The sequence below is a fragment of the Anomaloglossus baeobatrachus genome, chromosome 10 (assembly GCF_048569485.1).
Source record: "Anomaloglossus baeobatrachus isolate aAnoBae1 chromosome 10, aAnoBae1.hap1, whole genome shotgun sequence".
Classification (NCBI taxonomy): Eukaryota; Metazoa; Chordata; class Amphibia; order Anura; family Aromobatidae; genus Anomaloglossus; species Anomaloglossus baeobatrachus.
Window position 1 is genome coordinate 81162512 of NC_134362.1, and position 144179 is coordinate 81306690.

Genomic DNA, 144179 nt, shown 5'->3' on the forward strand with positions numbered 1-144179 from the left:
GGGTGTGTGTTACATCTCGTGGCTCTCCTGAGGCAAGGACTGAGGCAGTCTCCCATTCCTTGCCTGCCACGAGCACTCCGGCTCAGCAGCGCCAAAGGTCTGCCAGACTGCGCAGTGTGCAGGAGATACCTTCTCAGAGAGGCAGCAGAAGGGTGACACCTAGTGGTTCTCCTGTTACAAGGAGTGAAGCGGTCTCCCATTCCTGGTCTGCCGCAGACTCTCCTGCTCAGTGGCCCTGAAGGTCTGCGAGGCTGCGCAATGTGCAGAGGTTTACTGCTCAGGGAAGCAGTGAGATTCCCGTTATCTCTGCACATTGTGAGACCGAGGATCCCGCCTCTATTTCCGAGAGGCAGAAGGGTGAGCATGTGCAATGCGTGGTAGGTCCTGATTCGCTCACTGACGTCACACGGCTTGATGACAAGGCTGGTGACGTGGTGAATCCTGACTGGCCAGGCTGGGACGTCGTGGACCCTGATTGGGTCAAGTCCGTCATCTCCGCCTCGCGCCCGCCCTCGGGTGGAGCTGCACCTCCTTAAAAGCTCCCCCTGCCATCATGGCGGCGCGCGACCGTCCTTCTATGTTTGGATGTCTGGCAGCGTGCTGCCACGCCACTGCTCAGGCATTACTGTCTCTTGTGGTCTTGGCCCTTGCTGCTCCGGCAGTACCTCGTTTGCAGGCCGTGTTCCTGCCTTGCTGCTCCGGCAGTACCCCCGTCAACAGGCCGTGTTCCTGTCCCAGGTGAGCTCCTCAAGTCTCCATTGGACTCACCTGGTTATTGAAAGCACACGTGCGTGGGCACCTCTGTGCTACCCTCGTGCCATATTCTCGTGACTTCCACTGGCACACGTGCGTGGGCACCTCTGTGCTTCCCCGTGCAACAGGTACACCGAGCCGTGAGATCTGTGCCATACAACCCTCACGGGTTAGGGCAGATCGGTGTACATAGATCGTCTGTGACATTCCAGACGATCGCTAGCAGCAACCCGCTCCCTCTTCCCCACCATAGCGGCGGTCCCTTACACCGCACAGTGGACCTTGACCGGCGGAAGCAGTCCATTTCCCATCTTGGCACGCTTCCCCGGGTCCCCCTCGTAACATTACGGTCGCGCCAAAGGTCTGGCTATGGCTGAAGAGCAGCAGCAGTTGCTGCGTTATGTGCAGCAGTTGGAGTCACGATTGGCAGCAGTGGAGCAGTCTTCCTCCGATAAGACTACTCTGACGACAGTCGCCACCCAGGCGGCTACCCAGGCTGTGCTATTGGGCGGAAGGTCTCCTCGCCTTGCGCTTCCAGAGCGCTTTAGCGGCAACAGCTCTGAGTGCCGTGGTTCTATAAACCAGGTTACCACCTACTTAGAGCTGTCCGCGACTCTTTACGCTACCGAGAAGGCGAAGGTAGCCTTCGTCCAGTCCCTGCTCACAGGGAGAGCGCTGAAGTGGTCCACGCCGTTGTGGGAGCGCGGAGATCGTGTGGTGAATAACTTAGCAGCTTATCTTGGGGCCATGAGAATGGTGTTCCTCGGGCCTCAAGTCACCCACGATTCCGCGCTGCGCCTCCTACGACTTCGGCAAGGGTCTGCTTCAGTCGGGGACTTTGCGGTACACTTTAGGACACTGGCCGCAGAGCTGGACTGGCCGGATAAGGTCCTTGTCCCTGTGTTTTGGGAGGGCCTGGCAGGGATTGTCAAAGACGCACTGGCCACACGTGAGGTGCCTGCCACTTTAGAGTCCTTGATTCAGGTTGCCTCTCGCATAGACATCCGCCAGGCGGAGCGAAGGCTCGAGGTCTCTTCAGCACCCACGTCTTCTCGGCCTAAAAAGCGTCTGACTCCCGTCTTCCATCAGACAGGTCCCCCAGCCAGTCCTGTAGGCGACTCCGTGGAGTCAATGGAGGTGTCCAAGGTGGTCTCCTCTGCCCCAGGTTCTCGGTCTTGTGTCATCTGCTTTTCCTGTGGGCAGAGGGGACACATAGCTACCCTATGTCCCAAACCGTCGGGAAAAAACAGCGTCTAGTTTCTATCAGAGGGGGGACTCTAGACGCTACTTCTCCCTCTAGGTTGACTATCAGCGCCCAGTTGCAGTTCGGCACTACTCTCTTCTCTGCCCTGGCTTGCTTGGACTCAGGCGCTGAAGGCAATTTCATCTCGACCTCCCTGGCAACCCGATACTCAGTTCCCCTGGTTCTGTTGCCCAAGCCACTCAGGGTCCGGGTAGTCGACGGGTCCATACTACTCGATCCTATCACCCAGATCACCATCCCTCTCAGGATGGATGTACCACCGGGACACCATGAGCAGGTGTCCTTCCTGGTGCTTCCAGGGGGGACGGATGAGATCCTACTGGGCCTTCCTTGGTTGAGACAGCATGCTCCTATACTCAACTGGGCAACAGGGGAGATCTCATCCTGGGCAGGATCCTGTAGAGAGCACCTCGTGACTACCGAACCACCCGCTACCATTAGGTCGGTTGGGTCCTCAGGGAATACTGAGGGGCCGGGTTTACCGACACCTTATGAGGCCTACAGGGATGTCTTTTCCAAAAGGGCCGCAGATACTCTTCCTCCCCACCGGCCATATGATTGCCGAATAGACCTGAAGCCAGGCTCCGAGCCCCCTAGGGGCAGAGTGTATCCACTCTCTGCTCCAGAGACGGAGGCTATGTCCAAATATATTCAGGACAGCCTGGCGAAGGGGTTCATTCGCAAGTCTATTTCACCGGCTGGTGCAGGGTTCTTTTTTGTGCAGAAGAAGGAAGGGGATCTGCGCCCCTGTATCGATTACAGGGGATTAAATGCAATCACAATCAAGAACAAAATACCCTTTGCCCCTCATTACTGAGCTATTTGATCGATTCCGCGGGGCAAAGGTCTTCACAATGCTGGATCTACGCGGGGCGTATAATCTAGTGCGAGTCCGAAAGGGCGATGAGTGGAAGACCGCCTTTAACACCAGGGACGGTCACTACGAGTATCTAGTAATGCCCTTCGGACTCTGCAATGCCCCCGCCGTATTTCAAGACTTTGTGAATGACATTTTCCGGGATTTGTATCTTTCCGTGGTTGCATACCTGGATGACATTCTTATCTTCTCCCCCGATCTTACCACCCATCGGAGGGATGTCATCCGAGTACTTAAGAGGCTCCGCACCCATTCGTTATATGCTAAGCTGGAGAAGTGCGTTTTTGAACAGGAATCCTTGCCGTTCCTGGGGTACATAGTGTCCAGTCAGGGGTTAGCAATGGATCCGGGGAAGTTGGAGACAGTGATGAACTGGCCTGAGCCCCGCTCGCTGAAGGCGATCCAGCGATTCTTGGGGTTTATCAATTATTATCGCCAGTTCATTCCCAACTTCTCGACGGTGGCAGCACCCATCATTGCCCTTAACCGCAAGGGTGCTAATCCCAAAGCATGGACACGGGAAACGGTAGAGGCATTTCACACTCTCAAAACTCACTTCTCCAGAGCTCCCATCCTTCATCGTCCAGACATCTCCAAACCCTTCCTACTGGAGGTAGACGCCTCTTCGGTCGGTGCAGGTGCAGTCCTGTACCAGAAAAACGAACGAGGAAGGAAACATCCGTGTTTCTTTTTCTCCAAGACCTTTTCTCCGGCCGAGAGGAACTACTCCATAGGGGATAGGGAGTTACTGGCGATGAAACTAGCATTCCAGGAATGGCGGCATCTCCTGGAGGGTGCGAAGCATCCATTTGAGGTTTTTTCTGACCACAAAAACCTCACATACCTCCAGACAGCACAACGCCTGAACCCAAGGCAGGCCCGTTGGTCTTTATTCTTCTCCCGGTTCCGCTTTATTATCCGCCACCTGGCCGGTGAGAAGAACGTACGGGCCGATGACTTGTCACGTTGTATGGTTGTGTTGGAGGAGGACGAGGAGGAGCCTCGTCTTATACTACCCCCGGACAGCTTGAGGATGGTCACTCCCACTTCTTTGGACCAGGTGCCACCTGGCAAAACCCTCGTTCCCCCTGAACTACGGAACGAGGTGCTATCGTGGGCCCATGCCTCCAAGGTCGGGGGTCACTTCGGGGTCAAAAGGACCAGAGACCTGGTGACCAGGCATTATTGGTGGCCGAGACTACCCCAGGACATACAGGAATATGTGGGAGCCTGTATGTCGTGTGCTCGGAATAAGCCGTCCCGGCAGAGACCGGCAGGTCTTCTTCACCCACTGCCAGTGCCGGATCGTCCCTGGGAAGTGGTAGGGATGGACTTCCTGGGAGATCTGCCCAAGTCAGCAGGGCACAGGGTCGTATGGGTCATCACGGACCACTTCTCTAAAATGGTCCACTTGGTGCCTCTCCCACGACTCCCGACGTCACGTGCTCTCGCCACCTTGTTCATTCGGCATGTATTTAGGTTGCATGGCATGCCTGACAAGGTGGTGAGCGACCGGGGTCCCCAGTTCGCGTGTCGCTTCTGGAGAGAGCTCTGTAAGCTCCTGCAGATAAAGCTGAACATCTCCTCCGCATACCATCCCGAGACCAATGGACTAGTGGAGAGGACTAATCAGACCTTGGTAACTTACCTCCGCCATTTTATATCCGCGCACCACGACAACTGGGCTAACCTCCTTCCTTGTGCCGAATTTGCCATTAACAATTCGGTCCATGAATCCTCTGGCCAGACTCCGTTCCTACTCAATAACGGACAACATCCCAGAATCCCGGTTCCGATGCCCATTACGTCACCCGATACTAGAGTGGAGGATTGGGCGACCAAGGCCCGGGAGATCTGGGATGACACCCAAGAGGCTCTTAAAAGGGCTAAAGACCGGATGGTGACAACGGCTGATGTTCGCCGCCGCCCTGCACCATCCTTCGCCCCTGGTGGCCTAGTATGGCTGTCCTCTAAGAATGTTAACCTACGGGTACAGGCAGCCAAATTCGCCCCTAGGTATCTGGGTCCGTTTAAAGTACTACAGCAGGTAAACCCAGTGGCATATCGACTCCAGCTCCCTCCACGCTGGGCTATAGCCAACACCTTTCACGTGTCCCTCCTGAAACCCATACGACTTAATAAATTCTCGGGGTCCCTGCCGGCTCAAACCGACTCCCCGTCCGACGACCCTGAGGTGGCAAAACTTGTGGAGACAAAAGTCATACAGGGCAAGAGGTACTACCTCGTGGAGTGGGCCGGCCGTGGTCCGGAGCATAGATCCTGGGAGTTGGAGGATCATATCCGCGCCCCGGGTTTGATAGCGGCCTTCGAGCATGGACAGGGGGGGGGGGCCTAGACAGGGGGGTAATGTTACATCTCGTGGCTCTCCTGAGGCAAGGACTGAGGCAGTCTCCAATTCCTTGCCTGCCACGAGCACTCCGGCTCAGCAGCGCCGAAGGTCTGCCAGACTGCGCAGTGTGCAGGAGATACCTTCTCAGAGAGGCAGCAGAAGGGTGACACCTAGTGGTTCTCCTGTTACAAGGAGTGAAGCGGTCTCCCATTCCTGGCCTGCCGCAGACTCTCCTGCTCAGCGGCCCCGAAGGTCTGCGAGGCTGCGCAATGTGCAAAGGTTTACTGCTCAGGGAAGCAGTGAGATTCCCGTTATCTCTGCACATTGTGAGACTGATGATCCCGCCTCTATTTCCCAGAGGCAGAAGGGTGAGCATGTGCAATGCGTGGTAGGTCCTGATTCGCTCACTGACGTCACACGGCTTGATGACAAGGCTGGTGACGTGGTGAATCCTGACTGGCCAGGCTGGGACGTCGTGGATCCTGATTGGGTCAAGTCCGTCATCTCCGCCTCGCGCCCGCCCTCGGGTGGAGCTGCACCTCCTTAAAAGCTCCCCCTGCCATCATGGCGGCGTGCGACTGTCCTTCTATGTTTGGATGTCTGGCAGCGTGCTGCCACGCCACTGCTCAGGCATTACTGTCTCTTGTGGGCTTGGCCCTTGCTGCTCCGGCAGTACCTCGTTTGCAGGCCGTGTTCCTGCCTTGCTGCTCCGGCAGTACCCCCGTCAACAGGCCGTGTTCCTGTCCCAGGTGAGCTCCTCAAGTCTCCATTGGACTCACCTGGTTATTGAAAGCACACGTGCGTGGGCACCTCTGTGCTACCCTCGTGCCATATTCTCGTGACTTCCACTGGCACACCTGCGTGGGCACCTCTGTGCTTCCCCGTGCAACAGGTACACCGAGCCGTGAGATCTGTGCCATACAACCCTCACGGGTTAGGGCAGATCGGTGTACATAGATCGTCTGTGACATTCCAGACGATCGCTAGCAGCAACCCGCTCACTCTTCACCCACCATAGCGGCGGTCCCTTACACCGCACAGTGGACCTTGACCGGCGGAAGCAGTCCATTTCCCATCTTGGCACGCTTCCCCGGGTCCCCCTCGTAACAGGTGTGTGTGGGGCACAATTTTTGGAAAAAAAGGGAGACTCCGCTTGGAGTAACCCTTGCTTGCTGTGTTTTTTAAAAATGATCCAAGATGAACAGAGCTGGGATCAGGAAAGACTTTGCTACCCACCCCGGTGTCATCCTGGGGATGGTTAAGTATGGCGTATTTTTGAATGTGCTTGATGCAAATCTAGCTGTGAAGTGTACAACTAGGGCACAAGTGCTGCCACTGAATGGTTGGGTGTGTGTGGGGCACAATTTTTGGAAAAAAAGGGAGACTCCGCTTGGAGTAACCCTTACTTACATTGTTTTTAAAAATGATCCAAGATGAACAGAGCTGGGATCAGGAAAGACTTTGCTACCTACCCCGGAGTCATCCTGGAGACGGTTAAGTATGGCGTATTTTTGAATGTGCTTGATGCAAATCTAGCTGTGAAGTGTACAACTGGGGCACAAGTGCTGCCACTGAAGGGGTGTCTGTTTGGCCCAATTTTTGGAAAAAAGGGAGACTCCGCTTGGAGTCACCTTGCGGTGTTTTACATGATTTTAGAAGGGCATGCCATGCCTATATTTGTGTCTCGTCCTCTTTTTCCTCGTAACGCTGTTTTGTTTTCACATGAGAATTTGTCCTTGTCACTTTCCCATGTGTTTGTGTTGTTTGTCACCTTTTGGACACCTTTTGAGGGTATTTTCTAGGTGTTTTTATGTGTTTGTGATTGCCTGCCATTGTTTCCTATGCAGTTCGAGTTCGGTTCGTCGAACGTTCGACGAACCGAACTCGAACGGGAGCTCCGTTCGGCGAACCGACCTCGAGCCGAACCGCGACCGGTTCGCTCATCTCTAGTAATTGGGAATAATATAGGAATCAACGACCGGAAAATCCCTCCTGGAAATGTCATGATTAGGGTGAGCTACCATAGTTGTACACATGGTTACCTGGTTAGGGGCCCAATCGCATGCTTCGCTCCTCCTAGCGGTACCCCTAGCTATGCCTCTGCCTACGTAGCATTTTATCACATGATCTGTATAAAATATAAAGTAACTTTTATTTAGTCTAGTATACATAGAAGAACCTCTACTCTACATATTCAGTGGCTATTTTGAATTGTGAAAAGTTTTACTTGCATAATTTCTTGCTGTATATATAGCAATATGATATAAAGAACAACATGAGTTTATTGCTCTTTTATTCGTAAATTCACTATTTCTGGTTCAATTCCTTTCATGTGGAAAGCAGTCAAATAGTTCTTGAAATGACAAGTCTGCCAAGCGCTGTGAGGTTATCGATTTCCCTTATGGAAGGAACTTCTCGCCTGTGTACCTGCCTCGGGAACTCAACTGTCAGCCTGATGACAATGGGACACAATATTTGTGAAACATATAAAGACTTTATCATTATTCATATTCATTATGTCAATCAATTTAAAGTAAAGCGAAATTGGATTTAAAAGGGAGTTAGCAATGTCAAAATATCTTCTGCATCCGAAAATCAAGATGGTTCATTCATAATTAATATAGTGTACTTTTCTGGCATTTTTATTTGCCAGCAATTCTACACGTATAATAATTTTATGATAGGAACAAAAACATAATAAGAAAATCCCCAAAGAAAACCAAAAAAACTCCAGCGCTGGAAAGACCGGACTGACGAGATGTATCATGTAAAATTTCACATTTATTTTAGTACATTAAAAATTATTATATGGTCAGACAGTTAAAAAAAACAAACATGGAGGGAGAGGTGGAAAAACACGGGGAAAACGACCGATGTGTTTCAGTTTAAGCCTTAATCATGGATCATGGTTAAGGCTTAGGCTGAAACAAAAAATAGAAAATACTTATCAGCCACTACACCACCATCTACAATTCCTGGTATAGAGAAACGGATGCATGGATCAGAGTCCAGCTGGTCAACAGGAGAAGCAATCCTAAAAAATTCAAGAAAAATCCAGTAATCCCAAACGATAAAAAATTCCAAAACCGAGAGACAATTTGAGTATTTCACATTTTAAAATTCTATGGTTAGGACTCCATTAAAAGGGAAACAGATGACGCGTTTTGAATCCAACAGATATACGTAAGGATCTGTTGGATCCGAAACGCGTCATCTGCTTCCCTTTTAATGGAGTCCTAACCATGGAATCTTAAAATATGAAATAAAGTTTTGGAATTTTTTAACGTTTGAGATTGCTGGAGTTATCTTGGATTTAGTTAGGTTGAAATGCGTCTGTCTTTTTGCCCTTTTTTTCCACCTCTTCCTCCATGTTTCTTTTTTAACTGATTCACCAACTGGCAATTAAAATAAATGTGAAATTTTACGTGATCCATCTCGTCAGTCCGGTCTTTCTAATGCTTTGGTTTTTTTGTAGATCTTCTGCCCTGCCCAGGCGTCCATGCAACGGATTGGAGACTGGACCATCTTTTCCGTAGGTGAGCTAACACTCTTTTTCTTTTTTAAGCAAATCCTCAACTCCTATTTAAAAGGTTGAAATATAAGTCAAATACAAGAAGATGTGTAGATAGGGAATTTTCTTAAAGGAAAATTAAAATTTTAAGAATTTAAACTGATAAATTGTATAAGGATAAATGAAGCAATTATCTATATAAAATGATTTATAGACTAATTTTCTCTAAACCCTATACTGGTGACTCTTTGGTTAGGCCACATATGTGTTCTTGCTATGTTTGTCATGGATTGAATATGTACATATTATTTTCTATGGTGCTGTTCACATTTCCATGGTTTTTTTTGCTGACTGGGTGTCCACAAAAAAGCACTGAGATATCTTTTTTTGATCCAAGCTACCGTTCAGAATAACCAAAGTCTATGAATCCATGCAAATCACGAAGGCACATGGATGCTATCAGAATTTAACATTCTAATGGGGATAGAGACATTTTTCAATATTTTGGCTTTCGAGAAAGTTACTAATGGTAAAAATGGACACACTGACCAAATAGTGATAGAAATCTGATCCAGCATACTGATGAAAATTGACGTCTGAATGAGGGCCCTCTGATCCTTAGGGTATGGTTCCACTAGCGTACAGCATCCAATGCGAGAGCATGAGAAGCAATATGCTAATGCCCCTCTGCTACGAGTGTCAGCCTAGGGTCATGTGACTGTGGGGGATCATGCAATCGCATCGCAGGTGCGGAGAAGAAGGAGGGAGTACTTTCTCCCCATCTCCTCCGTGGCCTGTCTCTATGAACATCGCACTGCACTCGGATTACATGCGAGTGCAGTGCAATGTTTCACACATTCCCATAGACTTGTACAGGGGGCATGAGCCGAGACTTGGTACCAAACACAGCATGCTGCAATTCATTCCGCATGCCGATATGGCATGAGAAATAAATTGCAGATGGACACTGCCCCATAGTTTTACACTGGTGCAAGCATCGGATTGCACTCGTCCATGCAAAACGCACGTGGAACTTACTTTAACACCCACATACCCGGGTAGATGGAAGAAGCAGTCCTATGGCTCATGCGTACTTTGCATATTTGCATGCATTTATGCTGCTTATAGCACTGCAGCATAAATGCATGCACCCTGCATCCCCTGCACAATCTATGTAGATTGTGCATGATACTTGCACACGTTGCTTTTATGAACGCAGCGATTTGGGTGCTAAAACTTTGACCCAAATACGTGCGTTCCTAAAAGCAGCATGTCAATTATTTGTGCGTTCTGGATGCAGCTCCCACTCTGTCTATGGCGGGGGCAGCAGCCAGAAATCGACTTTAACAAAAAAACTGCATTCATTATGCAGTCTTTCTGCATCGATTTGACGCGCACATGTGCTGTCAAATCGCTGCAGAATATTCTGCAGTTACGTGCGCATAAGCCCTAAGGAGTAATAGGACCTAAGTAGTCCTAGAAAAGGGATTTATTTGGGTGACTGTTTTTTTTTTGTTTTTTTTTCTTTCATTTTATGCCATGCTTCTAAAAAATATTTTTGTCTGTACAACCCATTTCAAAACTATAAAGAATATACTGAAAATAAAATTTGTGGAAACTTTTTATGAAATAAATAAGCTTCATTTGCAAAGCTGGTAATTAATAGAAAGCACAGTACAAAAAAACTTTCCAAAGCATCTTAGACCACGTGCACACGTTGAGTATTTGATGACTTTTTTACCTCTGTATTTGTAGCCAAAACCAGGAGTAAAACAGAGGGAAAGTATAATAGAAACCCGGGCACCACGTCTTTATTTATCACACACTCCTGATTTTGAGTTGCAAATACTGATGTAAAAAACTCACCAAATATGCAAAATGTGCACATGGCCTAACAGCATTCCCGACCAGGCGAATATTTCATGTGGTTTCATTTTTTTTCCTCTTTTTCTTCCAAGAGCCATAGCTTTTTCATTTTTCCATCCACATGGACAAAGAAAGTTTGTTTTTGGACGGCCATTAGTTGACCTGCAGTGTGTGCTTGATGTCCACAACATGTCCATTTCTTTTTCAGGTGTGATGAGTTTTCTGTGTAGATTTTTCCCATTGAAGTGCAATAGATGCAGAAAATTGGCAGGTAAAAAAGTCATATGTGTAAGGAATACCTTAAAAAACACGTGAAATCCACACATATCAACAAAATCTTGTCAAAACCAAACACCAGGAAGTATCAAAAACAAATCAGCTTTATTTAAAACCTGACATACCAAAAAGAGACAAAAAGAGCAGCATCAAAAATAAAGTAAAAAAGCATGTAAAAAAAAATCACAAATACCCTAATTTCGGTAATGTGTGCAGAAATGTTCAGAACAATCTGGAACAGCAAAAACAAACCAAATACTCATCTTATAAATGTACATTGTATAGCACTTAGCCATTTTATATGTTGACTATACGCCAGTGTGAGTGCAGCTTTAAAAATAAAAAGCAAAGTGCTCATGAGATTTCTATAAAACCAATTAAATTTGCTGGAACTGTAAGGGGTACTTTGCACGCTGCGACATCGCTACTGCGAAAGTGATGCACATCCGGCGCCGGTAACGGCGTCGCAATGTGTAAAGCCTACATGCGCCGATAAACGATCGCAAAAGCATCGAAAATCGGTGATCTGTGTAGCGTCGGTCATTTTCATAATGTCGCACCAACAGGAGATACGATGTTGTTCCTCATTCCTTCGGCAGCACACATTGCTGTGTGTGAAGCCGCAGGAGCGAGGAACATCTCCTTACCTGCCTCCACCGGCAATGCGGAAGGAAGGAGGTGGGCGGGATGTTACGTCCCGCTCATCTCCGCCCCTCCGCTTCTATTGGCTGCCTGCCATGTGACGTCGCTGTGACGCCGCACAACCTGCCCCCTTAGGAAGGAGGCTGGTCGCCGGCCAGAGCGATGTCGCAGGGCAGATAAGTGCGTGTGAAGCTACCGTAGCGATAATGTTCGCTATGGCATCTATCACAAGATATTGCATGTGCGACAGGGGCGGGTACTACCACGCTCGGCATCGCTAGCCGATGCTAGCGATGTCGCAACGTGCAAAGTACCCCTATCATACAGATTTTTTTGTACAGTGAAAACAGTCAGTATACAAATTCATCAAAACTCATTGTGAGAACTTAACCTTAAAGGGAACCTGTCAGGTCTGATAACGCTTTTAGGGTATGCTCAGAGGAGCGTATGACTCGGACGAGTGCAATGCGAGAAAATCTCGCATTGCACTCAGTCAATGTTATTAACTCAGGGGAGCAAACGGTCAGTTTTTTCTCATCCAGATTCTGGATGAGCGAAAAGTCGCAGCATGCTGCAATTGTCAGTGAGAGACGTGTCACTCGCACCCATACAAGTCTATGGGTGTGAGTGAAACATCGGACTGCACTCTGATGTTATACAAGTGCAGTGGGATAATCGCATCAGCTGACAATGGAGGAGATGGAGACATTAATCCCTTCCTCTCCTTCACAGCGGTGATCCAATCACAGGATTGAATCACAATTGCATAACACTCGGACCAAACTCATAGCAGAGCCTGAGCTGAGGGTCATTAGTATATCACATCTGATGCCCTCGCATCAGATGGCATACAATTGTGGGAATTCAGCCTTAACCTGCAGATATGAGGTTGATTTTCAGGTAGATCATAGTATGTAGGTGTCCAGCAGTCTTACAGGAAATTGGGTGATTTTTCATTTTTGTGCTTACATTTTCTCCTCTACTACTAAGAGCAATAACTTTGTTTAATTTTTTCATAGCAGCATGAGGGCATGTATTTTTTAATAAGAATTTTAATTTTAAATAATATTCATTTTAACAAATAATGTATTAAAAATAAGAGGAAAAAACCCTGAAATGTTGAAAAATAAGCAAAATTGCGCAATTCTTTTTTTGGGATTGGGAGTAGGACTTGTTCCTATGCCACTCTTGGTACTGGAAAATGACCTGGCAATAATTTTTTTGTACTCTTGATAAACGAACATGTAAAACACAGTAAGGGGACTCCAACAAGAGTCTCCATTTTTTCAAAAAATTGGGCCACTTAAGTGGCATCAATTGTCCTACAGTTGCAAACTTAACATGCTGATTTGCATGAAGCACAATCAAAAATCCACGAGCCTTTACTCTCCCCAGGATGACACAGGAGTAGAAAAGTCCTTGCGGATCCATGACTTGTTCATCTTGATGAACATTAGTCTGTCCACATTGTCACTAGACAAACACGTGCGCTTATCTGTCAGCACACACCCAGCAGCACTTAAGACATGTTCCGAGAGAACGCTGGCTGTGAGACACGACAAAATCTCCAAGGCATAAGTGGCGAGCTCAGGCTATTTTTCCGGATTGAAAGTCCAAAATGAGCAAGGCTTCAGATGCAGAGTCATGGCTAGAGTTGAGCGATGTTCGAGGTTCGCCACTTACATGTTCGAGTGATTTTGGGGGGTGTTTGAGCTCTAGCTCGAACTCCAGCTTTTTGCTAAAAACTCGACAGTTCGAGTTAGGTTTGAGAACGGTTCGATCAACAAAAACGTGGCTTTTCACAGTAAGGCTATGTGCACACGTTGCTATCTGCATGCGTCCAGCGTCCCCAGCGCAATCCCTCTCTCTTTCCTACTCACCGATCACGGGCATCTCGCTGCACAGCTGTCACAAATCTGCGGCGTCTTTTCCTCTTTAGAAAATGGCTGCCGCTTCATTAGTCAATCAGGTATTCCGTGCTTTTCCCGTCCACCAGCGCCCATGATTGGTTGCAGTCAGACATGCCCCCACAACGAGTGACAGCTGTCTCACTGCAACCTATCACAGCCGCCAGGGGGCGGGACTATAACGTGCAGTAAAATAAATAAATAAATAATACAAAAAAAAAAAATGCGGTTCCCCCATATTTGATACCAGCCAGGATAAAGCCACATGGCTGGGGGCTGGTATTGTCAGGATAAGGAGCACCACGAGCCCTCCAGCCTAACAATATCACCAAGCAGCAACCCGGAATTGCTGCATCCATTAGATGCGACAGTCCCGGGACTCCACCGAGCTCATCCCGAATTGCCCTGGTGCGGTGGCAATCGCGGTAATAATGAGTTTAATCATGCTAGGTGGAGACACCTTCCATGATTAAACTGTAAGTGAAAGTAAATAAACACACACAGCGAAAAATCCTTTATTTGGAATAAAAGACAAAAAAAACCCTCTTATACCAGATTAATAATCCCCAAATACACATCCAGGTCCAACGTAATCCACACGACACTGTCAGCTCTGCTACATAAAGATGCAGCAGAACCGTAGAACACGATCGCGCTGTGTCCTCTCCACATAGCAATGAAGTGAATCGCGCTGTCACCAGAGACTTCACTCTGCAATGCAGACATCAAGATTACCAAATCTGCCTATCTTTATCATAAGAGGCAGTAGCTCAGTGGATAGAGCGCTCGCATAACTTTACGAGTTCTAGTCCCGGTCAAGATTTTTTTTTTTTTATTATTTTTAATTTTAAATTATAATTATTATATATTTATAATTATAATTTAATTATGCACTGAGGAGAGGAGCCGGACATCAGCTGTGAGCCGCGGGACACACCTCTAAAATCGGAGCAGTTCATGGAATGAGGCTGCATTGCTCTCTCCTCTCTCTCTTCTCTCTCTCCCTCTGTCTCTCTCTCTCTCTTTCTCTGTCTCTCTCTCTCTCTTTTTCTCTCTCTCTTTTTCTCTCTCTCTTTTTCTCTCTTTCTCTTTCTCTCTTTCTCTCTCTCTCTTTCTCCATCTCTCTCTCCTCTCTCTCTCTTTTTCTCTCTATTTTTCTCAGTCTCTCTTTTTTCCTCTCTCTCTTCTCTCCTCTCTCTTTTCTCTCTTTTTTCTCCCTCTTTTTCGCTCTCTCTCTCTTTTTCTTTCTTTCTCTCTCTCTTTCTCTTGCTCCCTCTCTCCTCTCTCTCATCTCCATCTTTTTCTCTCTCTCTTTCTCTCTCTCTTTCTCTCTCTTCCTCTCTCTTTCCCCCCCTCTCTCTTCCCTCTCTCTCTTTTTCTCTCTCCTCTCTCTCCTCTCTCTCTTTTTCTCTTTTTCCCTCTCTCTCCTCTCTCTTTCTCTCTCTTTACTCTCTCTTTTTCTCTCTTTCTTTCTGTCTCTCTCTCTTTCTCTCTCTCTTTCTCTCTACCTCCCTCTCTCTCTCCTCTCTCTCTTTTTCTCAGTCTCTCTTTTTCCTTCTCTCTCTCTCGCTCTCTCGCTCTCTCTCTTATCTCTCTCTTTTTCTCTCTTTTTCTGAGTCTCTCTTTTTCCCTCTCTCTCTCTTCTCTCTCTCTCCTCTCTCTTCCCTCTCTCTTATCTCCTCTTCTCTCTCTCTCTCTCTTCTCCCCTCTTCTCTATCTTCTCTCTCTCTTCTCTCTCTTCTCTCCTCTCTCTCTTTTTCTCTCTTTTCGCTCTCTCTCTTTTTCTCTCTCCCTCTGTCTCTCTCTGTCTCTCTCTCTTTTTCTCTCCCTTTTTCTCTCTCTCTTTTTCTCTCCCTTTTTCTCTCTCTCTCTTTTTCTCTCTCTCTCTCTGTCTCTCTCTCATCTCTCTCCTCTCTCTCTTTTTCTCTCTGCTCTCTCTTTCTCTCTCTGCTCTCTCTTTCTCTCTCTCTATCTCTCTATCCTCTCTCTCCTCTCTCTCTCTTTTTATCTCTTTTTCTCTCTCTCTCTCTTTTTCTCTCTCTCTCTTCTCTCCTCTCTCTCTTTCTCTCTATTTTCTCTCCATCTCTCCCTCTTTCTCTCTTTCTCTGTCTTCCTCTCTCTCTTCCTCTCTCTCTCCCTCTCACGTCTCTCTCTCCCTCTCTCTCTCTCTCCTTTCTCTCTTTCTCTCTCTTCTCTTTCTCTCTCTCTCTCCTCTCTCTTTCTCTCTCTCTCTCCATCTCCCTCTCTCTTTTTCTCTCTCTCCTCTCTCGTTCCTCTTTCCTCTTTCCTCTTTCCTCTCTCTCTCTTCTCTCCTCTCTCTTTCTCTCTTTTCTCTCTTTTTCTCTTTTTTTCTCTTTCTTTCTGTTTCTCTCTCTCTCTTTCTTTCACTCTCTTTTTCTCTCTCTCTTTCTCTTTTTCCCTCTCTCTATCCTCTCTCCTCTCTTTCTCTCCTCTCTCTCTTTCTCTCTCTTTACTCTCTCTTTTTCTCTCTCTCTTTCTGTCTCTTTTTCTCTCTCTCTCTTTCTATCTACCTCCCTCTCTCTCCTCTCTCTATTTTTCTCTCTCTCTTTTTCTCAGTCTCTCTGTTTCTCTTTCTCCCTCTCTCTCCCTTCTCTCTTCTCTCTCTCATCTCTCTCTTCTCTCCTCTTCTCTCTCTTCTCTCCTCTTCTCTATCTTCTCTCTCTTCTCTCTCTTTTTGCTCTCTCTCTTTTTCTCTCTCTTTCCCTCTCTTTCTCTCTCATTCTCTCTCTCTCCTTCCCTCTCTCTCCTCTCTCTCCTCTCTCTGTCTCTTTTTCTCTCTTTTTCTCTCTCTTTCTTTTTCTCAGACTCTCTTTTTCTCTCTCTCTCCTCTCTTTCTCTTCTCTCTCTTTCTCTCCTCTCTCTTCTCTCTCTCTCTTCTCTCTCTCTCTTCTCTCCTCTTCTCTCTCCTCTCTCTCTTCTCTCCTCTCTCTTCTCTCTCTCCCCCTCTCTCTTCTCTCTCCTCTCTCTCCTCTCTCTCCTCTCTCTCCTCTCTCTCCTCTCTCTCCTCTCTCTCCCCTCTCTCCCCTCTCTCCCCTCTCTCCCCTCTCTCCCCTCTCTCCCCTCTCTCCCCTCTCTCCCCTCTCTCCCCTCTCTCCCCTCTCTCCCCTCTCTCCCCTCTCTCCCCTCTCTCCCCTCTCTCCCCTCTCTCCCCTCTCTCCCCTCTCTCCCCTCTCTCCCCTCTCTCCCCTCTCTCCCCTCTCTCCCCTCTCTCCCCTCTCTCCCCTCTCTCCCCTCTCTCCCCTCTCTCCCCTCTCTCCCCTCTCTCCCCTCTCTCCCCTCTCTCCCCTCTCTCCCCTCTCTCCCCTCTCTCCCCTCTCTCCCCTCTCTCCCCTCTCTCCCCTCTCTCCCCTCTCTCCCCTCTCTCCCCTCTCTCCCCTCTCTCCCCTCTCTCCCCTCTCTCCCCTCTCTCCCCTCTCTCCCCTCTCTCCCCTCTCTCCCCTCTCTCCCCTCTCTCCCCTCTCTCCCCTCTCTCCCCTCTCTCCCCTCTCTCCCCTCTCTCCCCTCTCTCCCCTCTCTCCCCTCTCTCCCCTCTCTCTCCTCTTCTCTCTCCTCTTCTCTCTCCTCTTCTCTCTCCTCTTCTCTCTCCTCTTCTCTCTCCTCTTCTCTCTCCTCTCTCTCTTCTCTCCTCTCTCTTCTCTCTCTCCCCCTCTCTCTTCTCTCTCCTCTCTCTCCTCTCTCTCCTCTCTCTCCTCTCTCTCCCCTCTCTCCCCTCTCTCCCCTCTCTCCCCTCTCTCCCCTCTCTCCCCTCTCTCCCCTCTCTCCCCTCTCTCCCCTCTCTCCCCTCTCTCCCCTCTCTCCCCTCTCTCCCCTCTCTCTCCTCTCTCTCCTCTCTCTTTCTCAGACCTGGCGATGATCAGCTGATGCGGTCACGTGACGGAATCAGCTGACACTATAAGTCGAGCGGTGTGGTCGGCTTTTTAGCGCCCGGCCGGCTAAACTATCAGCTGCTGACTTGTACTGGGGATCTAAGAGTGTGACAACCCAGTAGTCAGCATTACTTCTAATTCTGACAATCCGAGCATCATGTTGTAGGTAGTGCAGCAAGAAGGCGCTCATGTGTCTTGCGCATCCATGCGGATCAAGTCCTTGCTGTCTCTGCCCTCTCCCTCCAACCTCGCACAACAGAAATGTGATCAAGGTCTCCCTCATCTGCTGAGTCTTCCATGCCCATCGTCAGTTCGTCCTCCATTTCTTCCTGGGCTCCTGCACCTTCCTTAACATTTTGGCTGCTACCATGCGCCCTTGTTAATCCCTCTCCCCCACCATCCCATGCCTGCCGCCTTGGTGCTGCTGACCGTCTGGACCTTGTAGATCTTGGTATCCCTTCCGCATATGAATCCTCCTGTACTTCCTTCCCTTCTTCTTGTCCCACCACCTCACTCCGATTACTGTTTACAGTGTGCTCCAGCATGTAAATGACTGGAATTGTCATACTGATAATGGCATTGTCAGCGCTAAACATCATCATCGCCATGACAAAACTGTGCAAAAGGGTGCATAGGTCCTTGATCTGAGACCACTCCAGCAGCGTGATCTGCCCCACCTCAGGATCTCGTTGGCCCAGGCTATACATCATAATGTATTGCACCAGGGCTCGGCGGTGCTGCCACAGTCGCTGCAACATGTGGAGAGTCGAATTCCATTGTGTCGGCACATCGCATTTCAGGCAGTGAAACGGTAGGCCGAAAGACTTCTGGAGCGATGCAAGTCGTTCAGCTGTGGCGTGTGAACAGCGGAAGTGAGCACATAGTGACCATGCCCTCTGCAGAAGCCCATCTAGGCCAGGATAGTGGGTTAAAAATTGCTGGACAACAAGGTTCAACACGTAAGCCATACAAGGCACATGTGTCACATTGCTCCGGCGAAGGGCCACGCCCAGGATTGCAGCATTGTCACACACGGTCTTCCCTGGCTGCAGGTTGAGTGGAGACAACCATTGATGAAACTCGGTCTCCAGAGCTGACCACAACTCCTAAGCTGTGTGACTCACATTTCCCAGACTTTTCAACTTAAAGACCGCCTGATGCCGTTTAGCTCTGCTGTTAGCATAGTAAGGAGGTGTGCGGGATTCCCTTGTGCGCAGTTACAACGCGGGTGGCCTGACCAGACATGCTTTGGGCGGAGGTGGAGGACCCAGACGAGGTGGAAGATACAGAAGCAGTTGAGGAACTTCTACATACAGACGATTGACGCACAACTCGTGGGGACGGCAAGACTTGAACAGCAGACCCTTCTCCATATCTCACCATAGTTAACCACTGCCCAGTCAGCGACATGTAACGCCCCTGTCCATGCTTATTGGTCCAAGTATCGGTGGTGAAATGCACCCTATCACACACAGAGTTTCTCAAGGAAGCGGTGATGTTGTGTGCAACATGCTGGTGTAGTGCAGGCACACCTTTCTTGGAGAAGTAGTGGCGACTGGGCATCTGGTACTGGGGAACTGCATGGACATAAGGTCTCGAAAATCCTGTGTGTCCACCAGGTGGAAAGGAAGCAATTCTGTAGCCAACAGCTTGTAGATACTGAAAGTCAACCTCTTAGCTTTGTCATGGCTAGGAGGAAATGGTCTTTTACTTGTCCACATCAGAGGGACCAAAGGCTGGCTGCTGTGCTGAGATGGCGTTGAGTAGGGTGTCCCTGGAAAACTGCTGGTCTGTGAGGAAAGTGCAGGCAGAGACATAATGTTGCCTTCATCCAAAGGTGGTGCTTTCGATGTCTGAGAGAGCTCAACACCAGCAGCTGTTTCCACTTCCAAAACAACTGACGACCTGCCAATCACACTGCCTGTTGCGGATAAAGATGTGCAAGGTCTGCGTCCAAAAGCATGTGTGACTGCTGCCCCCATAGTCACAGAGGATGAAGAGCACACGGATGCACTTGAAGGGGCAGATGGTGGTTGGCCCGCTACTCTAGGCCTCATTGTAGCACAGTGAGCTTCCCTGTTATGATCCAGAACCATGGAAGACCACCATAAATCATTGGTAAAAGGTGACAAGAGCATTGGCAACTAATCTGGCCGCCATCCCCTTACTAACCATCAACACTAGAAGTAGCCGAGGGGTGAACTAACATCCTGTGCACCGCGAACCCAGCCGGAGAACTAGCTATCCTAAAGGATGGAAAGTTAAATAACTCTCTGCCTCAGAAAATAGATAAAGAATAGCAAGCCCCCCACATTCAAAGACTGCGGTGATATAGGAAAACACAATACACAGATAGATGATAGGATTAACAAAAGGTGAGGCCCTACTGACTAAATAGGACAGGATAGGAAAGGGACTGATGATGGCCAGAGAAAAACCCTGCAAAAAATCCAAAAACCTGAAAGTACAAAAAGTCCTCAGATCGCTAGATCTGAACTCCGTCCTATACCAGGCACTCTTGTCATACCAATGAACCGAAAGCAGGAATCATTACAAATTCAAGAAGCAACAAACACATGGACTAACAGGAGCAATATTCCAAACATAGCTGCAGGGAACTTCCCTGCTAAGCAACTGAATGGGAAGATGCATGCAATGCAATGCATGCAAATAAACTGAAAACAACCACAGCAAATGACAAACTCAGATAAGAGCAAAGAGAACCAAACAACAAATAAAGAGCCAAGCACTTATCTGGGGTAGATGTGGTCTGGAGCAGGATGAAGCAGGCTGGTGTACAAAGAACAACTGACATCCGGCATAGCCTGCTATCAGACCAGGGTTTAAATAAGCGGAGAGTTAGCAATGGAAACGCCCATTGCTCAACACACCTGGTCTCTGACCAAACCATTGCTGGCCACAAGAGGGAGCCTCACAGCAGCAAAAGCATAACTGACATTCACAACACTTCCCACTGCGACTTATGCTTCATATCCATGTGACGGTTCATGGACGAAGTAGTCAAACTAGTGAGTTTTTGGCCTCTACTTAGAGATTGGTGACAAATCTTACAGATGACATGAGTTGGGAGATCCTTTGCGATGTCAAAAAAGGACCAGGTTAGGCAAGGTTTAGAGCCCATGCGACCTGCAGAGCCACCCCGACTTGCGCTCAGAGGCAGAATTGTGGCTGAGGATGCAGTTGTTGATGTACTTCCAGTACTCCGTCTCTGTCCAGGAAGGCGCAACCTAACCTTGTCGTCAGTAGCACCCTCCTTCAACTCCTCTGCTGACCTCATCGACTGCCTGACTGTGGGTTGACAGTAAGTGGGATCTACAACCTCATCATCACCCTGTGTATTTGCAGTCCCCTCGTCCTCAGAGCCAACCTCTTCCTGCCCTGACTGAAAACTTAAGTTGTCATTCCAATCAGGTATCTGAGTCTCATTGTCATCAGCATGTTCCTCATTGTCTCCAGCAAGAGAAGTTACAGTTTGGGAATGAGGGTCACATTATGCTCAGAACCTTCTTTATCTGGGCCTGAATCTAACTCACAAAGCTTCTGGGCATCAGTGAAGATAATTTCCTTGTCTGGACTTACTGCAGCTTTGGAGCAGACCTCTGTTTCCCAGGCTATAGTGTGACTGAACAGCTCTGCAGACTCAACCATCTCTGTTACCCCATACTCTGCAGGGCGGGTGGAAACTTGAGAGCTGGTAGAAAGCAAGTGCGATTGGGGTGACAACTCAGAGGACTGGAGTCTTTGGGATGTTGAAGTTGAGGTGAAGGAGAGGCCACTTCATGGAGCACTTGAGATCCATTCAAGCATCTGCTGTTTTTGTTCCTCATCTACCTTTGGTAGCAATGGTCGTTTCCGTAACAAAGGAATCATATCAGATTGTCCACAGAAAGTAGTAGACATCTTACTTTGGCTTAAAGATGGTCTTTCTTCAGCAGATGTTACTGTTGCTTTACCACCTATCCCACGGACACAAACATTTTTTCCCTTTCCAACACGCCTGTTCCCCTTTCCACCAGCATCTGGCTTTTTGCTACTCATTTTGTTTGTGAACAAATTGGACACTGTTTGTTGCAGTTAAAAATTGGATAGTAGAAATGAAGAGGTGATGAAGCTTTCTTGACAGCAGAGGTACGTCACTGACTTTCACAGACACTCATACTATGCCCCAAAGAATTGCCTGCACTTTTTGCAGTTAAAATTGCGTAGCAGAAATGTAGAGGTGGTGTAGAATGCAGAGGTGGTGTAGCTTTCTTGTCAGCAGAGGAATGTCACTGACTATCCTAGACAATGATACTATGCCCCAAGGAATTGCCTGAGCTGATTTAGACAGACGCTGTGAAAAACCCTTGCATAGCGCTGGCACAGACCTGCCTAGCAAAAATGGCTATGAACTGCTCTAATCTCGCCCTGAAAAGGGCTGAAACTACAACTACTCCCTAAACCGATGTCTCGATTGCACATTATAGCGCCCACAGCAGCAGCAGCGGGAGCGGTGACTGACACACACTTGCAGCACTGAGATAATGACGGCGATGGGGAAAATGGCTGGGTCTTATAGGGCAAAGACATGTGACATGCACAGCCAACGACACATGCCCTTGCTTGTCTGGCAAAAATGCACTTTGCTGTGTGTGTGTCTGTGATTTGCTGACAGCCTGGTCCGCCCCACTGTACGCGCGGTTAGGAAAAAAAAAATGGCAATCACCATTCTTTCAGCACTTAGCAGCACTGATCTAAACCCCATCCCCCTGCACACTATACGCTGAATTTTGGAAATATCATTATTAACAGTGACTGACAGTATTACAGTGAAAAGCCAGCAGGTAACTAGCTACGCTTTTGGTGATCGAACCGTTATCGAACAGTAACTTGAACTGTCGACCATGAAGCAAATCGTTCGAGTTCGTCGAACCACTCGAACATCGCCCAAAACAACTCGGCGAACAAATTGGCGAATGGTTTGCTTCGAACATCGCTCATCTTAGTCTGCACACATATCAGTGATTTCTCACGGTCCGTGTGTCCATGCGACGCACATGTGTGTCCATGTGTTCCCGACGGAGACAAGTCCGTTTTTCTCTGACACCACATGGACCACACAGTTGTTATGAACTTCCGTAATCAAAGCAGTCATATATTCAACCTAGATCTGTGTACATCACTGGTCTCTGGATGAATGAGATAGCATGCTACTGACAAATTATTCATATGATTTGGAAACAGACGGATTTAAGGTGTAGATGCATAACTTGGATTGCATCACTGTAAATTATGGCCCCTTTAACACAGTGATGTGATCCATGTGACACACACTCGAGAAAACACGTCTGTGAAATAAAATTATTTTCTATACTCGCCAGTCTCCAGTGCTGCTGTCTTTGGCGCTGCTGTCTCCTGATTTAGGGCCCGCTCATAAATATTCACTGCTCTGCAGACCCAGAAGTAAGTGTGACCGCAGTACTGGAGAAATCAGCACCACAGACAGCAGCATGTATGGACAGGTGAGTATAAACTTCCTGCTCTCCGCATGCTATTACATATAGCACACAAAGAATACACATGTGCCAAAATCACGGTCATATGCACTTTCAACATGTTTAGTGAAAAACATGTGTGTTTTTTACTGACCTGTGAAAGAGGCCTTATTAAACAAAAAATGACCTACTTCTACGTTTTCATTGGTGGTCACATGACATCCACCTCAATGTTCTGTTCCTTTTTTTACTTTAAATCAACATGTCATATGGATCAGAGCCACCAAAGTTCTATACTGTTGATTGGATGCCAGCAATGACATGCTGTTTTGGGGGTACAATAAAAATGATGCCACTCAAGTGCCCAGCTGTTGTAAATTGAGGGCCCACTATAGGAAAATGGATAACAGTACTTCATGGCCCCAGTTCTTCATTTGCATTTTTTTGTGTCTGCATTAACTGACGTTTATTGCTCCAAATTAATCAAAAATGGCACATGCAGTTCATGACCTTGGCACAAAGTAAAAAAAAAGGGGGTTCTTGCCAGCTATGAAGCTTTTTTTTGCAAATTTATCAGTCAAAAGCTGCATATTTTACAAAATGTCACAAAAGATGTAACTTTGTAACAATGCATAAAATTATAGTAGGGGGAAACTGGAGTAGAGTTGTGTAAAATATTACAACTTTTTAAAAAGTCACTCCACACACAAAACGGAAAGCAAAAATAGGCTGGCATAGATAAAATAGACTTCAAAAAAGGTGGAAATTGAATAATGAATTGGGTGCAAACACAAAAAAGGCACAAAACTAGGCAAAGAGGCACAAAGGCAATGGTGAACTAGTATGTTTGTGTTTATGTTTTTGTTTTTAAGACATGGTCTGTAACACATTCAAACCTCGTTGCCAATTTTTAATTTTTTTCATTAATTTTAAAACCTATTCAAACATTTTCCAAGGTTCCCTGTAGGAGAATAAAATGAAGAATCATAAAAAATAATAAAGATATTATAAACTTTTGTTCCTTTTTTATTAGATTTAGAATATTATGTACCCTCATAAATTGCATAATATTGTACTAAAACTGTAAAATAAAGACATGGACCGTACATCCGAAACTGTATAATTTTACACAGAGTTTATCATCTTGCAAATTCAATTCATTAGTAAAATCTGATGACTGCTTTCATTATCACTAAATATATGTATTTATATTTTAAGTGAAAACTAACATTCATTGAACGTACGCTGTAATATAATGCCGACCTTCCCATTCCCAGCTGCCAGTTAGTTATAATCTTTCATCTTTTGTAGATTAATTTGGTAATTTCTTGAAGACGGCGATCTCTGAAGACGTGGATTTTTCTGCAGCAATTCTAAATTTTTTTCATAGACCTTTAATATATTGTTTTCATTTTTCCTCTATAAATATCTTCGAAACCAGCAAAAAAAAAAAAAAAAAATAATGGAGATAGGAAACATGACCTTTGCAGGCAAACAGGACAACAGAAATGTTTCACGGTCGACATTTTGCTAGGATATTGTACTGTGCTAACTACAGACAGCAACAAAACACATTCAGCCAAACAATGCCATAAATACTGCTCAAGTGCATGGCTAAGCGGAAATTTTGCTGATATCTTCTTCGGATGCATCAATCCATAACTTCCCTTCTTTTGAAGAAGTCAACAATGAAATATTAAGTCATTTTGATCTACTGGCCTCTACTTGCTTTATTTTTATTGTAGGTCGATGGTCGGTTAATTTCTAGCATAAGAGACAGTTTTGTCGACTGCACTCAAAGGTCTATGCGATCGTATCCTGGATTTGGACGGTCAGTAGAAGCTTTCGGAAAAAATACACTATTTCTTGGCTTCACTGTTAAAAAGAAATGGCCAGTGACCTTATATAGAATGGGTTTGTTCAAATCAAAAGAACAGCGTTGCTAAAATATTTTCTAATTTTGTTCCTAATGTTTTGATCCCAAGGTTAAATTAAAAACTATTGTATTATTAACTAGAGATGAGCAAACTTGAGGTTTGGGTTTTGAACCGAGCACCAAATTTAAAAATTAAGGTTCGGGTTCGAGGTTCGGATGCTTCACGTGTGAACAAAACTCGCACAAGCATCGCTGTGCTCAGGTACGCTTGGTGCTCAGCCATGTACAAGCCGCGTGCAGTGTTTGAATGGCTCTCACTGGGGATAACAACAGCGTGATCACATGTAGTGTGCAGCAAAAAAAAAAAGTTTGAAAAAGCCCGCTCACCCTCTCCCAGAAGAGATCTGCTTATGGCTGGCTGTATGTGGGCGGAGACTCAAACTTCCAATCAGTGACTTGATCTGGGGTTCGGGTCAAGCTTGAGCCTGTGGAGCTAGGCTTGTTTGCTGCCGGTAAACTGAGCCTTGATGGAACCGTTCATCTCTATTCTTAACACCATACTTTTATACCTCAACTGCTGAAAAGTCAAGATGGAAGGATAAAGAGGGTGAATGTCTGTTTTTTTATGGGTGTGCCTGTGTGAAGCCCTGGCCTATTAGGTCGTCACAGGGTATTGCACCAGTTTCCTTTCCCTGCAGTATCCATCTCTCCCTTGGTTCCAGGTGCCACCCAGGGATGTTGCTAAGACCAGCATGCAAATCCCACACACACACACACCAGTTGGTAGGTCCAGTGAGGAAAGGGCCGTACACTGAAGGGTTAAGCAGACTGAGTGGGAGGTGACTAGTCAGTCGTCAGCTGGGGAGCAAGGAGAGTGGTGGCTTTCAAGTAACTCTCAGGGGGAGAGCAGGCTGGGGAGTTGGAGCTCCCAGACAGCGTCAGAGAGCAGCCCTCAGAGAGTGAGGGGTTGAAGTCTAGAGTCTCCCGGAGGGTCGGAAGAGACTGGAACACACCAGTCAACATCACAGGGAACGGTCACCTGGACGTGTTCCCCCTCAGGGGCAGCAGTACTGCAGGACATTTGGTTTAATCACAGTCTGTGTGTTTACTGACCTACCAAATCAGCACAGCCTCATCTAGCACCACGACTACCAATTGTGAGTTTCTATGCTCCCTGTCTCCCAGGCCTACAGCCCACGTCTCCCCCTACCATCACAGAGCCCCGGGGCATTCCCCCTACCCACTGAGGGGTTAAACACCTGTCTGCCATTCCATCGCCACCGGGCACTCCCAACAGCAGCGGTGGTCCTCCACCTTACCACACACCATGGGTGGCATCATGAACTGCCTATACCATCCCCTGTACATAATTCCCCTTTATTTGAGTGGCCGCACGACCCCCGGGTTCGGAGACCCTCGATCCACCGTGGATCCGGATCCGAGCAGCCCGGCTGCTGATGTGGGGGCGGCACACCTGCTTTTATAGTTTAGGCCCATATATTGGAATAATAATTAGCTGTACCGCACACACTAGAGTTAAGCGAGTACCTAACTATTCGAGTAACCTAAATGTCATACTATTCGTGCGAATAGCAAATAGCGCGGCATTCAAGCTACTCGTTACTTTGTCAGTTTTCCCCGTTGACTTGCATTGCACACGCTACTCAGAATGAACACGCAAGTAGTAGACAGTACTCGTTATGAGTATAGCGAGTACGAAAAGTTAGGTACTCGCTCAACTCTAGCACACGCCTACAGAAAGGGGTGGTGGTGTTTCAAAAAGAAAATCAGTTCTTTTCTACTAATCTGTTTGGCAGAAATCAGTGCTTCATGTAAAAGCCCAAAGTTTAATAGGCACCCAACATTATCATAGAATCAAAGAATCATAGAATGATAAAGTTGGAAGGGACTTCAAGGGCCATCGGGTCCAATCCCCTGCAAGTACAGGCTTTCCTAAATCATCTCATTATTTTCAGGCAGATTTCAACTGAAATCCCCCTGAAAATGCATTGCAAATCCACCAGAAAAAAAATGAACATAATGCACAGCAATGTAAAATGACATTGCTGTGCATATCTTCAGTATTTTGTTACCTTTTTAATCACTTCAGGGCTCAGATCTGACAGCCCCATTCAGATGAATAGGATAGTCACAGAAAATTCTTCTATCTGTCATGGTCAGAATGTGGGAGCTGGAGAGACTAAAAGGCGTAGATAGGGTCTTACCCAGATGGGTGTAGAATGGAAAAGGAAAATGTCGCTCACTTGGGGTCGTTGTGAGAAACACAACTATTATAGACATAAATAGCAGGTATCTGGCTGCAGCAGTCCCCATAGTAGAGGATCAGGAAAAGTTGGGGAAAGGAAAGGGTTAAAAACCATACCAAATGTACCTATCTGTGATTTTGTTTCCTGAAGGAGCTTCTCTGCTCTGAAACGCCAGGAATAAAAATCACTTCTGATCTTCAATGAACCGTTCAAGTTTTGCTCTAATACGATAAGCAGTTTTTAACCCTTTCCTTTCCACAACTTATTCTGATCATATGCCATGCGCAAACATAGAGTCATTAGCAGAAATTTAAAGAGATGGCCTATTTTATTTGAGTGAACTTGAATGGTACTTGAATCCACAAAAATCCACCTTCTGGGTAATACAGATGTTTTGTTATTCAGTCTGCACAAATTCAGCAATTCCGCTGCACCTGCCATCTTGCTGAGCAGTAAAGAGTCAGCAAATGGTTAAAATGAAGAATCCAACTCACCCCACTAAAACCCCTCCAGTAACTCTGGTTCTTTATTTATGTAAAGAGATGGAGTCATTAAAACTAAAGTTCCCCACAGTCAAAAAGAATACCGCAGGGCTAGGTCCTCTGCATGGAAGATTGAAGGTCTTGCCCATCATAGGCATCAAAGAAGAAAAAGGCCACAAAGATTCACCCAGATCTTCAAAAGTTTTGCGTGCTGAAGGCAGTAATGCACCTAAACAAGTCAGTCTGTGGTGAGGAGTGCCAACCCCTGTAGAGCAAAAGGAAAGGGATGGTCCACCTATTGCTGAGTACCAGCAGAAAATGGAGGGAGACCTGGAAGAGACAAGAGAACCTCACCCAATGCAAGGTGGAGCCATAGCATAGGAGACTAAAAGGTGAGGGTGACAGAATAACTTGCCTGCAGGAAGATGTCTTCATTACTCTGGTGCCTGATAGTGCCTCGGGTGTAGCCAGTGTGAAACATAGAAGTCAAAGATTTTTTCGTCTTCAGAGAAGAGGTGGAGATAGGACTCGCACTTAATGCACAGTCAGGTGTTGGAGACAGTACACTGACACAGCTGAAGGAGGTATGTACCACCACGCGGGCTCGGCTGCATGCTCGTATGGTGGGTGGTGGCTCGAGCCTCTCACGGACCCGGGATCACGTCGCTCTGCAAGGGAGTTGGCGCTACACGCAGGGACTTGACTGGGTGGTTCCACGGCAGGGGCCGTGGTGGTTTGGTTTGGGATGTAAGTTCATGACGCCACCCACGGGTTGTGGTGAATAGATGGACACCACCGCTGCCGTTAACTAGGCCTCCCTGGGATGGTGTTGCGCAGCTTGGTGTTGACCCCTCCGTGGGTAGGGGAGCAATAGTCCCGGGGGCCCGAGGGAAGTGCTGAAGCGTGGGAGCGGTTGCGGGCGTATGCTGGTGCGGTGCAGCGCGGTGCGCGGCCCGAAGGCACTGGTGTACTCACTATGACACAATTCACTGGAGTCTCTGGTAAACCAAACAGGGTGATGAACGGGGCCTGCAGCTGGCTGCAGCTTCTCCCGGAATAGGTTGGTGGTTTCCGCCTTTCTCCTGCACCTCTTTGTATGGATGTTTTGACTCCTATGCCTAAGCAACGGTAGTCCGCTCCCCGACTTGTATATGCCGTAGGAGCCCGTTTGCCGCAGATGCTGGCCCTTTGCATCTCTATGACTTAGCGGTGGCTTTACCCTGTATGGTTGGGCTGTTGTCTTCTAACGGGTCTTATGTGGGATAGGTCATAAAGTCCAGTCTGCAATCAGTTGATTTGACTCGGCCCTGTCGGTTCAGGGCTTTGTACTGGGTCTGAGTACCCCTCCTGGTGCTCCGGTTTCCAATCAATTCCCCGGTTCGGTACCGGCGGGCCACCACCAGACCCCGGTCCCTACGGTTCTACCGGCTGTAATCCCAGCTCCTGCAGGCAGCCACCACCGTCTGCCTCCTTGCCAAAGGTACGAGAAGAGACTGTGGAAAGAAAGCGCAAATAGGGTCTTACCCCAATATATATAGGGTGGGGAGGGGGGAGTTACACTCACCAGATGTAGTTGTGAAAGTCACAACTACTATAACCGCATGTGATGTCGATCCACGGCTGCAGCCACCAAACAGCAGATAACAGAGAGTGAAGGAGAGATGGTGTTTACTTGCCGCGCCAACGGATCACTTAGACAGATGTTTAGATCAATGTCACTTTTATTTTCATATAGGTCGACGCGTTTCTGGAGCTTCTGCCCCCTTCATCAGGACCATCAGGAACCAAATAACATCAAATCTGCCCCATTGGGATGGTACATGCAATATATAATCACATTGACGTCATCCGACCATCCCTCAAAAGAAAAAAACCGGCGGGAACCAGCGCCACCTTGTCAAATGTGACGTACTCTATATCATTATTAAAAAAACATGAAGAAACACAAAAACATAAAACAGAAAATAAATTGTGGTGATGCAGAACATTATACAGTAAGGCAAAATGCAAAATAAATAAAAACAATTGTACATATAATACAAACAACCCAGTGTAATAAAAATGTGAACAAAAACTTCTTTATCCTTTTGGTTTTAATCATATGCGTATAACCGCATAACCACATGTTGTGTATACGTGAATCAACCATGTATAACCAAGTATCGAAGATGGGAGAAGAACTCTCCTTCTTGTGCGAGCTGATTGAGTGAATGTGTACATCTATACTCGGCATATATCTATGCCGCCACTATGGAAGTGTGTATCACTAATCCCGTGAAAATGAACCGAAACAGCTAAGGAAATTAACCCGCATTGCACGCGGGCCATATCAGGATGCCGCTACTCAATGATGAACTCAGACTAAGGTTCACCACAGAGCAGAAGCGTGCGACCCGTGGGACAGTGCTTTCTAGGAAAAGACAAAGTAGAGACCGCTTCTGACCGATGAACTCAGGCTGTGGTTCACCAAAGGACAGAAGCGTGGGAAACGCCGATAAGCGCATGCGCCAAGGTCTGGATCCAAAGTACAAAAGTTCACTGAAGGGCAAGAGCGTGGGAAAAAAACAAGAGCGCCTGCGCCGCACAAAAAGACACCGAAAAACTAGTGAAATAAGTATGTAATGACAAATATATAATAAACGGTGCACAGTAATTGTTTTAGGAACCATAACCCAGTCCTAGTCTAAATAAACAGATAATATGAGTGGTATGAGAACCAAGACATCCAGAATAGAACCCCATATACCAATAATGCATCCTAACGGAAAACATCCATATAGAAAAAAGAGGCATCAGTCAAAGACGCCAAAAAGTAATGTGATGTGAAGGAGTGTAACATAATACACTATCAAGTGTCAATCTAACAATACTATGCCCCCAAAACCCTAGCAGGCATATAGAAAAGTATATAACTACCTAGTGAAACAACGAGTATACATGTATATATATATATGTATATATATATATATATACAAATGGACACAAAGGAGGGAAAAGAGGAACGTGAAGAGAACCATATATTAATAGAAACACATAAATACTAAAAAAACTATAAAAACTTTTACTAAAAAGGGACCGGACCAACAGTCTAAATGCACATAAAAATATATATATATATAAAAAAATATATAATATTATATACATATATATAAAAATCGACCTATTGTATAAAAATGTGAATATATTAAAATGTGTAAAAAATACATAAAAACACGGTGAGTCCATAAAAAGGAACTAAAAAACCAATACTAATGAAATAAAACAGTGACCTCATTTAGACCATGAGGTTTTAGAGTATTTAACTTGTATATCCAATAAGTTTCTTTCTTATTTAAAATATCCAACCTATTGGGAATATATGGGGGTATTTGTTCGATAGGGGTCACATTAAGTCTGATTTTTTTATCATGATAAATAGTCGTGTGTCGGGAAAGTCCATGCATCATGTATCCCACCTTGATATTATGCGTGTGGGAGTTAATTCTATTGTGCAGAGCCTGAATGGTTTTCCCTATATATCGTTTATTACAATCACAGTCAATTAAATAAATAACGTAGTCCGATTGGCATGTCAGATGTCCTCGTATCACAAATTCCCCCGTATCAGGGACAGATCCAAAGGCAACTCTTCCATTCTGGATGGATTTACAACACAGGCAATTCCTAGTAAGACATCTGTATGACCCCATAGGCTTATTCGTCTCCATCCTATTAGGGGGACCCCTTAGTCTACTATTCCTAGATAAAAACTATCCCCCAACGGTCATTAGGAAAGCGTACCAAGATGTAAGACATCAGGAACAAAAAGATTACTCTCCTTTAGGGGATATGGTGGCTGATAGATCAGTATTAAATAATGGCTTTACCTCTAATTTCCTGACCACCTATAGCTGTGATGGAGAAGCCATTAAGGGAATATTAAGGAAGCATTGGTCCATTTTGCAGAATGACACATACCTCAAGGGAGTCCTTCCTTCCCAACCTGGTGTCACCTTTCGCAGGGCCACTAACCTGAAAAATCAGCTGGCCCCTAGTAGACTAAGGGGTCCCCCTAATAGGATGGAGACGAATAAGCCTATGGGGTCATACAGATGTCTTACTAGGAATTGCCTGTGTTGTAAATCCATCCAGAATGGAAGAGTTGCCTTTGGATCTGTCCCTGATACGGGGGAATTTGTGATACGAGGACATCTGACATGCCAATCGGACTACGATATTTATTTAATTGAATGTGATTGTAATAAACGATATATAGGGAAAACCATTCAGGCTCTGCACAATAGAATTAACTCCCACAGGCATAATATCAAGGTGGGATACATGATGCATGGACTTTCCCGACACACGACTATTTATCATGATAAAAAAATCAGACTTAATGTGACCCCTATCGAACAAATACCCCCATATATTCCCAATAGGTTGGATATTTTAAATAAGAAAGAAACTTATTGGATATACAAGTTAAATACTCTAAAACCTCATGGTCTAAATGAGGTCACTGATTTATTTCATTAGTATTGGTTTTTTAGTTCCTTTTTATGGACTCACCGTGTTTTTATGTATTTTTTACACATTTTAATAAATTCACATTTTTATACAATAGGTCGATTTTTATATATATGTATATAATATTATATATTTTTTTATATATATATATATATATATTTTTATGTGCTTTTAGACTGTTGGTCCGGTCCCTTTTTAGTAAAAGTTTTTATATTTTTTTTAGTATTTATGTGTTTCTATTAATATATGGTTCTCTTCACGTTCCTCTTTTCCCTCCTTTGTGTCCATTTGTATATATATATATATATACATATATATATATACATGTATACTCGTTGTTTCACTAGGTAGTTATATACTTTTCTATATGCCTGCTAGGGTTTTGGGGGCATAGTATTGTTAGATTGACACTTGATAGTGTATTATGTTACACTCCTTCACATCACATTACTGTTTGGCGTCTTTGACTGATGCCTCTTTTTTCTATATGGATGTTTTCCGTTAGGATGCATTATTGGTATATGGGGTTCTATTCTGGATGTCTTGGTTCTCATACCACTCATATTATCTGTTTATTTAGACTAGGACTGGGTTATGGTTCCTAAAACAATTACTGTGCACCGTTTATTATATATTTGTCATTACATACTTATTTCACTAGTTTTTCGGTGTCTTTTTGTGCGGCGCAGGCGCTCTTGTTTTTTTCCCACGCTCTTGCCCTTCAGTGAACTTTTGTACTTTGGATCCAGACCTTGGCGCATGCGCTTATCGGCGTTTCCCACGCTTCTGTCCTTTGGTGAACCACAGCCTGAGTTCATCGGTCAGAAGCGGTCTCTACTTTGTCTTTTCCTAGAAAGCACTGTCCCACGGGTCGCACGCTTCTGCTCTGTGGTGAACCTTAGTCTGAGTTCATCATTGAGTAGCGGCATCCTGATATGGCCCGCGTGCAATGCGGGTTAATTTCCTTAGCTGTTTCGGTTCATTTTCACGGGATTAGTGATACACACTTCCATAGTGGCGGCATAGATATATGCCGAGTATAGATGTACACATTCACTCAATCAGCTCGCACAAGAAGGAGAGTTCTTCTCCCATCTTCGATACTTGGTTATACATGGTTGATTCACGTATACACAACATGTGGTTATGCGGTTATACGCATATGATTAAAACCAAAAGGATAAAGAAGTTTTTGTTCACATTTTTATTACACTGGGTTGTTTGTATTATATGTACAAATGTTTTTATTTATTTTGCATTTTGCCTTACTGTATAATGTTCTGCATCACCACAATTTATTTTCTGTTTTATGTTTTTGTGTTTCTTCATGTTTTTTTAATAATGATATAGAGTACGTCACATTTGACAACGTGGCGCCGGTTCCCGCCGTTTTTTTTCTTTTGAGGGATGGTCGGATGACGTCAATGTGATTATATATTGCATGTACCGTCCCAATGGGGCAGATTTGATGTTATTTGGTTCCTGATGGTCCTGATGAAGGGGGCAGAAGCTCCAGAAACGCGTCGACCTATATGAAAATAAAAGTGACATTGATCTAAACATCTGTCTAAGTGATCCGTTCCTTGCCAAAGGTGACTGGGCTCCGACCCAGCCACCGGAGTAGTCTGTTGGCAGGCCTGGACACAGGTCTGCCCTTAAACTTGACTTCTCTCTCCTCTGCACTACCACTTGACTGACTGTTTTCCAGCCTCCAGGCCTTTGAACTCCTCAATGGGCAGAGCCAACCACCTGGCTCCGCCCCTCCTGGTGTGGACATCATACCTGGAGGGTGGTGACAAGGGTTTCTAGGTTGGCTGCTGTCACCTACTCAGGGAGGGGGTGTGTGTGTGTGACTACCTGGGACGACCTGACTAGTCCAGGGCATCACAGGTACTGTGTATAAAGATGACACCCCCATCTACTGGACTGCTGTGGGCCTGGAAAAATGCAATACATTGCCGTCTGCTGGTTGAAGGTAATAAGAGCAAGCAGGAACTAAAGATTTAAGTTTGCTTACTTAAGTGAGGAGTTTGGAAGAGAAGCCAGATCAGGTGAGAGTTGTGTCTCAGTTACCAAATAGAAAAAGGCCTGGCAAGACCAAGAATAGGAGGAGTTGGTACCAAAACCTGCACTAGCAAGATCATGTGGCAGCGAAATGGGTTTACATACTATACTACATACATACTATCACCACAGAAGATCAGTTGGATCCAGGAGAGGGCCTGAGGTATTCCAGAGCTGAGTAGAAGACTGTCACCTGCACCATGAAGACCACAGTCTACATAAGAAGCCCATGTCCTACGCCAGTAGAAGTTCGTGATCAGTACCAGCAGAAAACTGAGACTTGATCCAAACCAGGCTAGAGAGAAAACCAAGCTGTAGCAGAGGACCTTTTCTGCAGGCCGTTGCTTCCTGTGCAGACATACACTGTGTGCAGAATTATTAGGCAAATGAGTATTTTATCACCTGATACTTTTTATACATGTTGTCCTACTCCAAGCTGTGTAGGCTTGAGAGCTAACTACCAATTAAGTAAATCAGGTGATGTGCATCTGTGTCTCTCCAGTGATATCGCTCCAGCTTCAGGGATGCCACAGGGTCTTCTTTTAATATGGCAAACAGGTATGTCAAATTTTGTATGTTTTGTGACGCCACTCACGGCTTGCGGTCAGGGAAATGGATGGCCGCCACTGCAGATTTTATGAGCGTCTGCAGCTGATGGGGTCTGCAGTCAGATGGTGTGGCCTCCCATGAGTGAGGCAGGCACCAAGGGCTGAGGTGTGTAGGGTAGCGGGTCTCGGAATAATTCAGTCTCAGTCCAGAAAGTCTTTAAACTGCTTTTTACTCACTTAGTTGTTGTTGGTGAGCTGACCCGGGCGATGCTGTGATTAAGCAGGTAAGAACCAGGAGCTCCTTCAGGCCAGTCCGAGGGTAACAGGTTAGCTCGCCTTCCTAGCACTTCTGTGTTCGGATAACCCCCTGACCTGAAATACCATGGGGTGTCTATCCAGGGAGTCACTACTGCCTTTTCTCCCCGTGGACCAGGTGAGATGGCTTCTGGCTCTGTCTCCTTATGGGTCCCTGCGTTGCTGCTGAGGCTCGGACTCTGTGTGGTTGGTGAGGTACTTTTAGTTCCCCTCACCGGCAGGTTTAGCAGATCGTTAAAACAGGGTCTGTTCCCCGAACGTGCCTAGTCACCAGGAGCACCTCTCTCTGACTCCTCGGTGACCATTCTCCCCGCCAACTGTCACTACACCGCGCAGGGTCTGACTAGTGTGAGCGCGTGTATCACTTAGCAACCGCTGCTCACCACTACCAGACTGGCTCACTCCACTCCTTTCCTGACAGCCTCTGCACTTTAGCTCCCAGCCCCTCCGCTGCACCTCTTGAAAAGAATTGAAGGCTAGCCCCCCTCTGGAGACTACCCAAGGGTCCCCTCTAAAGATGTGGGAGACCTGGTTGCTATGTGTCTGTGTGTACACACCTCATTCTGGCCTTTAGGATTACCTGGAAGCACTGTCCCAGCATGGGTGCAGTACTCAGTGGTGCCTGACCGGGTCAGGGGCGCCACACATCTCTGTAATGAGGAGGGGTGTGGTGTAATGACATTAACACCCTACATAAGTTGTTCTTAATTATTAGGCAACTTCCTTTACTTTGGCAAAATGGGTCAGAAAAGAGATTTGATGGGCTCTGAAAAGTCCAAAATTGTGAGATGTCTTGCAGAGGGTTGCAGCAGTCTTGAAATTGCCAAACTTTTGAAGCATGATCCCCGAACAATCAAGCGTTTCATGGCAAATATCCAACAGGGTCGCAAGAAGCGTGTTGGGCAAAAAAGGTGCAAAATAACTGCTCATGAATTAAGGAAAATCAAGCATGAAGCTGCCAAGATGCCATTTGCCACCAGTTTGGCCATATTTCAGAGCTGTAACTTTACTGGAGTATCAAAAAGCACAAGGTGTGCCATACTCAGGGACATGGCCAAGGTAAGGAAGGCTGAAAAACGACCACCTTTGAACAAGAAACATAAGATACAACGTCAAGACTGGGCCAAGAAATATCTTAAGACTGATTTTTCAAAGGTTTTATGGACTGATGAAATGAGAGTGACTCTTGATGCGCCAGATGGATGGGCCAGAGGCTGGATCAGTAAAGGGCAGAAAAGCTCCACTCCGACTCAGACGTCAGCAAGGTGGAGGTGGGGCACTTGTATGGGCTTGTATCCTCAAAGATGAACTTGTGAGACCTTTTCAGGTTGAGGATGGAGTGAAGCTAAATTCCCAGATCTACTGCCAGTTTGTGATAGATAACTTCTTCAAGCAGTGGTACAGGAAGAAGTCAGTATCGTTCAAGAAAAACGTGATTTTCATGCAGGACAATGCTCCTTCACATGCATCCAACTACTTCACAGTGTGGCTGGCCAGTAAAGGTCTAAAAGATGAAAAAATAATGACATGGCCCCCTTGTTCATCTGATCTGAACCCCATAGAGATCCTGTGGTCCCTCATAAAATGTAAGATCTACAGGGAGCGAAAACAGTACACCTCTTGGAACAGTGTCTGGGAGGCTGCGGTGGCTGCTGCACGCAATGTTGATCGCAAACAGATCAAGCAACTAGCAGAATCTACGGATGGTTGGTCGTTGAGTGCCATCATAAAGAAAGGTGGCTATATTGGTCACAAATTGTTTGGGGTTTTGTTTTTGCTTGTCAGAAATGTTTATTTCTAAATTGTATGCAGTTATATTGGTTTGCCTGGTGAAAATAAACAAGTGAGATGGGAATATATTTGGTTTTTATTAAGTTGCCTAATAATTCTGCACAGTAATAGTTACCTGCACAAACAGATATCCTCCTAAGAAAGCCAAATCTAAAAAAAAACCACTCCAACTTCCAAAAACATAAAGCTTTGATATTTGTGAGTCTTTTGGGTTGATTGAGAACATAGTGGTTGATCAATAATAAAAAAAATCCTCTAAAGTACAACTTGCCTAATAATTCTGCACACAGTGTACAGTATTGAATGAGGACTGAGGCATCACTTCAGAGCATGAAAGCAGCCAGCCCGTAAAGTGTGTGCAGAGATCCTCCCAACTTGGACTTGCAGCCTAGTGGATAGAGTCGCCGACTTCATTAGGGCCTGTGCACAGTTTAGTATTGATTAGTTAAGCAAACAACAGTGACGAGTAGGGTGACACTGATGCTTCATTGATAGAGGGATTTAGCTTACGATAATGTTGATGGTGACAGTTGTATAGTGATAGGAATAATATGATGTAGATAATATTGTGATTGTATTTTGAATAATTCTGTTTCTAATTCCTCAACGGTAATATAATTTCAGTAGTCACTTTTGTTGTTCCTTGATCGTACCTTACCATTACCACTCCTTAAATTGTGTAAATAAATATCTGTTCTTGAGCCAACAGTGAGTTGCCTTAACTATGTTTTTACATCCAAGCAACCTTCCTACGTTTACGGCAGACCAGGGCTTTCGCTAGGCTCTAGCGTTCACTGCGCATGCGTAGTAAGATACTTAGCTGCTTATAGTGAGATGGAACAGACAGCGCGCAGTGAGCAGTTGGAACGGCCAGAGATGTGAATAAAGGGATTCTATTTGTTTTTTAAACTTTATAATTATTATACCCTGGGGTCTGGAGAATAACATCAAATCTAGTTTCTTGGTAAGATCTAAACAGACACATTAGAATTTTTCCTGATCCGCTTATCTCTAGCCATTTATTAATGTATTTGCACCAGTTTTTCTAGTAACTTGTAACCTAAAAAATGCAATGAATGAATGTAATGTTTCACTATTTACTTCAAATACTTTGCAGGAGGAGGCAATTCAAAATGCACCAAAATTGTTAGCAAATGTGTGACTTTTAAATATTTTGGTGATTTTCACTCCAAAAAAATGTGTGAAACACCAGTCATAATAAATCAACCTTATTTTGACAATGAATAAAATTTCTTTTGAATGTAAAAACTATAAACTGTTTTCCTAGGTCAAGACAATGTGTAAATTGAAAGAAAGGTCTATTTCATATCTCTTTTGGTCTAATGCAGCAGAATGCAAATATTATCTGACCTGAAGGATTTTTCTGCTGAAAGCAGGGATGACACGACAACAAGTAATCTGTACTGTGATAGCCTATGCAATAGGAATTCAGCATTGCTTCTTACAATAAATATTTCCAACATCATATTAATAATCACTGAACCTTCAATTCTTTCTAAATCCACCCACACACATTGGATTAATGGGTGGCTGCACCCATCAATAGCAACAGGTTCGACCAAAACTCTATTGTATATTGGGTGTCGGTCAACTGATGGTTGGTGGAACTATCAGTTGGTCAGCTGTGATTTTGGACTGTGGATTGCTTTATTCTCTAAGAACTAAGGGGCACTTTGCACACTACGACATCGCAAGCCGATGCTGCGATGCCGAGCGCGATAGTGCCCGCCCCCGTCGCAACTGCGATTTCCTTGTGATAGCTGCCGTAGCGAACATTATCGCTACGGCAGCTTCACATGGACTCACCTGTCCTGTGACCGTCGCTCTGGCCGGCGACCCACCTCCTTATTAAGGGGGTGGGTCGTATGGCGTCACTGCGACGCCACATGGTAGCTGGCCAATAGGAGCGGAGGGGCGGAGATGAGCGGGATGTAAACATCCCGCCCACCTCCTTCCTTCCGGATATCCTACGGAAGCCGCAGTGACGCCGGTAGGAGATGTTCCTTGCTCCAGCGACTTCACACACAGCGATGTGTGCTGCCGCAGGAACGAGGAACAACATCGGACTGTCGCGTCAGCGTAATCATGGATTACGCCGATGCTGCACCGATGATACGATTACGACGCTTTTGCGCTCATTAATCGTATCATCGAGCCTTTACACACTACGATGTCGCATGCGATGCCGGAAGTACGTCATTTTCAATTTGACCCCACCGACATCGCACCTGCGATGTCGTAGTGTGCAAAGCCCGCCTAAGGCACCAACAGAGATGTGTGGTGGTGGCTTTTTATAGAGAACACAGTTGAGCGAGTTTTTCTGTGCGGGAGAGATCAGTTGGGATGGCTGTCAGCAAAATGATCTTCAACAACATTGTTTCTCCAGCAGCCATCTAATGTGTATAGGGATAAAGTACAGCTATTTACAGGCGCCTGGTAGTGAAGACAAGTCTCATCACAGCCGCCAGTTCAACACTGTGCTCAGTGAGATCCGGTGCCTCTGAAGAGAGTTATCTTACTGCCCAACACCTGTGAATAGTTGTACTTTACTACTATTCGCAGTCACAGGAGCTGCAATGCGTGAAAGTGGATTATGATGGAATTTTGTAGAAACATTTTTGATAATTATACAGTGAACGAGAGATAGTGTTGGAAAGTCTTTATTCAAATAAGCTATTTTTTCCTGTGTGTGTTTTTTTTATTACTGGCTTAGTAATGGGGGTTTCTGATAGACCCCTCTCCATTGCTAACACTAGGGCGTGATGCTAGCTAACATTACACAGCTGACATTAAACCCAAAAGATATTACACCAATTCCCTCTGCACCAGGTAAAAGTGCCAGAGCTGGCGCATCTAATGTGATGTGCTAATTCTGGGATGGTTGTGGCCTGCTATTTTTAGGCTCAGAAGGGCCAAATAACCATGGCCCTTCCCACCCTCATAGTATGATCCCCCAGCTGTCTCCTTTACCTTGCTTGGTTATCAAAAATAGGGGAGACTCATGCAATTTTTTAAACATTTATTTAGCTTCCAACTGCGACTTGAGAGTCAAAGATGCATGCATCTTCCCCATGCTGTTCCTATTCTATGTAAGCACAGTTGCCATCAATTTTAGCAATTTTCCTGACCCCTTCCCACCCCCCCTCTTTTTAGAGTCTTCTGGAAAAATGCTCAAGTTTCCTATGGACTTCCATTATACTCCATGCTCGATTTGAGGCTGTCTGAGTGTCCCAGTCCTCGAGTCGAATAATGAGCACTTGAGCATCTTAGTACTCGCTTATTACTTATGTAGATTAATTTGGGTTGTTGGCACTTATACAATTTCAAAGAAGAATGGCAGTGAATAGATTAACTGGAGTGTATGGATTTTGGTGAAGTATGATTTATGACATTTTTGTATGAGTTGATGGTGAGTTCACAAATAAATTGGTTGAAATGTATTAAAACCTTTGCAGCCAAACCCAGGTCACAAATGTGTCTAAAAAAAAGTGTTCAGAACACTCTTCCATAGAAGTGAAAGAGGCATTTTGATTTCTCTCCCACATTTAACGCAAAACAGAACTGGAGCTCCCAGGAATGCTGATGGGACAAAAAAACTGACACCCAATGGCACACATTAAAAACAAATACATTAGTAAGTGCTATTATATAGCATTTTATAGATGATGGAACATCATTTTGTTCAGTTGGACAACTCTTTTAACCCTAGAACGCGCAAGCAATTCAATCTACCATAGAAAACAAATGACCTAGCAGGCCTGCGAGGCCCCAGGTATGCGTTCTAGGGTTAAGAATAATAAGCCTTTTTCTGTATATGTGCCACCCCTGTAGCAGTCGAACCACTCGGATCCAGGTTTGCTGCTGTGGCTCAAGGGTCTCCGGACCCGGGGGCTCGCGGGCACTCAAATGTAAAAAGGGGTCTATTAACAGGGGATAAGAGTTTGTGACGCCACCCGCGGTTCGCGGTAAGGGAGTACTGCCTCTGCCGATGGGAGTACCCGGGGGAGATGGGGCGGGAGTTATGATCCGGAACCATGGAAGATCACCACAAATAATTGGCAAAAAGGTGACAAGAGCCTTGGCAACTAATCTGGCCGCCATCCCCTTACTAACCAACACAACTAGAAGTAGCCGAGGGGTGAACTAACATCCTGTGCACTGCGAACCCAGCCGGAGAACTAACTATCCTAATGGTAGGAAAGATGAATAACTCTCTGCCTCAGAAAATAAACAAGAATAGCAAGCCCCCCACATTCAAAGACTGCGGTGATATAGGAAAAACACAATACACAGGTAGATGACAGGATAAGCAAAAGGTGAGGCCCCCGCTGACTAAAATAGGAAAGGACAGGAAAGGGACTGATGGTAGCCAGAGAAAAACCCTGCAAAATACCAACTTCCTGATAGTACAAAAAGGCCCTCAGATTGCTCGATCTGAACTCTGTCGTATACCAAGTGCCCTTGTCATACCAATGAACAGAAAACAAGAATTATAACAAATTCAACAAGCCATAAACACATGGACCCAAAGGAGCTATACTCCACACAGAACTGCAGGGAGTTCCTCAACAATCCACTGAGGGGAAAAATCCCTGGAAGGAAATAAACTGAAACCAACCACAACAAATGACAAACCCAGATAAGCAAATTAACCAGGCAATAAATAAAGAGCAAGAACTTATCTGGAGTGGATGTGATGTAGAGCAGGATTAAGCAGGCTAGAGATACAAAGAACAACTGACATCCGGCAACAGCCTGCAATCAGACCAGGACTTAAATAAGCAGAGAGTTAGGAAAGGAAACACCCACTGCACAACCCACCTGGTCTCTGTCCAAACCCTTCCTGGCCACCAGAGGGAGCTTCCCAGCAGCCAAGACATAACTAACATTCACAACAGTACCCCCCCCCCCCTTGAGGAGGGGTCACCGAACCCTCACCCATGCCACCGGGTCGCTCGGCATGAGCATGATGGAAGGCGCGAACCAACCTGTCTGCATGAATGTCAGAAGCCACAACCCAAGAGTTATCCTCCTGCCCATAACCCTTCCATTTCACAAGGTACTGAAGCTGACGCCTACTGCGACGGGAATCCAGAATTTTTTCAACCTCATACTCCAGATCCCCTTGTACCAAAACAGGGTCAGGAGGCGCTGCTGCAGGAACTGCCAGCTCCACATGTTTCTTCAACAAGGACTTATGGAAGACATTGTGAATCTTAAATGACGCAGGCAGAGTCAAACGGAAAGATACATGATTACTAATCTCTGAAATCTTATAAGGTCCAATAAATCTGGGCTTAAATTTAGGAGATGGAACTCTCATAGGAATATTTTTAGAGGACAACCACACCATGTCCCCTACTTTAAACCGGGGACCAACAGTCCGACACCGGTTGGCAAACTTTTGGGCAGTTTCTTGGGACTGAAACAATTTATCCACTACCTGCCCCCAAATCTGCTGCATTCTGTCGACCACCGAATCCCCCCCCGGAAAGTCAGACGCCTCAAGCTGCCCTGAGAGGAACCTAGGGTGATACACAAAATTGCAGAAAAAGGGGGACACCAACGTGGTAGAGCTAGCTCTATTGTTAAGGGCAAATTCAGCCAAAGGCAAAAACGAAACCCAGTCATCCTGATCCGCAGAAACAAAACACCGTAAATAGGTCTCCAGGGTCTGGTTAACCCTTTCAGTCTGACCGTTGGTCTGAGGATGAAATGCCGAGGAGAAAGACAGCTGAACACCCAATTTGGAGCAAAAAATCCTCCAAAACCTGGATACAAACTGCACCCCTCTGTCAGAAACAATATTCTCGGGAATACCATGCAAACGGACAACATGTTGCAAAAACAAAGGCACCAACTCTGATGAAGACGGCAACTTAGATAGGGGAACCAAGTGGACCATCTTGGAGAATCTGTCACAGATCACCCAAATCACAGTCATTTTCTGAGAGACGGGAAGCTCTGAAATAAAATCCATAGAGATTTGCGTCCAAGGTTTCTTAGGTACAGGCAAAGGCAATAATAGCCCACTAGAACGTGAACAACAGGGCTTGGACCTAGAACAAACTCCACATGACTGCACAAAACAACGGACATCTCGGGACAGGGAAGGCCACCAAAAAGAGCGTCTCACAAGATCCCGAGTACCAAAAATGCCAGGATGACCCGCCAAAACAGAGCAATGAACCTCAGAGACAACTTGGTCTCTCCATTGGTCTGGGACAAACAGTTTCCCTGTAGGACATCTCTCAGGTTTATCCCCCTGAAATTCCGCCAGTGCCAACCGCAGATCAGGCGAAATAGCCGAGAAAACTACACCATCATTCAGGATAGTAGACGGTTCGACAACCTCCAAAGAGTCAGCGCAGAAACTCCTGGAAAGGGCATCGGCCTTAACATTCTTGGTGCCCGGCAAAAAAGAGACCACAAAATTAAACCGGGTAAAAAACAAAGCCCACCTGGCCTGCCGAGGATTCAACCTCTTGGCCGATTCCAGATAGATGAGATTCTTGTGGTTCGTAAGCACCACAACTTGATGCCTAGCCCCCTCCAACCAATGCCTCCACTCTTCAAATGCCCACTTCATAGCCAATAATTCCCGGTTCCCCACATCATAATTCCGTTCAGAAGGAGCAAACTTCTGAGAGAAAAAGGCACAGGGCTTAAGTTTACCCGAAGTAGCGTCTCGTTGAGACAGAACAGCACCTGCTCCGATCTCTGAGGCATCGATCTCAACTTGAAATGGGCGAGACACATCAGGTTGCTGCAGAACTGGGGCAGAAGTGAATCGCCGTTTAAGCTCCTGGAAGGCCACAATAGCCTCAGGGGTCCAATGCTCAGCATCAGCTCCCTTCTTTGTCAAATCTGTCAGAGGTTTGACAATGGCAGAAAAATTGGCTATAAATTTACGGTAAAAATTAGCAACCCCCAAAAACCGCTGCAGGGATTTTAGAGAAGTCGGTTGCACCCAGTCGTAAATAGCCTGAACCTTAACTGGGTCCATTTCAATAGTGGAGGGAGACAGGATGAAGCCCAAAAAGGAAATCCTTTGCACCCCAAAAAGGCACTTTGGCCCCTTAACGTACAGTGCATTATCTTTAAGTATCTGAAAAACCTCCCATACTTGCCCCACATGAGAGTCCCAATCATCAGAAAAAATCAAGATGTCATCCAAATACACAATCAAAAATGTATCAATAAGGTCCCGAAAAATATCATTCATGAAGGCCTGGAAGACGGAGGGTGCATTAGTGAGCCCAAAAGGCATCACTAGGTACTCAAAATGCCCCTCAGGAGTATTAAAGCCGTCTTCCATTCATCACCCTCCTTAATACGGATGAGATTATACGCACCCTTGAGATCCAGTTTCGTAAACCATTTGGCACTCTGCACTCTAGAGAACAGATCAGAAATCAGAGGCAAAGGGTACTGATATTTGACTGTAATTTTATTAAGAAGACGGTAATCAATACAAGGCCTCAACGAACCATCTTTCTTAGCAACAAAGAAGAAGCCAGCACCCAAAGGAGAAGATGAGGGCCGATTGTGCCCCTTCTCCAATGAGTCTCTGATGTATGACCGCATGGCATCATGTTCGGGCACAGACAAGTTGAAAATCCGCCCCTTGGGAAATTTACAACCGGGCACCAACTCAATGGCAAAGTCACAGTCCCGGTATGGGGGCAGAGAATCAGATTCCTGGTCATTAAATACATCACGGAAATCAGACAAGAAAGCCGGAACATCAACTGCCTGAGCAGACGTGGACGACACGGAAAGGTCCTGATGCAAACCTTGACAACCCCAACTAGCTACCGACAAGGATCTCCAGTCAAGAACCGGATTATGGGTCTGCAACCACGGAAATCCCAGTACCAAGGTATCCTGTAGATTATGCAATACTAAAAATTATATCCCAATAGGAAGAAATATGAATTTTTTCATCCCAAAAAAGGAGTATTCACTGTCACGTTAATACAAAATAATTTTATTGACATTTAATTTTAAACAACACCACACAATAAAAATAGTAAATTGCAGTCAAAAAAGTGTGTATATCAGGGTGTTGCGGTATCAATACTGCACATAATATCCAAAAAATGTCCAATGTTAAATCTGTGTTCAATAAATATCATTCCAGGTATTTAAAATGTCAAAATACATTTATAAATCAACCTTAGGCCTAATGGTCACTATATGATGTCATTGTCAGTGTCTACATAGCTCCGGGATGTTCAGTGCTGTATTGAAGTCTATTTATAATACCTCCTCCCATGCCGAGTCAAGATCACTGCATTCGATGTTACTGTGCATATATGTCAATCAGTGTCAGCATTACAGCTCCACTATACATAATTAAAGTAATTTATGCGACAGACAAAGAACGGAGAGAGTCAAATCGGCATGAGCGGACGCATCAATTCCTTCAATCAGCCACCAATTTAATGAAAGAAAATTCATGTATATATAACCTGTTACAGAATATGCTATTTCTGCATATATATGATCAAAATCCCAGTGTACACCACCTCAAATCCTTGGTGGCCAAGACAGAGAAATAGATCTGATATGCAAAACAGTCAGAGCACAAAACTCCCTATCTAACGGCTAACAGCCATTGAACAACCCCGGAGATATCAACACCTTACTGACATCTGCTTATCATAATCCTCCTCCCACACCGTATCGCAATCACTCCATCAATTGTTGCTATTAGTATGCAGAGATACCTGTGCAAACACAGTGTGTCACTCTTTAGTAATTGTTACAGCTGACAAGAGATGGAGGAAGCGATAACGGCATACAGGATATGTAAATTAAGCCAAACGGACAAATTGGATTGTGTGCAAGGTTCCTAATGCTGTATCACAATGCCGCATTCCAGCAGCCACCTAGGCGACCGCTGTAAACACAAATAAGGACCGGCAAGGCAAAACCTCCGGTGCAGTATGCTAGCATGGCATCATGCAAATAAAGCAAAGTTACCTCAGTACGTGCGCCGCAAACACCCGATCCCCGACACGTGTTTCGCTCCCGGCTTCTACAGGGGGCATGTCGGGTCACGGTAGCCACAGGGATTATATATGTTGAGCCCTCCTATCCGGGATCCTTTGGGCGCTTGCATAGATCCGTCACTTCCTATTGAAAAGGGACTTCCTGCCAGGCGATAGTGGAACGCATCCTGCGTGTCAAGCACCGGATATGTGCAGCGACGCAGGAGCGTCCCCCATTCTTACGCCTATTATTCAGTCCGAGGAAGATTTTGGATCCCTGCAAGCGCTCCGTCCCAAGTTATTGAAATAACGGTAAACTCAATCAGGCAAAAAGGAATGTCATATACACACACTAGACAGAATTATTACAAGAATATGATTCTTATATGGCCTTCAGGCAGATATTTATATATGCTCCTCCTTTTCAAGCCCGATGCTTCATTCCTGTTCCAGAACAAAGAAGATAGCCCCATCTTGGATATATTCAATAACTTCTCAGTTTCATCATCTCATCATGGGACCAACATCACTATGGTGGGCATAAATTGGTATACACGTATGCAATTTATCTACAAAAAAATAACAAAAACAAATAAATATACCATATAACCACATACATATTTTTCCCCACTAACGAAAAAAAAAAAACCCAACATAAAAACAAAATTATATACAAAATTCTATACAACAAATTAAAAAAGATAAAAAACCACAGGATTGACCAGGAGACAACGAAAATGTCACCAAGCATACATATAAGATCTACAGGAACGCTCCGAATCCCAGGGTCTCATTGAGGCCCTGCGGATTCAGTGTACCCAACCTGAAGATCCATCGACTCTCTACCCTCGCCAAGATTTTACTCAAATCGCCTCCCCTTATACCTAATTCCACTTGATCGATTGCCTTTACTTTAAGGACATGTGGGTTGCTGTTGTGCATCTCCTTGAAATGACGTGGGAGTGTCTTGAGTTGAGTGTTATCCTCCACCGTTCTTGCCTTCGCAATGTCCCTACAATGTTCACGTATGCGAACCTTGAGTTCGCGGGTCGTAAGACCTACGTATAACTTTTTACATGGGCACTCACCTACATAAATAACCCCCTTTGAGGAACAGGTTAACCGTTTCCGTATGTCAAATCGTTTGGTACCATCAAAATTTGAAAAAGTCCTTGACTTGACGCAGTTAGCACAGGCCTTACAAAGGCCACATGGGAAAAAGCCCTGATCAGACACCGGTATCTCTTTTTTATTTATTTTCTCCCGATCAAAATGGCTACATACCAAAATGTCCTTAAGGCTTTTTGACCTGCGTGCTGTGATAAGGGGTCTGGGAGGGAGAAATCTCCTTATAATAGGGTCTGATTGTAAAATCCCCCAATGTTTGATCATTATTTCCCTCATCTCCATCCATTTATTATGATACGTGGTGATAAATCGTATAGGTTCCTTCTTCTCCACATCACTATTTCTTCCAGGTTCTTGATTTCTGGGAAATAATAAGATGTTCCTTGGGGTATGTCTAGCCCGTTGAAAACCCTTCCGGATCATTTTTTTACTATACCCCCTTTCCCTGAACCTATTGGCCAGTTCCCCAGATTGTCTCTCAAACGATTCTTGATCTGAACAGACGCGTTTGGTTCTCAGAAACTGGCCCACAGGTATCCCTGAAATCACCGACCTAGGATGTGAAGAAGAAGCGTGCAATAAACTGTTAGTAGCCGTGCTCTTTCTAAAGATGGAAGTTGAGAGAAAACCATCTTCTCTAGTTTGAATTAGAATATCAAGGAAGTCAAGTTCCCTCCCTTGCTTGAATGTCAATTTGATGTTCAACTGGTTATCATTAAGTGATTGCATCATTTGATCAAGACCATCAGGGGGACCATCCCAGATGAACAATACGTCGTCAATGTAACGCATCCAATTAAGGATGCAACTACAACCCGGGATGGTATCCCCCAAAAAAATCTCCCGCTCCCACGCCCCCAAAAAAAGATTCGCATACGAGGGGGCGCAGGCCGCCCCCATCGCAGTTCCCTGTGTTTGCAAAAAGAATTTCTGATCGAATGTAAACACGTTATGCGTGAGTACAAATTCCAATAGCAACAACAGCAATTCAATCATAGGCTTTTCGATGCTACTATTGTTGAGGAAATAGGAGACTGCCCGCAACCCGTCCGCATGCATAATAGACGTATAAAGGGACTCGACATCGGCCGTGACCAACGTCATATTTGGTCCCAATTGTATACCCTCCAACCTACACAAGGCCGATGTCGTGTCCCTAATGAATGATGGTAATTCAATGACTAATGGCTGCAGGTAATGGTCAATGATACTGCAGACGACCTCACACAGTCCCCCATTTCCTGCCACAATAGGCCTACCCGGCGGATCAGTTATACTTTTATGCACTTTCGGTATCAGGTAGAATGTTGCTAACCTAGGGTGCAATTTTTTAATATAGTCCACTAATTTCTTGGGTATTACTCCCTGTTCAAAGCCCGCTTCAATGATAATCAATAACTCCTCCTTAAACGAGTTAATTTTGGCCATTTTGGAATCATTGGAGGAGGAGAGCCAATCACAGATGGTGAGTGCTTTTCCTCATGATCTTTTGAATAAATCTACCAAATTCCCGGCTTTTAACTCATGCCCGGCCATAGAAATATTTACACGTATGGTTGCACAGGAATTTCAGCAAAAATTCACAGGACCCTTTGGTCCTTCGAATTTAACCAAGGGAGAAAGGGCAGCATTGATGGAACTACAGACATGGGATGATGTTGTGTTCAAGCCCGCCGATAAAGGCGGGAACATAGTGGTGTGGCCTACCACTATGTATGAGCGCCAGGCCTATAAGCTACTCAACAAGAAGCAATGTTATAAAAGATTGATCACCAATCCTCTTCCCTCGTTTAAGGAGGAGTTATTGATTATCATTGAAGCGGGCTTTGAACAGGGAGTAATACCCAAGAAATTAGTGGACTATATTAAAAAATTGCACCCTAGGTTAGCAACATTCTACCTGATACCGAAAGTGCATAAAAGTATAACTGATCCGCCGGGTAGGCCTATTGTGGCAGGAAATGGGGGACTGTGTGAGGTCGTCTGCAGTATCATTGACCATTACCTGCAGCCATTAGTCATTGAATTACCATCATTCATTAGGGACACGACATCGGCCTTGTGTAGGTTGGAGGGTATACAATTGGGACCAAATATGACGTTGGTCACGGCCGATGTCGAGTCCCTTTATACGTCTATTATGCATGCGGACGGGTTGCGGGCAGTCTCCTATTTCCTCAACAATAGTAGCATCGAAAAGCCTATGATTGAATTGCTGTTGTTGCTATTGGAATTTGTACTCACGCATAACGTGTTTACATTCGATCAGAAATTCTTTTTGCAAACACAGGGAACTGCGATGGGGGCGGCCTGCGCCCCCTCGTATGCGAATCTTTTTTTGGGGGCGTGGGAGCGGGAGATTTTTTTGGGGGATACCATCCCGGGTTGTAATTGCATCCTTAATTGGATGCGTTACATTGACGACGTATTGTTCATCTGGGATGGTCCCCCTGATGGTCTTGATCAAATGATGCAATCACTTAATGATAACCAGTTGAACATCAAATTGACATTCAAGCAAGGGAGGGAACTTGACTTCCTTGATATTCTAATTCAAACTAGAGAAGATGGTTTTCTCTCAACTTCCATCTTTAGAAAGAGCACGGCTACTAACAGTTTATTGCACGCTTCTTCTTCACATCCTAGGTCGGTGATTTCAGGGATACCTGTGGGCCAGTTTCTGAGAACCAAACGCGTCTGTTCAGATCAAGAATCGTTTGAGAGACAATCTGGGGAACTGGCCAATAGGTTCAGGGAAAGGGGGTATAGTAAAAAAATGATCCGGAAGGGTTTTCAACGGGCTAGACATACCCCAAGGAACATCTTATTATTTCCCAGAAATCAAGAACCTGGAAGAAATAGTGATGTGGAGAAGAAGGAACCTATACGATTTATCACCACGTATCATAATAAATGGATGGAGATGAGGGAAATAATGATCAAACATTGGGGGATTTTACAATCAGACCCTATTATAAGGAGATTTCTCCCTCCCAGACCCCTTATCACAGCACGCAGGTCAAAAAGCCTTAAGGACATTTTGGTATGTAGCCATTTTGATCGGGAGAAAATAAATAAAAAAGAGATACCGGTGTCTGATCAGGGCTTTTTCCCATGTGGCCTTTGTAAGGCCTGTGCTAACTGCGTCAAGTCAAGGACTTTTTCAAATTTTGATGGTACCAAACGATTTGACATACGGAAACGGTTAACCTGTTCCTCAAAGGGGGTTATTTATGTAGGTGAGTGCCCATGTAAAAAGTTATACGTAGGTCTTACGACCCGCGAACTCAAGGTTCGCATACGTGAACATTGTAGGGACATTGCGAAGGCAAGAACGGTGGAGGATAACACTCAACTCAAGACACTCCCACGTCATTTCAAGGAGATGCACAACAGCAACCCACATGTCCTTAAAGTAAAGGCAATCGATCAAGTGGAATTAGGTATAAGGGGAGGCGATTTGAGTAAAATCTTGGCGAGGGTAGAGAGTCGATGGATCTTCAGGTTGGGTACACTGAATCCGCAGGGCCTCAATGAGACCCTGGGATTCGGAGCGTTCCTGTAGATCTTATATGTATGCTTGGTGACATTTTCGTTGTCTCCTGGTCAATCCTGTGGTTTTTTATCTTTTTTAATTTGTTGTATAGAATTTTGTATATAATTTTGTTTTTATGTTGGGTTTTTTTTTTTTTTCGTTAGTGGGGAAAAATATGTATGTGGTTATATGGTATATTTATTTGTTTTTGTTATTTTTTTGTAGATAAATTGCATACGTGTATACCAATTTATGCCCACCATAGTGATGTTGGTCCCATGATGAGATGATGAAACTGAGAAGTTATTGAATATATCCAAGATGGGGCTATCTTCTTTGTTCTGGAACAGGAATGAAGCATCGGGCTTGAAAAGGAGGAGCATATATAAATATCTGCCTGAAGGCCATATAAGAATCATATTCTTGTAATAATTCTGTCTAGTGTGTGTATATGACATTCCTTTTTGCCTGATTGAGTTTACCGTTATTTCAATAACTTGGGACGGAGCGCTTGCAGGGATCCAAAATCTTCCTCGGACTGAATAATAGGCGTAAGAATGGGGGACGCTCCTGCGTCGCTGCACATATCCGGTGCTTGACACGCAGGATGCGTTCCACTATCGCCTGGCAGGAAGTCCCTTTTCAATAGGAAGTGACGGATCTATGCAAGCGCCCAAAGGATCCCGGATAGGAGGGCTCAACATATATAATCCCTGTGGCTACCGTGACCCGACATGCCCCCTGTAGAAGCCGGGAGCGAAACACGTGTCGGGGATCGGGTGTTTGCGGCGCACGTACTGAGGTAACTTTGCTTTATTTGCATGATGCCATGCTAGCATACTGCACCGGAGGTTTTGCCTTGCCGGTCCTTATTTGTGTTTACAGCGGTCGCCTAGGTGGCTGCTGGAATGCGGCATTGTGATACAGCATTAGGAACCTTGCACACAATCCAATTTGTCCGTTTGGCTTAATTTACATATCCTGTATGCCGTTATCGCTTCCTCCATCTCTTGTCAGCTGTAACAATTACTAAAGAGTGACACACTGTGTTTGCACAGGTATCTCTGCATACTAATAGCAACAATTGATGGAGTGATTGCGATATGGTGTGGGAGGAGGATTATGATAAGCAGATGTCAGTAAGGTGTTGATATCTCCGGGGTTGTTCAATGGCTGTTAGCCGTTAGATAGGGAGTTTTGTGCTCTGACTGTTTTGCATATCAGATCTATTTCTCTGTCTTGGCCACCAAGGATTTGAGGTGGTGTACACTGGGATTTTGATCATATATATGCAGAAATAGCATATTCTGTAACAGGTTATATATACATGAATTTTCTTTCATTAAATTGGTGGCTGATTGAAGGAATTGATGCGTCCGCTCATGCCGATTTGACTCTCTCCGTTCTTTGTCTGTCGCATAAATTACTTTAATTATGTATAGTGGAGCTGTAATGCTGACACTGATTGACATATATGCACAGTAACATCGAATGCAGTGATCTTGACTCGGCATGGGAGGAGGTATTATAAATAGACTTCAATACAGCACTGAACATCCCGGAGCTATGTAGACACTGACAATGACATCATATAGTGACCATTAGGCCTAAGGTTGATTTATAAATGTATTTTGACATTTTAAATACCTGGAATGATATTTATTGAACACAGATTTAACATTGGACATTTTTTGGATATTATGTGCAGTATTGATACCGCAACACCCTGATATACACACTTTTTTGACTGCAATTTACTATTTTTATTGTGTGGTGTTGTTTAAAATTAAATGTCAATAAAATTATTTTGTATTAACGTGACAGTGAATACTCCTTTTTTGGGATGAAAAAATTCATATTTCTTCCTATTGGGATATAATCTGATTAATGGAGTGTCCATAGATGGATTTGACCTTTTGCGTGGTGCAATACTAAAAATGTACAAGTTTCCTGATACGCTGGTGCAACTCTCATAGGCACCTGGGTCCAAAATTGGGGTTTATGTTCTGCCAAAGGGGTAGCATCAATGCCCCTTAAAGGAATAGGAGTTTGCAAAGGAACCATGGGAAAACCACAATCCCTAGCAAACCCAAAATCCATCAAATTGAGCGCTGCCCCTGAGTCCACAAAGGCAAATGCAGAAAAGGAGGACAATGAGCAAATCAATGTGACAGACAAAAGAAACTTTGGTTGCAAAGAACCCACAGTAACAGAAGTAGCCAATCTCCTTTCACGTTTAGGGAAGACAGAGATGTTATGAGAAGCATCTCCACAATAGAAGCACAGTCTATTCTTCCGACTGAACCCCTGCCGACTAGCATTAGAAAGGACCCTATCACACTCCATAGGCTCCAAAGGCTGTTCCACAGGCACAAAACCAGCAGGTATCTTCCTGCGCTCACGTAAGCGCCTATCAATCTGAATGGCCAAGGTCATAGAGGCATCAAGACCAGAAGGGACGGGAAATCCTACCATTACATCCTTCACAGCATCCGCAATACCCTTGCGAAAAAGAGCCGCAAGCGCATCATCATTCCATTTGGTAAGGACCGCCCACTTACGAAATTTCTGACAAAACGTTTCTGCAGAATCCAAACCCTGAGTTAAGGACAACAAGACCTTTTCTGCTTGGTCCACAATATTGGGTTCGTCATATAATAATCCCAAGGCCTGAAAAAAGGAGTCCACATCATTGAGAATCGGATCATCAGATGCTAAAGAGAAGGCCCAGTCCTGAGGGTCACCACGCAGCAAGGAGATGACAATCTTAACCTGCTGTATGGTATTCCCTGAGGACTTAGGGCGCAGGTCAAAAAATAATTTATAATTATTTTTGAAGCTCAAGAATCTCGACCTATCTCCCGAAAAAAATTCAGGAACGGGAATTTTAGGCTCTGCAAGGGGAGTCTGTGCAAGATAAGACTCTATACGACAAACCTTAGCATCAAGATGAGCAACACGCTCACCCAATTCATCCAAGCTAGACAAAAGAAATCTTCCACAGAACCCAAAGAAGAAGAGGAAAAACACCAAAAAAAAAACCTTTTCTCAGCAGCTTTTTTTTTTTTTTCCCTTCTTAAGAGTACCCTTTAAATTTGTTTAGCCGGATGTACTGTTATGATCCGGAACCATGGAAGATCACCACAAATCATTGGCAAAAAGGTGACAAGAGCCTTGGCAACTAATCTGGCCGCCATCCCCTTACTAACCAACACAACTAGAAGTAGCCGAGGGGTGAACTAACATCCTGTGCACCGCGAACCCAGCCGGAGAACTAACTATCCTAATGGTAGGAAAGATGAATAACTCTCTGCCTCAGAAAATAAACAAGAATAGCAAGCCCCCCACATTCAAAGACTGCGGTGATATAGGAAAAACACAATACACAGGTAGATGACAGGATAAGCAAAAGGTGAGGCCCCCGCTGACTAAAATAGGAAAGGACAGGAAAGGGACTGATGGTAGCCAGAGAAAAACCCTGCAAAATACCAACTTCCTGATAGTACAAAAAGGCCCTCAGATTGCTCGATCTGAACTCTGTCGTATACCAGGTGCCCTTGTCATACCAATGAACAGAAAACAAGAATTATAACAAATTCAACAAGCCATAAACACATGGACCCAAATGAGCTATACTCCACACAGAACTGCAGGGAGTTCCTCAACAATCCACTGAGGGGAAAATGACAAACCCAGATAAGCAAAAGAACCAGGCAATAAATAAAGAGCAAGAACTTATCTGGAGTGGATGTAATGTAGAGCAGGATTAAGCAGGCTAGAGATACAAAGAACAATTGACATCCGGCAACAGCCTGCAATCAGACCAGGACTTAAACAAGCAGAGATTAGGAAAGGAAACACCCACTGCACAACCCACCTGGTCTCTGTCCAAACCCTTCTTGGCCACCAGAGGGAGCCTCCCAGCAGCCAAGACATAACTAACATTCACAACAGGCGGGGTAGCCAGATGATGTTCCCTCCACGGATAGGGGGATCCCCGGGACTCTGGATGATGGTAGAGCAGGGGTGTGCAGAGCCAGTTGGAAGCAGGGGAGGATCATGTACTCACTCAGGCAGCATCGGTTATGGTGCGACCGCAAAGCAGACTCTGACAACAAGGTAAATCAAGTCTCTGGGTGTCATTGCCCTCTTGGGGAGCCCGTCCGGGTATCAGTCCCCTGTAGTACTTCCGGGTGATCTGGAGCCTGCCTCCATGCACAAATTTTAAAGTGTCTTGGTGGCCCGATGGTGTAAAGCTGTCCGAGCCCCACTCCCTCCTTTTCAATAGTGGAGCTGTGCTCTCAAGGGCTCATGCTTAGGATTCCTGTGGGCTGCATGGGTTGGAAAGCCCTATCCCCCTCATTGCATTAGTGCCCCTGATCTCTGAGCTTCTTGGGGACAGTCTATAAAATCACTATCCTCCAAAGGTTAATTGCCGGGTAGCCTGAAGCTACTTCCTGACCTAGGGTCCTGTACCCTGCCGTGCTTTCGATCCTGGACCGGTTATTAGTCTCAGATGCTTCCTGTCCTCCAAGACCAGGTCTAGGCACTCAGCCACTATACCATGCGACCGGGTCTCCAGCTGCTCTGGCCCAGACCACCGTTTGCGATCCAACCTGCCACAAACAGGGAGCCACACACTCCCCAGCTCCTCACTTCTCGAGGGCTACAACTACTCTCCTGGGAGCTCCAACCCCTAGCTTCCTCTTCCTTTGCTCCCCTGGTGCCGACTGCTATGTCACCTCCCACCAGTCTGCCTGACCCCTAGGTGGGTGGCCCTATTCCAGCTCAGCAGCCTACTGGTGTGCCTGACAGGGTGTGGTGTGAAGTGTGGTTGGGATTTTGGATGCTGATGGAGGCAGTACCACAGGTTGGGAACCCAGAACCATACTGCACCAGGATACTGCACCAGGAATAGGAAGTGCAGTACCCTGTGACACCCTGAATAGTCCAGGGGGGTCACATATATATATATGTGATTGAAATGGTAAGGAGAATTTATTTTGCTATGACAAATGCCACAGTGCAGGAATTCTGCCCAGAATCATCAAAGTCCACTAAACGGGTATATTTTCACATAACTACTAACAGGATAAGAAACTGGAAAGAACTTCAGGGAAAACAGTAAATATACAGTTAGGTCCAGAAATATTTGGACAGTGACAAAAGTTTTGTTATTTTAGTTGTTTACAAAAACATGTTCAGAAATACAATTATATATATAATATGGGCTGAAAGTGCACACTCCCAGCTGCAATATGAGAGTTTTCACATCCAAATCAGAGAAAGGGTTTAGGAATCATAGCTCTGTAATGCATAGCCTCCTCTTTTTCAAGGGACCAAAAGTAATTGGACAAGGGACTCTAAGGGCTGCAATTAACTCTGAAGGCGTCTCCCTCGTTAACCTGTAATCAATGAAGTAGTTAAAAGGTCTGGGGTTGATTACAGGTGTGTTGTTTTGCATTTGGAAGCTGTTGCTGTGACCAGACAACATACGGTCTAAGGAACTCTCAATTGAGGTGAAGCAGAATATCCTGAGGCTGAAAAAAAAGAAAAAATCCATCAGAGAGATAGCAGACATGCTTGGAGTAGCAAAATCAACAGTCGGGTACATTCTGAGAAAAAAGGAATTGACTGGGGAGCTTGGGAACTCAAAAAGGCCTGGGCGTCCACGGATGACAACAGTGGTGGATGATCGCAGCATACTTTCTTTGGTGAAGAAGAACCCGTTCACAACATCAACTGAAGTCCAGAACACTCTCAGTGAAGTAGGTGTATCTGTCTCTAAGTCAACAGTAAAGAGAAGACTCCATGAAAGTAAATACAAAGGGTTCAAATCTAGATGCAAAACATTCATCAATTCCAAAAATAGACAAGCCAGAGTTAAATTTGCTGACAAACATCTCATGAAGCCAGCTCAGTTCTGGAAAAGTATTCTATGGACAGATGAGACCAAGAGCAACCTGTACCAGAATGATGGGAAGAAAAAAGTTTGGAGAAGAAAGGGAACGGCACATGATCCAAGGCACACCACATCCTCTGTAAAACATGGTGGAGGCAACGTGATGGCATGGGCATGCATGGCTTTCAATGGCACTGGGTCAGTTGTGTTTATTGATGACATAACAGCAGACAAGAGTAGCCGGATGAATTCTGAAGTGTACCGGGATATACTTTCATCCCAGATTCAGCCAAATGCTGCAAAGTTGATCGACGGCGCTTCATAGTACAGATGGACAATGACCCCAAGCATACAGCCAAAGCTACCCAGGAGTTCATGAGTGCAAAAAAGTGGAACATTCTGCAATGGCCAAGTCAATCACCAGATCTTAACCCAATTGAGCATGCATTTCACTTGCTCAAAACCAGACTTAAGACGGAAAGACCCACAAACAAGCAAGACCTGAAGGCTGCGGCTGTAAAGGCCTGGCAAAGCATTAAGAAGGAGGAAACCCAGCGTTTGGTGATGTCCATGGGTTCCAGACTTAAGGCAGTGATTGCCTCCAAAGGATTCGCAACAAAATATTGAAAATAAAAAATTTTTTTTTTGGGTTTGGTTTATTTGTCCAATTACTTTTGACCTCCTAAAATGTGGAGTGTTTGTAAAGAAATGTGTACAATTCCTACAATTTCTATCAGATATTTTTGTTCAAACCTTCAAATTAAACGTTACAATCTGCACTTGAATTCTGTTGTAGAGGTTTCATTTCAAATCCAATGTGGTGGCATGCAGAGCCCAACTCGCGAAAATTGTGTCACTGTCCAAATATTTCTGGACCTAACTGTATCTACATATATTAGAGATGACTCATGGCATGATTAAGGGCAGGGGATCTGCCTGAAACGCGTAGACGGACAACTGGTCTAATTATGCTGTAATTATGGACTGTTTCTGTTTTTATAATGTTTTTCAATTAAAAGTCATGTTTTAATCTTCAATTGGCGATTGCTAGATCCCTTCCATTTTTTGCTCATTGTTTCAACCTTGTCACCGGTCCAGGATTTCCAAGCACCACTTTTTCTTTCTTTACGTCTGGTGAGCTGTTCACTTGTGTTTTTATGTCAGGTTTATGCTTTTGTTACGTCAAGCTTTTCAACTTGCATCAGAGATATACATCTCTAGGATGATTTGTACCTCCAACAACAGAAGACCGCAAAGAACAATATCACTTTGTACGGTACGGTACGTATTTATTGAGATACTGTACATAATCTATTCAGGACCTTCATCTTTTGGCACATACATGCTTTATAAAGCTTTGTGATGAAGGTACTTGATGGGGTCTTTGTAGCAGAAGAAGAAGGGGTTCAGGCTTTAGTTTTCTACTCTTATCACTAGTATGTGGCGGACCCTCCCATCTCCAGCGCACATTGTAGTGATTCCTTAGGCCCATTTAATGGTATAACTGTCCATATTTGAAAAGTTATCATTTGTATACAGGATACTGGTACTTTACTGTCAATCCCAGTAGTATAATATTCAAAGAATACAGCATTTCAGGACTTCATCTTGAACATTCTCTTGTTATAAGGTACTGAGGGTGAAAGTAGAGTAGAGCATCAGAACCATGTACCTGGATACAAATAAATAGTCATACAGAGCTCTTATATCTAGATTTGGGATTTTGTATATGACAATGGCAGAAGGAGAATGGAGGTGAAGACATTATTGACAAAATAATCAATAATCAAAATTTTCCTCTCAAAAGGAAAGCTCCAAGGAAAACTGTTCAGATGAGTAGTGACATCACTTGAGCTTCTAGATGTATCTAACACATGACTGTGATGGATGCCATACAGTACAATCTGTCACCCATAGGCTATTATTGTGTTCATTAAATGTTTATTGTTTCACCTAAGAGCCCTTGAATTAAATAGATAGTCTACTATTCCATGCCTTTTTGTGCATTATACTATTATAAACAGTAGTATTATATAGTAGCAAAACAAGTATGAAAGATGGGCACCACACATGTAGAAACTGTTTTCTCACTTTTTTCTCAGTGTCCTAAAGATGTGGCAGCTGGTATCCAAAATGTCAAATTTTAACTCATCAAATAACAATAGATTTTCACAGATCTAATGTTACGGTTACCGTTTCTGGGGATCTGCGTGTCTCCTTATCCTTTGCTGTGGTCTGGCTATGTTATTTCTTGGTCCCAGGTCTGTGTGGCGCTGGAGACTATGTTCTGATTCCATGCTACTGAGCATGTACGAGCGCTGGAGACTAAGTCCTATCTTGGAGCCACTGCACATGTGCGGGTGACATCATCGCTGACACGAGGTCACATGTCTCTGACACATTCTAAGCCGATTGGCCGCTGGTCATGTGCTTATGACGCTTTGGTCTGTGATAGGCCAGCGTGACGTCATTGCTGACGATTCTCGCAGCAAATTGGCTGGTGTCCTCCATCTTGGATGAGGCACAGAGTCTATATAAGACCCTGACACATGCTGCTCGGCGCTCAGTCCTCTTGGTTCCTGCATAGGAGTAGACGCTCTGTGCATGTCCCTTGCAGCATCTATTGTCTATCTAGGTGAGCGTTATCGGTAGGGTAACGCTCTTGTAACTTGCAGCTTATGCTGTGGTCCGTATCCTCGCACCTTAGTGGAGCGGACATAGGCAGGTGCTTGCTGCACATGGTCTGACTGGGCCTTGTGGTTCTACTCTGAGTTGAGCGCTATCGGTAGGGTAGCGCTCCTGTACCTTTCAGCCGTATTGTTGTCCATGTCCTCGCACCTTAGGGGAGCGGACATAGGTAGGTCAGGTGGTCGTCGCCTTCTAGGGTAACGCTCCACTACGCTGCCTCCTGCAGCAGTCCGTATCCTCGCACACTAGGGGAACGGTAATAGGCAGGAGTTTCAAGCTAGCAGCATTGCTGTTGTCCGTATCCTTGTACCACAAGTGGAGCGGATATAGGTAGGTGCCATATTGCCCACACTACACTTAGGCGGGCTTTGCACGTTGCGACATCGCAAGCCGATGCTGCGATGTCGCACGCGATAGTCCCCGCCCCTGTCGCAGGTACGATATCTTGTTATAGCTGGCGTAGCGATAATTATCGCTACTCCAGCTTCACATGCACTCACCTGCCCTGCGACCGTCGCTCTGGCCGGCGACCCGCCTCCTTGCTAAGGGGGCGGATCGTGCCGCGTCACAGCGCCGTCACACGGCAGGCGGCGAATGGCGGCGGAGGGGCGGAGATGAGCAGGATGTAAACATCCAGCCCACCTCCTTCCTTCCGTATAGCCGCTGGCGGCAGATAAGGTAATGTTCATCGCTCCTGCGGCTTCACACACAGCGATGTGTGCTGCCGCAAGAACGAGGAACTACATCGTACCTGTCGCGGCACCGGCATTATGGAAATGTCGGAGCCTGCACCGATGATATGATAATGACGCTTTTGCGCTCGTTCATCGTATCATCTAAGATTTACACACTACGACATCGCAAGTGACGCCGGATGTGCGTCACTTTTGATTTGACCCCACCGACATCACACCTGTGATGTCGTAGTGTGCAAAACTGCCCTTAGTCTCTGTGACTGTTAACTGAGACAGGTGCTTTCACGCTCACAGATTGTGAGACTTCTTTGCACTTTTATGTTGTATTCCTCACTCTTTTGCATTTCCACTCCTATGTTATGCTAAGAGGTTGTCGCTGTGACTTAAACAGTATACGCCGCTATTGGCCTTGGTGACACTGTGACATAACAGTGTCAGTACCGCTTTGGTGGTACAGGTTTCCCCTATCCTCTGCCCTACTCTGCAGCAGAGCTCTGCACGGTGGACCCTGACTGTCGGATAGCCTTCCATTCCCTTATTATCCAACAGCCCCCGTAACATCTAATGCCTAGTTCTTGTTTGGCACCAACAAATATTGTCTTCTAGTATGCGGTACTCAGTAATGGCTACTTTGTATTTATGGACTGTTGATCCCAAGATCTTCTTGCTATTTATTATCTCCATGTCTTATATAAGAGCTTATACATGATGTACTGTCAATTTGTGGTTTCTTAGGCTAGATTTGTCATAGCAATTGATTCTACAATAAGGCATACTGTATCACCCAGGGTTATGGAGTACTCGGTCCTGAGCAGTGTATAACTGGGGAATGTCACTTTGATGGCCGTTGCCTGGTTCCGTGCCCTGGGTGCTTTTTCAAAAGGGGAATATTTACAGGGGATTGTTGAATAAAGTTTATACGTGATGCCACCTGCGGTTTGTGGCTATGTGAATGTAGCCGCCGCTGCACAATCTTCACAACTGGGGCTGGTGGTAGTGTCAGTCTGGATGTTAGACCCTCCGCAAGCAGAGCCAGGCCCCAGAGGGTAGTTGAGGTAGACAGGTGTTAAAAAAAGGTAGGCCACAAAGGAGTTTCAGTGTAACTGGTTCTTTTTACTTACTGCAAACTGGTCACCCAAGGCTCGCTGGTCTTAACCACAGGTCCCTTTAGTCTCAGTGCCAGTTTAGTGACATGGTGGCTTATTTCCCCTGCACCTGTCTGTGGTTGGTGGATCCCTGTGGCTTGGAGCAGCTGGGGGTCCCCTCCTGGTTGTCTTCTTCAGCAGTCCATATGACGGTAGCGTGAACCCTGTGGGGTTGAAGTCTCTGGTAGAGTTGAGCGCGGTTCGTGGTTCGAGGTTCTCCAGTTCTAGGCTCGAGTGATTTTGGGGACTGTTCGAGATCGAACTAGAACTCGAGCTTTTTGCAAAAGCTCGATAGTTCTAGATACGTTCGAGAACGGTTCTAGCAGCAAAAAGCAGGGCTTTTTACAGCTACAGTGTGCAGGAGCCATCGCTAGCAGCCTGCCAGAAGCTGGTAACCAAGATAAACATTGGGTATCCCAGCAAAGCGCTTTGGTTAGTAACCCGATGTTTATCTTAGTTACGTGCAGGAAGCCCACACTTCCCCGCTCAGCTCGCTCCGCCCCCTCCTGCTTGCGGCATGTACACATATACACACACACACACACACACGGTCCCGCTCAGCTTACCTGCGGTGATGAAGTCCCGCCATCCCGACCTCAGCGCTGTCACTGTCCTCCATGGCCGCCGCTTGTCACATCACCTCTCGCTTCCGACCCGAGACTGACTAGCGGTGACGTCACGGGCCTCTCGCGATATATGGCTGTGAACTCAGTGACAGGTGCTGTCAGTGTGCTGGAGATCAGCGCAGGTAATGTACCTCGCTGACAGCAGCACTTATCCCCTGCAGTGACCTGGGCTGACCCATTGATGTTAGCTCAGGTCACTGCACTGCTCTCCCAGCCAATGGGGAACATCCTGCTCTTCATTGACTGGGACAGTGTGGATCGTCATGGCAACCCCTTGGATTACAGCAGACCTGGATTTGTTTTTCATTCTAATAAATTGGTTAAAGAGGGAATGTTTTGGGGAGTGTTTTTTCAAATAAAAATGTGTTTGTCGTCTATTTTTTTTTTTTACTGACTGGGTTTGTGATGTCGGGTATCTGATAGACGCCTGACCTCACCAACCCCAGGGCTTGATGCCAGGTGACATTACACATCTGGTATTAACCCCATATATTACCCCGTTTGCCACCGCACCAGGGCGCGGGATGAGCTGGGGCGAAGCACCAGGATTGGCGCATCTAATGGATGCGCCACTTCTGGGGCAGCTGCGGCCCGCTATTTTTAGGCTGGGAAGAGTCCAATAACCATGGACCTCCCTAGTCTGAGAATATCAGGCCCCAGCTGTCTGCTTTACCTTGGCTGGTGATCCAATTTTTGGGGACCCCTACGTGTTTTTTTTTTAAAATTATTTTTTTAATTTAAAATAACAGCGTGGGGGGCCCTCAGTTTTGGACTACCAGCCAAGGTGAGGTTGCCAGCTGTGGTCTGCAGGCTGCAGCCGTCTGCTTTACCCTAGCTGGCTAAAAAACTAGGGGGAACCCTACGTCTTTTTTTTTCATTTTTTTGGCTAAATACAAAGCTAAGCACCCCTTAGTGCCACATGAAAGGCACCAAAGGGTGCTCCACTTTTTCTCCGCTTTTTCTCCATTTTTTCTCCACTTTTTCTCCACTTTTTCTCCATTTTTTTCTCCACTTTTTCTACATTTTTTTCTCCATTTTTTCTCCACTTTTTCTCCACTTTTTCTCCACTTTTTCTTCACCTTTTCTCCACTTTTTCTCCACTTTTTCTCCACTTTTTCTTCACTTTTTCTCCACTTTTTCTCCATTTTTTCTCCACTTTTTATCCATTTTTTTCTCCACTTTTTCTCCACTTTTCTCCACTTTTTCTCCATTTTTTTCTCCATTTTTTCCTCCATTTTTTCTCCACTTTTTCTCCACTTTTTCTCCACTTTTTCTCCATTTTTTTCTCCATTTTTTCCTCCATTTTTCTCCACTTTTTCTCCACTTTTTCTCCACTTTTTCTCCACTTTTTTCTCCACTTTTTCTCCACTTTTTCTCCACTTTTTTCTCCACTTTTTCTCCACTTTTTCTCCACTTTTTATCCATTTTTTTCTCCACTTTTTATCCATTTTTTCTCCACTTTTTCTCCATTTTTTTCTCCACTTTTTCTCCACTTTTTCTCTCCATTTTTCTCCACTTTTTCTCCATTTTTTCTCCACTTTTTCTCCACTTTTTTTCTCCACTTTTTCTCCACTTTTTCTCCATTTTTTCTCCACTTTTTCTCCACTTTTTCTCCACTTTTTCTCCATTTTTTTCTCCATTTTTTCTCCACTTTTTCTCCACTTTTTCTCCACTTTTTCTCCACTTTTTCTCCATTTTTTCTCCACTTTTTCTCCACTTTTTCTCTCCACTTTTTCTCCACTTTTTCTCCACATTTTCTCCATTTTTTCTCCACTCTTTCTCCACTTTTTCTCCACTTTTTCTCTCCACTTTTTCTCTCCACTTTTTCTCCATTTTTTTCTCCACTTTTTCTCCATTTTTTTCTCCACTTTTTCTCCATTTTTTTCTCCCCTTTTTCTCCACTTTTTCTCCACTTTTTCTCCATTTTTTCTCCACTTTTTCTCCACTTTTTCTCCACTTTTTCTCTCCACTTTTTCTCTCCACTTTTTCTCCATTTTTTTCTCCACTTTTTCTCCATTTTTTCTCCACTTTTTCTCCACTTTTTCTTCATTTTTTTCTCCACTTTTTCTCCACTTTTTCTCCACTTTTTCTCCATTTTTTTCTCCACTTTTTCTCCACTTTTTCTCCGTTCTTTTTCTATGGTCGGTCTACCCATTAGCTCTGCCATGCATACTGTAGCTCTACACCTACTGCACATGTTACTTTTTGATTGACATCTCTTTCGTACCAGAGCTGTCTAAGCCTACTCTGACCCCATATTTGTCATTACTATATTGTCCTTGTACTGTATTATGACATTTGTATCATGTGTTTCATTTCTTGCTGTGTTGCAATTTTTTTGCTGCATCCCAATTGTACCTCTACATTGTTCGAGTTTATGTTATTGTTCTCTCACTCTTATATGATACTGATTATTGTCATTTTTCATGATTACATGCAGATAAGTCCAATCTGACGAAGGCTCAGGCCGAAACGTCATTTGTAACTTGTTTTGGACAAAAACATATATGCTTATGAAAATTTTTTTTTTCTTAATACGGACCAATAAAGAGTGATTTTGCATTACTATCTGTTGTGACTTACTGACTCAGTCTGGGAGATTTAGAGTGCCGAGGTTACTCACTAATTTTATCTATTATTACCTCTGAGCACCTATATACCAGTGAGCAGAGCTTCCTCTACAGTAGTTCTCCTGATTAGGCATGCCTTTACCTCATGAGCAGGGCATTGCAGCTTTGGTAGCAACCATTACGACATCGACTCTGCTGCTGTGGACCCGAGAAGAGTGAGTGCAGATTCATTGCACCCACACTCCTCACATGAAGGGTCCGCACTCCTAGAAAATGGGGGATATGTTCCCTGAGTGTCTCCCCCCCATATTCTAGACAGTCCAGAGTCGTCGTGGGACCCCTTTATTTTTTTTCTTACAATAAATTGGTGAAAGAGGAAATGTTTTGGGGACTGTTTTTTCAAATAAATTTCTTTTGTCGATTTTTTTTTTTTTGTTAGTACTGACAGTTTATGATGTTGGGTATCTAATAGACGCCATGACATCACAAACTGCTGGGCTTGATCTCAGGTGACTTTACAGCTAGTATCAACCCGATTTATTACCCCGTTTGCCACTGCACCAGGGCACGGGATGAGCTGGAGTGAAGCGCCAGGATTGGCGCATCTAGTGGATGCGCCACGTCTGGGGTGCCTGCGGCCTGCTATTTTTAGGCTGTGAAGGCCCAATAACTATGGACCTTCCCACCCTGAGAATACCAGACCACAGCTGTCCGCTTTACCTTGGCTGGTGATCCAATTTGGGGGGGACCCTATTTTTATTGTGTAATTATTAATATTTATAAAATAATTATAAAAAAGAGCCTGAGGGGACCTCCACATTGGATCCCCAACCACGGTAAAGCTGCCAGCTGTGGTTTTCAGGCTACAGCCGTCTGCTTTACCCTAGCTGACTATCAAAAATGTAGTTCTGCAGCTGCTGTGTGTCTGTATGGAGAAGAGCAGACAGCAGCTGCAGAACTACAAGGCTCAGCATACTCCATCCAGGACTGTATGCAGAATTTTTTTGCCCACCAAAAAAATGACGTGGGCTTCGCCATATTTTTGTATGCCAGCCAGGTACAGCAGGCAGCCACGGGCTGCCTCCAACCCCCAGTTGCCTATTTGTACCCGGCTGGGAACCAAAAATATAGGGAAGCCCGTTTTTTTTAATTATTTCACTTATTTCATGAAATAATTAAAAAACAAATGACGTGGGCTTCGCCCCATTTTTGTGTCCAGCCGGGTACAACTAGGCAGCTGGGGATTGGAATCCGCAGCACAGGTTAGCCCGAGGTTTCTGGGCGCCTCTGCTGTGGATTTCAGTCCGCAGCCGTCCCAGAAAATGGCGCTCTGATAGAAGCGCCATCATCTGGCGCTGTATCCAACTCTTCCAACAGCCCTGGAGCCGGGTGGCTTGTTGGGTAATCATGAGTTAATACTGGCTTTGTTTTACTAGCCAGTATTTAGCCAGAGATTCTTAATGTCAGGCATGTTTGACCCGGCCATTAAGAATCTCCAATAAAGGGTTAAAAAAAAACACCACACAGAGAAAAAATACTTTAATAGAAATAAATACACAGACACATTAGAGACTCCACCTTTATTACCCCATGTCAGCCCTCCACGATCCTGCTCTTCTGTCTTCTTTCTTTCTAGTGTAGTAGTTGTGACGATTGTAGTGAGGATGAGGTTCCCCAGCTCATCACTTGGGGCTGGGGAACCTCATCCTCACTACAATCCTCACTACAATCGGGAAGCAGCGTGCAGCCTTCACTCCGTGAGTGATCAGTGCTGGCTGTCAGCGGTAACAGCGGTAACGCTGACAGACGCGTTACCATAGCAACGGTGCTCTCGGAGCCGCGGTTAGCAGTGACGTCACCGCTAACTGCGTTGCTATGGCAACGGTGATCTCCGTTAATGACCGGCTGTGTCAGCCGGTCCCTAACGGAACGGGGAGTCGACCGTGTGCTAGAGCATGTCGCCTGTACACGGCGATACACATATGTGCACCGTGTACCGGAGAGATGCACTCGCAGGTCCTACATGACGCGTCATAGTCATGTGACCAGTCTGTAGCCAATGAGATAATAGCCACGTGACTGGTCACATGGCTATTTTGATGTCACGATAGGTCCTGCATCTCTGCTGGCAGTGCAGGTCACCGGGAGGATTAAGCGATCATCGGATGGAATAGCGGCAGGAGACAGAGTGCAGAAGGGATCGCGGGGACCGGTAAGTGTTATGGCAATGTTTATTAACTGTTTGTGTACATTTATAATGCATTTTTATGTGTTTGTGATTGCCTCCCATTATAGCCTATTGGTTCGAGTTCAGTTCGTCGAACGTTCGTCGAACCGACCTCGAGCCGAACCTCGACCGTTTCGCTCATCTCTAGTCTCTGGTCCTGTCCCTGGTTCTCCCTTTTCTACTCAGTCCCGAACTTCAAGGTCAGTGTGGTCCTTGACGGTCCCCTCACTGTGCAGATTTTATCAGGTCTGCCTGGAGCATTTTCCTAACCTAGGATTCTGTACCCCGTTGGTGCATAGTTCCGGAGTACTCCACCATACTCCTCCAGCAACTAACCGTCTGGGCTCTCAGGTCACTGTTACACTCTTGACAGTCCGTCTACTTACATTCACTATCACCGACTAACTATTCCGTCTGTCACTGTCCACTGTCTGCCCCTCCCACCTGGTTGTCTAGTAGACTGGAGTGGCTCCATCTCTAGGCAGCCATCCACTGGTCCGACCCAAGCCTTGTACAATTCTATGGGGAATTGTGGCACCCCTGACCTGGTCAGGCACCACTGAATACTGCACCCATGCTGGGGGCAGTACAATACGGGAAATCCAGAAGGCTGACCGAGGTGTAACTACACAGGCGCATAGTAATCAGGTCTCACACATGTACCTTTGGGAGGACTCCTGAGAGATTCCAGGAGGGAGCGTGCCTACATGTCCACTCAAGGGGTGTGGTAGAGAGCCTGGTTGCTAGGTTGCGTAGGCAAGAACAGGAGAGGAGGAGCAGTGAGCCAGTTAGTGAGTGGAGCTCAGGGAGAGCAGATGTATGCAGCAGACCCTGGAGTCTGACACAAGCTGACAGCGTACGCGCAGTGACTACTGACGGGGGAGATCGGTCACCTGGTAGTGCCACCCGAAATCCACCCAAGGCTAGAGAGAGCAAAGGGGTGGCAGAGTAAAGGGACTGCCAGTGAGGTACCAGGCCCGCAGGGGTAACAAGTCCCAGTGCAGAGATAGATCACCTTTCTTCTGCCTAACCTGCCGGTGTGGGGCCCTTAAAGCCCACACCATAACAACACAGAGTCCGCAGCCACATAGCAAAGAGAGGGCCCATAGTTCACAGGAGGCAAGCAGCCGGAGTGACCTGGTCCAGGCTACAAGCAAACGGGCCGAAACGAGGGGAGCAGCAACTTCACTGGGTGACCCCATAGGGACTGCAAGTCGGGGTCATCACAAACAACAGAAGGGCTAGAGAAGGCGAGTCAGAAGCCACCCTCACAAGTCAGCCTGAAGGACGCCTGGTTCCAGCCTGGTTCATCCCAGCTACGCCCGGGTTACTCACCCTGCCATCATCTGTGAGTAAAACCCCTGAAAGACATTCTGCTTGTGCGTGTGAGTCATTCTGCGACTTGTGGTTCCACACACCTACACAGGGTCCTGGGGCTTGCCTCACTCTCGGGAGACCACTACAACTGACTGCTCCCACCATCAGCCCCAGGCATCCCTTAATCTGCAGTGGCGGTCACCCTGACCGCAATACCGAGAGTGGCGTCACGACAATCCTAAGAAGACATCTTACCTGTGACCAGACTGTTCCATCCACATGGAGTCCCCAACGGTAATGCACCGACACAAAACCAGTGGGGCTTCACAGAATAATTGGGGAAAACAGGGATTATCTGGAGTTTTTGAATGTTACCGGCACTGGTCTTCTGGATCCCTAGGAGGTAGGCCCTACATCTTGGTGGTGATGCAGTATCTTGTAGCTCCCTGATGGATTCAGGGGCTGTTCAATACCAATCGCTGAGTATATGAAAGTGACCCGGACAATGTGTGGGAGGGGGACCCACTGAAGCATGTGCCTATTTAGGTGTGGAGAGGAGAATGCACAATTAGCTGAAATGTATTGCGGTGAAGAGACCCGCCGGGTCCCTGAACTGAAGTACATGCTGCTGGCCAAGCAGGGGCCAACAGCTAATATCGGCATTCCAGTCACAGGTGGTGCATTGAAGTTACAGGGAGAGTCCCAGGATGAGGGATATTATGGCAAGAAAGGGACCAAAATGGGGAACATTATAACAGGATGAGGACATTATTACAGGAAGGGGACTGAAAAGGGGACAATATAACTGTAAGGGAACCTTTATGTTAGGGATTATTAGTGGAAAGGGTAAAGGATGAGGAACATTCTTACTGGAAGGAGATTGTGTAGCACATTCTATTTTTGCCATCCGTGTGTACATGTGTGTAATATACTGTATGTATCTAACCCTGTGTGCTATCGATGTGCCATCCATGTAGCATGCACCAGAAAAAATTCATGACACTGAAATTAATGGTTTTTAAGTGTTAAAGATGAGCAAAGATATATGGATAGATAGGGAGAGAGAGAGAGAGAGAGATCATAGACAAGAATATGATAGATACCTAATAGATAGATCGTTAGATTGTACAGCTATTAGCCAAATAAACAAATAATTAAATGAAAAAATGATGTTGGGTTACCCCAATTTTTGATAACCAGCCATGGTAGAGCAGACAGCTGTGAGCTGATATTATCAAGCTGGGAAGGTCCATTGCTATTGAGCCATTCCCAGCCTAAAATATCAGGCCACAGACACCACAAGAAATTGAGCATCACAAGACGTTTCAATTCTGGTTCTTCCCCTCAACTCTTACCAATGCCTTGGTGCAGTGGCAATTGGTGAAATAGTTTTTGGGGTTGATATCAGCTTTGTAGTGTCCAAAAAATCAATTGGCATCAAGTGTTAGAAAAGGAGAGGTGTTTATCAGACACCCCGATTACTAACTAAATAAATTTAAAAAAAAAACAAAAAAACAGTAAAGCAAAAAAATACTTTATTGCAATAAACACTTAACTACACTTTTTCTCGTTCCTCACTTTGTTGGAAAAAAAAGCCACACAGGTCTGCTGTAGTCCAGGGAATTCACAGTGGTCCTCAAATGTAAACCTGAAAAAAACACAAACATACAAACACAGAGAAAAAAAAGCAAGGCACTTACCCTCACCCACCACTTTTTTAAAAATACAAATTCCAACTCAGATCCGACGTAGTTAAGTGTTTCCGATGAACAAAGTCTATAGACCATCGTTCTGACACTCCATAGACTTTGCTTTCATGTACTTCCGAGTCATGCTGAAAGTCATAAGAAGCACAGCACGACATGGAATGTCTGAAGAGCAGTGACATCAGTAACATTACCGCTCTTCAGTCATTCTGGGGCTAGCTGCGTTGTTCATGACCTGGCGACACTAAAGTGTGGTTATTTTACTGATGTCACCACTATTCTGAGGTGCCGGGTCTCACACAGAGACACGGAAGTGCCTGTTAGCAAAGTTTATAGAGTGTCAGAACAACGCTCCATAAAATGTATTTGATGTAATCACTCTGTATGTTGGACCTGCATAGATTTTTTTTGTAATAAAGTGTGGAGGCAAAGAAAGTTTTATGGAATCGTTTATTTTGATAAAGGATTTTGTGCATATGTTTCTTTCATTACTGACTTAGTAATGAGGATGTCTAATAAACACCTCTCCTTTACTAACACCAAGGTTTGATGCTAGCTGTATTTTTGAACAATTCACAGCTGACATCAACCCTATAAGCCATTACCCTGATGACAACCAAACCAGGGCATAGGAAGGAGCTGAGGCAAAGAATTAGAATTGGAGCATCCCTTGATGCTCCACTTTTGTCTGCTGCGTGCTTGTATTTTTAGGCTGGGAGGGGCCAAATTACTGTCGCGGGTGGGGAGGACGCCACCGCTGCTGCACGCTCGCTAACGCTCGGGTCCGGCGCTGCAGCGGCTGCTTGGTGGCTCGAGCGGTGGGCCGGATCCGGGGACTCGAGCGGTGCTCCTCGCCCGTGAGTGAAAGGGGTGGTTGGTTTGGGGGATTTAGTCCATGACGCCACCCACGGGTCATGGTGAAGATAGGCACCACCGCTGCTGGTGACGGGGATCCCGGGAGCAATGGTAGGGAGCAGCTGGGATGTTGTTTTCCCCCTCCGTGGGTAGGGGTCGGTGGTCCCGGGGCCCCATGATGTGACGGGGAGGCTGGGTTGGTGAGGTGCAGGGTTGCAGGGACAGCGCGGCGCGGTGCCGGATGACACGGGTGTACTCACTCAGCACGAGATGCACAAAGTCCTTGGTAAACCAAACAGCTAGATGGACGGGTCCCGCAGCCGGCTGCAGTGTCTCTCCCCGGACAGGTGATGGCGGCTGTCTTTCCTGCACCTTGATGTTCTTGTTTGACTACTATGGATCCCCAACGGTAGTCCGCTCCCCGGTGTATGGATGCCGGAGGAGCCCGTTTGCTCACAGGCGCTGGCCCTTGGGTCTCTAGCCTTAGGCGGTAGCTGTATACCCTCACGGTGTCGGCAGTTGCCTTCTATCGGGTCTTTGGTTGTTAGGAAACCCCTGGGGTTCCGTTCACATTCAGATTTGACTATTGTCGGCGGCTCCAAGCCTGGTCGGGGTCCGATGGCCCTGCCTGTGTGTGCTGGCTTCACTTCGTTCCCCGGTCGGTAACGGCGAGCCAATGCCCGACCCCGGTCCTATGGTTCCGCGTTGCTTCACCACTCCTGCAGACGGCCACCACCGTCTGCCAACCTTTCTGTCAGTGCCTGGGCCATAAACCAAGACACCCAAGTGCTTGCTCCTCTCACTTCAAACTCCAAACTCTGTCACTTTTCCCACCTCCAGGCCTGTGAACTCCTCGGTGGGTGGGGCAAACCGCTTGGCTCCGACCCACCTGGTGTGTACATCAGACACTGGAGGGAGGCAACAAGGGTTTTGTTTGGCTGGTGTCCCTGTCTAATAAGGGTGGGGGTGTTTGTGTGTTATCTGTGACAACCTGGCTAGTCCAGGACGCCACATTCCCCCTTGGTGAAATGCAGACCGTCCGCGGGCTGCCCGTCCATCACCGGTTTTATTTTTTTTCAAAATCTGTAAAAATATAAATTAACATATAAACATTTCAAACATATAAGCATTTTTGTTAGGACACTTAAATGTTGCACATTTAGAAACATTTTTAATAATAACGGACGGACGAACGGATGTCTTCCGCTCTCCCACCCAAGCAACCTAGCCCTGATGCTGCCCCTAAGAAGTGGGCAGCACCCCTTGACCCCAGTCCATGTTCAGGCTGCCCGAGTGGGAACGGGTATGGTTTCTCGCACCCGGCTGTCACTTCAGGGGGACCCCACGTCTATGGGGACCCCTGACCCCCGGAGAATGGCCACCGGTCCTGGTTTTGGCCGGGCCCCAGCCTGCTCTGCTGCTGGCCCTTCCTCCTATCTGCCTCTCTGGAGGCGGCAACGGTTTCAATCCCATAAAACTATTTACATGCCCACCAGTTCGTGGGTGGCCTGCCAGGTCTCGGCCATGTCCATGAGTAGTCTCTCATGCAGGTGGTAAAACTCAGAAAGTCCCTCCGGGGACAACTTGCCAGCAACGGCCGGAATAATCAAGTGGACAATCAGATGAAGATCATGGTTGATTAATGTCATTCACTTAAACTGCTGAAGGTCCCAACGGGGGACAACTGTTTGCAACGGCGGACCGCTGCCACTACTTGAGGTCATACTCCTCCAGGACCTCTTCTAGCTCCACATCTGGGTGGCTTGGTGGAGGAGGAGGGGGCTGGGGCCGCATCTGCTCACCACGGCTCTTCCTCTACTTGACGTCTCGGGTGAACCAGTCCCTCTCCCCGCAGTGGCGGGTGTAAGTCACCAGGTCTCCCGGCAACAGATCACGACCTGGATGGCCCGTGGGGAGGTGCGAATTTACATTGCGGCGGGCCACAAATACTTCGGCCTCCAGGCCCGGCTCGTAGATGAAGCCGAACCCTCTCCGCTGGTCAAACTGTCGGACTTGGCCCTCGTACACCGGGCCCCACACCCGAAAGGTGGCATGGCGGAGTGCATCTTTCTCTTTAATCACCCTCGCCATCACTTCGGCCCTCTGCTGCTCCCTGGCGGCAATCTCCCGGCCCAACGGGTTTGGTTCCCTGTCCCAATAAGGGGCATTGGCAGACCCCTGCGCCCGGGTCGGGCCCCGCTGGACCGCGCCCACACCGGCCACTACCGGTACTCTTTCATGGGGGTCCTGCGGTGACGTGGCCTGTACTGCTGCTTTGCAGTGGCGGCCCGGCGCAGCCTCAGCCGAGGCGGGGGATTCATGGTCATTTGGCCTCACCGGTTGGGCCTTCGGGCCGGCAGCGGCCGGTTCTTCCACGGCCGGGTGGACTGCCGGAGCCGGGACGGTCTCGGGTGCGGCCACTTCCGGGGCCGACGGCTTCTCATTGCGGATGGCTACTTCCCACGGGGCCTTCCATGGTAGCGGCAGGGACACAGGCCATTCCCGAACAATGCCCCCAGGCCGGTCCTCTAGGGCAGACGGGTTGGATTCCGCTACCGGTGTTGGGGGTAGTGGACTGAGCGGAGGGGCAACCGGTATGGATGGCGGGGGAGGCAGGAGGGTGAGCGGGCGCAGGCTGGGCCCCTCAGCCACAGCGGCCGGTCCTTCTTGGACACAGGGGCGTGGGTCGCTTATCCGCTCCTCCAACTCTGCCTCCACCTCGCGTCTCCGCATGGCCGCCGCCACTTCCTCCATCTCGGCCACCCAGCGCTCCATCAAAAACCGAACCTGGGCTTGAAGGCGGCAGCACATCTGTGCGGTTCGGGCTTCCACCACGCTGCTGTTCCTGGCGTGGGCTTGGGGATTTCCGCGGTGCCGGATGGACGGGACATCGTGCGTGGCCGTGTTCCAGGAACCAATTGTTTGCAGAGTCCTGGCGTCCAAGCTTTAATAGCCTCGGCTACATTAGGCAGACACACACCCGCCCCCCCTTGGTTCTCTTCAGCACTTCCGTTTGTTGGGGGCGGGGCTTCGCTTTCGCGCCTTCCCTGCTCGGAGAAGACACTCGAGCGGGAGATTTTCGCGCCAAGATGGCGGCGCTTCGAAATTTTCGGCCGGACACCACCGGCGGAGATCACAAGACGCACTTCTACTGGTAAGTAGAGGGGTTCAATCCTGTTCGTGATGCCAAGTTGTCGCGGGCGGGGAGGACGCCGCCGCTGCTGCGCGCTCGCTAACACTTGGGTCCGGCGGTGCTGCGGCTGCTCATTGGCGCGAGCGCTGGGCCGGATCCGGGGACTCGAGCGGCGCTCCTCGCCCTTGAGTGAAAGGGGTGGTTGGTTTGGGGGATTTAGTCCATGACGCCACCCACGGGTCGTGGTGAAGATAGGCACCACCGATGCTGGTGACAGGGATCCCGGGAGCGATGGTAGGGAGCAGCTGGGATGTTGTTTTCCCCCTCCGTGGGTAGGGGTCGGTGGTCCCGGGGCCCGATGATGTGACGGGGAGGCAGGGTTGGTGAGGTGCAGGGTTGCAGGGACAGCGCGGCACGGTGCCGGATGGCACGGGTGTACTCACTCAGCACGAGATGCACAAAGTCCTCGGTAAACCAAACGGCTGGATGGACTAGTCTCGCAGCCGGCTGCTTTGTCTCTCCCCGGACAGGTGATGGCGGCTGTCTTTCCTGCACCTTGATGTTCTTGTTTGACTACTATGGATCCCCAACGGTAGTCCGCTCCCCGGTGTATGGATGCCGGAGGAGCCCGTTTGCCCGCAGTTGCTGGCCCTTGGGTCTCTAGCCTTAGGCGGTAGCTGTATACCATCACGGTGTGGGCGGTTGCCTTCTATCGGGTCTTTGGTTGTTAGGAAACCCTTGGGGTTCCGTTCACATTCGGATTTGACTATTGTCGGCGGCTCCAAGCCTGGTCGGGGTCCGATGGCCCTGCCTGTGTGTGCTGGCTTCACTTCGTTCCCCGGTCGGTAATGGCGAGCCAATGCTCGACCCCGGTCCTATGGTTCCGCGTGGCTTCACCACTCCTGCAGACGGCCACCACCATCTGCCAACCTTGCTGTCAGTGCCTGGGCCACAAACCCAGACACTCAAGTGCTTGCTCCTCTCACTTCAAACTCCAAACTGTGTCACTTTTCCCGCCTCCAGACCTGTGAACTCCTCGGTGGGTGGGGCAAACCGCTTGGCTCCGCCCCACCTGGTGTGGACATCAGACACTGGAGGGAGGCAACAAGGGTTTTGTTTGGCTGGTGTCACTGTCTAATGGGGGTGGGGGTGTTTGTGTGTTTTCTGTGATGACCTGGCTAGTCCAGGGCATCCCATTACCATGGACCTTCTCAGCATGGTAACATCAACCCCCAGCTGTCTGCTTTTGTTGCGCCCCTTACCTGGTCAGGCACCACTGAGTACTGCACCCATGCTGGGTCAGTATAAACATCTAATCCCAAAGGCTGTGTAGGGTGTGTACGCACAGACACGAAGTAACCAGAACACACACACAGCTTAAAGGGGACCCCTGGGCAGACCCAGGGGGGGTGTAGCCCTCGCATCCCAGCTAGTGGTGGGTAGTGGGACTGGAGACAGAGAGTGTGCAGTGGCAGTCAAAGTAGTAGGAGTGAAGCAGCCAAGTTTGAAGTGTAGAGCTGAAGAGCAGGACACTGCCAGACCCTGCACCTATAGTGGCTGCTGGCGGGGGAGAACATTACCTCCAAGTTAGACTGAAAGACACCCGAAGAAGGAGAGCAGTAATGAGTCGACTACGCCAGACATCCATTTATTGGTCTGCTAAATCCTGCAAGCGGTGGGACTAGAGGTTCCACGCCAACCAACACAGAACCCGCAGCATCAACAGCAATGAGGGGGCCCATAAGGAGGATCGAGTCTAGAGCCATCTTAGCCTTGGTCCACGCTGTCAGCAAACGGGTCAGAAAGGGGAGAAAGGCAGTAGCGACTTCCCTGGACGCATCCCACGATATACTTCAAGTCAGGGGTGATCCGAAAAAAAGGTGCAGGAAGGCGAGTCAGCAGTCACCCTTATATCAGTCTGAGGGATACCCTGTTCCACCTGGTTCATCATAGCATCGCCCGGGTTGTCTCACTCTACCAGCAAAAAGTGAGTAAAAACCCTGAAAGACATTGGTGCCTGTGTGTGAGTTCTTCTGCAACATGCGGTACTACATATTTACACCTGAGCCCCTGGGGCCAGCCTCACTCTTGGGAGGCCACAACATCAGACTGCATTTACCATCAGCCCCAGATGCTCTCTAAACTACAGTGGCAGTCACCCCCTGACCACAATTACCGAGAGTGGGGTCACGATTCCTATTAAAGTTACCCTGACATACCTGTTGCCGGAAGATTCCCAGCACGTGAATACCCTGAGGCGACTTGCAGGTGAGGGGCTTCACACTTTACCTTTGCTGGAATACAGCAAATGTGTTCAATGCCACTTATGATATAAATATCAAAAAGCAAATAAGAGGCTAAAATATAACTTAATAAAAGTATGTAAAAGACCTTATACTTAGGCCAATGTAACCATAAGCATCCCCAACTGCTATCAGAATATAAGGTGTAGACCACGCCACACAAGAGAGAGCCCCTCAGGGATGACACAAATATAACAAACTAAACAAATAAACAAAAAAAGAAAAATATATATAGATTGTGTTTCCACGTGTTATCCGGACAGCTGTCCTATATACAAAACAAACTTAATAGAAAAACACAAAATACAAATGTACATAAAGAATTGGTAGTACAGTTGATATAGAAAAAATTGGAATAGTCTCACCAATTAGGTGGTCCGCTGGGTAAATCAGTCTCTCCCTCCTAGAGTTGCCATGGTGTCACTAACCCTAGTCCTGATGGGAGATATCCTCGACTGTTACCCCAGACTTCCACCCTAACAAGAGCAGACAACAGCTAGCTGTAATGTCAACCTCTGTACTCTCCCTAATAGCATCCCGATGCGTTTCGTCGATACAGACTCATCAGGGAATATCATCCTACAGAGGGGCAGAGGTCCTGCATCCCAGCTCACAAACAATCTATGGATCCATTTTTTCTACATCAAATGTACTATCAATGCCTTATGTACATTTCAACTGTTGACTGCTGTCAACAATCTATATGATTTATGTATTTTGTGTTTTTCTATTAAGTTTGTTATGTTTATAGGACCGCTGTCCGGATAACACGTGAAAACACAATCTATATAAATATTTTTCTTTTTTGTTTTTTCTTTTGTTTGTTTAGTTTGTTATATTTGTGGCATCCCTGAGGGGCTCTCTCTTGTGTGGCGTGGTCTACGCCTTATATCCTGATAGCAGTCAGGGATGCTGATGGTTACATTGGCCTAAGTATTAGGTCTTTTACATTCTTTTATTAAAAGTTATGTTTTAGCCTCTTATTTGCTTTTTACCTTTGCTGGCTATCAAAAATGGGGAGTGACCCCAAGTTGTTGTTTTACATCTAATTATTTATTTATTTGGTTAGTATGGATACTATCTATCTAGCTATCTAACTGTTATCTTTGGTTATCATTAGCTCATACAAATCATTAATTTCATGCATGCATTTATTATGGAACTTGCCACATGAATGACACACGGATGTCACAGTGTGCTGTGTGTGTTTTTCATGGACTCATTGACTTGTATGGCTTAGTGTGTCCATGCTGCCAGGAAAAAATGGACATCCGAGTGGATCACATGGACAAACATGGTTCACAGGGACATACTGTTTATGTGAAAACATGGAGGTGTGAAGATCAACATAGATTTTAATGTGAGTGCATGTGTACATATACTGGAAACACGAACATGTAACTGGCAAAATTGCTTATATTTACAAACATTATCAGTTAATAACTGTTGCAGTTTTCACATTGACCACCGATGCTATTTTACACTCATTTTTCCTGATTTGAAAAGATAATATTTTCAGCAGTCTCAATATCAACACAGACAGGATTAAAATTTCAGATAATAGATCTATGCACCTTTGAAAAATAAGGATCCACCCTTCATCGGTGATGCCACTGTTCCCCTGGTCCTCCTTTTTTCACAATGACTTTTGCACATGCTCATTATTGTTTGAGTCAGTCTGTTGTTCTTAATGTAACTGTTAATTTCTTATAAGAAAAGTAAGTAGAAATTTAGAACACTTCCAAGATTTCTAATTTCTAATTTATTTATTGTTTATAAATTGTAATATGAAAAAAGGATTACCAAATTGAAAAAAAAATTATCAAAAAAGTCTATTTTACATTGGCCACTTTATGGCGATTCAAGTCTTTTAAACAACATATTAAATAGATGGACTTTCACTTTAAGCCTATAAAATGATTAATTTGATTTTGTAACTACAAAACACTCATAAAATTCCTTTGTTTTATGACTGAATGAACTTAATATCTAAAACAAATAAACAATAAAGAATGATGACAATATTTTTGATTAGAAGTTTCCTCAAGTTATCTTTCAAGCTCAATTTATTCCTTCATAAGAAATACACTCAGTATTTCATTATAGACACATTATTCATATTAACTTTATAGCTGCCCTGATACAAATGCACTGGTGCAATACAATGTGCCTTTATCTGTGCATGAACATTTCTACTTGATATAAAAATAGTAATTATAGAAAATATATGAAATTAAATGGTAATGAAAAATTCCAAAGATTTGATTTTATTCCCTATGTGCGTTAATATTGTTGCCGATTTGCCATCTTCCCCAGATTCCATTGCTGCAAACAAATAAACCATAATGTGCTCCGAGGAGTCCGAACTTCAGTCACCTGAGTGAGAAGGGAACCAGTACAGCGCTGGAAACTGGGGAAGACGGCAATTGGCGAGTATATCAATGCACTTACACTATACACTTAAGGGCACTTTACACGCTGCGATATCGGAACCGATATCACTAGCGAGCGTACCCACCCCCGTCAGTTGTGTGTCACGGGCAAATCACTGCCCGTGATGCACAACATTGCTAACACCCGTCACACGGACTTATCTTCCCTGCGACGTCGCTCTAGCTGGCAATCCGCCTCCTTTCTAAGGGGGCAGTTCGTGCGGCGTCACAGCGACATCACACGGCAGTTGTCCAATAGCAGAGGAGGGGCGGAGATGAGCGGCCGGAACATGCCGCCCACCTACTTCTGTGATGCCCTGGACTAGTCAGGTCATCCCAGGTAGTCACACACAACACGACCCCCTCTCCCGATTAGGTGACAGCAGCCACCCAAGAAACCCTTGTCACCACCCTCCAGGTTTGATGTCCACACCAGGGGGGTGGAGCCAGGCAGTTGGCTCCGCCCACCGAGTGGTTCACAGGCCTGGAGGCGGGAAAAACACAGAGAGTAGTTCAAGTTGAAAAGTAGTAGTCTGGAGGAGATAGAGAGCAGTCAAGTTCATGGGCAGTCCTGTGTCCAGGCCTGCCAAGAAACTACCGGGTGGCTGGGTCAGAGCCCAGTCACCATTGGCAAGGAGGCAGATGGTGGTAGCCGCCTGCAGGAGCTAGGATTACAGCTGGTGGAACCGTAGGTATCGGGGTCGGGCGGTTGCCCGCCGGTACCGAATTGGGGAGCCGTTTGGAAACCGGAGCACCAGGAAGGGTACTCAGACCCAGTACAAAGCCCTGAACCGACGGGGCAGAGTCAATCATCTGATTGCGGACTGGACTTTAGGACCTAATTCCACACAAGACCCGTTAGAAGACAACAGCCCAACCATACAAGGTAAAGCCACCGCCAAGGCATAGAGACCCAAAGGGCCAGTGTCTGCGGGCAAACGGGCTCCTACGGCATATACAAGTCGGGGAGTGGACTACCGGTGTCTAGGCATAGGAGTAAAACATTTACACACAGAGGTGCAGGAGAAAGGCGGAAACCACCAACCTATTCTGGGAGAAGCTGCAGCCAGCTGCGGGCCCTGTTCATCACTCTGTTTGGTTTACCAGAGACTCCGGTATCTTGTGTCATAGTGAGTACACCAGTGCCTTCAGGCCGCGTACCACGCCGCACCGCGACACTTCACCCTGCACCCCGGCCCTCACCAACCGGGCCCTGAGACCAACATCCCCTACCCACGGAGGGGTCAACACCTAGCTGTGCCATTACACCACTCCTGGGAGCCCCCATACCTTTACCGTAGCGGTGGTGTCTACAATCACCACAACCCGTGGGTGGCGTCACGAACTTACATCCCAAATCAAACCACCGCGGCCCTGGCCGTGGAATTCCTCACCCAAGTTCCTGCGCGTACCGCCAACTCCCTTGCAAAGCGACGGGACCCCCGGGACCGTGAGAAGCTCGAGACACCACCCGCAGTACAAGCACGGATCCGAGCGGCTCGGTGGTTGCAGCCAAGCCCGCGGGGCGGTACACTTCCTTCCTCATTGCCAGTGGACGCAGGTAAGGAGATGGTCGTCGCTCCTGCAGTGTCACATATAGCGATGTATTACATCTCGTGGCTCTCCTGAGGCAAGGACTGAGGCAGTCTCCCATTCCTTGCCTGCCACGAGCACTCCTGCTCAGCAGTGCCGAAGGTCTGGCAGACTGCGCAGTGTGCAGGAGATACCTTCTCAGAGAGGCAGAAGAAGGGTGACACCTAGTGGTTCTCCTGTTACAAGGAGTGAAGCGGTCTCCCATTCCTGGCCTGCCGCAGACTCTCCTGCTCAGCGGCCCCGAAGGTCTGCGAGGCTGTGCAATGTGCAGAGGTTTACTGCTCAGGGAAGCAGTGAGATTCCCGTTATCTCTGCACATTGTGAGACCGAGGATCCCGCCTCTATTTCCCAGAGGCAGGAGGGTGAGCATGTGCAATGCGTGGTGGGTCCTGATTCGCTCACTGACGTCACACGGCTTGATGACAAGGCTGGTGACGTGGTGAATCCTGACTGGCCAGGCTGGGACGTCGTGGACCCTGATTGGGTCAAGTCCGTCATCTACGCCTCGCGCCCGCCCTCGGGTGGAGCTGCACCTCCTTAAAAGCTCCCCCTGCCATCATGGCGGTGCGCGACCGTCCTTCTATGTTTGGATGTCTGGCAGCGTGCTGCCACGCCACTGCTCAGGCATTACTGTCTCTTGTGGGCTTGGCCCTTGCTGCTCTGGCAGTACCTCGTTTGCAGGCCGTGTTCCTGCCTTGCTGCTCCGGCAGTATCCCCTTCAACAGGCCGTGTTCCTGTCCCAGGTGAGCTCCTCGAGTCTCCACCGGACTCACCTGGTTATTGAAAGCACACGTGCGTGGGCACCTCTGTGCTACCCTCGTGCCATATTCTCGTGACTTCCACTGGCACACGTGCGTGGGCACCTCTGTGCTTCCCCGTGCAACAGGTACACCGAGCCGTGAGATCCGTGCCATACAACCCTCACGGGTTAGGGCAGATAGGTGTACATAGATCGTCTGTGACATTCCAGACGATCGCTAGCAGCAACCCGCTCACTCTTCACCCACCATAGCGGCGGTCCCTTACACCGCACAGTGGACCTTGACCGGTGGAAGCTGTCCATTTCCCATCTTGGCACGCTTCCCCGGGTCCCCCTCGTAACATTACGGTCGCGCCAAAGGTCTGGCTATGGCTGAAGAGCAGCAGCAGTTGCTGCGTTATGTGCAGCAGTTGGAGTCACGATTGGCAGCAGTGGAGCAGTCTTCCTCCGATAAGACTACTCTGACGACAGTCGCCACCCAGGCGGCTACCCAGGCTGTGCTATTGGGCGGAAGGTCTCCTCGCCTTGCGCTTCCAGAGCGCTTTAGCGGCAACAGCTCTGAGTGCCGTGGTTTTATAAACCAGGTTACCACCTACTTAGAGCTGTCCGCGACTCTTTACGCTACCGAGAAGGCGAGGGTAGCCTTCGTCCAGTCCCTGCTCACAGGGAGAGCGCTGAAGTGGTCCACACCGTTGTGGGAGCGCGGAGATCGGGTGGTGAATAACTTAACAGCTTATCTTGGGGCCATGAGAATGGTGTTCCTCGGGCCTCAAGTCACCCACGACTCCGCACTGCGCCTCCTACGACTTCGGCAAGGGTCCGCTTCAGTCGGGGACTTTGCGGTACACTTTAGGACACTTGCCGCAGAGCTAGACTGGCCAGATAAGGTCCTTGTCCCTGTGTTTTGGGAGGGCCTGGCAGGGTTTGTCAAAGACGCACTGGCCACGCGTGAGGTGCCTGCCACTTTAGAGTCCTTGATTCAGGTTGCCTCTCGCATAGGCATCCGCCAGGCGGAGCGAAGGCTCGAGGTCTCTTCAGCACCCACGTCTTCTCGGCCTAAAAAGCGTCTGCCTCCCGTCTTCCATCAGACAGGTCTCCCAGCCAGTCCTGTAGGTGACTCCGTGGAGTCAATGGAGGTGTCCAAGGTGGTCTCCTCTGCCCCAGGTTCTCGGTCTTGTGTCATCTGCTTTTCCTGTGGGCAGAGGGGACACATAGCTACCCGATGTCCCAAAACCGTCGGGAAAAGACAGCGTCTAGTTTCTATCAGAGGGGGGACTCTAGACGCTACCTCTCCCTCTAGGTTGACTATCAGCGCCCAGTTGCAGTTCGGCACTACTCTCTTCTCTGCCCTGGCTTGCTTGGACTCAGGCGCTGAAGGCAATTTCATCTCGACCTCCCTGACAACCCGATACTCAGTTCCCCTGGTTCTGTTGCCTAAGCCACTCAGGGTTCGGGTAGTCGACGGGTCCATACTACTCGATCCTATCACCCAGATCACCATCCCTCTCAGATTGGATGTACCACCGGGACACCATGAGCAGGTGTCCTTCCTGGTGCTTCCAGGGGGGACGGATGAGATCCTACTGGGCCTTCCCTGGTTGAGACAGCATGCTCCTATACTCAACTGGGCAACAGGGGAGATCTCATCCTGGGCAGGATCCTGTAGAGAGCACCTCGTGACTACCGAACCACCCGCTACCATTAGGTCGGTAGGGTCCTCAGGGAATACAGAGGGGCCGGGTTTACCGACACCTTATGAGGCCTACAGGGATGTCTTTTCAAAAAGGGCGGCAGATACTCTTCCTCCCCACCGGCCATATGATTGCCGAATAGACCTGAAGCCAGGCTCCGAGCCCCCTAGGGGCAGAGTGTATCCACTCTCTGCGCCAGAGACGGAGGCTATGTCCAAATATATTCAGGACAGCCTGGCAAAGGGGTTCATTCGCAAGTCTATTTCACCGGCTGGTGCAGGGTTCTTTTTTGTGCAGAAGAAGGAAGGGGATCTGCGCCCCTGTATCGATTACAGGGGATTAAATGCAATCACGATCAAGAACAAATACCCTTTGCCCCTCATTACTGAGCTATTTGATCGATTCCGCGGGGCAAAGGTCTTCACAAAGCTGGATCTACGCGGGGCGTATAATCTAGTGCGAGTCCGAAAGGACGATGAGTGGAAGACCGCCTTTAACACCAGGGACGGTCACTACGAGTATCTAGTAATGCCCTTCGGACTCTGCAATGCCCCCGCCGTATTTCAAGACTTTGTGAATGACATTTTCCGGGATTTGTATCTTTCCGTGGTTGCATACCTGGATGACATTCTTATCTTCTCCCCCGATCTTACCACCCATCGGAGGGATGTCATCCGAGTACTTAAGAGGCTCCGTACCCATTCGCTATATGCTAAGCTGGAAAAGTGCGTTTTTGAACGGGAATCCTTGCCGTTCCTGGGGTACATCGTGTCCAGTCAGGGGTTAGCAATGGATCCGGGGAAGTTGGAGACAGTGATGAACTGGCCTGAGCCCCGCTCGCTGAAGGCGATCCAGCGATTCTTGGGGTTTATCAATTATTATCGCCAGTTCATTCCCAACTTCTCGACGGTGGCAGCACCCATCATTGCCCTTACCCGCAAGGGCGCTAATCCCAAAGCATGGACACGAGAAACGGTAGAGGCATTTCACACTCTCAAAACTCACTTCTCCAGAGCTCCCATCCTTCATCGTCCAGACATCTCCAAACCCTTCCTACTGGAGGTAGACGCCTCTTCGGTCGGTGCAGGTGCAGTCCTGTACCAGAAAAACGAACGAGGAAGGAAGCATCCTTGTTTCTTTTTCTCCAAGACCTTTTCTCCGGCCGAGAGGAACTACTCCATAGGGGATAGGGAGTTACTGGCGATGAAACTAGCATTCCAGGAATGGCGGCATCTCCTGGAGGGTGCGAAGCATCCATTTGAGGTATTTTCTGACCACAAAAACCTCACATACCTCCAGACAGCACAACGCCTGAACCCAAGGCAGGCCCGTTGGTCTTTATTCTTCTCCCGGTTCCGCTTTATTATCCGCCACCTGGCCGGTGAGAAGAACGTACGGGCCGATGCCTTGTCACGTTGTATGGTTGTGTTGGAGGAGGACGAGGAGGAGCCTCGTCTTATACTACCCCCGGACAGCTTGAGGATGGTCACTCCCACTTCTTTGGACCAGGTGCCACCTGGCAAGACCCTCGTTCCCCCTGAACTACGGAACGAGGTGCTATCGTGGGCCCATGCCTCCAAGGTTGGGGGTCACTTCGGGGTCAAAAGGACCAGAGACCTGGTGACCAGGCATTATTGGTGGCCGAGACTACCCCAGGACATACAGGAGTATGTGGGAGCCTGTATGTCGTGTGCTCGGAATAAGCCGTCCCGGCAGAGACCGGCAGGTCTTCTTCACCCACTGCCAGTGCCGGATCGTCCCTGGGAAGTGGTAGGGATGGACTTCCTGGGAGATCTGCCCAAGTCAGCAGGGCACAGGGTCGTATGGGTCATCACGGACCACTTCTCTAAAATGGTCCACTTGGTGCCTCTCCCACGACTCCCGACGTCACGTGCTCTCGCCACCTTGTTCATTCGGCATGTATTTAGGTTGCATGGCATGCCTGACAAGGTGGTGAGCGACCGGGGTCCCCAGTTCGCGTCTCGCTTCTGGAGAGAGCTCTGTAAGCTCCTGCAGATAGAGCTGAACATCTCCTCCGCATACCATCCCGAGACCAATGGACTAGTGGAGAGGACTAATCAGACCTTGGTAACTTACCTCCGCCATTTTATATTCGCGCACCACGACAACTGGGCTAACCTCCTTCCTTGGGCCGAATTTGCCATTAACAATTCGGTCCATGAATCCTCTGGCCAGACTCCGTTCCTACTCAATAACGGACAACATCCCAGAATCCCGGTTCCGATGCCCATTACGTCACCCGATACTAGAGTGGAGGATTGGGCGACCAAGGCCCGGGAGATCTGGGATGACACCCAAGAGGCTCTTAAAAGGGCTAAAGACCGGATAGTGACAACGGCTGATGTTCGCCGCCGCCCTGCACCATCCTTCGCCCCTGGTGACCTAGTATGGCTGTCCTCTAAGAATGTTAACCTACGGGTACAGGCAGCCAAATTCGCCCCTAGGTATCTGGGTCCGTTTAAAGTACTACAGCAGGTAAACGCAGTGGCATATCGACTCCAGCTCCCTCCACGCTGGGCTATAGCCAACACCTTTCACGTGTCCCTCCTGAAACCCGTACGACTTAATAAATTCTTGGGGTCCCTGCCGGCTCAAACCGACTCCCCGTCCGACGACCCTGAGGTGGCAAAACTTGTGGAGACAAAAGTCATACAGGGCAAGAGGTACTACCTCGTGGAGTAGGCCGGACGTGGTCCGGAGCATAGATCCTGGGAGTTGGAGGATCATATCCACGCCCCGGGTTTGATAGCGGCCTTTGAGCTCGGACAGGGGGGGGGCCTAGACGGGGGGGTAATGTTACATCTCGTGGCTCTCCTGAGGCAAGGACTGAGGCAGTCTCCCATTCCTTGCCTGCCACGAGCACTCCTGCTCAGCAGCGCCGAAGGTCTGCCAGACTGCAGGAGATACCTTCTCAGAGAGGCAGCAGAAGGGTGACACCTAGTGGTTCTCCTGTTACAAGGAGTGAAGCGGTCTCCCATTCCTGGCCTGCCACAGACTCTCCTGCTCAGCGGCCCCGAAGGTCTGCGAGGCTGCGCAATGTGCAGAGGTTTACTGCTCAGGGAAGCAGTGAGATTCCCGTTATCTCTGCACATTGTGAGACCGAGGATCCCGCCTCTATTTCCCAGAGGCAGGAGGGTGAGCATGTGCAATGCGTGGTGGGTCCTGATTCGCTCACTGACGTCACACGGCTTGATGACAAGGCTGGTGACATGGTGAATCCTGACTGGCCAGGCTGGGACGTCGTGGACCCTGATTGGGTCAAGTCCGTCATCTCCGCCTCGCGCCCGCCCTCGGGTGGAGCTGCACCTCCTTAAAAGCTCCCCCTGCCATCATGGCGGCGCGCGACCGTCCTTCTATGTTTGGATGTCTGGCAGCGTGCTGCCACGCCACTGCTCAGGCATTACTGTCTCTTGTGGGCTTGGCCCTTGCTGCTCCGGCAGTACCTCGTTTGCAGGCCGTGTTCCTGCCTTGCTGCTCCGGCAGTATCCCCTTCAACAGGCCGTGTTCCTGTCCCAGGTGAGCTCCTCGAGTCTCCACCGGACTCACCTGGTTATTGAAAGCACACGTGCGTGGGCACCTCTGTGCTACCCTCGTGCCATATTCTCGTGACTTCCACTGGCACACGAGCGTGGGCACCTCTGTGCTTCCCCGTGCAACAGGTACACCGAGCCGTGAGATCCGTGCCATACAACCCTCACGGGTTAGGGCAGATCGGTGTACATAGATCGTCTGTGACATTCCAGACGATCGCTAGCAGCAACCCGCTCACTCTTCACCCACCATAGCGGCGGTCCCTTACACCGCACAGTGGACCTTGACCGGCGGAAGCTGTCCATTTCCCATCTTGGCACGCTTCCCCGGGTCCCCGTCGTAACAGCGATGTGTGCTGCCACAGGAATGACGAACAACATCATACCTGCAGCAGCAACGATATTATGAAAAGGAGCGACGTGTCAACGAGCAACGATTTTCCACATTTTTGCGCTTGTTGATCGTCGCTTCTTGGTGTCACGCTGCAATGACGCCAACGGTGCCGGATATGCGTCACTAACGACGTGACCCCGACGATATATCGTTAGCGATGTCGCAGCGTGTAAAGCACCCTTTAGACAAGTTTAGGGAATATATAAATATCTTGGGAGTTCATCTTTAATATCCTATTACAATTCCTTCATGGAGTAATAAAGTCGCCTATTATCAATTAACTTATAGGGGTATTCTTAAGATTAGAAGTCATGAATAAGAAATTACCTCCAGATCTCTATAGGTTGAACTGCTGAGACCCTCACAATCTGGGGCAGAGCCCTTTGTGAATAGAGAAGTGTTTGACCACTGCATTCATTCTTAAAGGAAACCTATTAAGTGGAAAAACGCTATTAACCTGCAGACATGGGGTTAATCTGCAGGATAAAAGCATTCTGAAATGGTAATAGAAAGGGAGGGGGGAGTGGGAAATTGGATCCAGGACCCGCAAAATTCTTGTATAAAATAAAAAATGTATCGGTACATTAAAAAAGGAGCGGAAAGAGGCATGGGACACAAAAGGGGAGGATATCAAATTACACCCTCAAAGCATTCTGAACCTGCCTGGCGCCTGCACATTAAACCGCACTGCTGGGAGGAAATGAACTTTAATCCTCCTGACAGTTTCCTGTTTTCAGTCATGGAGGCGGTGTCAAAGCAAGTTCAGTCATTGATCTGTGTATGAAGAGCAACAGCTGTAACTGCGCCCCCCACACTGACTGACAGCCGCTCAGCCTCAGAACCAGCTTTCAGTGTGAGGGACACAGTTACAGTCGCTGATCTCTATACATAACCTGCATCGGTGACACCTCTTAACCTGAATGCTGCCAGGAGGATTAAAGTTAATTTCCTCCCACCAGAGAGGTTTAATGTGCAGGCACCCGTAAGGTTCAGAATGCTATTGTCCTGCAGATTAACAGCATATCTGCAGGTTATTCCACATGATAGGTTCCTTTAATAGGCTCAGTTCTCAGCTGGTTTTGGGCCTTTCATAACTTCCAAATTTGAGATTACTCCTTGAAAGCTGTGGATGTATAATGTCTAATATACGAGCTCAGTGTGAGTCTACTTGCAAGCAAGCCCACCATCGATCAAAGTTTTTTTTATACTTTTCTTTTATTCTTTTTATACTATTAGCTATCCTATAAGCTAATTTATCTCTGGAGCTGGCCAAATTTCCCACAATCCTTTGAGACTTGCATTTTTATTCCATTCCTAAAACTCATGCCCCAATCTGTCTAATTTATTATTACTCTAATTTACACTATTAGATTATTTTTGCTTTATTCAGATTAAGAGGGTTTTCCAGGTTTATGCACATTTTTTAAGTCCCTCTAATGTGACTGCAAATTGTGGAATCTTATTAGTGTGCAATGCACACACTGTATTCTTGTTTTGTACCTATTGTACCTTCCAACCTATTTTACAAGTACTGAACTGCACTTTAGTTGTATTATATGTATTGTACTGCTCTCTACCTGTACTATATGTACTGTACTGCTCTCTAGCAGTACTATATGTACTATACTACTATCTGTCCTATATGTACTGTACTGCTCTCTACTTGTACTATATCTACTGTACTGCTCTTTACCTGTACAATATGTACTGTACTGCTCACGATCTGTCCTATATCTACTGCACTGCTCACTACCTGCACTATCTGTCCTATACAGGGCCGTATTTGGAGTTCATGCTGCCCTAGGCACTGTCAGTGGTGGTGCCCCCTTCTGATCAGTCAGATTAGGGGTATGTGCACACAGCATTTTGTTTTCAGACAGATCCGCCCTGTAACCTGCCCAAAAACCCAAACTCTAAATATAAAAAGAATGAATTCATATACTGCAATATAAAAACGACTTGCTGTCCATATGTTCAGTCTTTGGAGCTTTTTAACCGAGTCAGGTTTCCTCAGACATGAAGCGGCTGACAGTGACCGGTCCATTATATGGGCGGCTGCTGCTTGGATGTCCCTTACTAGTTTATTTAAAAAAATAAGTAAAAATCTAGCTAAAAGATATTGGAAAAAACAACCAAGAAGCAACAGCAAAAAAAAGAAAAATTGCTTCAGGATAAAATGACGACTATGTCCTCAAATGTCTTTTGTCTGACTAACACAGGGGGTTCCCAGACATCTACAAGACGTGTGCACATGCCTTGAGGGTGCCCGAAGCCTTCAGATAGTAGTTATAACCTACATACACATTAACCTAAAGTTGTCTAAAGGCTACTTTACACACTGCGATATCGGTCCCGATATCGCTAGCGTGGGTACCCGTCCCCATCTGTTGCGCGACACGAGCAAATCGCTGCCCGTGCCGCACAACATCGCCCAGAGCCGTCACACATACTTACCTGTCTGGCGACGTCGCTGTGACCGGCGAACCGCCTCTTTTCTAAGGGGGCGGTCCGTGCGGCGTCACAGCGACGTCACTGAAGCGTCACTGAACCGCCGCCCAATAGCAGCGGAGGGGCGGAGATGAGCGGGACGTAACATCCCGCCCACCTCCTTCCTTCTGCATTGCGCCCGGGAGGCAGGTAAGGGGAGCTTCCTCGTTCCTGCGGCGTCACACGTAGCGATGTGTGCTGCCGCAGGAACGAGGAACAACTTCGTTACTGCTGCAGTAACGATTTTTAAGAATGGACCTCCATGTCGCCGATTAGCGATTTTACACGTTTTTGCAACGATGCAAAATCGCTTATCGGTGTCACACGCAACGGCATCGCTAATGCGGCCGGATGTGCGTCACAAATTCCGTGACCCCAACGACTCCGCATTAGCGATGTCGCAGCATGTAAAGCCCCCTTAAACCCACCAAAATCGACAGGTTCTGCTGACAGTCCAATGTGAATGGGGGATCTAACTTCTGATTGTCGGTGGAATAAGGATCCAGTATGTCTGATTATAGAGTGTAGATCCTATTATCCTCTAAATGATAAGCTGCTGCCGGAGATGTCTAGCAGCGGCTCTAATAAAGAACATAGGAACACTATGCAGAATGAGTGCTCCTGTATATTGGACAGCCGAGCAAGATAAGTGTCGGACGAAAGATCAGACTATAGTGTATGGGGGCTTTAGTCTCTTACTTATTCAGCTGACAGACATGCAGATAGCTGTACTTTTAGTCCAGCACACTGCCCTATGTTTTAGGATCAAGGCTGATAAGGTAAAGAATAACTATCCCCAGAACCAACATCAGTACAGTAATACATCACTAAAACCACAATAAATACAAGAATACATCACCAAAACCACAGTTAGTACAGTAATACATCAGCAGAACTACTGTCAATACAGTAATACATCACCAAAACAACTATTAGTACATGGATACATTGCCAACTTCATACAGCAATCAAGTGCAGTGTCAGGTTAGACCCATATACATATATGTATTGCATTAATGTGCAACTCCCAGTATGTCCTTAACAATGGTAAGGAGATGCTGGTAGTTGTTACCAGCCATCGTTAGACTGTGGACCATATAGGAACCACAATACCCATTAGTCACAGGCAGTAAACTTAACTTCTGGAGGATATCTTATATGTTTGGGTCCATTCATTTTGAGTAGATTAGTAGGGCAGAGGTGGGCTCAGTAGGGAGAAGTGGCCTAATGGGGTGGGACTTGAGACCCCCACCAAATGCTCAAAAGACCTCTTAAGTGCACAGCTCAGGAGACAGGACTATGAAATTCTGCTCCCGGCATCCATTCTGTCTGCCTGTTCTGATTCTCAGAAACACTGGGGGCCACAGTGGTCGGACCCCCCAGCGATTGAAAAGTTATTCCCCATCCCAAGGATAGGGGATAAGTTTTCAATGTGAAAAAAACCCTTTAAAGCAGCATAAACACTTCAGCCAAAGATGGGAAACTGATCACCCGATGAACGAACAAAAACTTTCATTCGTCAGGTGAGTTGATTTTTACGCTGGGTGAAAGGGAATCTGTCACCCCAAAATGACACCTAGACTGAAGAAATATTTATATGAGGGAAGTGGTCTGTGGAGAAATAATCCCACCCATATAGAGTTCAGCTTAAAAGGAACCGGTCACGTAATTTTTTAATATTAAAGTGCCCCAAATGTTTTGTTAGTCAGAAAATGTGCATCGCCTACACTGCGTCACTAAGAAGACATCGGGGCAGTTTAATATCGAAAAGCAGTGACAGGTTCCCTTTAATATTTACTGAAAAAGCCACATATATTTGTTATGAAAATGAGGATATTTCTGCACACCCTCAGCACGGCCTAAGCCTGGGTGCACCAATACCACCGAATAAAGGAAAATAGCCAAGCCTTTGTCTTGATTAATAGTGATCCATTGGTAAGAGTGAGCACTATAACATCAGATCTCCTGTCTGCAGCGCACCCAACACAGGAGGAGCACAGCAGCACACTCCAAGTGTCAGTGCGAGTGTGCAGACACAACACAGGAGGAGCACAGCAGCACACTCCAAGTGTCAGTGCGAGTGTGCAGACACAACACAGGAGGAGCACAGTGGTACAATCCAAGTGTCAGTGCAGGTGTGCACACAACATGATGGAGCACAGCGGCACAATTCAAGCGTCAGTGCAGGTGTGCACACAACACTGGAGGAGCACAGCGGCACACTCCAAGTGTCAGTGCAGGTGTGCACACTACAATGGAGGAGCACAGCGGAACACTCCAAGCGTCAGTGCAGGTGTGCACACTACACTGGAGGAGCACAGCGGCACACTCCAAGCATCAGTGCAGGTGTGCATACAACAATCGAGGAGCACAGCGGCACACTCCAAGTGTAAGTGCATGTTACGGTTGCTGTGGCTCTGGAGACTATGTCCGGATTTCTTGCCACTGCACATGTGCAAGCACTGGAGACTAAGTCCTATCTTGGAGCCATTGTACATCTGCGGGTGACATCATCGCTGACACGAGGTCACATGTCTCTGACACCTTCTAAGCTGATTGGCCACTGGTCATGTGCTTGTGACACGTGGTCACATGTCTCTGACACCTTCTATGCCGATTGGTCGTTGGTCATGTGCTTGTGACGCTTTGCTCGGTAATAGGCCAGCGTGACGTCATTGCTGTCATTCTGGCAGCGGATTGGCTCTGGTGTCCTCCATCTTGGATGAGGCACAGAGTCTATATAAGACCCTGACGCACGCCGCCCGGCGCTCAGTCCTCTTGGTTCATGCATGAGGGTAGACGCCCTGTGCACGTCCCTCTAGGCATCTCTCTGTCTATGTTAGGTGAGCGCTACCGGCAGGTTAGCGTTCTTATACCTTACAGCTTCGGCTGCAGTCCGTATCCTTACCTCTTAGTGGAGCGGACATAGACAGGTGCCTGAGGCACATGGTCTGGCTGGGCCTTGTGATTCTACTCGTAGGTGAACGTTGCCGCTAGGATAACGTTCCTTATAGTGCGTCTGGCTGTTGTTCGTATCCTCGCAAACTAGGGGAGCGAACAGAGGTAGGAGCTTTGTGCGGCTTATGCTGCTGTCCGTCTCTTTTGCACCACTAGAAGAGCGGACCTAGGCAGGTGCCATATCTAGTGGTTCGTGTCCTCGCACATTAGTGGAGCGAACGCAGGTAGGAGATTTGTGCGGCTTACGCTGCTGTCCGTCTCCTGGCACCACTAGAGGAACGGACCTAGGTAGGTGCCATTTCCCACTCACTGCTTTTGTCTCTGTGATCTTTAACAGAGACCATTCCACACACCCTCCAAGTATGGAGGAATTGCTTTATTTTCTAATTATATTCCTCTGTGAGTTTAACAGAGGTATTGCACTCTGCACTTGTGCTATTTTTTTTTACAGTGGCACACTTATATACCCCTTATCCTCTGCCATAGTCTGCAGCAGAGTCTTTGCACGGTGGACCCTGACTGTCTGACATTCCTTTAGGTTTTATTATCAGACAGCCCCCCGTAACAGTGCAGGTGTGCACACAACACAGGAGGAGCACAGCAGCACACTCCAAGCGTCAGTGCTGCATTTTGATGCCTGGATCCTGTGTCTGTAGCTGCCACTTGATACACCTGGAAGTTTAGCAAGTGAGCGGCTCCAGTGAGGAGGGGGACATGGCGCTGTGATGTGCTGTCTGCTCACTTCAACACCCTTCCTCATTGAATCTGCAGTCATATACAGACAGCAACCAGTTGTCAGAATGTACCTACAGTCACAGTGTGTGCACACCCACACTGACACTGCAGTCACATTGTGCATGCACCCAAACCGACATTGCAGTCACAATGTGTGCACACCCACACTGACACTGCAGTCACATTGTGCACGCACCCAAATTGACACTTTGAGTACTACTCTGCTCCTCCAGTGTCACGAAAGGTGCAGAAATGCAAAGTGATTTTAGACAGCACTGACTCACCTAAGGACAAGGGACTGTCTTTAGTATGCAAATGGAAGAGTGCACCTCTGCACCAAGACATCGGCCGCGCCAGGGGGGACACAACCGTCTGCATATATATAATAAAATATTAAGTTAAAACTGTATATGCCAGAGCGACGACCCCTGTATAAATGTGTATGCAGATTAATTGCCATTTTGGGAGTAAAAGTAAAATGTCATTGTTCTTAGAAACACATTGTCCTGCGTCTCCCAAGACTCCCCTCTTGTTTTGTCTGCTGCACCACATACTGAAACGGTGCCCGTAAAGGGAGTCAGTCACCAGGTTTTTGCTCCCCCATCTGAGACCAGCATAATGTAGAGACAGAGACCCTGATTCAAGCAGTGTATTACTTACTGAGCTGTTTGCTGTTATTTTCTCTGCTGCAGATCTCGCAGTTATACAAAGCTCATGGATATGCGTGACTACCTGCAGCACACCAAGTAGTCCTGTAATGATAAGCTACTTCTGATTAAAACAGTGATTTTATCAAAACTACACTAACCAGCCCAGTAAGTGACATTGGTGGAATCAGGATTTCTGCCCCTACATTATGCTGCTCTCAAATTAGGTGGCAAAAACCTGGTGACAGACTCTCTTTAAGGCAAACAGTGTCAATATAATATTGCTCACTAAAGAGTAACCACCATAAGTAAGCCCTAGGCAGTGCCCAAGAATAAATAATTGCCCATCACTGAGCTCACAGTACAAACAATGACCCCTCACACTCACTTATAGTATACAGCCTCTACATTATTCTCTCCTATAACATATTCCCACTACACTGTTCCCTCAAATGAAACCCCCCACTGTCCTCCCCACTATGAATTACACCCTCCAGACCTTCCTCATTTATGAACTATGTCCTCCACTGTCCCCACCTCTCCATGCAGCACCCACTTCACTGCCCCCCTCATGCTGTCCCCATGGTAGCATAAAGCCCACTATAACCAATTAACTTACCATTAATAAAGAATAAATACTCAGACACATGACATTTGGATAAAAATGGCCGTGGTGTTTTATTATTGGTAACTTGATAAATTAAATTCACCATATTATTGAAATTCAATAACCATAAAATTCCATAAATACCACCATAAAGTACCATTAACCACTTATAAAACCACAATCCACCCAACATAGTTGGGCGATTTTTTCCCAACTAATAAAACATCACGACAAAAATAATAAACAGTTAAAAACCATGACTTTACACTGGGAGGGCGGGCGGGGGATTCTTCTTTCTTCACAGCTGGAAACTGACACAGCTGGCTCACAGCTGGCTCCTTATAAAGGCAAGTCTCCTGCATATTTACCTCTGTCCACCAATGACAGACTTTAAAATTGGCGCGCAGCAGGCTGACCAATCACACAGCCTGCTCGCGTTACTCACAGGGGGCAGATTAACCCCATAAATTCCCATCATAACAACTTCCATTACCACCACGCAGCAGGCTGACCAATCACAGCAGCCTGCTCGTGTTACCACATGAAGGGAATTAACCCTTCATTCCCCATACTGAATTTGGCACCGCTCAATGCCACAACTTAAACTTGAAACACCTATAAACATACTGTCAGGGGGCCCATGCCACCATGTAATCACCAGGCTATACGCTGCTGGTGATTATACATGGTAGCATAAAGCCCACTATAACCAATTAACTTACCATTAATAAAGAATAAATACTCAGACACATGACATTTGGATAAAAATGGCCGTGGTGTTTTATTATTGGTAACTTGATAAATTAAATTCACCATATTATTGAAATTCAATAACCATAAAATTCCATAAATACCACCATAAAGTACCATTAACCACTTATAAAACCACAATCCACCCAACATAGTTGGGCGATTTTTTCCCAAACGGCCGAGTATTAACAATACGAGGCCCCCCCCAAACACCGCAGCCATTTTTCTATCATATTCTGGATACCCACATTAAAAATGTCCAGACCAACGTCAGAGAGATGTACCCCATCAGACCTGTACAGGCCAACCGTAAAACCTTCCAGATCACTATGGCGATATGAGAAGTCGCCCAAACTAACAAAAAATGTTGCCATGTCGCGATTGACACGTTTCCTTATTTTTTCCAAAAAGGCAAGCTGGCCATTCCAAACCAGTCTCGGAACAATTTCAGAAAAAATCAATGCTGAATAAGGAAAAAGATTCTTTAATAACGCAAAATCTCTGCGGAAATTAGATAACAAGTCCAAAGTCTTTATTTTACCCAAGTCATTCCCTCCAATGTGTAAAATTATAAGGTCAGGATACGGATGAGTCAACAGCATACCTTTTAAGGTGCCAAGTAAATTAGAAAATTTCAGACCCCTTATACCGTACCAAAAAACATTTATCAGTTCATACTGAAAAGATAAGTTTTCTGTGTAACTTCTACAAGCCGCTCTCCTCTGCGCCCAGTGTATAAACGAATGGCCTACAAGCCAAATCACCATTGGGCCTAGAATTGGAGAGAGACAGAATAAATTAATTATAATAAATTCGGGCGTATATACAACTGATAGCGTTTTGACGCCCATCTGCCAATTTTACCAATTCTTTTTCCCGAGAGGCCAGCTCTTGCTGCCTCGGTTGCCGCCCCGATCCGAAAAGAATGTGATGAGAAGTTGGAGCTATCTAGCTGCAACTTAACCATACATTTTTTTAATATTGCATTAAATTGAAACTTAGTGGCAGGCGAACCGTCTACATGTAAAAACAACAAACCCGGGGTATCCCCCCGTACAGTAAGCCATTTACATAAATTGGTGACGGGGCATATACATGAATCCCATAAAGGACGCAACTTCACAGAACACCCTTTACCAAGTTGATCCATTTTGGACCTACTAATAAATAACACCGCACAAGAGTCAGATACATAAACATCCTTTCTATATAAACCCGAGGTGTTGTACCGACTATGGGACAACAACTCACTAATTCTGAGTGCTGCGAAGAAACAAAGCACAAAAGCTGCACGAAATAAACATAACTCAAAACTGTTAAAACAAACTTCGCTCAACATAAACCATAATCTTTCTAAGAGATTCACGGATATAGGCCTGCGGCGATCAGGCACAACACAACCTTTTTTACAACCTTTTAGCGCCTGCCGAACCACAAATAAGCTTAATAGAGACTCCTCACCATATAATTTTAAGAAAAAAGAAATTCCACAAAATGTTTTATACAAAAAATTATAACGATAACCTAAACCAACATAAAAATTCAAAAAACCAAGTGCTGTCGACACATCACACTTGCGGGGAACCAGATTCCTGGAATCACAAAATTGATTCCATGCCAACCAAGCAGCCGAGTATGCCTTCCAAGTCCCTGGTGCAATAGAATTTTTAATGGAATCTGCTACTAATCCAAAATTGCCTCCCACAACTGGGACGGGCATGCAGTCACAAGGGGATCCATCTTTCCTGAACTCTTACTGAATTCCTCTAACCGCTGAGAAGAGAGGTAAAAAACGGAAGCATTATTGCACTCAGGAGCAAAACGAGCCTTCAACCAAATATTCCACTTCAGACACAATAGAACCAATCTGCGCAACACACCACCCAGAAACCTACACTTCACCACCAAGGTGTTCAAAGCAAAAACCAAACCTTGACAATGCGATATGAGTATAATCCTCCTATTCGCTAGTTCCTTACCCCAAATATGCACTGAAACAAAAACCGGAAAAAGCTCCAATAACACCTGCTTCTCCAGCAAACCTTCCGACAACCAAGATGAAGGCCATGAAGAAAAGCACCAGTGTGTACGAAAAATCGTACCGAACCCCACTTCCTTAGACACCCCTGTAAACCAAAGGAGATCCTGAGACAACATAAAATCCTGTTGAACGCAGCTAATCCCGTTGAAACTTTCTAAAAATTCATACCAAATTCTTAAATCCTTCCTCATCTCACACGAAATTCTAATGTGTGAACCTGAACACCTAACACCCTTAGTTGCATCATACAAACGTCTGGAAAACACTCTCCCCATTGGCAGAATTCTTAATGCAAAGTTCAAACCACCCAGCAGAGATTGGAGCTCTCGCAGGGTACACTTTTTCTTCACTAAAAAACTCGCAATACAGCCTTTTAACTTCGTAATCTTCTGGCCAGGGAGCCTCAATTCCATTTTTTGTGAATCCAGAACAATCCCTAAAAACTCAAGCTCCGTACAAGGGAAAACTGTTTTATCCTGAGCTAACGGCACCCCAAAAAACTTCATCAAACCCAAAAATGTATTTAGCAATTGCAAACAACGTCCTGACCTACCAACAAAAAGGAAATCGTCCAAATAATGTAACATACCCCCCTCTGGAAACCCCTCTTGAACTGACCAATGCAAAAACGTGGAAAAGGACTCAAAATAATAACATGATAAAGAAAAACCCATAGGGAGGCACCTGTCAAAATAAAAAGAGCCCTCAAAACAAAAACCCAAAGAATTAAAACCCAAGGGGTTAATTGGCAGAAGCCGGAAGGCAGACTTGATATCAGATTTGGCCAGGAAACAATCCGGGCCAAACTTCCGTAGCAAATCCACAGCCTCATCAAAGGATGTGTAACTCACCGAAGATGCATTAGGATCAATAGCATCATTCAGTGAGCTACCTGCTGGATAAGACAGGTGATGTATGATCCTAAAAGAATTAACCTCCTTCTTGGGGACAACCCCCAAAGGTGATATCCTAAAATTTGTAAACGGAGGAAATTCAAAAGGACCAGACACCCTGCCTAACAACAGCTCTTTTTCAATATGTGCCCTGACTACCTCCTTATGGCTATCAACTGATTGTAAATTCCTAGTTACATTACAACCTATACCTTCAAAAGAAGGTACAGGAAAACCTGCCTGAAACCCACTACGAACCAGAGCTGCCTTCGGCCTGTCTGGAAAACGGTCTAGCCACGGGAGCATTCCTTCCAGGCTCACTGGAGTCTGAGCCTTTGAAAAACTGCTCCCTAACACCAGATGGCTGTACCGTGGACTGACCATGCTTTTTAAAACATTTAAACAAGGGGTGAGCCCCGCCACAAAACGAGCACTCATGGCGAAAGCGACAGGTACCCTGCCACTTGCACGAGGACTCATTGAATGCAAAGCACACCCCCTTTTTGAATTGACATTCACCTGCTGTCTGTGAGGGTTCTGTCGCTGAGGCAGCATTAAATTCAGCCATAACCCGACATCCTTAACACCCCACTTGACAGCAGGGTGAACCGCCAACTTCTGCCTGAAAGACTCATCGTAATTCAGCCACGCTAAGCCACCGAAATTACGATAAGCCTCCAGAATACAATCTTGGTGCTGAAACAAACCACTACACAATTTAGGAAACTTCTCCCCAAGAACTGCAGCATAAATGGAGAAAGCCTGTAACCATGAATAAAATGATTTAAAATTTTTCTTTCGTTCTGACTCAACCTCTTGTTTTCCATCCGGTTTCTCCACTTTATGCTGCAGTTCCCTAGCAACCGGTAACAGAGAAAAGATCTCTACATATTCTTGTCTCCAAATCTTTTCCTTAAGGGAAGCACTGAGATGAAAACCCAAAGGGGAAACATCACATGTCAGTGCTTCCTTTAAATGAGACTCTGCCACCCCAGGGAACCTGTCCCGAATAGAAACTTCAGCAACAGGTGCCTGGGGTAGCACTACATGGCCCCCAAGCAGTTCAGACAAAGTCCTAATGACCATGTCCTTTACACAATTAACATTGGGTGCTCCAGCAAGGGGGCTCTCACCATGTCCTCCGCTCCCGGGTCCATCCAACGCGCTGGACTGGGGTTGACGACCTCCACTCGCTGCGACGTCCTCTTCGGATTCTTCTGTCGAGCTCCAGACCTGCGTCGCCGCCGCCAAAGCCCCAGCTGAGCTCTTTTGCAATGGGGCTGGCGGCGCGTACAGGCCCGTGAGCGATCCAGGACCTCCGCTATACCCGGCCACAACAGCCGGAGCGGAACTCCCGACGGCGACTTCCGGGATAATCGCCCGCCGAGCCTTCTGGGAGTCGCGCCCTGATGACGCGGCCAAATCTCGTCGGCTTCTTGGGCGGTCTCGCGATGCTCCGGACCCTCCTCTCGCCGGAACTCCCGCCTCTCGCGATGTCTCCGGCGTCTTCCTCCCATCGCCGCGCCGACCGCGAGCAGATGCCGACCTCTTCCTCCCTCCGCCGGACCGCTGAGAACATGCTGCAGGCGGTGAGTAGACGTCGCTCTTCTTCCTCTTCTTCCGCAGGGATCTCCGGACGTCTTCTCCTTCTCCGGGCCGCAGAAGTTCTTCCCTCCGCGCAGGAACGCCGGCGAGATCCGAAGCTGGATCCAGGACCACTTCGGCGGCTTCGTTCACCGGCGCCAGACACCTCTTCAGCCACTCCTCGCCGTCCGCTGCGCCGACCCGAGCCATCATCTTCTCCAGGAGGGACTCCATCTGGATTCTTCTTTCTTCACAGCTGGAAACTGACACAGCTGGCTCACAGCTGGCTCCTTATAAAGGCAAGTCTCCTGCATATTTACCTCTGTCCACCAATGACAGACTTTAAAATTGGCGCGCAGCAGGCTGACCAATCACACAGCCTGCTCGCGTTACTCACAGGGGGCAGATTAACCCCATAAATTCCCATCATAACAACTTCCATTACCACCACGCAGCAGGCTGACCAATCACAGCAGCCTGCTCGTGTTACCACATGAAGGGAATTAACCCTTCATTCCCCATACTGAATTTGGCACCGCTCAATGTCACAACTTAAACTTGAAACACCTAGAAACATACTGTCAGGGGGCCCATGCCACCATGTAATCACCAGGCTATACGCTGCTGGTGATTATACACTCTATAATAAACCTTATGCATTTCATTCTGTATACCGAGCCCTCCCAGGGTCCTAGCTGAGCGCTCCCCATGCTCTCCCTTCTCCATATCAAGTCCCCTCATTCTGCCCCTTCTCCACATCAAGTCCCCTCATGCTGCCCCTTCTCCATATCAAGTCCCCTCATGCTGCCCTTTCTCCATATCAAGCCCCCTCCATACCAACCCCCCCATGCTGCCCCTTCTCCATATCAAGCCCCCTCCATACAGAGCCCTCTCCATACAGAGCCATCCCATGCTACCCCATTCTCCATACGATGCCTCCCCCCTTGCTACCCCATTCTCCATACTGCAAACCCCATTTGCTATGCTGTCCACCACCCTCATTTTCCTTCCCCCCATTCTCCATGCTGCGCATCCCCATCCTGCTCCATCCCCCATGCTTCGCACCCCCATCCTGCTCCATCTGTGAGGCCCCGAGAACGCTGTATCGGTGCATTACCTTCAGGGACTCCACTCAGCTGGATCTTGTCACTGGTAGGGAAATCTTCTGTTTTGATTGTCGTGACGCCACTCTCAGAATTGCGGTCAGTGGGGACCGCCACTGCAGGTTGAGGGTCGCCTGGGGCTGATGGTGTGTGCAGTCAGTTGGGATAGCCTCCTGAGAGTGAGGCAAGCCCCAGGGCCCGGTGTAGGTGTGTAGAACCACAAGGCGCAGAATAACTCCACACAAGCAGGATGTCTTTCAGGGGTTTTACTCACTTCAGATGGCAGGGTGAGTAACCCGGGCGTAGCTGGGATGAACCAGGCTGGAACCAGGTATCCTTCAGGCTGACTTATGATGGTGACTACCGACTCGCCTTCCTTAGCCCTTAGTGGTTTGGGGTAACCCCGACTTTTAGTCCCTATGGGGGTCACCCAGGGAAGTTGCTGAAGCCTCTCTCCCCTTCAGTTGCCGTTTGCTTGTCGCCTGGACCAGATCACTCCAGCTGCTTGCCTCCTGTGAACTATGGGCCCTAACTGTGGCTACGTGGCTGCGGCTTTTGGGTGTTGTGGTGTGGGCTTTGAGGGCCCCACACCGGCAGGTTTAGCAAGGAAAGGTGGATCTATCCCCGCTCCGGGATCTGCCGCCCGTTTGGGCCTGGTACTCCCTAGCAGTCTCCTTACTTCCCACTCCGTGCTCTCTCTGTAGCTGGAGATGGGTTTCGGGTAGCACTCCTAGGTGACCGTTCTCCCCCGTCGGTAGCCACTGCGCGGACGCTGTCAGACTGCAACAGCCCCAGGGGTCTGCTCCTCTCTGAGCTCCCTGGACTCTGCACTAAACCGGCTCACTGCTCCTCCTCTCCTGTTCTTGCCTACGCCACCTAGCAACCAGGCTCTCTTACCACACCCCTTGAGTGGAGATGGAGGCTTTTGGCCCCCTCCACTATTCCAGTGGAGGTGAAGGCTTTTCCCCCTCCTGGGATCCCCAGGGGTCCTCCCAAAGGTACATGTGTGAGACCTGATCACTATGCGCCTGTGTAGTCACACCTCGGTCAGCCTTCTGGATTACCTGTATTGTACTGTCCCCAGCATAGGTGCAGTACTCAGTGGTGCCTGACCAGGTCAGGGGCGCCACATTCCCCCTTAGTTATCACCAGCACGTCCTCGGGCTGCAAGACAACATTTTAAATTGCATAAAACATTAAAACATGGTAAAACATTTTTAAAACCACCAGGTACCATACATCACCACCCTCCACCCACAAGTCCGTTAACCCACCCAAACCCTTTCAGGAGGCAGGTCACCGGTCCTTTTGGTAACCAGATCTGGGCCATCTACTTTGCCAGACCTTTCCTCCAATCTGCCTCTCCCGTTGGCCGCGCCTTCAGCCACTTCTGGCAGGATGTAGAGGCGGCTTTCATGGGCTGGTGGTCTTCAGGGCATACCTGGCCTGGTGAAGCCGCGCCTTCAGCCACTTCTGGCAGGATCCAGAGGCGGCCTTCACAGTTGGTGCTGACCAGGTACCCTCTTTGTGGTGGAGAGCCAGGCCCCATAAACAGGCATGCTCTCTGGTTGCAGGTAAGCCAAGGCCCTATATACGGACGTGCTCCCTGGTTGCAGACGAGCCAAGCCCCTAAACAGGCTGACTCTGGTGGTGGTGGTGCCCTCTGGTGTAACTATTGACACTGCGAGAGTTTGTGGCTATAGCCAGTTCATAGCCTTAAGGTTCATTTCTCACATTAGTTTATGTGGGCACATTGCTTAAACTTGAAAACGTTGCAAAACTTCAAACTGGTCAAACAGTAACTTGGTGTACTTTACTTTATGCAGATTCCTCCTCACCAGGGCTTGGGCCTGTAGGGCTGCGGCACCTGCTGCTTTCTTGACCTCTTTCTTCGTCTGTGTCGGTTTCTTTTTCTTTAGGACATGGTGTTACATCTAGCGCATACCAGCCTCGTTCTCCTTGATGCATGGTAAACTGCACTGTGTCTCCCATCCTTAGGTTCCTTCCAGGATGTCCTCTGGGCAAATGAGCTCTCACGTCTCTTCTGTTGACAAAAATGCCTTCTTTCATACCAGGTGCTACGATGAAGCCGTATCCTGATTTTAGGCTAAAATCTTCCACTACTCCTCGACAAAGGGGTCCTCTGACCTGGGCTTTGGCTCTTCTCAGGAACCGTTTCTCCTCTAGGTCTCTGGCCGTTATTTCATCTCTTTGCTCTGGGGACTGCGGTGCAGGGAAAGACTGGGTTCTGTTACGGCGCCGTGTCTTGCGGGCTGGATTCTGCGAGGTACAGCTTACAAGCTCCCAGGTGAGGCTTTTGGGTAGATCTTCTTCAGCAGACGGTGTTAGGTCTTCCTCATCCCAGCGGGAATATGGCAACATCTCCGGCTCTGGGTATGGATCCAGTGCGGATGGCTCTGGAGTCAGCTTCTCAGCTTCCTGGCCTCCCCTCCCCCTTAGTTCTGCTGAGCACTCCGGTGGTGGCAGTGCTGGGGATGGGTGCTCTTCAGCCGGCCCAGGCGGGGATCTCTTTGGCATGGTTGCTGCAGGAGTCGTCTTGGGGGTATGCGGAGGGAGCATGTACCGGTCCACCATCTCCTGTGGGAACTTGGCCTCCAGGTCAGCCTTCAGCTGCCAGTATGCGGGGTCCTCACCTACCAGGGACTTCCTTAGACTGGGGAGCGGTGTCTGCTCTGGCCTTGCAGGCCGGGGTAAACAATGGTACGTCTGTCTTTTCTTGGCGGGCCGCGCCCGATATGGCGGCGGCCTGGTCTTGGCGGGCCGCGCCTGACATGGCGGCGGCCTGGTCTTGGCGGGCCGCGCCTGGCATGGCGGCGGCCTGGATGGGCGTTTCTGTCGCAGCCGGAGCCTTAGCGGGCATCGCTACCGTGGCCGGTGCTTGGCGGGACGGACTGGGCGTTGCTGCCGCGGTCTGGGCTTGGCGGGCCGGGCCTAGCATGGCAGCGGCCTGGGTCAGCGTCACACCTGCGGCGTGGATTAGGGTCGCGGCGGCAGCCGGATCTTTGCGGGCCGGGCTGGGCGTTGTTGCAGGGACCGGGTCTTGGTGGGCCGAGCAGGGCATCGCTGCGTCGGCCTGGGCTTGGCGGGCCGCGCCTGGCATGGCTGCGGCCTGGACCAGCGTCGCCGCGCCGGGCGCCTCTTCAGGGACCGCGGGCGTGGCAGCAGGGGTCGGGGCACTCGCGCTGGCAGGGGCATCACTGGACTCACCCATCGGTGGCAGCATCGGGGTCTGAGTCGTCACCGTCCGGTCTGGCACTCGGCGCGCGGCTCTCCCTTCATAGGCTTGAACCGCCGCGGTCATCCCCAGGAACTCCGCACGTCCCTCTCTGATCTGCCTTCCGACCCTGGCCTCCAGTTGATCGCAGAACTCGGCAAGCTCCCGACACCACCAGGCAGTGGAGCCTGGCTCTGGGTCTCGGTGTTCAGACGCCATTTTCTCTAGCAGCAGACTTCTGGCTCCCTTTCTGTCCCGACGTCTCTGAACGCTTCCGCTCTCTTCACTGGCGAGGTCAGGACTCTGCAGGGGATCTCTGGGTAGCCACACCTCTTCGTGGGCGGTAACTTCTCCCAGCGCGGGCTGCTGTTGTTTTTCAGCGCGCTTTTCATGGTGGCAATATGGCGGCGCTTCCAATTTTTCAAGCGGACCGCCCAGGCACATGGTCACCTGTCTGGACAGGTCTAGTCCTTATCCTGTTCGTGACGCCAGATGTGAGGCCCCGAGAACGCTGTATCGGTGCATTACCTTCAGGGACTCCACTCAGCTGGATCTTGTCACTGGTAGGGAAATCTTCTGTTTTGATTGTCGTGACGCCACTCTCAGAATTGCGGTCAGTGGGGACCGCCACTGCAGGTTGAGGGTCGCCTGGGGCTGATGGTGTGTGCAGTCAGTTGGGATAGCCTCCTGAGAGTGAGGCAAGCCCCAGGGCCCGGTGTAGGTGTGTAGAACCACAAGGCACAGAATAACTCCACACAAGCAGGATGTCTTTCAGGGGTTTTACTCACTTCAGATGGCAGGGTGAGTAACCCGGGCGTAGCTGGGATGAACCAGGCTGGAACCAGGTATCCTTCAGGCTGACTTATGATGGTGACTACCGACTCGCCTTCCTTAGCCCTTAGTGGTTTGGGGTAACCCCGACTTTTAGTCCCTATGGGGGTCACCCAGGGAAGTTGCTGAAGCCTCTCTCCCCTTCAGTTGCCGTTTGCTTGTCGCCTGGACCAGATCACTCCAGCTGCTTGCCTCCTGTGAACTATGGGCCCTAACTGTGGCTACGTGGCTGCGGCTTTTGGGTGTTGTGGTGTGGGCTTTGAGGGCCCCACACCGGCAGGTTTAGCAAGGAAAGGTGGATCTATCCCCGCTCCGGGATCTGCCGCCCGTTTGGGCCTGGTACTCCCTAGCAGTCTCCTTACTTCCCACTCCGTGCTCTCTCTTTAGCTGGAGATGGGTTTCGGGTAGCACTCCTAGGTGACCGTTCTCCCCTGTCGGTAGCCACTGCGTGGACGCTGTCAGACTGCAACAGCCCCAGGGGTCTGCTCCTCTCTGAGCTCCCTGGACTCTGCACTAAACCGGCTCACTGCTCCTCCTCTCCTGTTCTTGCCTACGCCACCTAGCAACCAGGCTCTCTTACCACACCCCTTGAGTGGAGATGGAGGCTTTTGGCCCCCTCCACTATTCCAGTGGAGGTGAAGGCTTTTCCCCCTCCTGGGATCCCCAGGGGTCCTCCCAAAGGTACATGTGTGAGACCTGATCACTATGCGCCTGTGTAGTCACACCTCGGTCAGCCTTCTGGATTACCTGTATTGTACTGTCCCCAGCATAGGTGCAGTACTCAGTGGTGCCTGACCAGGTCAGGGGCGCCACACATCCACCATGCTTCGCACCCCCATCCTGCTCCATCCACCATACTGTGCACCCCCATCCTGCTCCATCCCCCATCCTCCATGTTGTGCCCCCACATCATGCTTCATCCCCTCATCCTCCATGTTGCGCCCCCACATCATGCTCCATCCCCAGCCCCCATGTTGCGCCCCCACATCATGCTTCCCCCCCATCCTCCATGTTGCACCCGCACACCATGCTTCCTCCCCCATCATCCATGTTGCGACCCCCACACCATGCTTCATTCCCCCTATCCTCCATGTCGCATCCCACATCATGCTTCATCCCCTCATCCTCTATGCTGCGCCCCCCACATCATGCTTCATCCCCCATCCTCCATGTTGCACCCTCACATCATGCTTCATCACCCCATCCTCCATGTTGCACCCCCACATCATGCTTCATCCCCCCATCCTCCATGTTGCACCGCCACATCATGCTTCATCCACCCATCCACCAGGTTGCACCCCCACATCATGCTTCATCCCCCCATCCTCCATGCTGCACCCCCACATCATGCTTCATCCCCCCATCCTCCATGTTGCATCCGCACATCATGCTTCATCCCCCATCCTCCATGTTGCACCCCCAAATCATGCTTCACCCCCCATCCTCCAGGTTGCACCCCCACATCATGCTTCATCCCCCATCCTCTATGTTGCACCCCCACATCATGCTTCATCCCCCCATCCTCCAGGTTGTGCCCCCACATCATGCTTCACCCCCCACATCCTCCAGGTTGTGCCCCCACATCATGCTTCACCCCCCCACATCCTCCATGTTGCGCCCCCACATCATGCTTCACCCCCACATCCTCCATGTTGCACCCCCACATCATGCTTCATCCCCCCATCCTCCATGTTGCACCCCCACATCATGCTTCATCCCCCCATCCTCCATGTTGCACGCCCACATCATGTTTCATTTCCCCATCCTCCATGTTGCACCCCCACATCATGCTTCATCCCCCCATCCTCCATGTTGCACCCCCACATCATGCTTCATCCTCCCATCCTCCAGGTTGCACCCCCACATCATGCTTCATCCCCATCCTCCATGTTGCACCCCCACATCATGCTTCATCCCCCCATCCTCCATGTTGCACCCCCACATCATGCTTCATCCTCCCATCCTCCAGGTTGCACCCCCACATCATGCTTCATCCCCATCCTCCATGTTGCACCCCCACATCATGCTTCACCCCCCCCCACATCCTCCAGGTTGCACCCCCACATCATGCTTCACCCCCCACATCCTCTATGTTGCGCCCCCACATCATGCTTCATCCCCCCATCCTCCATGTTGCACCCCCACATCATGCTTCATCCCCCCCATCCTCCATGTTGCACCCCCACATCATGGTTCATACCCCCATCCTCCATGTTGCATCCGCACATCATGCTTCATCCCCCATCCTCCATGTTGCACCCCCAAATCATGCTTCACCCCCCATCCTCCAAGTTGCACCCCCACATCATGCTTCATCCCCCATCCTCTATGTTGCACCCCCACATCATGCTTCATCCTCCCATTCTCCAGGTTGTGCCCCCACATCATGCTTCACCCCGCCACATCCTCCATGTTGCGCCCCCACATCATGCTTTACCCCCCACATCCTCCATGTTGCGCCCCCACATCATGCTTCATCCCCGCATCCTCCATGTTGCGCCCCCACATCATGCTTCATCCCCCACATCCTCCATGTTGCACCCCCACATCATGTTTCATCCTCCCATCCTCCATGTTGCACCCCCACATCATGCTTCATCCCCCCATCCTCCATGTTGCACCCCCACATCATGCTTCATCCCCCCCATCCTCCAAGTTGCACCCTCACATCATGCTTCATCCCCCATCCTCCATGTTGCACCCCCACATCATGCTTCATGCTCCCCCATCCTCCTGGTTGCGCCTCTACATCATGCTTCATCCCCCATCCTCCATGTTGCACCCCCACATCATGCTTCATCCCCCCCATCCTCCATGTTGCGCCCCTACATCATGCTTCATCTCCCCCCATCCTCCATGTTGCGCCCCCCACATCATGCTTCATCCCCCCATCCTCCATGTTGCACCCCCACATCATGCTTCTTCCCCCTCATCCTCCATGTTGCTTCCCCACATCATGCTTCATCCCCCCCATCCTTCATGTTGTGCCCACACATCATGTGAATACATATCCCCCCCCAGGGCTGTTTGTTCACGTTGTCTTCGGCTGTAAAGCGCTTACCTACTTCAAGCTGAATCTCCGGTCCTCGGCGGCGGCTCCTCCATCTCCGGTCCGCGGCAGCGGTGGCTCCATCTCCGGTTCTCGGTGGTGGCAGCTCCATCTCCAGTCCTCGGTGCTCCATCTCCAGTCATCGCCAGCAGCTCCATTTCCCGTCATCCTCCATGTGATCGCTGCTTCACGCTGCTGTGACCCCTGCAGAGTGAGCGCAGCGCACGGCTGCACGTCGGGGCTGGGAGCTGATTGGAGCCTCGCTGACCCGGAAGTGCCGTCGCACTCACAGATTAATTTACGTATATTCGAGTGATAGACACGAATATAAATGACTGCAGCGCCCCCTCCCTCCTCCAAAAGACGCAAGATTTAATAAAGAGTTTGGAAGAGGGAGGAAGATTTAACCTTCGTCCGGCTGAGTAGGTATAATTGTAACTATTCCGTTTTAAAATTGCAATAACTTTTTTTTGAAAAGCCGTAGAGGGCTGAAAATTTGTGACATCTCTGCAGTTTTGGTCCAGAATATATTGGCCAAATTTCAATAAAATATCTCCAACCCTTTCCGAGATAAGGGGTCAAGATATTTTTGCATCCATAACAAGCTGCATAGGTACAAATGTACCCTCATATATTTTGAATGAAGATAATGCAGGGAAAAAAGAATAATATTTTTTTTAATGATAATTCTATTTTATTATCATAAACAAGTAAAACAACTGTTCATTTACATTATAAAAGAAAATGTAAGAAACTTTTTTTATTGATTTTCTTCGCAAGTAATGCATGTTGTCTTTGCTACCGAGTGTTCATCGCAAATGGGTTTCACACAAACCACACAAGACTTTCTAGTCTTACGTTGTTTTCGCCTCAGGTCTCGGCAGACATAGCAACTACCAACAACAGGGGAGGGTCCACGACTACCATGAGTTATTTGAGGGCCAGCTGCTGCTTGTGATGCTACCAGAATGTATCGTCCAAGCACCATTTCTACTACACCTCGAAGAAAATGGTTTCTCATCATCATTCGGTTTGTACTACGATCTTCAATTGCAGGCATACACAGCTGATTTGCGAGATCTTTCAGGAACTTTCTTCGTTGATCCTTTGTCCTGAAGCTTGGATTGTGTTCTCTGTAGATGATGTAGGATGCTAACCCAGTGACGTCAATCATATTGTAGAAAAATGCCAGAGGCCAACGTAATGTTCGTCATTTCACAGTATTCTCTCCCAACATTTTATCCATAACATCAACTGCGCCTTTTGTTTTGTTGTAGTATTTTATTATCTCTGGCTTGACTGCTAGTGTCTCTTCAACTTCTCCCGTCATGTGCATAGATGATAGAAGCACGACTGATTTGTTCTTCTTTGGTACATATGAACAGACTGTTGCAACATGATTGTAGGCAACATTTGTCGAGTTTACAGGCCTTTCTTTGGCAGGCTGCATGTTGCTAGGTAGGAACCTTTTGTTTTTTCTCACTGTATCAACTAGTGTCATGTTCCAGGAGTTCAATACTGTAATACTATTGTATGAACTGAGGATTTCGATTGCGTTAGGGCAACGACAACCAGAGACGGGTTCTTGGTGCAAAGAAGTTTTATAATATGCAACCAACAATATGTACACAGAACAGAACATAAACACAGTAAATACCTGCCAGGCTCAGAGCAAAGGGGAATTCCCGGGACCGCGCACCGGACTCCCCCAGGGAGGACACCAGGAGCAAACCCCTATACAGGGGCTGTCTGGCAATCACCCCAGAAAAAAGAAATGCGCAGCAGCTGGGACACGAAAGGGCAACAGGTTATAGTCCAAAAATGTCCGTACTGGATATGGAACATGAGTCCTAGGGTGGATATGTACCGGAAGGGACCAGGCACAAACGCCAACCAGAGACGGCAGACAGAGTCCGGGACCAGCGAGGGCACAGCTCGATGAGACCAGGTGGAGTCCAGGGCCGGTGTCAGGTGATTCACCAGTATCCAAAATAGCAACCAGGAAATGAGAGCAGCAGGGCAGGAGTAGACAGGAAGCAGTATACTCAAGCAACTAGACTAAGCTTAGGTGCGGGCTTTTAAACAGATGAACAGGAAGTAGGGCAACAGAACAGAAAACTCCATGTTAACAAAGGGCAAGATCCAATGTCAGCAAACTGGAAATCCCGGAACACTGACAAATACCTTAACTAGTTCCATGGTTGTCAAGAAGTTATCGGTGGTGACATTTCTTCCAGAGCCTTTATATGAGCTCACTAGGTCCAATACTGTTCGTTCACCAATGTTTACTTGTCGAGGACCATCAGTTGGCTTCCCAGTGTAGAACTAACCTTGTAATGGGTAGGCATTTGATGAGTCACAAGCCCAGAAAATCTTTATGCCATATTTAGCTGGTTTTGAAGGTATATACTGGGTAAGTTTAGTATTGCCTCTAAATGGAAATAATTACTCGTCGACGGTGATACAATTATATGGCTTGTAGGCTCTCTTCAGATTTCTGTTCAGCATTGTCCAGATGTCCCGTATTGGTGCACCTTTATCTGTTTGCACACGTTCTGCATGTGTATTTTTGTTGTAAAATCTGATAAATCTGAGTATCATCTTGAAGCGGTCACGAGACATAGCTGCACGTATAAGAGGCAGAGCAGCAATATTCCACATTTCCTCCAGATTCTCTTTGTTGTCTCTGTGCACACCAACAGCAATCAGTATGCCCAAAAATGCATGGAGTTCAGTTTCAGTAAATTGCTTGAATGTTTTTTGTGGTGGCCGTTCAGAAGAATCAGGAAAACGTTGTCCCAGTTCGTTGTTGTAAGCATCACAAACTCTCTTGGCCTTTCGATTTGTTTCTCGTAATATGATGTCACACATCTCGGGAGTCATGATTGACTTGAATAGCTCTTTTGCTGTATACAGGTTGCTGATTGCTGCAGGGCCACCTCTTTGTCATAGGACATTACGAGATTTTGTTTGTGCATTTGGCAGTGGATCATTACACCATTGAGTTTTATCCTTAGCAGTCCAAATGTCGCCTGCACTTTGAGGCACAGACCCATCCTCAACACTTTCGTCTGAGTCGTATTCTTTTTCCTGCTCTATGACTATTTCTTGTTCAATGTCTGAGTCTTCTTCAGTAACATCCACTTGTGGTACATAGTTTTCATCATCAGATGCAACATATGGTTCTTCCTCATGCTCAGAATCAGATTCTTCTAGCATTCGCATTATTTCGTCAGACGTAAATCTGTAAATATGAAAAAATGAAAAATAAATAATTTTCCGAAATACTACACAATACTACATGATTGGCTTCGCAATTTAGTTCAGTAACACATGGCAAGTAGAATGAAACTCGATTCTAAAGTGCAGATAAAAAAGTAAATTATTTCTAATGATAATTATTTATAAATGTAATTTATATATTATGTAAACCGTATATGGTTTCAGAATTTTCATTCCATCTTCGACTGTTTTTTCGACCGATAGGAAAATTGTAACAGAGCCACCATCTTTATTTTGTGCTGAATATAAGTAACACATCGTAAAACAATATGTAGATACTAATTATTATCCATTTTTCGTATATAACAATAATACCTATAGTGATAAGTTTCATATAAAATATATGTAAGCAAAGTCCAGGCTCAAAGACAATTTCTGACTGTTCTGTCCCCACATAAGGCGAATGAAGGTATAACTGGCTGTTAGATGCTGTGAGACTTTCCTACCTTCGTATCCAAGAAATTTAAGACTTCACAAGCCTAGAAATGTGCTCACAGCAATGAGATGAACAGCAAAATGGCTACTGAGAGGAGGGCGGCAGGAAGAGAAGTAGAAGCTACTCCCAGTTTGAATCAACTTAATTGACAGCAACATAAGTGAGCAGTAACAGCACTGGCCAATAGATATCAGCATAACATTTGTAGCTGAATGAACTTTAGTTTCTGAAACCAAGTAAAGGAGAAAGTCTTCCCACAGTGGAGGTATATATGAAGGTACAATTGTATCTCTGCAGCCTGTTAACGTTGTAAAATTATGCAGCCTGACGAAGGTTAAAAAAAAAAAAAAAAATTTTAGTTTCGGTTTTGGCGCCGCCCCCTGGAAGTCGCCGCCCCAGGCACGTGCCCTCCAGTGCCTAGTGGTAAATGCGGCCCTGGTCCTATATGTACTGCACTTCTCTCTAACTGTACTATATGTGCCGTACTGCTCACTACCTGTCCTATATGTACTGTACTTCAATATGAAGAAAAATGAGGCAATCATCGGTCTGTAGATTTTTTAGAATGCAGTGGCTTATTCAGGCATAGGGGAGGGTGCAAGGATGTTGCGCACATGGACAGTGGCCGTTTCGCACCGATTACCGATGCTTCCATGGGTCCAAGGCATCGGTAATCGGTGCGTAGCGGCCATTGTCCGTGTGCACAACATCCTTGCACCCTCCCCCTATGCCTGAATACACCACAGCATTCTGAAAAATCTACAGACCAGTGAGTGCCTCATTTTTCTTCATATTGTAGTTGCACAGTTCTGGATCTTTTGAGAGCACCATTGATGGTAGATCCATACTGAAGACCATGTTTGTCACTGAACAGGTGAAAATTAGCTGCAAATTGGTCCCATGCGTGAAAAGGCGTATATTGGTGAGTGTTATATTCGTTCGGGTGAAAAATAGTGCCCAGTTTATTCCTTCTCATTTTTTGCTATATGTACTGTACTGCTAACTGCCTGCCATATATGTACTGTACTGCTCTCTACTTGTACTATATCTACTGTACTGCTCTCTACTTGTACTATATGGACTGTAATGCTCACTACCTGTACTATATGGTCTGTAATGCTCACTACTAGTGATGAGCGAGTACCAAAAAGCTCGGGTGCTCGAGGCTCGGGCCGAGCATCCCAAGATACTCGTGTACTCGGCCCGAGCACCGAGCCCAATGTTATCCTATGGGAGACCCGAGTATTTTTCTGAAATGACCCCCAGCAGCATGTAGAAACCCTAAAAATGTCACAAAAGTTTCAGAAGAGTGCTCAAATGACATGGCAACAGCATGGGGAAGACCCCTTGAAGCATTTATCACTCAAAAGTCACAGCTGTGAACAATTTTGTCCAAGTTTTACGCCATTTTTACGGACTCACCAGAAAACCTTCCAAAATGACACCAAAATGAATTTTCATGGCGGAAATGTTAAGGGCACATACCCAATAGTGAGATAGAGCTGGTGTATGTTACTTTTTGAGATTATTACATGAAAGATTTTACGTAAAACATTGTGTGGCACTCCGATGTCCAAAACGCACGTTTTGTGCTTTTTACTAGCGATGTCGGTCATTTTTTTTTTCATTCTATCTCCCGTCGGTCGGTCTTGCTCTGTCTGTCTCTCTCTGTCTTGTCTGTCCCCCTCTCACAGTCTGTCGGTCAGTCTTTCGCCTCTCTCATACTTACCGTTCCCCGATCACTGCCGCGGCGCTGCACAGCTGTTCACTAAACTCCGGCGGCTTTTCCTCTTTTGAAAAAGCCGGCCGCTCATTTATCAATCTCGTATTCCCTGCTTTCCTGCTTTTCGGCGCCTATGATTGGTTGCAGTGAGACACGGCCCCACACTGAGTGACAGGTGTCTCACTGCACCCAAACACAGCAGCCGTTGGGTGTGTGTATACTGTGCAGTGAAATAAATAATTAAATAATTAAAAAAACGGCGTGCGGTCCCCCCAATTTTAATACCAGCCAGATACAGCCATACAGCTGAAGGCTGGTATTCTCAGGATGGGGAGCTCCACGTTATGGGGAGCCCCCCAGCCTAACAATATCAGTCAGCAGCCGCCCAGAATTGCCGCATACATTATATGCGACAGTTCTGGGACTGTACCTGGCTCTTCCCGATTTACCCTAGTGCGTTGGCAAATCGGGGTAATAAGGAGTTAATGGCAGCCCATAGCTGCCACTAAATACTAGATTAATCATGTCAGGCGTCTATAAGACACCTTCCATGATTAATCTGTAAATTACAGTTAAAAAACACACACACCCGAAAAATCCTTTATTAGAAATAAAAAACACTAACAAAGGCCCTCATCACCAATTTATTAACCCCGACAAACCCTCCATGTCCGGCGTACTCCACAGTCCTCCAGCGTCGCATCCAGCTGTGCTGCATGTAGGTTACAGGAGCTGCAGAATACACCGCCGCTCCTGTCAGCTTCACACAGCAACTGAAGACAGCTGCGCGATCAGCTGAGCTGTCACTGAGGTTACCTGGATCCAGCGGTGGATGCAGCGGTGGCCGCGGGTAACCTCAGTGACAGCTCAGCTGATCGCGCTACTCACCGCCGCACCGGTCAGCTCCACGCAGCAACTGAGGAGAGTATCGCAATCAGCTGATCTGTCACTAAGGTTAATCGCGGCCACCGCTGGATCCAGCGGTGGCTGTGAGTTACCTGACTGACAGCAGCTGATCGCGATACTCACCTCAGTTGCTGTGTGAAGCTGACAGGAGCGGCGGTGTATTCTGCCGCTCCTGTCACCTGCATGCAGCAGAGCTGGACGCGACGCTGGAGGTCCGTGGATTACGCCGGACATGGAGGGCTTTGTTGGGGTTAATAAATTGGTGATGAGGGACTTTGTTATTGTTTTTTATTTCTAATAAAGGATTTTTCGGGTGTGTGTTTTTTAACTGTAATTTACAGATTAATCATGGAAGGTATCTCGGGGAGACGCCTGACATGATTAATCTAGGATTTAGTGGCAGCTATGGGCTGCCATTAACGCCTTATTACCCCGATTTGCCAACGCACTAGGGTAAATCGGGAAGAGCCGGGTACAGTCCCAGAACTGTCGCATCTAATGTATGCGGCAATTCTGGGCGGCTGCTGACTGATATTGTTAGGCTGGGGGGCTCCCCATAACGTGGGGCTCCCCATCCTGAGAATACCAGCCTTCAGCCATATGGCTTTATCTGGCTGGTATTAAAATTGGGGGGGACCGCACGCCGTTTTTTTTAATTATTTATTTATTTATTTTACTGCACAGTATAGACACGCCCACCGGCTGCTGTGATTGGGTGCAGTGAGACACCTGTCACTCAGCGTGGGGGCGTGTCTCACTGCAACCAATCATAGGCGCCTGTGGGCAGCGAAAGCAGGGAATATGAGATGGCTGTGTGCAGAGCACAGCGCGCCCGCCGGTATAACGGCTCGGTCACGCTGTGCGGACCGGCCAATCACTGCAATTCCACAACTAACAGGGCTGTGGCATTGCAGTGGTCTGCCAGCCAATCCCTGCATGAGGGCTGGCTCTCAAAAGAGCGCCAACATGCAGGGATGAAGACCACGAGCACAGCACGAGTATCGCGAAATTAATCGGTACCCGCCGAGTAGCCCGAGTACAGTGATACTCGTGCGAGTACCGAGTAGTGACAAGCATACTCGCTCATCACTACACACTACCTGTACGATTTACACTGTACTGCTCTCTACCTGTACTATATTTACAGTACTGCTCTCTACCTGTCCTATATCTACTGTACTGCTCTCTACCTGTACTATATGTACGGTACTGCTCTCTACCTGTCCTATATCTACTGTACTGCTCTTTACCTCTACTATATGTACTGCACTGCTCACTACCTGTATTATATGTACTATACTGCTCACAATCTGTCTTATATGTACAGTACTGCTCTCTACCTGAGCCCCATGTAGTGTACTTTCATATGTTTGTACTATCTGTCCTCTATATAAAAAGTGGCTATTTTGCTTTCCAGAGCCATTTCTAAATCTTCTATGTAAGAACTTGCCTTATTGTTTTATCTGTATTAGTTATTTTCCTTTTTTTTTTCATTGTAACCAATTACTAGTTGTCTGTTCTCCATTAAGTGCAGTTCCAAAAATATACTACTAGTAATAATAATTATAACTACGTTTAATCATGGATCATTTTTTTTCTTCTCATAATTTTCTTCCATATGCTTATCATTATAAATACTCAAAAAGTGACACAGTGCACATTTTTCCAGAAGCTCATTACCAGAAAAATAAAGCTTATAGCAGATTTGTATAGATTAATATTGACATAACATATGCAAAAAACACATTGAAACAATCTCCTTTTATGCTCGTACAAATTGCACGCACACGTCCAATATAATTAAGCCTCTATAAAAATATTAATATCTGTTTCTTCGTCTCGTTCAAGAATATGGTAATTTAGTAATTTAACTCAGACACTGTGTAGAATATTCATGAACAAAACAAAAGAGCCCCTATTTTTAGGTGCAAAAATGAGCTAAAATACTTAAGCAATTGAGATTAGATATTTTTATAAACTAATCAACGGTGAATACTCGTTTATGCACGTGATACAACTTTATTAGTCAATCCAAATAGTACGTTTTCATTTCAGTCTGTATTTTTAGATATTTGTCAGACTCTCAATGTGCTGCAGTTAAAGGAAAGTTCAGAAAAATGGACAAAAGCGCTTTGAGAAGACTTAAAGGTTACAGAGAAAGCACTTTGGCCTAAAAATACAGACAGAAACATTCAGTGGTTTTTTTAATTACCTACTAAAGAAGAATTAGTTGCATACTATTAGTGCAGGGGTCTTCACTGTTGATCTCTTTTGTACCCTACCTATGCACCTGAACTATGCTGAGTGTCATGTATCCTATCTAAAATACATTTATAAACTAGTTGCATTTGAAAGAATAGCATTTTTTGCCATGCTCTACCCTTTGCTCCTGATTTAGGCTATGTGCGCACATTGAGTATTTGGTTGCAAACATTTCTGCACCAAATATGCACCTTCTGGCAGAATAACGCATCAAAACACATTGCATTTTTGTTGCATCTATTTGCCAGGAGATGCAGATTTTGTGCAGAAATTTCTACAACCAAATTCTCAATGTGCGCAATAGCCCAATCCAGTAATCCAGCATTACGTTCCATGAGTTCTACTCAGGTGAGTTCACTGAGTTCAACGAGTTCACCTCAGGGGAGTTCACTTGAGGTCACAGCTGGAGCAGCATGGAAACCAACAGCGGTGATCTCATTTGAACCCACTGACATCACCGCTTTCACAGCCTCGGCTCTGTCAGTGTGCCACGCAAGCTGCAGTGATAGGTCACATTTTTTTATGTGACCGTGCATTGTGGTGTTAGGTTGTAGCAGAGTCGGGGACATCGTGGTGTGGATTACGTCAGACTTGCCGGGTTGTTTTGTGGTTAATCAAGTGGAAAAATAGGATTTTTTTAAGTAATTGTTTTTTCTCTTTGTTTTGTGTATATTTCTTTTTATTTACTCAATTAGTAATGAAAGAGTCTCATAGACCCCTACTCATTACTAATCCATGGCTTTGTGGCAGCTGTGATTATTTTTTTGATAGGGTAAAGTACTAGGATTGGTGTTTCTAATGCTGTGTGTGCTAATACCTGGTATGTCAATTCATGCATTCTACCTTTGCACTATATCTGACCTGTTCTTTCTTTGCTTCAATATCTTCCTGACATCCTCCAGCATCTCAGTGTGATCTTTCCCCCCCTGTTTTGCACCCCCCTTTTATGACCTTTGTTTATTTTGCCTATGTTAAGCTGCATCTTTTTTTTTTTTTGATTGAGTGATCAAGGGGTTAGTCTTGCAACCCACCCCTTCACAGCTGAGTGCACTTGTATGTGTATATAGTGGGGCAATTAAAAGTCTGCACAAGACTTTTCGTCTGCACCAATACAAGTATGCACCATATAAGTATGATGCATTGAATTAGGCCAGAATTGGGCCGGAAGTGACCGGAAGGTAACAGCATACATAGTCAATGTTAACAATGTTTGTGTTTCTATTCACTTTCACCCCTATAATACTGCACTTTTTACTGCCCCCTCTGAACCCTAAAGCCAGTAATGAACTATTCATCTCTCCCTCCATTCTCCCCACCCATCTTACCTTCCCCTCAGATATTTTCCTCCACATTTCACCCAGTGTCTCCAGACACACACGTCCATCTCATGGCCTCTCCTGCTCCCACTTATTAACACTCTCATTGCTTCTCCTCACTGCTGGAGATATTGCTCCGAATCCTGGTCCTCCTCACCACATCCCTATTGTCACTTCAAACCCTCTTCAACAACCGAACACAAATTTCCGCAACCTCGCAAACCTCATACCCATCCACCCAGCCCCCGCTCCCCCAGTCCCACTAACAGGAGCTCTATGGAACGCTCGCTCTGTCTGCAACAAACTATCCTATATTCATGATCTGTTCATCACTAATAAACTCTCCTTCCTCGCCATCACTGAAACCTGGCTCACCCCCTCTGACACTGCCTCTCCTGCTGCACTTTCTTATGGCGGTCTCCAACTCTCTCACACCCCCCGCCCCAGTAACAAGCATGGTGGAGGAGTTGGTTTGCTCCTGTCCGACCAATGCTCCTTTACACCAATTCCACTACCACCCTCTGTCACGCTCCCCTCTTTTGAGGTGCACTCCGTACGCATCCACGCCCCCTCCAACCTTCAGCTGGCTGTCATTTACCGCCCTCCAGGGCCAGCCACTGCCTTTTTTGACCATTTCACCACCTGGCTACTACAATTCCTTTCCACCGACATCCCCACCATCATCATGGGTGATTTCAATATCCCCATTGACACTTCCCACTCATCTGTCTCCAAACTTCTAACACTCGCTTCCTCCTTCAGCCTCACCCAATGGTCTTCTGCAGCTACTCACAAAGATGGCCACACGCTGGACCTCATCTTCACTCGCCTCTGTTCCCTATCTAACCTCTCTAACTTGCCTCTCCCCCTGTCTGACCACAACCTACTCACATTCTCTTCCCTCTCTTCTCCAAGTATGCAACCCCCCCTCCACAAATTTTCACACCCTCGCAGAAATATCAAACACATTGATTTACATGCCCTTTCTCAGTCCCTTCTCCCCCTCACAGACATTGCATTTCTACATGATGCAGATGCTGCTGCAACTTTATACAACACTACAATCTCTGCAGCTCTCGAATCAGCTGCCCCCCTCACACACACCAAAACCCGCACAATCAACAGGCAACCCTGGCACACGAGGCAGACTAAAGAACTTAGACGGGCTTCCAGGATTGCTGAGCGCAGATGGAAGGGGTCTCATTCCACTGAGCACTTCATTGCATATAAAGAGTCCCTCACCACTTTCAAGTCCACACTCACTGCTGCAAAACAAACCTATTTCTCATCCCTCATATCTTCTTTCTCTCACAACCCTAAACAGCTATTCAACACTTTCAATTCTCTCCTCCGTCCTCCGGCACCACCTCCCTCTCCTCTCATCTCAGCTGAAGACTTTGCCTCTTTCTTCAAGCGGAAGATTGACAACATCAGAGCAAGCTTTGGCCCACAATCACCACAGCCCCTCATCATAGCTACTCAGCCATCTTCCTCCAAATCCAGCTTCTCCACCATGACAGAATACAATCTCTCCACTCTACTCTCAAGATCACATCTAACCACCTGTGCACTGGACCCGCTCCCATCGCACCTCATCCCCAACATCACCGCAGTCCTCATCCCAGCCCTAACCCATCTCTTCAACCTATCACTAGCAAGTGGTGTATTCCCTTCATGCTTTAAACATGCCTCTATTACACCCATCCTCAAAAAGCCCTCCCTTGACCCATCCTCTGTGTCAAACTATCGCCCCATATCCCTTCTCCCCTACGCCTCAAAACTACTGGAACAGCATGTCCATCTTGAATTGTCCTCATACCTCTCCTCCTGCTCCCTCTTTGACCGGCTTCAATCTGGCTTCCGACCACATCATTCTACCGAAACTGCCCTAACCAAAGTCACCAATGATCTACTAACCGCCAAAGCCAAGCGACACTACTCTATCCTCCTCCTCCTGGACCTGTCATCAGCCTTCGACACAGTAGACCATTCCCTCCTAGTACAGATTCTCTCATCTCTGGGCATCACAGACTTGGCCCTATCTTGGATCTCCTCATACCTAACCGACCGAACTTTCAGCGTCTCCCATTCTCACACCACTTCCTCATCTCGCCCCCTATCTGTCGGTGTCCCTCAAGGCTCAGTTCTTGGACCCCTGCTGTTCTCCATCTATACCTTCGGCTTGGGACAGCTCATAGAGTCCCACGGCTTCCAGTATCATCTCTATGCCGATGACACACAGATCTACCTCTCTGGACCTGACATTACCTCTCTACTAACCAAAATTCCACAATGTCTGTCTGCTATTTCATCCTTCTTCTCGGCGCGATTCCTAAAACTTAACATGGACAAAACAGAGTTTATTGTCTTTCCTCCTCCTCACTCATCTCCTCCAACAAGCCTTTCCATCAAACTTGATGGTTGCTCACTCACCCCAGTCTCACAAGCTCGTTGCCTTGGAGTGACCCTCGACTCTGCTCTATCCTTCAAGCCACACATCCAAGCCCTCTTCACCTCATGCCGATTACAACTCAAAAATATCTCCCGGATCCGTGCTTTTCTTAACCAAGAATCTGCAAAAGCATTAGTGCATGCCCTCATCATCTCCCGCCTCGACTACTGCAACCTCCTGCTCTCTGGCCTCCCTTCCAACACTCTTGCACCCCTCCAATCTATCCTAAACTCTGCAGCCCGCTTAATCCACCTCTCCCCTCGCTACTCCCCAGCCTCGCCACTCTGCCAATCCCTTCACTGGCTTCCCATCGCCCAACGACTCCAGTTCAAAACATTAACCATGACATACAAAGCCATGCACAACCTGTCTCCTCCCTACATCTGTGACCTAGTCTCCCAGTACCTACCTGCACGCAACCTTAGATCCTCACAAGATCTCCTTATCTGCTCCTCTCTTATCTCCTCTTCCCACAATCGTGTACAAGATTTCTCCCGTGCATCCCCCATACTCTGGAACGCTCTACCTCAGCACATCAGACTCTCCACGACCGTGGAAAGCTTCAAGAGGAACCTCAAGACCCACCTCTTCCAACAAGCCTACAACCTACAATAGCCCTCAGCCCAGTAGACCACTGCGCAACCAGCTCTGTCCTCACCTATTGTACCATCACCCATTCCCTGTAGACTGTGAGCCCTCGCGGGCAGGGTCCTCTCTCCTCCTATACCAGTCTGTCTTGTACTGTTAATGATTGTTGTACGTATACCCTCTTTCACTTGTAAAGCGCCATGGAATAAATGGCGCTATAATAATAAATAATAATAATAATAATAAATCACAGCTGTCATTAACTCCTGATATTATCCCAATTGAGACCGCACCAAGGCAATCTGGATGAGCTAGGTAAAGTTCCAGAATTGTCACATAGAATGGATACAATTTTGGGTGCCTGCAGGCTGCTTTGTTTAGACTTGGGAGGGCCCAATAAACATTGGCCTCTCCAGCCTGCGAATACTGGCCTCAAGATGTCTCTTATCTTGGCTGGGTATCATAACTATGGGGCGACGTTACACTTTTTGAAAAAATATTTATTTAAATAATTAAAAAAACAAACAAACAAACAACTTGTGGGTCCCCCATATTTTGATACACAGCCAAGATAAAGCACACAGCTCAGGGCTGCAGCCATCAGCTGTGTGCTTTATCTAAGCTGAGTATCAAAATATAAGGGATGGGTAAGCAAGGAATATTCATAAAGTTTAGTGAGTGGACCCGGAAATAGTGTGACAGCCACATGGAAACTCACTAAGTATAATTGTCCTGCTTTAATCCCTATTTTGCTTTATTTTGCAGTCCCCCTAGGCCTTTATCCTTTCGGTCAAACCTGAACAGTAACTCAGACTTCCCTAAGAAGTCTGTGTTAGGGGGCCATGTGTAATAGGGGGAATTGAGCTACACACTTCAGGTTGTCAGTATGGTTGTTTACCACACATGTAACTGTTGCGGGCGGGGGCCGCTGCCGCTTCTCTCTTTCTCTGAGGGGCCTGCTCGGGTCCGGGTTCGCTGCTGCGGCTCGAGTAGTGACCGGACCCAGGCTCGCACGGCCGCCCCTCCTCACAACCGTCGGAAAGGGGATATTTACAGGGGAGTTGTTGTGTCTGTGACGCCACCCATGGGTTATGGTGAGAGATGGTTGCACCGCCACTGCCTGGTGATGGGGCGCCCGGGGCTGATGGAGCGGGGCAGCAAGATGGGATTTCCTCCACGGGTAGGGGAGGTGTAGTCCCGGGGCCCGTGGATTGAACATGGAAGTGATGGCTGCTGGAGGTGGCGCGCCGGGCTGGACCGGGGGACAATGGTGTACTCTCAGTTCAGTAATTTCACACAAGTCCAGTGGTAAACCAAGTTGGGTGCATTCGGGTCCCATACCCAGATTAATGAACAGGTATCCCTTCCTCCTGCACTTTGTGTTTGTCTTTCCTTTTGGACAACTTCGCATGGAACAGAGAAGTCCACTCCCAGTTCTGTGTATGTTGGGAGCTGTGGCCCGCGAAAGCTGACCCTTGGGATCTCAATGGGTTCTGACGGACACCCTATCCCCCGCGTTGGCCTTCCGTTTCGCTCTATCTGGGCAGTTAATGGGACAAAGTCTGGAACCTTGTCCCCGGATGGTTAATTGGAGAGGGGCTTGCAACCTTCCTCGCCCTAGGGTCCAGGCACCCCGACTGTGCACAGCCTCCAGACCGGATTCCCGCTGTTGGCACCGGCGGGCTACAACCCTGCCCTGGTCCACTTTAGGTCCCCCGCGACCGGATCTCCGTCGCCTGTGGCCCTGTTCACTGTCTGCCACCTAGCTGGGTAGTCCAAGGGCTACTACCCGTGACTACACTGCACACTTCGCTCCTTTCACTTCAACTGTCAAGACTCATCTATGAATTCCCATCCTTGACACCTCAGGACCCCTAGGTGGGCATTCGATTCTGCCTCATCCCGTCCACTGGTGTGTTCTTATTATCATGAGGGGGTGGCTAGGGTTTAACGGCTGTGTGTTATGCCTAAGTGTGGGTTTCTGGTGGTAACAAGGAGGATGTAAAACTTTTGTGACTACCTGGTTTTGCCAGGGCATCACATAACGATAAAATCTGGCCACGAGATGTCAGTAACACTCACTATTGGTCTGAATTTAGTACGTGTTGAAAAACAAAGCTTGAATCATTTTTATATAAACCGTGACATATTTAACAGCAGAACTGTGCAGTGAAAATACAACTTTGTTGCGGGTTATGTAAAATACTTTTAATGCATCATCGCTTTGTCACTTAAGCTGATGTAAGGGAGTGATGGAGCAAGGACTGGACCTGCGTTGTGTGAGCTCCTGAAAAGAAGGAAAGAAAAGAAATGGAAGGATCTGAGCTAGTGATCCTGGAACCTTGCATACAGCAGCAAGTTCATGCTCCTCCAGTCAACCTCTAACCCTATCCAGTAGAGGGAGCGGAGAGGCCCATCAGCGAGTTAGCAAATGCATAAGGCGGCCATCTTGTGAGGAGTGATGCACCACCTGTAGTGGGTAAAGTACCCTGAGTTACAACCCAGGATAAGGTATCTTGTTTTCATCCACCTGTACTGAAAGCTATTTGACTGGTCCAATGGGCTATTTAGGGGCAGTCAGGTAATTGGACTAATCAGAATAACTTTTCTTTAATGGGTCTGTGTCAGCAAAGCCTGAACTGTGTTTACACTATTGACAACTGTGGATTGCACGGTACGAAGATCCAAAAGGACATAGCCTGTGGTGAAGCTCTCAAGGCCCCAATTATCCAGATTGGATCATCTGCAGAGACTGCTGATTGATTAAAACTGCTAACAAACAGACTCCTGTGATAGGGAATGAAGTATGGTTGTTTTAATGTTCTAGTTGTTATGAGAATTTGATGTGTATTTGTCCTCGCTGTGCAGCTGAGATAGATCACACCAGAATCCTGGCGGGTTAATGGTTGGGGTAGAATTACGATTATGAACCAGGAGAAAGGACACATTTCACGGCTCCCTGTAGAAACTAGCCCTGTTTAGGCCCAGTCACATTTAGAAGAGGGAGCGGCATTGTGGGCCAAGAAAAGAACCCCCTCTCACTGGGACCAGAGATACATGGATGTTCTCCTGGAAGAGAAAGACATATATTTTTCATTGTTGCTAGGGTTAGGTTTATTGTTTAGTCCATTTCTTGTGAGATTACCGTATTTTTCGGACTATAAGACGCACCGGACCATAAGACGCACCCTGGTTTTAGAGGAGGAAAATAAGAAAATAAAATTTTAAGCAAAAAATGTGGTCATGACACACTGTTATGGGGCTAGGATCTGCTGTTGACACTGTTATTCGGGTAATGTCCCCAAATTCTTTACTAAAGTACCCCATACTGGTAATGATCCTCCTGCCTTGTATATACAGTATATATCCCTCAACCTGGCATAGCCCACATAATTCTATATGCCGTCATCCTGGCATATGGCCGCATCCTGCTATATACTGTCATTTGGCCGCATCTTGCTATATACCGTCATCCTGGCATATGGCCCCATCCTGCTATATACCTCCATCCTGCTATATACCCCCATCCTGCTATATACCTCTATCCTGCTCATATACCCCCATCTTGCTCATATACTCCCATCCTGCTCATATACTTCCATTTTGCTCATATACCCCCATCCTGCTATATACCCCCATCCTGCTCATATACCCCAATCCTGCTCATATACCCCCATCTTGCTCATATACTCCCATCCTGCTCATATACCCTCATCCTGCTATATACCCCCATCCTGCTCATATACCCCCATCCTGCTCATAATATACCCCCATCCTGCTCATGATATACCCCCATCCTGCTATATGACCTCATCCTGCTATACATCCCCATCCTGCTATATACCCCCATCCTGCTATATACCCCTATCCTGATATATGGCCCGCATCCTGTGGCACATAAAAAAAAATTAAGCGTTCATACTCACCTTACTTCACTCCCTGCAGCATCGCTCCTCCTCCTGTCTGTGTCAGAAACAGTGCCCCTGAGTGGAGCCGGCCACAATCCCTGCAGCATCGCGATGTCCTCCTGCCTGTGCCGGCGGCGGCTGCGTGTGGACACGTGCAAACAGCGATGATGTCATCACTGTGCGCACCGCTAGTTTCCACACTGCCGCCGCCGGCACAGACAGGAGGAGATCGCGGTGCTGCAGGGTTCGTGACCGGTGAGTATACTGATTCACTGCCCCCTGCACTGATGATGATGCGCGGGGGCAGTGAATACAGCCGCACATGATCACTCCAGGCTGTAGTTGCCAGGGGTGATCATGCGGGCCGGCTGTTTATCCCTCACCCATCATCCCACTCACCTGTCAGCGCCGGTTTCATATTAAATGAGTGGGTCCACGTGGTCATGGCAGGCTGCTACAGCCTGCTCGTGCAGCCGATGACCCGCTCCACCGCAGCACCCTCATTCCCCGCAGCCTTACATTCAGACTATAAGATGCACCCCCCACTTTCCCCCAACATTTGGGGGAAAAAAAGTGCGTCTTATAGTCCGAAAAATACGGCATAATTTTTATATTTCCTCCCCATAAAAACAGGGGTGAGTTGGCTTTAATAAATCTTATTATTGTACCACCGACATGGAGGCTTGCCTTTCCTGTCACTGGCACCACTGTATTTAAATGAATCCGGATCCCTGCAGTTACTGGGGACCTTTACACGTGCATGGACACTAGGTGTCTGGTATGGACCCCGAACTTTACAGTTCGGATTAGCCCATCACTACTCCTGAAAGGTTGTAAGTGGGCATGGCTTAGGATTGTCTATGTATTAAATATATTTATGACTTGTTTTCTACAAAACATTGAACAAATAATTGTTGCAAATTATACAAGTTCCAATCTGGTGAGATTTGACCTGGTTAACATAAATTAGCACTCACCCTGGGTAAGCATCCAAGTGAAAGTTATTTTATTTATACTCAATAAAAATAATAATTGTGCTTGAATTCCTTTTTTTATTTTTTTACTCTTTGATGACATATTCATGACATTTTTATAGACTAAACTAATATTAAGAATATGTAAATCAGCAGCTTGCAGCTCAGTGGTAAAGCTTTTTCCATTCCACATAACAGCTTTCTAGTGTGAATCCTCACATTATAGAGTAACCCTTATTTTTATTTTTCATAAACCAATAGTATACGTGAAAATAAGAAACTTTGTAATATATCATACTAGTGAAATCTGCTTCTTTCACCTTCTGGACTGATCATTCATTTTCAAAATTCTCCATTCCCAGGTAAAATCTGGTTTTAGTGAATACACATTTTCCCATTACTGAGATAGGTTATGATACTTGGTGCTCATGTGACGCCCCTGGCCTATCAGGTCGTCACAGGGTACTGCACAAACTGCCCTTCCGTGCAGTATTCCAAGTCCCTCATGGTTCTGGGTCCCTATCTTACGGTGTTGCCTCCAACAGCAAATCAAATCCTAGATACACACTGCACCACACCCACCAGGCTCATCAGTGGACGGCTTGAGTGGAATAGAGTCGCCCACCTGGGGGGTCAGGGAGGTGAGTAGTGTAGTCAGTCATTAAGAGAGTAATGAGTGAGTGAGTGGTGGCTCCCAAGAGAAGCTGTTTAGGTTGCAGACGGTGGTCTGGACCTAGAGTAGTCGGACCCCCGGTCGCAGGGGATTGCGGCTAGGTGCCTGGACCTGTCAATGAGGACGGTCAGCAGCCTGGCACTGTCACCGGCCTGGGACCAAAGGTACGGCATGGTACACAGACCCTAGGTCGGGGAGAAGCTTCAATTAAGCTGGCAATTAATGTGAGGAGAATTGAGCCTTTATGATCTGTTCCCACCGGCTCCAGAATCGGGGCACTAGTGCAACGAGGGGGATAGGGCCTTCCAAAGAAATGGTCAAAGAAAATCTCAAGAGTGAGCCCTGAGAGCATGCCCTCACACTTAGCCACAGTGGGGAGCTGGGCCCGGCAAGTTTCAGACTACTGGGCCACTACATTGAAGTTAAACTTAGTGCCAGGAGGCAGGTCACGGATCACCAGGTAACACTGTAGGGGATGGGACCCAGACGAGCTCCCCTCAAGCGGCAGCAATACCCTGAGATTTGGTTTACCCGGTTTTCAGTGTCTGCTTATTGACTGAGGGAGTACCTGAGTGATCCCTGCACCCTACGGCATCCCACCGAGTCTCGGGGCCTTCCCCTACCCATGGAGGGCAACAACACCTTGCTGCCCCACTCCATCACCCCGGGTACTCCCATCGGCAGCGGCGGTATCCCTTGATTACCGTACACCACAGGTGGCGTCACGAACTATACCACCCTTGTAAATAACTTCCCCCTTTACGTTTAGAAGTGGCCCCAAGCCCCCGGGTCCGGAGACCCTCGAGCCACAAGTCATTACACGGATATGAGCGGTTCAGTCCACTGCAGGGGCGGCACACTCATAAAGTTCTATAGAGAACAGTAACTTTTATTCCAGGAGAATGTGCAGCAAAATGTCTGTGAATGCCTTATGTTCTTTCCCTTCCCCATTTTACAAGCACTGTCATTTCTTATCTTAGTAATGTGAAATTCACACTGGTTGTCTTGGCCTTCAGTCTTTAACCTTCGCACAATAATCTAGGGGTGATGTCATCAGAAGATGTGTATAATTGGGTGTCATCGGCATGTAGTTGGTCATGGAAACTAAATTTGCTAGTGGTTTGTCCAATTGATGTCTTCTATAGAGAAAAGGGTTGGGAACCTAAGACTAAACTCTTAGAAATCCCAACAAAAGGAGGAAAAGGAAGAAGTACCTGCAAGTAATATACTGGAGGAGCAGTCGGATAAGTAAGATGAGAACCACGTGAGAGCGTGTAAACAGTTACAATGATACAACGGCACAGATAATGGCAAGACAGTGATAATTTAGCCAACAATAATGTATTTACTTTATACAGATTGTTACCATAGAAAATATTGCAATACAGACATATGGGATATAATAAACTCAATACTATTTACACATTATTATTTTACTTCTATATTTAAATAACGGTGAGCATCAGCATTTATTATTCCTTATCTCCTAACCAAGGAAGCATCAGTATAACTCTTCTATCCATCACTGTCGTCAACTATGTAAATGAGTCTAAAAGGCACATAGGCCCTAATGAGAATTTACTGCACTGTCCTCTAGGCCGCAAGTGCAATTTGCTACAGAATGGTAATGTATCCATAAAAATGAATGGCATAAGGACAGTCCACATGTCATCCATTTTTTTCTAACACCCATAGACTTGTGTTTGTGAGTCTCATACGATATACCATACGCAGCATGCTGGAATTGATCCTCAGGCCAAAAACAGCCATTGAAAAAATTACAGATTAGCATGCCTCATTGTTTAACGTTAGTGCAAGTACAATCAGATTTTTTATTCGATGGCACTCACCGTATTTATACGCCGATGTGAGTGCACCCTAAAACTACCCTGTTTCCCAAAAATAAGCCCTAATCTGAAAATAAGACCCAACAGGAATTTTCTGCTTTCTGAGTAAGGGTGTTACAGGGGGATCGGCAGATTAGGACCAGGGGGTATATATCCCAATCGCCAGTCAGGGCCCACCAAGCTCCAGATGGCAATGGAGCTGCTTTCAACCCGAAGGTTAGGCGGAGAATACAGAGGTCGGTGGCTCTGAGATAACCCAGGAAACCTGGGAACCGGTCATGTGTGTAGGGACACGTCAGACCAAACGACAACCCAGTTATCGTTTTGGTGTACCTGGCGCTACACCGGCCCCGTGTGCAGGGTGTGACTAGGTATCGTTGACCGAAAGACTGCCACGAAAGCACCCTGTCGGCCACGTGGTCCTCTGATTAGCATTTCTGGTCACCTCTCGTCTGGCCACGTATGTGAAGGACACGTCAGGCCAGGTGGTCACACCAGTAGCATTGACTTGGAGGCCGATACGAGGGGAATAGGGTACACACACCCAGCCCAGGAACTCCTTGTTAATGCCACAGGGGTCCTGGGGTACGCTGTCCGTGTGCGTAAGGGCCACAACCGGACAGGAGGCGTAGCAGCCAAGTTAACTCCACTGGGCTGCACAAGCAGGACTATACAGTAGGAGGTGGAAGCTCGGCACCTGACCCTAACATGCTGAGCCACGGGTGTCTTGGCGTGACAAGCACCAGACGCTTAACCCTACCTACCTCTTCTAAACAAACGCTTATGCCGCAATGAGGCTCTAACATGGAGGTGTGCTCTGTCTGAGCAAATGTGAAGACTGCACACCTCTATGTTGTCTCCAGCCCCTTTTATAACCTGGGATCGCCTCAAACCCAGGGTGGAACCACCAAGGTCCAATAGCAGTGCCATGTCATCAGCAACATCACAAGCGGCCTATCTGGAACTGCCACGTCATTGATGACCTCATGGCAGCCATGCCCCAAACACTTCACCAATCATCGTCTCACGACCAATGGTGAAGTGCCATGTCATAGGGGCGGGCCTCCGCGAGCCAGTCCGGAGTGGCCACATCATCAGGGCACCTAATGTGTGTCAGAGCCTGCCACCTCACTGACATGCCCAGTGAGGTCCTTACCGGGCCTAGCCTCTGATGCACTAAGTGCCTGAGCATGGTCAGTAGCCTGAACAACAGTCTCAAAAATGAGACTATCTGCCTGAGCATGCTCAGTAGGCACAACACAGGACTTAGACACGGCACGATGTCCAACTACCTGTGCATAGAGGCTTTGCGCACTAAGTGTAGGAGCATGCTCAGTAGCCTGAACCAAGGACATAGCCTCAGAAATCAGGCTGAGCATGCTCACTAGGTGAAACACTGGACTAAAGGCGGCGTCACACGAGACGATATATTGTGCGATCGCATGAGCGATTGCACCCGCCCCAGTCGTTTGTGCATCACGGACATCACAGTGACGTCACACAGCGGCCGCCCAATAGAAGCGGAGGGGCGAAGATGAGCGGGTTGTAATATCCCGCCCACCTCCTTCCTTTCACATTGCCGGCGGCCGCAGGCAAGCTGTGTTCGTTGTTCCTGGGGTGTCACACGTAGCGATGTGTGCTGCCTTGGAAACAATGAACAACCGGCGCACAGAAGGAGGAATGACATTATGAAAATGAACGACGTGTCAACGAGCAACGATAACGTGAGTATTTTTGCTCGTTAACAGTCGTTTGGTGGTGTCACACGCTACGATATCTCTAACGATGCCGGATGTGCGTCACAAACGCCGTGACCCCGCCGACATACCGTTAGATATATCATAGGGTGTGACGGGGCCTTTAGGCTCTGGCTGGGGTAAATCGGCGCGAGCATGCACACTAGATGCCTCTCCACACTTAAGGCCCCGTCACACACAGAGATAAATCTTTGGCAGATCTGTGGTTGCAGTGAAATCATGGACATATTGTTCCATTTGTACACAGCCACAAACCTGGCACTGATTGTCCACAATTTCACTACAACCACAGATTTGCCACAGATTTATCTCTGTGTGTGACAGGGCCTTTAGACGTGGAGGAAGAAGCAGCCAGCTGGACGACCCGAGGCATGGCCAAAAATGGCAGCCGGCGCCAGGGCGCAACAGGGACCACAGCAGGCTGCTTGCGGCTATGGCGGCGCCGATTCATAACAAAGGGTTATACATAAGCGCTACCCCTTAAATAAGCCCTAGTTGCGGTTCAATAATGAAGTGTTCATGCAGCTAAAAAAGTTAAAGAATACTGCAAGACACTTCATTAAAGAAAACAGACACCCCCAAAAAGGAAAAAACAGATCCCGCAATCATACTCACTAGACTCACCAGACCAGAAGCTGTGAAACGAGTGGACCTGTGATGGAATAGACACACAGTCAGTGATACCATATGGCTCCTGTGACACAGTAGAATGTGAGAAACCTGTGGTGGAATGCATCAATTACCTGAGATAGAACACACATGGTCATACCATACTGCTCCGGGGAACTGGGACGCTGTGGAATGCGATGACCTGTGGTGGAAAACAGCAAGGGCCTGCAATCAAACACAACGATGCGTTCCACCACAGGTCCTTGCGTTCCTCTGCCCTGCCATCCATGTGTGTGTGTGTGTGTGTGTGGGCCGGAAGCAGAAGAGGACCTCCTTTTTTGTGGGGTAAACTTTCCCTAAACCCATGTTTCTCCATAAGTAAGCCCTAACCCAACAATAAGCCCTAGCACATTTTTCAAAGCAAAAAAAAATATGACTGTCTTATTTTCGAGGAAACACAGTAATACTAATAGTTTCAGTTTTACGCTCTTATCAAAAATATACCCAATGAGTTCAATATATCAGAAAACTGGAAATCTGTCAATTTGTTTATGCAGCCTTCTCTACAAGGTAGTGACACAAGATAAATTAAGAAGTGTGCTATTTATGTGTTAATATGCTTTAATTTCCTAGAGCTTACCAATTAAGTGTTGCCCATATACAATATGTTGCACTCTATCTCCATAATTATTGCAAAATAAGAATGATTAGTTAAAAAAAATGGAACTAATTTTATTGCTGAATAGTATCCCAGACACAGAGTGTGTACAGAGGTAGGATTAAAGGCTGCTTTACATGCTGCAATTTCTCGTGTGATCGCATTTGCGATTGCACCCGCCCCCATCGTTTGTGCGGCACGGGCAATTTCTTGCCCGTGTCGCACAAAGTTGTAACCCCCCTTCACACGTACTTACCTTCCAAACGACCTCGCTGTGGGCGGCAAACATCCATTTCCTGAAGGGGGAGGGACGCTCGGCGTCACCGCGACGTCACACAGCGGCCGGCCAATAGTAGTGGAGGGAAGGTGGCGGAGATGAGCAGGAAGTAAACATCCTGCCTACCTCCTTCCTTCTGCATTGCCGGCAGCCGCAGGTAAGCTGCAGTTCATCATTCCCGGGGTGTCACACGGAGCGATGTGTGCTGCCTCGGGAACAATGAACAACCAGACGTTCGATATTTAGAAAATGAGCGAGGTGTCAACGAGCAACAAAAAGGTGAGTATTTCTGCTCGTTCACACTCGCTCGTAGCTGTCACACACTACGATATGTCAAACGATGCCGGATGTGCGTCACTTACGACGTGACCCCGACGGCATATCGTTTGATATATAGTAGCGTGTAAAGCCCGCTTTACTCCTTGACACTGATGACTGATTTTTGCTACATTCACACATATGTTTCTAATTTTACAACTGTGTAAAAACATCTGATTTTATTGCTAAACTGGATGTCATTGACTAGACACTAAATATTGAAATTATACTTCAATGCAATAAAACTCATTGAAATAGAAAACTCATCAAGTCTTAAAATATAGTACATATTTTACTTTATTAAGCTCTGTGATCCATCTAAATTGATATTTGTGCAGTCCTCAGCCTGCTTAATAGGTCATCCATTAGAGAGTATAGTTTATATACTTTGACAGGTCATGGAAAGACCATCAAACTCGTATTATAATCTAGAAGAGAATAAAGGACATACGTATATATATGTACAGTATATATACTTATATTATATATATATATATACACATATATATATATACCTATATATATATATATGTATAAATATATATATACACACACATATATATATATATATATATATTTACATATATACATACACATATATATATATATATATATACATATATATATATACATACACATATATATATATACTATATATATATATATATATATATATATATATATACACATATACATATATATATATATACTAGAAGGTGGCCCGATTCTACGCATCGGGTATTCTAGAATTACGTATTGTGTAGTTAATGTATGATTTTTGTTATATATATATATATATATATATATATATATATATATATATATAGATGTTGTTGTGTGTAGTTACCAAGTGTTTGTGTAGGGCGCTGTACATGTTCTGGGTGTTGTCTGGGTGTGGCGGGGGGTGAGAGCGGTGTTGTTTGTGTGTTGGGTTGTGTGTATTGCGTTGTTTGTGGAGCGCTATGTGTCTGTAGCGTTGTGTGTGTGTGTTGTGCGGTTTGTGTGGGTGTGGGGTGTGTGTGTGTGTTTTGGTGGGAGGTATGTTTTGTGCAATGTGTGTGTTGTGCGGTATGTGCGTATATTTGTGTGTGCCGCGGTGTTTGTGTGTTGGATGTTGTGTGTGTGCGGCGTTGACTGTGTGTTGGTGTCTGTGTAGGGCGGTGTTTGTGGTTCCCAGTGTGTGTGTGGTGTGTTGTGCAGTGCGTGTGTGGCGGTGTGTGTGTGTTTTGGAGGGAGGTGTGCACCCCCCATTGTGCTCCATCCCCCATGCTGCGCACCCCCTATCGTGCTCCATCCCCCATGCTGCGCACCCCCCATCGTGCTCCATCCCCCATGCTGTGCAACCCCATCGTGCTCCATCCCCCATGCTGTGCACCCCCCATCGTGCTCCATCACCCATGCTGCGCACTCCCCATTGTGCTCCATCCCCCATGCTGCGCACTCCCCATCGTGCTCCATCCCCCATGCTGCGCATTCCCCATCGTGCTCCATCCCCCATGCTGCACACTCCCAAACGTGCTCCATCCCCATGCTGTGCACTCCCAAACGTGCTCCATCCCCCATGCTGCGCACTCCCCATCGTGCTCCATCCCCCATGCTGCGCATTCCCCATCGTGCTCCATTCCCCATGCTGCGCACTCCCAAACGTGCTCCATCCCCATGCTGCGCACTCCCCATTGTGCTCCTTCCCCCATGCTGCGCACTCCCCATCATGCTCCATCCCCCATGCTGCGCATTCCCCATCGTGCTCCATCCCCCATGCTGCGCACTCCCAAACGTGCTCCATCCCCCATGCTGCACACTCCCAAACGTGCTCCATCCCCCATGCTGCGCACTCCCCATCGTGCTCCATCCCCCATGCTGCGCACCCCCCATCGTGCTCCATCCCCCATGCTGCGCACTCCCCATTGTGCTCTATCCCCCATGCTGCGCACTCCCAAACGTGCTCCATCTCCCATGCTGCGCACCCCCCATCGTGCTCCGTCCCCCATGCTGCGCACTCCTTATTGTGCTCCATCCCCCATGCTGCGCACTCCCCATCGTGCTCCATCCCCCATGCTGCGCATTCCCCATCATGCTCCATCCCCCATGCTGCGCACTCCCCATTGTGCTCTATCCCCCATGCTGCGCACTCTCAAACGTGCTCCATCTCCCATGCTGCGCATCCCCCATCGTGCTCCATCCCCCATGCTGCGCACTCCCCATTGTGCTCCATCCCCCATGCTGCGCACCCCCCATCGTGCTCCATCCCCCATGCTGCGCACTCCCCATTGTGCTCTATCCACCATGCTGCGCAATCCCAAACGTGCTCCATCTCTCATGCTACACATCCCCCATCGTGCTCCATCCCCCATGCTGCGCACTCCCCATTGTGCTCCATCCCCCATGCTGCGCACTCCCCATCATGCTCCATCCCCCATGCTGCGCATTCCCCATCATGCTCCATCCCCCATGCTGCGCACTCCCAAACGTGCTCCATCCCCCATGCTGCGCACTCCCCATCGTGCTCCATCCCCCATGCTGCGCACTCCCCATCGTGCTCCATCCCCCATGCTGCACATTCCCCATCGTGCTCCATCCCCATACACGCGCACACCCGATCGCATACACGCACACACACATTGACGATATTGCACATACGCGCTCACACTCACAACATCCGGAGATACCACATGCTTCTGGCCATGTGATCTTCTGGCAGGTCCTGGAAGGTCACTGCACGCACAGTATCGCCGCCGAGAAGCAAGCGATATCACTGGAAGTTGTGAGTGTGTGGATGCGACCTGATGTGTGTGTGAGGTGTGTGTGAGAGTGAGTGTGATCTGATGTGTGTGTGTGTGTCTGTTGTTAAGTGTGTGCGTGTGTGTGTGTTCCGCCGCTGCAGGACGTGGATGCGATCTGATGTGTGTGTGAGGTGTGTGTGAGAGTGAGTGTGATCTGATGTGTGTGTGTGTCTGTTGTTATGTGTGTGCGTGTGTGTGTTCTGCCGCTGCAGGACCTTGATGCGCTCACCTGGGGGCCGGTGTACGCTGGTAACCATGCTACACAATATTAGCCGATGTGTACCATGGTTACCAGCGTACCCCGCCCCCCGCTCGCACGGGAGCCCACACCAGCGTACGCCAGAAACCCCAGGAATGCGAGGGTATGTGTCAGCTGGGTTGCCGGCGTACGCTGATGTGGGCTCCCGGGGGTACAGCACTCACCTGGGAGTCGGGGCCAGAGCGAGCGTGCAATGCGTGAGGGGGGCGGGGCGTGGCCGAGTTGCCAATGCGTGCAGGGGGCCGGGGCGAGAGGCCAATCTGTGTGGGGGCGGAGCCTGGGCGAGCGGCCAATCTGTGCGGGGGGGCGGAGCCGAGGCGAGCGGCCAATCCGTGCGGCGGGGCGGAGCCGAGGCGAGGCGAGCGGCCAATGAGACTCTTGTCGCGGTAAGAACAGAATTTTGGAGACAGACAGACAGACAGACAGACAGAATAAGGCAATTATATATATATAGATATATATATATACATATATATATATATATATATATATATATATATATATATATAGCATGTCCAGAAGTCAGAAAAATGCAGTAAGCGTATTAAACTCCAAATTACACAATTGGATAATATACCGTATTTTTCGGACTATAAGACGCACTTTTTTCCCCCCAAATTTGGGGGAAAGAGGGGGGTGCGTCTTGTAGTCTGAATGTAGAGCTGCGGGGAATGAGGGTGCTGCGGTGGAGCGGGTCATCGGCGACACGAGCAGGCTGTAGCAGCGCCTGCCGTGACCACGTGGACCCGCTCATTTTTATATGCACGCCCATCATCCCGCCCATCATCTCTCAGCGCTGAAGCCGGCGCTGACAGGTGGGTGGGATGATGGACGAGGGATAAACAACCGGCCCGCGTGATCACCCCTGACAACTACAGCCAGGAGTGATCATGTGCGGCTGTGTTCACTACCCCGTGCATCATTATCAGCGCGGTGTGCAGTGAATCAATATACTCCCCGGCCACCACTCCTGCAGCACATGTCCTCCTGTCTGTGCCAGCAGCGGCTGTGTGAGGACTAGCGGTGCGCACAGCGATGACATCATCGCTGTCCACACTTGTCCACATGCAGCCGCCGCCGGCACAGACAGGAGGACATCGCGATACTGCAGGGATCGTGGCTGGCTCCACTCAGCGCCTCTGCTGCTGGCACAGACGGGAGGAGGAGCGATGCTGCAGGGAGTGAGGTAAGGTGAGTATGAATGTTTATTTTTTTTATGTGCCACAGGATGCGGGCCGTATACCATGATGGGGGTTTATAGCAGGATGGGGGTATATAGCAGGATGGGGGTGTGAGGAAAGATGGGGGTATATGAGCAGGATGGGGGTATATGAGCAGGATGGGGGTATATAGCAGGATAGGGGTATATAGCAGGATGGATGTATATAGCTGAATGGGGTATATTGCAGGATGCGGCCATATGCCAGTATATAGCAGGATGCGGCCATATGCCAGGATGACGGTATATAGCAGGATGGGAGCTATACCAGAATAAGGAACATATACTGTATATACAAGGCAGAAGAATCATTACCAGGATGGGTACCTTAGTAAAGAATTTTAGGACATCACCCCCATAACAGTGTCAGCAGCAGATCCTTGCCCCATAACAGTGTGTCATGACCACATTTTTGCTTAAAATTTTATTTTCCTATTTTCCTCCTCTAAAACCAGGGTGTGTCTTATGGTCCGGTGCGTCTTATAGTCCGAAAAATACGGTATGCCCTACTTATATATATATATATATATAAATATATATATATATATATATATATATAAAAATATTCCCTACTAAAGAAGACAGTGATACGAAGGGCTCCTGATAAGTCTTTGGCTTTACCCAGAAAGAAACGAGATAGGATGGTGAAAATTTACATTTATTCCACATATTCTCCACTGATGTCAGCACACTTCTTACATCGGTATTCCAAGTTCTGTAAGCCTAGCAAAAAGAAGGATTTTGGTTGTGCTTCAAACCAAGCATCCATAGCAGCCGTGGCATCAGAAATGCTGTGAATTTTGGTACCCTTGAGGTGTATCTTTAGGTTTGGAAACAGATGATAGTCGGAGGGAGCTAGATCTGGTGAATAAGGTGGGTGGTCAACCAGCTGGAAGCCTAGATCTGCCAGCTTTGCCATGGTCACTTGTGCAGTGTGAGCGGAGGCATTGTCTTGTAGAAACAAGTTTCCTTTGGACAGCTTGCCACACATTTTTGTCTTCAGAGCTGCCTTCAATTAGTCCAAAAGTTCAATGTATTACCTTGCATTGATGGTGGAACCCTTTTGAAGGTAGTCCACTAGCAGCATGCCCTCCTTATCCCAGAACACAGACACCATCACCTTAGTGGCTGATTTTTGCACCCTAAACTTCTTTGGACAAGGAGAACCACTGTGCCTCCACTCTTTTTACTGCTCCTTGTTTTCAGAGTCATACAAATAAATCCAGGTCTCATCCATAGTGACTAGTCTATCCAGTAAGTTCATATCAGTCTGTAAACGCTGACAAATGTACCGGGAAGTTTTCACTCGCATGCTTCTCTGATCTGCTGTCAAACATTTGGGGATCCACTTTGCAGATCGCTTCCTCATGTCCAAATGTTCATGGATAATGACACAAACACATTCACAGGAAATCTCCATGATGTCTGCTATTGCTTTAGTTGAACTTTGTCGCTTCTCCAGTATGAGGTTGTGCACAGCATCGACGATCTCTAGAACAACAACCACTCTCGGTCGTCCAGGACGTTCCTCATCATTGGTTCTGAAGTAGCCCGTTTTAAATTTGGCAACCCAGCTCTTAACTGTGGAATATGAAGGGCATTGATCCCCCAATGTCTGCAACATATCCCCATGAATATCCTTCGTGGACTTTCCTTGCAGAAACAGGAATTTTGTTTACTCCTCTGCTCTCAGTTTCTCTGAATATCGCATCTATTGACAGAGCATCTCACTTGCCACACTACCCTGCTCCACACAGCTTCCACCGCAGCTAGCACAGCCCCCACTGCAGCCAGCACAGCGCCCATTCCCCACCTCCCGGTAAGCTATATTCGCATTATATGACGCACCCCTCTTTTTCTTTCCAAATTTTTGGGAGGAAAGGTATGTCTTATAATCCAAAAAGTATGGCAATTGATATGCCATCTACTTTTTAGTTTGCTGAAAGATTGTAAATACTGATGAGAAATTACATTACAGCCCAATTCAAATGTGAATTGAAAATCATCTCTTTAAATGACATCTTTATTAAGATGCAGAATAACAGTTCTGTCCAATTCCGTTACATTTTAAGAAACAATTGAGCATTTTATAATAAAAACACAGTTAACAAAGGCCATTAAGTGAGATGTGCTCAAGTAAAGAAAGATAACATCCATGTCACTCCTTTAATGCTGATTTATTACAATACATTCGACAATTTTAAGCTCTTTTCATGAATTCCAAGACAGAATTCAAAGATTTGCCAATACACATTAATCACAGCTCTATAGAATAGCTGACTTCTCATTGCAAGGCTTCCAAGAGTCTATTCCTGAATTCAGCCAGGCAAGTACAAGAGCTTGTTAAAGCCAAAGAAAGGATGGCTCACTTGATGTTAAAATAGGATGCGCACATCACAATGCATCCTGATTATAAAAAAATGCAGAAATCTAATTTCTTGTTTCCTTGGCTGATCCCTAAATATTTTTGAAGTCTAAACATTTTTAATTCACTTGTGTCTGTATTCAGCAAATTACACCAAGAACATATTACAAATATAATACAGGATGAAAAATGACAAGGTTAGTTTTATCCAACAACTGTAAGACATCTGGTCACAGGTCATGTCTAGTGTTGCTGCTTGGCACAAAGGAAATGAATGGAGTTCAAATCAAATCAAATCAAATCAAATAAGCTTTATTGGCAGGACCAAATACAAATTAGTTTTGCCAAAGCAAGTGTACATTAGGGGCTGGGGCTGTGGGGATGGTGGGTGGGGACTGTAGGAAGGATGGATGGGGCTCATCCAGGGTGGGGACTGTGGGGGCACTTCTAGGATGGGGGCTATGGAAGTCCATGGCTTATGATGGGGCATATCCACGGTGGGACTGTGGTAACGGTGGATGGGACATATCCAGGGTGGGGATTGGGGGGGCCACATCTGGGATGGGGGGCTATGGAAGTCCATGACTTATCATAGTTCTCTTTCTCGAAGTCTATGGCATTCGCTCACATACTGCGCTACTATCTCCACTGCGCTCTCTTCTTCCCCCAGCAGGATATATATTTTCTCTTCCTCCTTCATGGAGCTGAAATCCGGGAAGAGATGGGAGAGTCTCCTGAAGTGAGTGTCCCTCACTGCTGAGTACTTGGTGCAGTGTAGCATTTATGTAGCATTTGTCACTATGTTCAGTGGCTCTAATGATGCTTATGTCCGCCCCCTGTAAAACAGGATTCAGATGTATGCCTCCATGGACCTACTGACTATAATGATGATTATGTAGACAGAGTCAAAGTGTGCTCTGTAATTAGTGATGGGCGGACTCGCAGATAACCGGGACCAGTGGGTCCCGGTTATCTGGTTTTTAAAATACGGTTCAGTTTTCCATATAAGTCTATAGGGACCAGAATCCGGCTATTAAAAATGTTGGTTAGAAGGGATAAGGATATAGGAGCAAGTGAGTTTTACTTACCGAGAAGTGGTTCACTGCTTCCAGGCCGATCATTCAATTCCAGGGCCGATAAGTAACCCTCATTGAATATTCTCTGCTTTCCGTGCCCACTGGCGCCAGTGATTGGTTGCAGTCAGACGTGCCCCCACCCTGAGTAGTAGTGTTTTAGCTGACTGCTTCGAATCACAGGCACTGTGCGCATCTATATTGTACAGTAAAAAAAAATTAATAAAAATATTGCTGTAGGGTATCCCCATATTATGATAGCAGCACAGATAAAGCATATGACCACAAGCTGCAGCCCCCAGCCATGCGCTCATCTTGGCTGTGTATCAAAGTAAGAGGAACCGCATGTGTTATTGGTTTTTTTCTCATTATTTAAATAAATAATTTAAAAAACTGACATGGGGTCCCCCCAATTTTGATACCCAGTCAAGATAAAGCCAACAGCTGGGGTGTTATGATCAGGAGACCGCTGACTTTCCCATAAATATCCCATTCAAGGGTAAACTCTTTCCCTATCCAGAGATAGAGGCAACCTAAGAACTATGAACTAATACCCAAAGAGTCCAGGAGTAAAGAAACAGGTGAAGCCCAAAAATAGAGCACGAGTGGCTGGAAACTAACTGGCAGCAACCTACCTAAACGCGTTGACACCACTTAAGAATCTAGCTAGCCTCGAAAATGAAGAAATGAACCCTAACTTGCCTCAGAGCAGCCCCAAAGAGACAGTTAAAGCCCCTAACATATATTGATGATGACATAAGAAGCAAATTACTCACCCCAGGGCTATGGAGTACTCGGTCCTGGGCCGTATATTTATAGGGACAGTACACTGGGTGGCCGTTGCCCGGTTCCGTGATCCTGGGGGTCGCCTGAATGGGGTTATGTACAGCTGAATATTTATAAAGTTTGTATCGTGATGCCACTTGAGGGTTGCGGTTATGGAGATGAAACCACCGCTGCATAGTCTCTCACCGCTGGGGCTGATGTTAGTGGCAGCCTGGATGTTGCGGCCCTCCACAAGTAAGGCCTGGCCCCAGGGGATAGGTGATGGAGTTAGGCGTGGAAAGAAGGTAGGCCACACAAGGGATTGCAGTGAAACTGGTTTCTTTACTCACAGCGTTGTTATGGCTGGTAACTCGAGGAAAGCTGGTCATCACCACTCCCCTTAGTCCCAGTGCTGGTTTGGTGACCTGATGGCTTCTTTCCCCTGCACCTGTCTCTGGTTGGTGGATCCCCGTTGCTTGGAGCATCTGGGGGTCCCCTCCTGGTAGTCTCTCAGTCTTAGTCCGTACAGCGGGCAGTTTGAACCCTGTAGGGTGGTCGGTGTTCTGTTCCAGTCCCTGGTTCTCCCGTCACTGCTGGTGCCCACAGACTTTACGGTCAGTGAGGTCCTGGATGGTCCCCTCACTGTTAAGATTTTATCAGGTCAGCCTGGAGTGTTTGCCTGACCTAGGGATCTGTACCCCGTCAGTGCTATGGTTCCAGGAGTACTCTACTGTACTCTTTCAGCAACCACACACCTGCGCCTGACAGGTCACTGTTACACACTCCCATCAGTCTGGTTACGTCCGTCTCCTTTCACTTCCACTTACTGACTGTCTGACCCCTCCTCCCTGGTTGTCATCTAGTGGACCGGATTGGCTCCACCCCTAGGTGGCCATCCATTGGGTCTGACTCTAGTCTGTCACCAGTCCTTGGAAAAGGGAAAAACAGGGATTATATATGTGTTTTTTTGTTTTACCGGCACTGGTCTTCTGGGTTCTTGGGAGTAGGCCCTGCATCTTTGACAGGATGCAGTACCTTGTAGCTCCTGATGGGTTCAGGGGCGCTACACAAACAATACACAGTTTTTTAGGGATAGAATTGAGTAAAGAGAGGCCCTGCTAACTAAGACACAAAGAATAGGATAGACCACTGGGTGCAGCCAGAAAAACCCTAATATATGCCAACTCCTGATAATTAAAATTCCCATAGGACTACACGATCCTCCACCCACTACATCAGGGAACTCTTGTGCTGGACACGGGGTAGGATTAGCATCCAAAAAGGTTATCACAAAAATGGGTTAGTAGCAAATGCCATAGGCAGAAAAATATCCAATGTTCAACATGACTAATAATGAGCAGTACATAGAAGTGGAATACTAAATACAACAAAAAGTAAATATGCAAAAAATGGAGGAAAAAAGCCTTCACTGGATTCTCACTAATGTCCTTTTGTTAAAGGTCATCAGTGGAAACACAATGGAACATAAACGCATATTTGAGCGAAAAAAATGTAGAACAATGTTCAGACAGAGAGAAAAAAAACCTCCACTATGCGTTTTTTCACCAAGAATGAACAGTTTCCATAGCATTATCAAAAAAATTGAAACAGAATCAAATAAAGATTGCACACAAGAGAAAAATGCATCAAAACCATTCAGTCACAGGAAAGAAGACAAAGTACTTATCCCAGGCTTTAAAAAGTGAGATCAGGATGACTAGGAAAAAAGGCCAAAATTGCATCCAAAAAACAGACACACTGCAGCAGACAGCACTAGGATTCTCCAAGGGAAGAAAAGGATTGTCCAAGGACTGGACATGAATGGCCCACTGGGATTACAGCCAGACCCTGCACCTGTCCTAGTGACAAGCAAAGAACCTGACACACTTTCAGCACTGGCAACTAAAGGGAGCCCAGAAACATCCTCAGGAATAATCTTGACCTCTTCACAACCAGCAACAGCCAAGCCAACAGAAACACCATCCGTAGCACTGGGGGCTGGTATTCTCAGACTATGGAGGTCTATGGTTATTAAGCCACCCCCGACCCTAAAAATAGCAGCCTGCAGCCGCCTGGGATTATTGCATCCATTAGATACGACAAGCCCGGTGCTTTACTCAGCTCTTCCCGATTTCCCTGGTGCGGTAGCAATTGTGGTAAGCCTGTAGCCACGGACTTCACCTGTGCTGGGTATCAGAATATGGGGGGACCCTACGCCAAATATTTTATTTATTTATTTTTATACCATGAAACTGACCAGCAGATTGGTTGCAGTCAGACACTGTCACAATGGCTGGGGTGCATCTGTCTTCAACCAACACAGATGCCAGGCCGGCCGGTGGGTGGGGAAAACAGTGCATATGGATTAGCGATAATGAGCAGCCCAGAAATTGAATGAGAGGCCATGGGTCAGTTACAGCTGCGCCAGAGCCTCGGTAAGTATGAAGCGCTTGTTTCATTCTGATTTTCCTTATTTTTCCTTTATTTTTTTTAATTTCTTAAGTGTCAGATCCGGCACCCAGGTACCTTTGAAACCGCTCGGATCCGGACTTTTACAGTCCGGGTCCGCCCATCACTACCTGCCATACATAATTTTCAGACTTATCGTATATTAGAAGAAGGTAAAAAGACTTAATTTTGCTCTTCATGGCTACTTTTGTTTTCCACAAAGCCATTTAGCTAACCTTTTTCAGTCCTTTATGTACCCAAAATAAAATATTTCATCTAGCAAATCTTATTGGTGTTCACTCCCACACAGTAGGGTACTCTATTTTAGTACCCACAGTGCCCCACACACACAGTATGATACCTCTATGTTTAGAGATGAGTGCATTTTTTTAATTCAAATTTGCTGACTTTGTTGACTTTTCCCCCAAAATTTGATTTGTGCTGAATACATTTGCATGAACCTCACAATTGCAAAACTTATAATTGCCTAGAAAATATTTGTGTTGGAGAAAAAAAGAACTTTATTGACCATAAGAGCTTACACTCTACAGCAGAGACAGAACTCATCTGAGAATAATGAGCATGCAGTTTCTTCTGACTGTGAACCCAGAACTCCACCCTATTACCAGACTCTATTCATGATCCTATATAGCCAGGAGCCTGTCTGCCCATACCTGCAGATTTTTAATAGCACATGGAGACATTAAGGTTAGGTTCCCGAAAAATAAGAGATTACCTGGTCGTTGGTTTCGGGCTCATTTGCATTGATCAATACATTTGCTAAATATCTCTACTAATTTCAAAAATTCATAGCAGTTTTGCAATACCATTTTCATATATTCATTTTTTCCAGATAGCTAAATGTATTTTTCATTGTTCATAGCATCCCTATAGCAGTAATGCTTTAGCATTTTTCATGTTTATATTTTTATAGTGGTTAGTGTGCAGATTATTATTTATATTATCATCTGAGAATAAGACCTTACACTCTACAAGAGTGAGAGAGAGAGGACCCTGCTGACAATAAGAGCTTACACTCTGCATCAAAGATCAAGAAAGAGAGTACCCTGCTGATAAACTCTACAGGAAAGATAGAGAGAGAGGACCTCACTGACAATAAAAACTTAAGCTGGTGTCACACACAGCGACAATGACAACGATGTCGCTGCTACGTCACCATTTTCTGTGACGTTGCAGCGACGTCCCGTCGCTGTCGCTGTGTGTGACATCCAGCAACGACCTGGCCCCTGCTGTGAGGTCGCCGGTCGTTGCTGAATGTCCAGCTTCATTTTTTGGTCGTCACTCTCCCGCTGTGACACACACATCGCTGTGTGTGACAGCGAGAGAGCGACGAAATGAAGCGAGCAGGGAGCAGGAGCCGGCACTGGCAGCTGCGGTAAGCTGTAACCAGCGTAAACATCGGGTAACCAAGGGAAGACCTTTCCCTGGTTACCCGATATTTACCTTCGTTACCAGCCTCCGCCCTTGCTGCCAGTGCCGGCTCCTGCTCTGTGCACATGTGGCTGCAGTACACATCGGGTAATTAACCCGATGTATACTGTACCTAGGAGAGCAAGGAGCCAGCGCTAAGTAGTGCGCGCGGCTCCCTGCTCTCTGCAGTGTGACATGTAGCTGCAGTACACATCGGGTTAATTAACCCGATGTGTACTGTACCTAGGAGAGCAAGGAGCCAGCGCTAAGTAGTGCGCGCGGCTCCCTGCTCTCTGCAGTGTGACATGTAGCTGCAGTACACATCGGGTTAATTAACCCGATGTGTACTGTACCTAGGAGAGCAAGGAGCCAGCGCTAAGCGCGGCTCCCTGCTCTCTGCACATGTAGCACAGCGACGTTATGATCGCTGCTTCTGCTGTGTTTGACAGCTAAGCAGTAGTGATGAGCGAGTACTAAAAAGCTCGGGTGCTCGAAGCTCGGGCCGAGCCTCCCAAGATACTCGTGTACTCGGCCCGAGCAACGAGCCCAATGTTATCCTATGGGAGACCCGAGTATTTTTGTGAAATGACCTCCCGGCAGCATGGAGAAACCCTAAAAATGGCACAAAAGTCTCAGAAGAGTGCTCAAATGACATGGCAACAGCATGGGGAAGACCCCTTGAAGCATTTATCACTCAAAAGTCACAGCTGTGAACAATTTTGTCCGCGTTTTACGCCATTTTTACGGACTCACCAGAAAACCTTCCAAAATGACCCCAAAATGATTTTTCATGGCAGAAATGTTAAGGGCACATACCCAATAGTGAGATAGAGCTGGTGTATGTTACTTTTTGAGATTAATACATGAAAGATTTTACGTGAAAACATTGTGTGGCACTCCGATGTCCCTGAGAAGAGACGTACATGAAGGCCTCTTGAGTCTAATGTGCCCATTTTGAGGAAGTGAGTCTTTGTAGTATTTT